This window comes from Cloeon dipterum, chromosome 4 (genome assembly GCF_949628265.1).
Source record: "Cloeon dipterum chromosome 4, ieCloDipt1.1, whole genome shotgun sequence".
In the NCBI taxonomy this organism is placed as follows: domain Eukaryota; kingdom Metazoa; phylum Arthropoda; class Insecta; order Ephemeroptera; family Baetidae; genus Cloeon; species Cloeon dipterum.
The window spans coordinates 4,146,886-4,280,772 of record NC_088789.1 but is presented as its reverse complement, the minus strand read 5'-3'; the positions used below and the strand labels follow the sequence as shown (position 1 = coordinate 4,280,772).

Sequence of the window (133,887 nt, the reverse complement as noted above, 5' to 3'; positions counted from 1 at the left end):
GGCGATGAAAAACGTCTTAAAATATATTTGAGTAAAGTGTTTTTAAGATTCTAGTAGTTCTTGAAGTTAAAAAAAAAATAATAATTTAATATTCTATCTTTCACATAGAAACTTTAGACACAACTGAAGGGCTAGCAACGCGATAAAACTTTCATATCAGCTGACTTGTTATCTCAAAGTTAGCATGGTTTTAATATATTTTACTCGTCCAAAGTGAATATTTAGGCAATGTTAGGAATGCGAAAGTAGCAAGGGTAGCAAGCCTCTAAGCTTGGAATTCCAAGAGAAATAATTGCTGATTCGTGTACGTACTTGTTTAGCTCCACGCGGTTGTTGCACACGCAAAGATGTGTTTTCATTTACCATGCCTAACGGAAGACGCTTTTGGTCCACCGGTTTCGGCTTTTGGTTTCTGCCCTTGCGAATAGCATCGCGATTCTCTGTATCTTGAAAAATCGAGAAATTGGTGGAACTCATGGTGCTGGACTGAAAAATAGATTATTTTATTAGTCAAGTTTTCATTCAAAAGTTCCTGTTCTAGGTCCACAAATTTAATTAAGCATGTACAGTTAACTTTCTATTTTGCTTCTAATTTATCTGTAACATTTTAGCACATTGAATCATTTTGTTCAACTACATCAACAGATTTTGCCACGTTATGTTTGGCCATGGACAAAAAGTGCAAAAATATAACCAGGAATGGAATTTTAAGGCAGGCATCAGGCATCCGGTATAAAACATCACAAAATTAAGATATGTATTTTTGAATTAAAGCATTATCAAAACTAACCCTAATAGAAGTGAACAATGAAGAAATTGTGTTTGGACAAAGAAACTTAAGAGAACCTTGGATTTTCAACGCGTGTTTCTCTTTATCAGCGAGTAAAATTTTTAGCGGTAACGGAGCTGTTGAACAATAACTTCAATAACTTGAACTAAAATTATATAGATACCACAATTATCACACTAGAAATTATACCAACCAGGAGAAGGGCGATGGGATAATGGTTTGAGATCTGAGCTGCTTGGCTTACGGCTGCCTTTACTTTAGTTTTTAATGATTCTAAAGTAACAGAAGCGCCATGAAGCCCGTTGATGTTGCTTTGGTTCAACAGCTTGAGCTTGTGATTTAGCTTGCGTAAACTGAGCTCAGTTCAAATTGTTTGCGCCGTGCGGCGTAACCACCAATCGCAGGTCGTCTTCTTTAAATTCAAACCAACAAGCGCGCTGAGTGCTGAATCGTCATTATTAACGTTCAGTGCATTCGTTGATTTTCATTTTCATTGGTGCAAAAAACCCGTGGAAGGAGGATTTCTGTTCCGGTTGGTCCAGGAGCGATTTTGCCTTACTAATTCTCAACGAACGTTAGATTGCAAATTTAAATTAATTTTTCCCAAAATTTAATTATCTTAATAACGTCAAACATAAAATTCAATGAAAAACCAAAATTATAGAAAATTTTAATACATACATACCCACGTCTTAGCTTAAATTATTATTAGGTTTGGATCAAGATAAAAATTCGGAAGGAACGAAAACCAGTCGGTGAGGGCGGAGTTTAAACAATTTGATTGTTGGAAGACCGCATTGAAATTCGAATGGTTGGTAATGTACAACAAACTAGCCAGTCAGATTCAACAATAAGATTGCTTTGGAGCAACCCCGCCCAGTGACGTACCACACACTCACAGGCTGTCACACACCAAACACCAACAGGATGAACACGAAATAAACAAACAGTACAAACACACGTGGCGCTACCTCTTAAGTTGCAATTTGTGATCTGTTTGTGTTCTTAAAAGTTTAATATTGACCAGATATTGAAAGGTTGAGCAAATAATATTTGCCGCAAACCACATATGTCGGTCCACATCAAGTATGGAGAATAATTAATTTACTTATTAATTCCAAAATATTAATATCTATCTATCATTCTTTAGGACTATCCATCCCATGAAATACATGCGGGACTTTTTGGTAAATCATATCTAGTTGCACACAAATCCCTTTTGTCACCTCTTTACACTATAAATAAATAAATAATTCTGTTTTTGTTTGGATTTAGGCCCGAAACATACGGCCTGACGGGAGAAAATTGTCCGAGGTTCGTCCCACAGCTATAAACGTCGGTTCCATAAGCACTGCTGATGGGTCTGCTCTTGTAAAGATCGGAAACACTGTAGTGATATGCGGAATTAAAGCTGTAAGGATTAAGTTACGCTTGATATTTTTCTATGAGGAATTCTTATTTCAAAGCTTGTTCTCTCTATAAACTAAAAATATTCTAGAGCAAAACATTGTAATCTATCTAAAAATTTTATTGCACATCATGTCATATTTATTTAGATGGAAGAATTAAATTGATTACTTTTTAGGAACTGACTGTACCTAATGCTGAGAATCCCAATGAAGGGTTCGTCATTCCAAACGTAGAGTTACCTCCTCTCTGCTCTCCTCAATTCAAGAGTGGGCCCCCAGGAGAGACAGCACAAGTCAGCAGTCAATTCTTGGCTGATATCTTGGTGAACTCCAAGTGCGTGGATCTACAGTCCCTCTGCATTATGCCAGATAAGCTCGCGTGGGTCCTCTACTGTGACCTCATTTGCCTTGATCATGATGGCAGCGTCCTGGACGCTTGCGTAGCAGCTCTTGTATCTGCTCTGTGTACAGGTATAGAAGTAAATTTTATATACCAACATAGGTTTTCAGCAGTGTGTTTCCCTCTTTAGTCACTCTGCCAGAAGTTAAATTTGACGCCATCACCAAAAACAAAACAGTGGAGTTGGAAAAGCGGAGACCGCTGACCCTGATATGTTTCCCGTTTGCCAGTACTTTCGCCACTTTTGATGAGTATGATATCATAGTTAAAGATTATCAGGCATTAATTTCGTTGCGCATTAACAGGAATTCCATTCTTGCGGACCCATCGGAGGAAGAGGAGTCCTTATGTTCTGGGACGATATCAATTGTAACATCTGGAGATAGCTTGTACTCTGTTCATAAACCAGGTACTAAAAGATCGCCAATAGTCTGTAGAAAAATCATGACGATTTATTTTAGGTGGCTGTCAGCTCAGTGAAAATCGTCTGAGTGAGTGCATTAGTAAAGCACAGAAGCGGTCTCTAACCTTGAGAGGGATGGTGGAAAAGTCTATGGAGTCTATCAAGAGTTGAAATTGTTAAGCAGCAAATTAATAAAACATCCAATTTCTTCATCAATGTGGCGGGTTTTAATAAAATATCAACTAATAATAAATACAAATGCACTGTCGACGAGTAAAAAGAACGTTTTTTTGTTAGTATCGCAAACAGTCGGTCATTTAGGCTCAGCAGCACTGGAGCGGCGTCGGGGCTTCACATTCACCTTCTGGTTCAAACACTGCTGCAGCTGAGGGTGCTTTTGTAAAGTCAACTGCAGCTGAATGCAAAAAAGTCAGTTAGCAAAACCAAGGCAGATAGTATCATGATTGCAAGTACCTGCTGCTGTGGCGTCAGAGCCATAACTGGCTGTCCAAGCGCAGCTTGCAAGCTTGATTGGGGGGTTTGCCCCTGCAACTTCACAGTGGTAGTGTTTGTGGGACTCCTTTGAATGAGCCTACTGCGTTGAACTTGTCCTGGTATTGCTCCCAGCAACTGGATAGGTTGTGGGTTGGTTTGGGTGAGCTAAATGAGATAAAAAATTTAGCAATGAGAGCTTAATTGCGTTAAGCAAAAATATCAACCAATTCTAGCTGACAGTGAGTGAAAAATGGGATAAGAGAATGTAAAAAACACCCTAATTAATTTTAGTAAGATGAGCCACTGGTGAACAGAATGGCATTAAAGTTACGATTTTTAGGTATGCAAATTTCTCACAGATTTTCACTCGTAGACATAAATTAATAATTAACAGCTCATTAAGCGGATTTTTATTCTAAATTTTATGTAGCAGTTACAACTGTTAACTTAAATCAAAGGAATACTATTTGTGTGACAAATAACTTCAAAATAAATTATTAGCTATGAATTTTTAGCTGCTGTAATTTTTATTTTCTGATCTTAAATGTATGACTTTGGCAAGAATAAACAACAATATAACTGCTCACTGCTGTTAATACAAGAAGGTAGGTAGAGTAATAGCATTAGTTTATCAATTTAAATAGCGTTTAAAATGTTGACTATCATATTATTACACGCTTTGTATAAAGACATCCAAGTTTTTCTAGGACAACCAAAGAAATTTTTAAAATCTAGCCAATATTTATATCCCGGTTTTCGCATTTAAGAACTTTGAAATTTGAAATCTGTAGACAGTGAATATATTTTAAATTCCAGATTTTTTTAATAAATTTTCTTATTTTTGGCTACATTCCCTTTGCTAACAAGACCAATTAGAATCAAAACTTTCAATTATGTACCTGAGGGATAGCCATTGGACTGGTAGGCCTAAGTCCTTGACTTAGAGCAGTCTTTACTCCAGCTGGCGCCATAACTTGAGCTATTAGACGAAACACGATGGAATTAGATTGGATTCATGTCAGATGAAGTATATAAGTGAACTCACCAACAGGAAGAGACAAAACTTGACCAGTCCCAGCCATTGTGTTGGCTGTTAGCAGCATGGTATGGTTGGCAGGGCTGACATTCAAGGTGCCGAGTTGGGTAGTGATGGGCTGGGGAGAGGGAGCCGGCGCTACCACTGAGGGAGAGGTCAGCGTGGCCGTGTTTGCTATTGGCAAGGTGGGGACAATCACACCAGAAGGTTGCACAGCATTTTGAGAAACATTAAGGGAGAGAGATATGGGATTTGGCAATCCTGGTATGGAAACCTGCAAGCAAGGAAACCATATTATTCGACCTGCTTCCAAATATCAGATTAAGCAATCATTTCAAAAAAGCCAAACAAAAGAGGAAATCAAGAACTCACAAATTCCCATGCATCCATAATTTCAGTCTCCTGCCATTAAACAAGAGCGATCAACTTCTGTTTTTGATTGAGTAGATTTGCAAACTCACCTGAACATTCTGAAAAGCTGGAACGCGCGCCATAGCTTCCTGCAGACTGGCTAGGTGCAAATTTAAGTTTGACACTGATGACACCGAAAGGGTTGAGGGACTTGACATAGGTGATGGGGTGATTGGCTTAGGACTTTGAGAGGTAGCCACTGGCGACGGAGGAGTGGGCGCAGGTCCCACGTAAGCAGGAACAACAGTTGGGCTTGTGAGTTTCTCAAGAAGCACTGATGTGTTGTTTGTGGAACTAGGCATCGGATTATCAGCAGATGGGGTACCTGAATTGGCACGAGGATCGATTTAAAGTCAAAGACGAATTTTATACGCACAATTTTATAATATTTATAGAAGTTTTAGCGCTCTCCACGCAATTTTCAGGCTTTCATATTTTCATAAAATAATTTTGAAAGGAAACCCAGTGCTGAATGTTTCATTTTGCCTTACCATCCTGGCAATAGGAATCAATTGTAGATGCTAGAGAATTGACTTTTCCTGGCTCACAATCAGATGTCACAAATTAACTGCCCACAACTACTAATTAAATTTTATTTCATTATGTAGTAAAAACGGTTAAATCTATACATGTGGCTAATTGGTCTTTGACACCATCAAACTTCACTTTTAAAATTTAATTAACGTTATGGCTCCACTCTGGGCAGAAAAATAATTCAGCAAGGTTAGCTATTTGTGAAAATTCTACCAGGAAAAATTAAATAAAACGTTATCGCACTGAACAGCTGCTGCTTCTGACCCACAGACCTCATAAGTAGTACTTTACCTCCAAAACAAAATTCGCAATCACAATATTAGCTGCAGAGGATTCTAAATCATCCAGAATTAATTTTCCGCGTATAGCAGTCTTTCGCTTTTTTAAACTTAAAGATTAACCTGCGCGTGTGTATTTCTTTCTTTTTATTCATCTATTTAAAACTGTCAGCCATGCCAGCAAAAATGCTGCAAAAATGTGATGATGTATTTTTAATTTGATCTTGACAACTATTCAAAAGTCATTGTAAATATTCCGACTTAATGAATAAAGCAAAATTTGAATTTGAATTTGCTCAGCCACCAGGCTAAAATTCGGCCTCAGCAAGACAGCTAGCCGCCTCAAATTATGCATCTAGCACCTCTAGTTCAATTTAATTTTCATTGGCACTGTTTCGCTAGTAATTTCAAGACAATAAAATTGATATTGTTTTTAAGGAAAAAATTTGATAACAGTATGGAGAGCTGTACAAACCGAGCAATTTACCTGCTAAGAGCGCAGAGAGCCCAGGCATGGCCATGCCCAGGTTGGATTCCTGCTGTACTTGAACTTGAGGAGATTGTTGTTGCTGAGGCGTTAGTGGTTGGCTGATTTGCTGAGTTTGTTGAGGCGACATCTGTCTGTGCTGCGGGCTGTTCTGAGTGAAGGCAGGGCGTAGGGTGGCAACCATTTTGTTAGGCACCGCATAAGAAAAGTTAACAAAAGGCTGAGCAGGGGCGATCACCGGAGGAGCATTTAGTTGCGAAGTCAACGCTGACATTCGCGCTGGTTGAGGAGAGAGCAGACTTTGTTGAGGAGATGCTTGAGGGGTGATCTGCTGCACCGGTGCATTCAACCGGGCAGTAAGCAGGGTATTGCTGGGCCTGCGGCCCTTTTGGGCGATTTGTTGTGGCACTGCATTTGCCGCTGAAATAAAATAAGGTTCCATTATTGGCATTTTCAAACATTTACTTTCAATTTAGAAGGATTTTTTTAATTTAGGCCAGGCAAAATCCCACCAAGCTACCTAACTGGCCGTTGTCAGCCCGACTTTTCAATACTAATCCACTATGTGGTATGTCTCACAATTATTCGGCAATCAGAGTAATGTAAACAAACGCTCGTCTCTAAACAAGACTGTTTTACCTGCTGCCTGTTGTTGAAACTGCTGCGCAGAATTCATCAGACTTGTGGCCAAAGCACTTATGGCAGCACTGGTTGCGTTGTTGTGCCTAGTGGGAGACACAGGTTTCGTTGGACTCGTTTGAACTCGGACTATTGGCGGCGGCGGCGGCTGCTGTTGTTGTTGAAGTGCTTGCTGCTGTTGCACCAGTGATAGAGGCACCTTTTTAAATGGAAACTAATGGTTGAAGCAAATATATACTTGACAGTATTTACCCCTAGAATAGGATTACTCAACGCAGAAGGTTTGTGCATGGCAAGCGGGTTTATTGCCATTTCCTCTAATTTATTCTCTTCTTCCTTCTTTTCCCATGTATTAGTCACAGTGGGAGGCATTCCCGGCACAATGTGAGTGATAGTTACTAATTTTCTCCCTTCCTCAGTGAAAATTTCACAAAATTGGTCTATATACTTTTTGGCGTGCCACTGTGTTCCCAAAGAAAATCTGCAATAAAAAACTGGTGAGTGCTTCAATTGGCAGGCAATAATCTAGGGCTGACCTGCATGACGCTCCATTTTTCTGACCCTCTTTGAAATCGCGATCGACATACAGCTCTCCAAAATATTCCGTTGTCGACGGTCTCTGCAGCAAACTCAGTTTTATGTGATAAACTCTGCCTTGAGCTCTTTCTGTCTGGAGAATATATTCTTCAACCAGTTGTGGCAGACATTCGCTGGACTGGGGAGGCCCTTCCAATATTTTATCTGCCAGGCGAAGCACTTCTGCTGGGTCTGGTGGCGCGACATAACCATTGGACATCTGGAAGAGAAAAGTGGCTGATTTAAAGGAAGATCAGTGTAGTTTGCATATGAAGTCCAAAAACCTTTAAGCCCCATGCAGAGTCTGGTTGGTTTACACGTCTTTCAGAAATAAAATTTAAGAGAAAAACTTTTCTTTTAATCAAAATCTGCTGAATCCAGGGTTTTTCTGCAAAATCCAAATCTTGACGTGACAAAAACCAGGGTTGCAATTAAGAAACACAAGTTTTTACTAGCCTAACTTTGGACTCTGGTTTACACAAGTAAAATGCCTAATTTCTGTGAATTGTGAATTTTCAATAAATATATTCAACCACAAAGAGCGCTGGGGTGAACAGAATAGTCGGCTCCAAATCTCTACTTTTCTTTACATGAGCGCAGTAGTTTAAAATCAAGTTTCTTCTTCCAAATTAATGATGGTATTGATACTCAAAGAGGTGTTTGAAACACACGCTTTTCAGCAATGATTTAGTCCTACCCTGGAATGATCAGGATAATAACAACTAACCTGTGGGGGCAATTTGACAGGCTGCGTTGGTCTGTTTCGAGGCCGCTTCTCCAAGTGACGCAATAAGGGTGTGCTGCATGAATTCAGATACTGACTCAACCTTCTTCGCTTATTTATCGCAGTCTGCATCAAGCTCATTAGAATCATGTTACTGTGCATAAGAGAACACAACATACCTGAGAGTATTTTCGAACGAGTCTTCGCAGTGGTGGCGAACTAAGATCAAGGCCTTGGTAATGAGCTCTAGCATTTCGAACAGCCACTGAAGGAGATGGATCAAGACAAAGGGGACCCTGAGTGGCCAATATCAACTGGCTCTCGATCTCCATCTTCTCCTGCGCAGTCCAGTTGCCCTCGCTTGTCAGCTGGTTGATATCACACAGCAAGCTCTACGAATTAAATGTTGAAGAGAAAAATTTGGCACAGGGATGGGCCACAATAACCTGATCAGTAGGCTTCAAAAGAACAAATCGGGCGTGTCCCGCTGGGCAGTGCCTCATGTCCATTATCTCAGCCACGACGCAGCCTGCGTAGAACAAAGGCACTGAACTGTCCTCAAGCAGATCTGCAATGGCCGGGGGCAACTCCTCTCGGTCTATGTATGGCAGCAGCTCATCCTCGTCATAAGTTGACACGATCGTGGGTGACACCTTGGTTTCGCCTGAAGGGTAGGCTGAATTGCGGCCGCTGGCATCCTTGATGGACACCTTATAGCCCTGGTCGCCAGGGAAAAGCCGCACCAACAAAGTGCCCAATCCCTCCCGCGCTACTAGCTTCTTTAACAGCCGAGACGGGCATGGCTGCAGAAAAATGTTTTGTTTGCATCAGCTACAGGTAAGGTAAATAACAATTTTATCATATCTTCTGCTTAATCGTGTCCTTTTAACCTTGGGTAAAGTTAAATTTAAATATATTTCAGAGAGAAATAAAATATTTGACTTAAAACTTAGTCTTAACACAAAGGAGGCACTTTCCAAAATAATTAACGCTTCATAATTAAGCCAAACTCAAGGAATTACTAATAAAGTGCAGATCAACAACCAATTATAACAATTAAAATTAATTATCAGATCCATACATTAGACTATTCAATAATCTATTATTCTCTTTTATAGGGAAACCTGCACGTGTGCACGTGGTTAATCTGAATAAATATTTAAATTTTCCTATGCATAAATAGTAAATCCTGAAGATGAAATAAGACTGCAATTATTTTCCATCAATTTTTATCTCAATGAATTTTCATTTAGAGAGATCTCTTAAGCGTCGTGGTGAGTAAAGCAGAGGCGATTTTTCAAGCGTAGTCTCGAGTTGTAAACAAAAACAACAAACCAAGCTTAAACTTTGAATGTATTTGTGATTTCATGTGTAAAACGAAAAAAAATCATTAAAAATTAAAAAAACAATCTATTTGAAATTCATCGGGCCTTAACCTCGAATGAGGGCAAAAGCTGGCGAATCGGTACTTACGTGACCGCGAAAAGCGGTCACGTTGGACTGCGAGGGCCAGGTGAATTCTGCATTAGAGGTGTTACGTGCAGCGAGTACGAACCTTTTTGGTCGTGCCCTCCTCCCTGCAGAGCTGGAAAAGGCGCTCGTCTACCGAGTTCAGAAGGGTCGGCCGCTGCGGGGACGAGCAACTTTCGTTCGAGCCCGAGGAGGAATCCCCTGAAGAGCCTGGCGAGGCGTGGTAATACTGCGAGTACCCGTAGCTCTGGAAACACCACATTTTGAGTGGGACCGGGACGGGCAGGGGCCCATACCAGACCCCAGCAAAGCTTACCTCAGCCGCCTCGAACGCGAGGCTCTGCATGGCTTCAAGCCCGGGTCACCGCATCCCAAAGGCACCCTGACAAACACGCAAGAATCAAGCAGAAACAGCAGCACGAGTTTACAAACATCAGGCAGGTCGGTTCAGTGCTCTGTGTGCAGTGCACATCACATCGGCTCTTGTTTCTTGCTTGTCACGAAGTGCACACTTTCGCCCACAGGTGGCCGTACTCTCGAGCCCGGCACTGTGAAAACGCCGACCACATGACATGTGTTAGCTCCTTGCTCCTTCAACAACAACAAATTTCATCTGTTAATCATAAATTGATAAAAGCTGGTTCGTAAATATTTTGTATCGGTTTATTTTTATTAATTACTTTACACATTTTTCTAACAGATCAGCTGTTTGTTTATCATCCAATTTAATTAAATAAATTATGTTTCAATAATTAAATCATTTTATAAATTCCAGGTCTGCAGCTCTCTTCATTTATCTAGATTTGCCAGATTTGCCTTGATTCATAAAAATGAAAGAACCCATTATTTCAAATTGCGAGAAGGCCTTCTTGTTAGAAGCGATATCCGAAAGCAGGGTAAGATTCAATAATATTGCGTTTACTCAGGACAGATTAAACTGAACTTTTAATTCAGCGTCTCGATGGTAGAGGAATGTTTGACTATCGGGACCTCAGCATCAGATTTGGCAAAGACTATGGATGTTGCGAAGTCTCCATGGGGCAAACAAGGTTGGATTTGTTTTAAAAACGTGTATTGACATTTCTGACAAATCGGCACGCAGGGTGCTGGGCCAGGTCTCTTGCGAAATCCAGCAACCAAAGGCGACGAGACCCAACGAAGGGCTGTTGCTCATCAATGTAGGTCTCTCGCCGATGGGTGCTCCCCATTTTGAGACGGGCAGGCAGTCGATCTCTTCCATCCAACTGAATAGGCTGCTAGAAAAGTGCATCAAGGACTCTAAATGCATTGATTTGGAGTCCCTCTGCATCGTGGCAGAAGAAAAGGTTTTAGCTTTTAGAGATTATTGCTGCTGGCACTGCAATGTTGAAATAATTTATTTCCAGGTGTGGTGCATTCGGCTAGATTTGAACATTCTGAACCACGAGGGAAACCTCATTGACTGCGCCTCGGTGGCTGCGCTAGCCGCTCTTTCACATTTCCGCCGACCTGATGTGGAACTGACCAGCGAGGGACTTATAATTTATGAGGCAGCAGTAAAGGAGCCAATTCCCCTTGGAATCAAACACACGCCAATTTGTGTGTCTTTTGCCATATTTAATAAAGGGTAAATTAAACTGACAATTTATTTTCAGTTAATTGCAAAAAAATGTGAATTTAGGAAAAACATAGTAGTTGACCCTTCTGAATTAGAGGAACGAGTGGCGGAGGCAGAGTTCACACTGGGAGTGAATGGGTACAAAGAATTGTGCGGGGTGCACCTGAGTGGCAGCACCCAGTCAGGCCCAACAATTGTGAGGCAGTGCGCCAACAAGGCCCTCAAAAGAGCTGTGAGTGTGGTCGCTCTGATTAAGGAGACTCTGGCTAAAGACTCAGAACTGAGGTACAATTATTTATCTGAAGTAATTTTTCACAATCCTTAAATAATTTCCTAATTTTTAGAGGAAGTAATACAGAGAGGGGATTTGTGGAGTGTGTCCGGCAAGGAACTATCACCTCTCATGGCACCCCAAAAATTTGCCTTCCCATTAAACACAAGCTTCCTGTTGAAACTATGGAAGCTAGCCATGAAGATGAAAGTAGTTGTGATGAAGTTGAAGTCATCGGCTCTGGAACTGTAGAGCTGAAAAACTCGTCAGTTTTGGCGACGGACACTGCTGAACAAGTGATGGAAGTTGAAGCAAAGCCAAAAGTTGAGGAAATTTGTAAGTAGCTAAATATTATTAAGTACGTTTTGTTTATAATTATTTTTTTCTACAGCTCTGTCAGACGATGAAAATGAGGTTCAAATTCTCTCAGATTAGCAAAACTTTCAGTTTAATTTAAAGCTAAATTAAGTAGGGAATTAAGACCAATTGTTGATGTAATTCAAAGCTCAAAGATCACACTTCTGCTAATTTATGTTGTACTGAATGAATAAATTTTTTAAATCAATGTGATATCTTGGTCCTCATTGCTATCAAAATTTTCTTCACATTAATTTTAATTTTTAATAGGGGAAACGTAATATAAATTATTTTAAGATTAATAAATAAATACACAATCAGGTTTTATCTTTGTATTAAAGGTAAGCTGAATACCTCTATTCTTGTGTGGCTAATTATTTTTGGATGGCTAGCTAATAGTGAAATGTATGTGAAGAAAAATCAAGTAAACCATTCTCGCACAGTAGACATTCCGTTTTTCTTAAATTTAAAGAAAGATTATCGTTTCGGCTTTACGAAAATGTAACGTAAACTTTACTCTCCTTAGAATGCCTGAACAATGTGGGCCAATTCGTGGGTTATTACTATTCATTTGATGATCGCAAATTAAGATGAGCCAGTGGAGTGGCCAAAACCAAAGCCTACATTTTGGCCACTCCACTGGCTCATCTTAATTTGCGATCATCAAATGAATAGTAATAACCCACGAATTGGCCCACATTGTTCAGGCATTCTAAGGAGAGTAAAAGCAACTAGGAGATATTTGAGCTGTAAGGGGATCTAATACTGGCTGCCTAATGACAGGGATTGCAGAAAGGTGGTTATATTTGAGTGACTTGAAATGGTTAAATAGCTCAACGGACTGGGAGATGCACCGGCGCCGATTCACCACGTTTTGCTGGTTTCCGCATCGTTCCATCGGCTTTAAGGACAAATTTCTGGCGTTTCAAAAAATGACCTCAGTACGGGAAGGCGAAAAGATGAGCCCAAGCTCCTTTGCTGCTACTCAGTTCCCGTGTTATCCGCTCAGTGATGTTATTAAGATCCAGTAAGCTCATCACCCACAGGAAGTGCTGAGCAGGGGCTTTAAATAAATAATTTTCCTATCTTATTTACCATGAAAACAAAACCTTTTTTGAATTTTTGATTACTTCCTATATTATTTATTCATATTTTCTATTCATTTGTCATCAATTTAATCATGGGTGGTGCATTAGCAAAAGGTCAGAAATATTTCAAAATTAATTTGGTCTCAAATGCACTGCCTTTGACGAGTCAAATAGGATTAAAATAGCAACAAAGTAAATAAAGAACAATAATTGCTGGGTTGACAAACACTGGGTGTGATTCCAAGTTATAAAAACCTGGGCACGCATTAGGGTGCGCAAAGATTCATAACATAAAGCTGATTTCGCATCCACAATTTCTATAAAAACAGTGAGGCATGTTTACTTTGCAGGCGGTAATGCAAGTAACACAGTAAAGCTACAAAATGAAATTTGGCCTATATTTCAACAGGATAAGTCAAGAAGTCCGTTTAAAATTAAGGTTCACTTATTTTCTCCCTTTGCGAGTCACACAGGTTCAGATGAGAGTCCGTTCTTTTGGTCGAGTTTGTTTCCATTAGATTTAACTGTGTAAATGAAAAACGTAGTGACCTCTTTTTCCGGTACCGAAATGGACTTGAAGTGATTCATTAGGATCTGTAAAAGAAGCGTAAAGATGAAATAATGTTCAACTGATTTCCATTCTACTTACTTCTGCGAGCTGCGATTTGCTCGGGGCCGGTCTGGACTGCAGTTTGAAGTGACGCTTATATCTGCGGAGAGTGTTAACCTGCAATTGGGACAGGTCAACTTCAGGTACTTCAGAGTCGGTTCCATTTGAATCTTCTTCAGAGTCTTTGCGCCGCCGCTTTGTTCTCGCACACTGGATCATCGTTTTGTGGAATTCACAAATATAATTGTGCCGGGCCTGCGAAAAAGTAAAAACAAAATTAACCATTTGATTTATTAATTTTACGAAAATTACTCACAGTGTCGTCAATGTGTAGCCTTAACCGTCTCTGGGCTACTATTTTCTGGATTCGCTTGCTGTAGGAAGCGTTTCCGGCCACCTTATTGCATCGTTCTCCCTCGTCGATCAGGCAGCAAAACTGATTTGAAGGCCCTCGAGAGTCCTCCTCCCCAGTACTGCAGCCGTTGTTCATGCCCTGAAAGCGAAAGGAATCAGCTATAGCTTATTCTCAATTTGATTGATTTCAACTCTGTCTTCAAACCTCTTTCTTCAAGGAAACCTTTCCAAAATGGAAATTATCCTGCTGAATTAGCAGAAGGAGCAAGTAGCAATGATAAATCCGTTTTTTTCTGCACAGGAATAAGACAAATCTCGGACGAAAGTTGCGGCATAAGCACGAACACGCGCTACTTGGCTTTCTTTTCCGAAACCTCCAAAACACAAGCAACACAACACAAACCTGGCTGGGTCGGTGACGTCATGCGCGTATGTTGTGGAGCTTGCCAAGCCTACTTCTCGGACGGAACCAATAGCTGTGATGCTATCATCCATTCAGCGAATCAGAGGTGATCAGAGGATTTTGTTTTGTTGATCACAACACTATCACGGGACCTTGGTCACCAGCTGTAGTTGTAGCCAGTTGTAGCTGTGTTAGACGCACAATTTCAGACAAGAAATGAGGTGCTTGAAATGAATGCTGTCATCACAATTAACCATTTTTGTGAGGTCCACGGGCCAAAGGTTTTGTTCTGCACGCAAACCTTCCACTCGTCAGCCCCTTTTGATCCTGAAACATTGCAGGTCATTTCCACAATATTTTTTTCTTGAGAAAAATAATTACACATATAAACTGAATTTTCCAACGAACCCATTGAAAAAACTGATAGTTTAAAAGAAATTAAATTTCATAACAATGTTAAAAATCTAATCATATTTTCATATTAGCAAGGAGAAAATGCAAAAGTGCGGAAATTCTATGGAAATTTAGAGCTATTGAGAACTAGCCCAGGAGTTGTCCCTTCTTGCGAGGTAATGAAATAGATAGTCACTATAATTTTGTCCTTAAAATGCGTGTTTTGAAATTTAAACTGCCATTTTTAATACGAATTTGATATAATGTGTAATAATTAAATTTTTTACTTAAGGCATGCAGATCATTGGATGCTAAAATTTCTGGCTACCTAAGTAGCGACCATGAAAACAGAACCAGCTATCTGAGTGGCCAAAACTCAATTGTACCTAGTGTGTGTAGTTTGGCCAATCAAGCGTGCCTTCGGTCCTTGAGCTGTGAGACATCAAAGGTGATGCGTTTTAACTAAAAACGGTAGTCAATAATTATGCTGGACATTTCAGGTGTCAAAAGATGAGCCAGAAAAACCAATTTTCTTTGGTGACTGTGACAGAGGGCATGTGCTGTCCATGGCCTTCAGTGTTAAAGATGCACAAGGCAGAGGCTTCCAGAGAAATTTCAGTATTTGTGTGTTGGCAGTGGACGCACTTATGCTCTTGCAATCATGGCCATTTCTTGTGAAACACTTGCAGACAATCATAACTGAATTACAAAATTTAGCTTGGAAGGTGATTGCTTGAAACTTCGCCATATAGTGAAATTGTTACATTAAACTGTATCAGGTGCATGAGAAGGAGCAGGAAGCTTGTCCACAGAGAGCCATGCGATTGAATGCCGGCTCTAAATTGGAAGAGACAAAGTGCAGTAATAAGACTGCAAGATCACTGGCTGAGCTGACTGGCGAACCTCAAGTGTTTTATCAGTAAATAATCCAATTGTCTGTGCTGCTTGAGTTTTAAATTAATATCACTGGTGTGCAGTTTACACTGCTGGTTTGTTTGGCTTTTGAAGGCCGGTGCCAGCAGGCTTCAGGAAAAGCTGATTTTGCCTCCTTTTCTGCGCGACGTCGGGCACTTTGGCGCAGGAGTCGAAACCGAAGAAGGATTCGTCCTAGTGCCCACCTCTGCCAGCATCACTGTCAACTCAGAATCTGCTGAGCACAGGGGTGTTCAAGAGCTGGAAGCGAGTGGTTCATCCACTTATCCTATCATTGGTAGCACTCATTGATTTGAGCCTGAAGATGTGCCTTAAAATCCAGCTTCCAGGACCGACCATACCAGGAGGAATCTCAGAATTGTACTTGCTGATGGGTAGGAACCAGTTTTTGCTAGCTGCTAATTTTCTGCTTGTTGGACATCAGCTGATCATCCAATGCGACTGGCCATCCTTGGCCCACGCTGTGATTCAATGCTTCAAGGTAATGCTAAGATTTAAAGTTAATTAAACTTTGACTGAATGAAAATTCGTTTTCGAAAATTCGACGATTTCCAGTGCATTGTCACGCGAGCATTATTCCAGCCTGAATTCTGGAGTTCAACCTACTTTTCCTCATCCTCATGCACTCTTCTTGGAGTGTCAAGTTCTGTGCGATTGCCATCTCCTCTGCCTTCTAGTGCTGTGTTGATTGAAATTACAAAAGGCGATCAAAATGTGAAATCAAACGGGCAGAGTCTTAAGTTCAGCGTCAAAGCTCCAAAACCACCTGCAAGATGTGAGTGAAAATTTTCACTGATCATTTTGTTTTCCTAATCCTTTCTACAGGGCCAACTCTTTTGACAAAAATGGATAAAGCGCTTCAGAATGACTTCCTGACGCCAATGGCACTTCATTGCCATTTTGTGGCACTTAAAGAAGAATGGCTTAAGTAAGATTGGAGAATTATTTAAAAAAATTTAAAATTGACCGTTTGATTTTTAGCATTTCAAGAACAGTGATGAAAATGCTGCAAACTGGCAAATCTGCCAGTGACTTAACACCCCTAATGACAACCTTCGGAGCTCAGGCTCAAGACTGGCAGCTGATTCGACACTGGGGCGTCATCCACTCAGTTAATTCATTGTCAAATTAGGAACAGAAGTAAATAAAAGTGAAGAGTTGATTTTTATACTGTCTATGACATTATTATTTCTATAAAATACAAGACATATTGATATGATGGCCATTTGAGTGATCACATCACCTTATCTAACGACATAAACCATTATGTTTAGTACTCTTTACATTCTCATTATCATTAGTTAGTAACTTGGTTATTATATAATCATAACCGTGTATAATTGTGTAATAATAATAATAGTTAATGGCATTTTCCCTTCGAATACAGTCCAGATGGTAAGCACATTGTAACTTTTTGCGAGATTCCCTAATGTATTAATGTGTAAACAACAAATTTTTCGGTTACTTTATATTCCGCGCTTGACTAGAGACATTATTGTTTCCTTCCATTCACTCTCCAATCGGGGTGCTCCGCGCGATGCCATCACCGATCATGGATTTTCCATCTTGGGCTGTGTCTCCAGGGGTTGCTGCTGCTGCTGCGGTGGTGGCTGCTGTTGTGGTGGTGGCGGAGGCTGCTGCTGAGGAGGCGGGTGCTGCTGCTGTTGCTGCTGCGGATGCTGCTGGAAAGGGCTGTGGGGCGGCGGAGGAGGCGTCGGAAGCGGGGGCGCGATTGGATGGCGTCTCACGTAAGGAGCAAACACGGAATCACAAACATAGTCCCACGGGAATGCTGGCTGCTGTTGCTGCGCTGGGGGCTGTTGCGGCACCAAAAAGTGGCTCTCCCACCAGTAGTCACTTCCTTCGACATTAACTGGAAAAATTTAATGGTTAAAATGAGTGATATTGATTTTTTTTTTTTTTTTTGTAATAAATAATAAGGAGATTCAAGGAGGAAGAAGTCACAACAGTGAGTCATCAGTCACCAAAATACAATTTCTTAAGAATCTCTGGCCCAATTAAAAGACCAGAGTTGTTCAAACGTGAACAATTTTGCTTTTAAATGCTAGGTAAATCTTTCACAGCTCTATTGCGCACAAAGAACTGAAGTTTTTATTTTCATTTATTTCTACAGGAGGAGCGGCATATTTGGTAAAGAAATTTCAAAAATTCAGGGTTTAATTGAAACCAAAAATAATTTGCTCCTAAGAATTGAAAATGTGCTCATATCGAGTGTCGCGAGATGTTGAGAAGTCCTCTTGTCCTTTTAACTGTCCATGAACACGTCATGTTCACTTAAAGGTCATTCTAAACTCTGTTGCAATACCACGTGGGATTAACTCTCAGTAGTTGCACGCTCAAAGCAAGTTAGAGAGGATACTTGTTTAACAACTTGAGTTGGACACGCAAAACACGTTGCATAACTATTTCTTATTTAGGAATAGAAAATCATGGGGATTTGTAGAAGACTTCTTCATCTACGCTTGGATAAAAATATAAGATAAATTGGTTCATACTTTGAGTTAGAGGCCATAGTTTTGAATCAAGCTATGAATTTATCAGTATGATCAAGAGGATCCATAAAATGAGAATAACTTCTGCTCCTGTTTCACCTAATTAGTTGTGAATGTACTTAATAACGTTTGGTTACCAAATTTAACATTTAATTTAACTTTTATGGGTCTTTTGGCAGTACAGCAGGCTCTGCTCCAAATATTTTTAGTTTACATAGAATGTAAAAGATGGTAACATTTATTTTAAATACTATGGGGTACATTTTATTACATTAATTCACTTTTCCTTGTCGTCTACAAATCCCTGTAATCATCTTAATACTACTTGCAATTTTATCCTTGATGAGCGAGCAGTTGAGTCAGAAGCGGAGCCAAAAGGTACAACGTAGATTAGTTTGCGTGAGTGAGGTAGGCGTGAGAGGGAGGGGTAGAGGCTAGAGAGCAAATCAGGAAAAACAAAAAAAAAGCTTGTTAATAACAGCTCTTCACCGGGAAAATAATTTAATTATTTCAATCATATTTTCTGCCTCACCGTGAGTGAAAATTTATCAAATTGCATCATAGAATTTATACCAATACAAATAAATATGACCCACCACTTTGTTATGCTAGAAAATTAGGCTGAGGTTAAAGACTAACCTGTTCTTCTAAACGCTTGCTTAGCTGCGTGGTTTGGCGAGGGCGGCGTGTGAAATGGCGTGGGCGGTGGCGCAGGGGGTGGCGAACGCAGCAGCGGGGGCAACGGCTTGCGCGGCACGTACACCGAGAGCGAGGGACAAGCCGAACTTTGCGTGCTGCAGCTCATCCTGCGGCGGCGTTTGATGCCCGCAAACCTGGCCGCCCGCTCCTCCTTGGACTCGTTGGCGAGCCGCTGCTGCTGGCGGATCCGGGCCGCCATGAGTCGCGCGGCTCGCTGCTCGGGCGATTCACTTGCCAGCCGCTGCTGCTGTCGAAGCCGCAGGGCCTCGAGGCGGGAGGCGCGTTTCTCCGGCGACTCGTTGGCAAGGCGGATGCGCTGCCGGTGCCGCAGGTCGGCCAGACGCATGGCACGTTGCTCTGCGCTCTCATTGGCGATTCTCTGCCGCTGCCGGATTCTGAAAAGATACGTCGTTTAGAGACAGCTTGTTAACGCAAGGAAAGTGCAGGGTGTGTAAAATTCTTCAATTTATGAACCTTTAAGCAGGTTTGATGGTTTTCGGGAATATGAAGCAAAAAAAGGTGTGGTAAATCGTAATCTGTGTAAATGTTGCGGTCTTTTTAAGGCCTGAATTTCTCTAGAGTTCAACCTGCTTCAAGAAACCTGAGGCAAACCAGGGGATCTGAACGAACGTTGGAAATAAATATTTAATCTTTTTGTAATGTGAAATTATTTAATTAACTAGAAAACCCTGGGCAGCAAAATTGCATAGTAAATGTTTCGTGCAAGCCCCGATTGGAAGGGAGTGAAAAACCGTGGAAAAAAGAATCAATAATAACCTCAAAGCCTCGAGACGCTTGGCCCTCTGGTCAGGGGTTTCAGTGGCGAGCCTTGATCTCTGTCTTTCCCAGAGGCCAGCCAGTCTGGCGGCCCTCTGCTGGCCCGACTCGTGGGCCAACCGGTAGCGCTGCCTGTCCCTGAGGGCCAGCAGACAAATATTATCCACAGTTACTGGGATCAGTTCAACTCTGATAGCCAATAATATTTTGAAAATTAAAACACGAATGACTTGGCGGCAAATAACATGGAAAAACAAACTTTTCTGCGCAAAGGGAACAACTTTGCTGCCCAGATGCTAACGAAACCAGAAACAGGCAGAACAAAACTTTTCACTGGCAAATCGATATTTCAGTCACCTCAAAGCCTCAAGACGCTTAGCTCTCTCCTCAGGTGTCTCATTAGCCAACCTGAAGCGCTGCCTCTCCCTGAGGGTCAGCAGACATTCAGACAATTAGTCGAAAAGACCATAAAACAAATAAGGAGACTCGACTCAGTGCAACTCAGGCTTCTTGGTTAGTTAATCTTTCGAACTGCCAAAGTGTGTTTTTCTCTCCTTTTTTTTAATTTCCAATGCCAGAATCAATGTTTTGGTACCACAAAACCTGAGTTTTTGGCCGGATGGAAGCCAAAGAGATTGTTCTGAGAGGCCCCTAATGGGAACCAGTCTTAGATCACACCCAATAGGGCCCCTAAGAGTAGGTTGTCATTCATATTTTCATTGGGAAAGTAAAATGAGTTTAATTGAGGATTCAACATAATTGATTAAACTCGAATTTTTAAAATTTAAACATTTCAGTTAAGTAAGAAGTGTGACCAATGCGTAAACAGCCTTTAACATAATAAAATTAAAATGACTTGAACGGAATCCTTAAAATGAAATTCCATTACTGGAAACGGAGTCAATTTTGAACCATTTTGCCCGATCTAAATGGAGCAAACCACCCCTGTGTTCCATGACAGGCGAAAATCACCCTGGCAACCCTCCGGAACCACCCTCTGACCAAATTTGCTGCCCAGCAAGAGGTGGGGGCAATGGGGGCGAGCAGACCTGAGGGCCTCGAGGCGCTTGGCCCGCTGGTCCGGCGTCTCTGAGGCCAGCCGGATGCGCTGTCGCTCCCGGAGGGCGGTGAGACGCGACGCCCGCTGATCGGGGGTCTCGTGCGCCAGGCGGTAGCGCTGGCGTTCCCGCAGCGCCTGCAGGCGGGACGCCCGCTGCTCAGGGCTCTCGCTGGCCAGCCGCAGGTGCTGCTGGATGCGTTGGGCCTCCAGTCTCGCGGCTCGCTTCTCGGGCGACTCGTTTGCTAAGCGGCGCCTCTGCTGCAGCCGGTTGGCTTCGCGGCGAGCCGCCACCGAGTCGGGCGGCCCTGCTGCATGGAGGTTGTTGTTCTCGCCGGGTTGGTGCGCGAAGAAGTCCTGCTGCGAGCACTCGGGGTATTCATAGCAGTCCTGCTTGATCCGCGTCAGTAACGGAGTCGGCTGTGGGAACTGCTGAGGAACCAGACAGGCACCGAGTGTGTGTGTGAGTGAGTGTGTTAAGGCGGGACGCTGTGTCAGTACTGAGATTACTTACGTTGTAGGTCTTCCACAGGTCCTTGGCGCTGGGTGTGAACATCAAGGACCTATCAGAGCTGTAAACACATATCCTTATACGGCGTTCGATGTAAATAACAGCGTATTTGCGAACGCGAGTTGCGCTCTAGAACTTCGCAAACCCATATGAGTACTCCGCCATTTTTAAATTGCTCTTGTGTTTACGCGAGCACTCGCATGGTGCGCAGCGCCACTGTTACTTGTGACTGGCGCTGCAAACTTTTCGCCACTGCAACCGTAAAAGAACGCGAAATTGAGACGTCTGCCGCATGATAGCAGTGCTTTGCGTGTTCTAATTGTAAGCTATGCAACACACTTGTCGTGCTTGTATGACGCGTTGCCTATACTTTGAATGATATAAAAGTTTTCTTTCAACTTTTTTACCATGATAAAATAAAATTCAATTTTAAGTTTCACTACACGTGCTTTTCTTGATAGATGCGTCAATGAAAGGCAGAAGCACGCGAGATTATTATAATTGTCAGAAGAATTAAATGCAGAGGATAGCTGATTAATTGTGAGAGAGTAATCCTCAGCCTTTACTCAGACGGAACATGGGAAACTCATGAATTATTAGAGCTGCAACCAGTAGTTGAAACTAGAACCTTATTCTGAAATGGAAAAATAAACAGCTCTCACTACATATACACCTGCTATACACACCGAGGAAGCTGCATCGAATTCTTCAGACAATTCCTCTGTGCTCTTTGAAAAGTTTAAAATATACATATTATGTTAAGTGGTAAAGATAGTATATATTTGAAATTATTTTTTAAATGGGTTTAATACGTTTGAGATTACAGGATTAATTAAAGAATGACACTTTCTCCCCCTCTTACTGTGCTCAGTAAACAAGAATACTGTATTAATTTATAATAATTCAATTATATTTTATTACGAGAGAGTAATTATTTTTGACAAAGACAGAATCCCGCGCCAAATGATAAGGTCGTCGTTGCTTATATTTTCTTACCCCTGCGTAGGGATTTAAAAAATTGCACATGTTTTGAAGGATCAGAAAAAAAAACAAATTTTGAAACACTGACAATTTATTTCTCTCACTAAACATTTTAGGTTTTTAGATGAATCAACATCAATCAATAGCTCAACATACATAATTCGCCCTAAATGGCACAAAATTACGCTGTTTGCTTTGCAGAAATTTTCCGTATTTCCTTACTAAAACATACATTTATCATTTTGTGCTAAACTTGAATTAGGAAAGCAATTTTTCGACTTTACAAATATATAATATACCAACATTTAAGGCCACATAACGTAGCCTATACAACTAATTTTCTGCATAATGCTGATGAAGACACATATTATCGTGTTATAATGTGCAGATGCGCTTTAACTGGACATATATTTATGCTGAACAGCCTAATCGTGAAATAATAATTTTTCCTTGACGAAATAACTACCCCTAAGCCCATTTTTATGACAGTCTTCAAGCGACTGAGAGCTATTCTCATCCAATTGTTTACTATTATGATGATTATGGTTCAACGTTTTTGGATAACGGGAAGTTTCCCCGCGGAAAGGGCGAGGATTTCTTAAAATTAAACTGTGAGCGCACAAATGCTAGCTATTTAAATCTTTCATTTTTAAAAATTTGTTTTAGAAAAGAGAAATTGCGTATTTTTTATTGTTGAACACATTTAGGCTGATAGCTTCAGTGGAAATTAAAAATTACCTTTACACCTGATCTTCATTCTCATTATTTATGGACAGCCTGTGATGAAGTTTTCAAGAATAATAAAAAAGTATTTCAGCTGTAATTTAGGAACTAAAAATCGTTCTCAAAATCAAAATTTGTTTGGATATATCATTAAGTTTAGAAATGCTCAGCTATCAAACTGTGCCTGTAATATTTTTCACAACTTGATTTTCATTCTCGTAGAGCTCGTTATTGTCTAATTGAAAATAATAAAATATATTTTTATAAATGTGTTCCGAAAGTCGCTTTGCACCAGCATTCGACGTTATATTCATCAGATAATCTCGTTCAATAAGAATAGCTTGAGCACCAGTATACGCTACGATCTAGCCCTTAAAATTACCAAAACATCAAAATCTACACGCTAAATAAGAAGCTGCGTTTTATTAAAAGAAACGATCAACTCAAGTCTCAAAGGCCTCATGGTGAAAAAATTCAAATACAAAACAAAATTATTTTCGACTATTGTCGTGAATAGATTCCAGCACGATTGCATGAAATTACAATTAGAGTTAACCCATAATTAATTAATTTAACAGAAAGATTAAGCGAGAATCCTAGAGAAGGAACTGACTGACTTCGAGACACTTAATTTTGCACAATTACAATTATCAGTGTGCCTGCTTCTACTCGCATTTGTGCTTTGCTGACTATGGACCTTTTCTATTCACAGAGAAGGCCTGTAAAAGGAGAAAACTTGCCACCGACGCCGTTAGGACGGAGAGACGTCCTCAAATTGCGCAGAAGTGAAGACCAACGCCAACCGTTCAGCATTTCTTCACCTGTCGCAGAGAAAAAATCTCAGTGTATCCCGTGGTCAAACATTGTTTTGTGGAATTCTTACCTGGTATTGAGGCAGTTGAAGCTAATAGGTGGTGACGAGGCAGACGCAAGTTGCAACGGGGGCGGCGGCGAGTCTTTCAGGGGGTGCCACTGAGCAACGGGACGCCGCGGACTGTCCAGCATCTGCAGCCAGTGCTCTCTTCCGAGACCAGTGATTTGCGCACCAATTCCCGTGCAACCGAGCAATTCATTTGAGCCAACTCTGCCGTTAACAAATTTATTCCAAAGCGTTAGTAAAATATCGAGAATGCCTCTGGAAACTTGTAAATTGAGTTGCATTATTAGTTAATTTATTTATCCATCTTTAATTGTTCACACTTTAAAATCAAATTGCATCAAAAATAAATATATTGACAATAATTTGAAATAAATAGCAAAATGAGAGCGAAAATTAACCTAGGGTAGAGAGCTGGTTATTGCACGGTTTCCAACCATGCCCAAAGCGAATCATATTATACACGAATTGAATTTTGCGCACTTTACCAATACATGTCGTAAAAATGAAGTTAACAAACCATGATTTGAAGTGAATTATATAATACGGTCCTCAAAGAGCGAGCACACATACGTTCATTTTGTTTTGCTTTGAATATTTCATTCGTTTAATTCACACATAGTTAATTTTTAGTTGATATTATGTTCATTTGCGAGCCACATTGATTTACTTCAAAGGATTCGCTATATTCACATCCTTAATTCAGCAAAATTACCATATTAAAAAGTATACAGTGCAGCTTTTTAATCTGAAATGAACAAATTATTTTAACTATGGCATAAATATATTGAGAGTTTGAACAGAAGCATTGAATGGAAAATTAATAGCTTTTTCGCAGAACTGTTTTTAATTTGCAGCTCATAAAGTGCCATGATTTAGTCAAAGAAGAAAATTTGTTGTCCCGTACGTGTTTTACCCGAAATTGGAATAATGCCCGAAATCGTAGTTCATGGAATACCCGAAAAAAAAATTTGTTGTTCCAAAATTGTATAGAAGAAATCATAGAAAAATAAAAGCATTGAGATTTTTCAAAGCAGACCAATGAGTTAAATCTTGCTTGGACACACAACTTTATAGCAGCAAAAGCACGTAAGGCCACATTATGTTCTTATTGAACACGACGCTGATTCTGCTCATTGTTAAATGCTATCTGTACAAGGTTAACCAAGTAATGGAAATCACAAAAGATCTAATTTTAAAAGTTCAATCAATTTTCGTTCATTTTCGGGCACAATCATTTCAGGCATTCCAGTTTCAGGCAAAATCAGGTGCATCGAGAATTTCAATGAATTTAACTACTCTATATGGATCTTAACCAGGGTAATACACGGCCGGAAATAAAAATGATCTCGCACGTTCTAGTACAAGACAGCAGTAATAAAAAGTGAGGAACTAACCTGTCATAATCGAGCACCTTGATGAGCAGACTAACATCATCCACGTTTTCCGCGGGCACATCAAAGACGAGCGCCTCGTTGTACACGGGGTTGAGGTTGGCCTTCTTCACACTCGTCTTGCGCTTCTTTATGCGGCGCCCCTGACAGATGAGCGACACCTTCACGTACGGATCTGTCGAAATACGAATAAAAGACGCGTCAGCATCCTCGATTTGGCAACACATTGGTTTGTATTGTCGCGAGCAAACACGTATTCTTTCCAATTGAAATAAACAGAGAGAAATCAAACAACACACGGAAAGGGATCAGATGGTAAAGTGTTGCTGTCTGTCGGTGCCGACGAGGCGAGAAAGAGGAGCAAGTCAAATATGTATGATCACGGCGATGAGTCGGCTTTTCGTAAGCTAATCTTTTCTCCTCAACTGGGATCGCAGACTTTGGAAAGTGTCTGGCTGGTTAATAATAGCACCTCGCGCGTGAAATCTCTCGTGTTCAAATCTGGATCCAGCCACTGTGGATGCTAATTAGGAGACTCGACTCAAGTTCGCGAGAGACACTTTGTGACGAAGTCTGTTCTTCCAGTCTCCGGAGGTGCTAATTAAAAGTTCTTGCCGAATCTCGAATTGGCGCCGGGATTAGAAACGGTACAAACTTTGAATGCAATTATTCTGGCTCTTGCATGATAAGCACTAGATCGCAGTTTTAAGGTCTCAATCATAAACTTATCTTTCGGAAATATAACCTTTTAAACTAAGAAAATATAAAGGGAAACTGATATCTGAAAAAAAGTAAAATATGCACATATAGAACACAAGAAATTAATTGAAAGACATGAAAACTACAAGTGCATGGGAAACACTTCTGGTAAACACATTTTGTGTAAAAAATATATCTTGCACAGCAAAATAAATCTCTCGCCACAGTATCCGATGCAGGATATTTTAAATTCAATTATAATTCTTAGTTCATTGTATAGTTTTCTCTCTTCCATTTTTTTTATATTAAAATTCCACCACTTGTTTGGTGATCTTAATAGTTCCCACGTTGGAATTGTTTCTTCACTGTTGAAAAATTTAGGTCAGCTTCAAAGAATACGCAATTTAATTACATTTACTACATCAGGAAAATGCATTTTTTTGCAACTTTACTGCTGTTATCAGAATGAAATCTCAAGATGCTTCTCTGCACGCTCGCATTTCTTTACCACCCTACAAAACGTGACAAAATTTAACACTCTTATATTTGCAGTGAAATATAATTGCTGCTGCCGTTGGCGCGAGATCAAAGAAGCATTAAATTAATTTGTTTCTCAATATTCATGATTAAAGCACCATACGCGCTTGGGCATAATGAAAACAGCAATCTCGTCTTCTCCATCTTAATTTCCACGGCACGTGCGCCTTACGATCCATCAAAAGCGCGTCTCATTATTATTTGCCAGCCTTTGTGTTTTCAGTTTATGTGTGTCAACACGCAGTGCAGCAGAGGGAACCACTTTCCCTTCTTTCATCTCGTGCCTGTAGCTCCAGCCTCTCCAGTGGGATCTTAATATTAAAGCTTGCACGCTCTAAATGACCTATTTTCGCCTCCCCCGCCGCGAACAAAGCCGCTTCAGCCCCACTGCGTGGACTTTTGCCTGAATTGCGGTGCGGAATTTTCATTGCTGCTAAAATAGGCGTGCAGCGGCTATGAACGATATGTATTCAGTATTAACCTCGGAGATCATTAACACAGCGAGAGCCATTATGCACTTTAGGACTATTTTTTGGAGCATTTATTGAACGAGCGTAGAATTAATTTATTTATGAATTTCAATTTGCTGACTGTTGTTTAATAGCATATCATGGATTTTACACTTGCTTGTTTCATGAACAGCGATATTTATAAAAGTCACCTTCGAATGTTTTCAAATATTGTATTGTAATAAATCTTGTAATTTTAAGTGTCGATCCTCAATGAAAGTGAATTTGTAAATTTGTTATTGCCGTTTGCACCCTTAACATACACTTGATGCTGCTGGAGGGGATTGAGGAAAGACTGCTCTTCACAGAATTATAGCCACACCATCTCCTGCCACGGCTGGCTTGCTGTGAGAAATTAGGGGTGAGTGTGTTACACGTCGCTGAGGGTGCCATTACGCTCCACCGCTCCACCAGTTGCGCGCACGCATCAATACAGATGCTCTTTGGATTTCCTTGGTACTGCCAACACAATGAGGCGCACCAGTCTTTCAGCACCAGCAAGACGAGTCTTAATCCGCAAGAAAAAACACCATGCTTTGTTGACTGATGCTCCACTTTACTCTTTTAGATAAAATTGACACAACTTTTTCTTGAATGAGATCGAATGAGGCCGCGCTTGAAAAGATTTCCTGGAGTCTTGTATTATTTTGGGCGTGTTCTAGTTTCAGTTCATTAACATCACACGGAGTTGAAAGAGTTAATCCTTGCAACGTGCAACCGAGTTGCGCGAGACTTAAGCCGCTTTTGCAAAACTGTACTAGCACTAGCTTTTGTAATATGGTAAATAAAAAAATATTATGAGCTTGACTAATGCACTTTCAACGCGAACAATGGCGCAAACTGCACAGTTTCCTTATAAGCTGCTGACAGAAGCAGCTGCCGCAGGGTGAAGTATGCAACCTGTTCGACTCCATTGTTTGGCGCGTTGCATAGCTCCACGAATTCCAGGCTCTCTCCAGCGGAAGAGGAGAGATTTTTCAAACATCTTGCTTGCATTGTGCGTCAGCGCACGTTTACGGAAAGCAGAGTCGATCCTTTTCAAGATTTGTGATAAGCACGAGCGAAGCACAAATACAGGAAATGAAAATGCCTCTTCCGCAGCAGGGAGAGAGTTGAAGAGGAGATTAATTTCTCAGTGGGCTACTCTCCAAATTACAAGTGTGCCGAGTTTGATCATGACTGTGAAAAGAGTAATTCACGCTTGAGTAATGCGCGCGGGTCACGGATAAGTTTTTTTTTTCATGGCGGCGCAGCCAGGGGGCCGGCCGACACGAAAAAGTGCAGCGATCAATCTGTCGTGTGCGGCAGCGACCAGTTGCAGATGCGTGCTTTTTGCCAGGTCCCAAGATTAATTATGATATTGCGAGGAGTCGCACCTTTGGGCGGAGTGAATAGCCCCGTCGGCGGCGAAAGATTGATTACCGCGCGCACCATTCGCTTCCGCCGTGACTGATCTCTTTAGCATCGACCCGTTGTGCGTGAAAGAGAGGCCGACACCGTGCATTCACGCACCTATCGCTGCTCTTTCATCTTAGAGGTGCTGCTGCTGCTGCATTATTGCCGATCGCATCCGCTGGGAGTCTGCCGGTGTGTTATTGAAAGCGGCCGAGAAAATGGAGCAGACCGAAAATCCGATAATTAGTGGAAGTAGTAGCTTTTAGTCTCAACTTCCCTTGAGGATGATTCCCGCTTTCACTCCGCGCACGCAGGAAAAATTCAATCTTCTGCTACATGTATCATCAAGGGGAGCACAACGTCAGAAGAACATTTCTTGAACATTCGGCTCAGCCTGAAATCTCAACGCCCAACTCGGCTTTTGGCTTTTTAGCTGGCACGAATGGGCTGCTCACGTCATCCGAAAGGGAGAGATAGTGCTTCTTGCAAAGATCAAATAATGTCATCGTCATATTTTGTGCTTTCAGTTTCCCATGAACGAAAAGATTATATTTTTTCAATCTAATTTCCGAGAACCCTGAGAGTTAAATGAATGTTATAAAAAATACTCATACAAAAATTAAGGATTGATCACTTCTTGCTTGATAATATCAATTAATTCCATTCTGAGAAATTATTAGTATATATGAATTAAACATAAATTTCTGGATCATTTCCAGCAAGCGAGAAAATGAATCTATGTTTTCTTCTAGCGCCCTGACTATAGGACTGTCTGTTTCGGCGGGTATTTAACCATCTTCAGCTCTCATTTACTGGCAGCAAGCTTGATTGTAAAAACAAATTTGAAATTACACGCTCTTACTTGGGAAAGGCATTCAAAAAACATAAACCATGAATGGATATTAAAAATACATTGGAAATTTTGTAGGTTGGTGATGTTTCCCTGTTATGTGCGAGTAATTTAAAACCTATTTTGATGAAAATAACAAGGAAGTGATAATTAAATTAGTTAGTGATTTTTAGCAGCTTGTTGCTGAAATATTTCCACATAGTAACATTAATAATTGTAGCTTTGTAAAGAGTGCGAGGCTGCCTGTGAATTCTGACGGAGAGAAATAATGTGTTTCGCGGCTAATGAGCATTCAAGTGCTCTCATTCTAGCAACTAGTGCGGCATTTCCAGCGGCTAAATCACAATGATACGATATAATGAAGAGCTTTTGCGACATGCTCTCTCGCAAAATAAATTTCTCCGGCGGCGGTGGCAGGAGGCTGGTGGGTGATTCGGTTTTCCGCCTCGTACGCATAGTCGGCAGGGTGAAAAGGAGCGGCGCAGGCGGAGGGAAATTAGTTTTGCGTTGCGCCAGTTGTCCTAGTAATTATCGACTCGTCTGGCGCGTTTCGGATACATAGTGTGGAGAGAGGCCATGCATTCAACCAGCAAAGTTAATTAGGGGCGGTGGCGGAGGAGGATATAATGTACGCACCGGAGGAGCCGGTGATGTCCATGGCCTTGAGATTTCGCGCCTTGATGACGGTGACGGTCAATCGACCGGCGGTCGGCAGGTAGCACAGCGACAGCATCAGCTCGCCCAACTCTTTCTTCTCCTGCGAAACAACAAGCACGCATCGCGTCGATTAATTAAATGAGTGGAATGCTGCTGGACGCCCAGAGTGCCGGGCATTCCGGCCGTGCGCATAATTTATCACGCAAACAAGAGCAGTATACATGCGAGTTAAATACATATATTTACCTGCGGCGTGCTGATGATGTTCATCGTAAATTCAATTTCCTTTTCCAAATCGCTTTGGTCCAGCAGACCTCTGAACACGACCTGTAACGGACATTTCAAACAAAACAGATATCAATTTATGCTGTTTTGTTTTGTCAATTCCCAGTGCGCAATGAGATGCTTGAAACGTAATAAAACATGAAGTTGCTTTGATAGCCCATGTTTTCTGTTTGAAACATTTTGAATATTTTAAAAAAATACGAAATTATTCACTTTTGTTGTAAACTTTTTGTTAGAGGGGTTAGAGTCTCTGGTAAAGCGAGTGGTGGATTTTATCAACTCCCCTTTTCTTTTTTGATAATCGATTAAGGTATTTCCTCGTTTTTGACAAATTCTGAACTTGATTCTGTTGCTATGGATTTTGTTTTGCAGGTTTAGACTGATCGGCTGAAATAGCTTGCTGTTGTTTGAGAGCGTTTGATATAGTTTTCCTATGTAAAATTTTTCTCATTTTCAACATCTAGTTCAACATTTTGATCATTAAAAATGAAAGATAGCATTACGAATTTCTAACCAGAAGTAATTTGAAAACACGGTACGTCAAAGGATGAGGATTCCTCGCTGCGTTCATTTCATAATTACTCTACATCAAAAGCCGAGGTCAATAACTTGTCCTCAAGGGTTGCGTATGATTTATCACAGAGAGTAATTAAACTTTAACAATCCCCAACTCCTTTACTCCTTACCTGACCGATGATGTCATGCCTGGAAAAGCGGTCAAAGTCGTATACGGAGAATTGCAAGTAACGGTCGCCCAACTCCTCAAACGCAACACTGCCAACATTGTAATTAGTTGCGATTAACGTAAGCTTCAAAGAAATTTGCTTCAGTCTGACCTGAATATGAAGGTTTCATTAAAGACGGGGTTTAAGTTCTTACGGTGGACCTTGGTCTGAAATTTTCTTTTCCGGTCCGGCAGGAGCTGCACCTTAACGTACGGGTCGCTGCTGCCCATAAAGTCTTTGATGGGAAGATCGTGTGCCTCCAGTATCTGCAAACCAGATTGAGCGTCCGCAATGAATATGGAGATGAATACTAGTGGGCATCGCTCTCGTTTATAAAATTTAGTGGACGGTAACTAGAAGTCTCAGCCGCGAGATTTAAGGCGGCGGCTGACAATATTTTAAACGTGAATTTTGATGGTGCTTAACATTTTTTCTCCGGCACTTTTTAATTTTTGACCCTTTTTCACCGGCGGCTATACTAACAATAACAAATAATGGAATTTTCAGCCGTTTTCCCACATTTTGTGTATAAATTATAGCTCTTGGAGACTGGATGGGGCTGTGTAAGTGGATGTCAAAGCGATCCCTGCAGATGCGATGTCAATTGGCCGAAATTCACAACCCTCTTGGGAGCAGCAGTCAGGGGTGCGTTTTGCAGTCGTGCTCTTGGAGGAGTGAAAGGCTTCCGGCCGTGCGACTGGCGTTCAAAAGGAGGAATCAAGAGCCCTCGACTCATCAAAAGGAATTTCAATTTGTGCGAGGCTTCAGTTTCATGAGGTGTGCTCGCCGGTAGCGGCGGGAGACGGAAAATTGAGGTCCTTGCGTGTGCGGACAAAGCTGAAAAACAATGGACGCTTGGGCCGGATGGCGAGATAAGAGCGCAACAGAGAGAAAGAGCTGCGCGCGGAGAGAGCATTTACGGTCTCGCCTCTCCACACTAAAAACCGCAATTTCTTGTTACGCGCGCGATATTTCTGCGCGGCGGTCTATTTATTTCACTTCTGTCACATCCATCGCCGACGTTATCACCGCCGTGACAAAGCTTGCGCTCGGTATTGGTGCTGCTTTATGATTGCTGAGTGGGTTTATAGCATGCTATATCACTGACGACCTGTCACAACGGATTGCCTGCCGCAAGAAACGCCACCGATTTTTATCTGCCGCTTGTGATTTGCAATGCAACAGAAACTGCGCGCTGACAATCGGAATAATCGGCAACAAGCCAAAATTGGCTGCGAATTTTTTCGCTTCGCAGTAGCCTCTCGATAAAGACTGTTGGTATAACAAAAAATGTCTTAATTGCACGTCGACTTATTTAAAAGTGCTTGATTATAACTCGCTTTGAAACCTAGTTATATTTTACAAAAAAGAAAAAGAAATTGATTCAAGTTAACTAAATGTTTTAAAAGGTGATTGTAGAAAAAGGTTTCGTTTTTAGTGAGCTTTTAACAGAAAATTTAACTCGTACAATGCTTTTGATCAAATTAACCAAATAATTTTTTTAAAAGGTGGAAAGATTTTTATTCTTAAATGAGAAATTCTATTTAACTCAAACCGATGTCAGCACCTTATCATAAGAAAAATTACAACAATTATTTGAATCAATCGATAAAATCATACCAGAATGTACTGCCAGCCGAAGTCAAGGACTCCCTCCCTTTGCACTTATGGCAAGTTATCAGTTTTTTTTTATTGTTTGTGATTCCGACTCATTGTCAGTGCAATGAGAGATTATATAATGTAATTGTTGCTATATTTTGCTAGTTATGTTGCCATTTCTTGCATTATTTCCCTTTGACTTTTATGAACTATCATATATGTATGGAATTTTGGCAATAATATATACAATCTCATAACTGATGCTTAGATGGACTCTCGGAATGATTTTTCCTTCGATGAACAATCTGTACATGCTGTACACATGCTCTACTTATGATAAAAGAGATATTATGCCACATAATATTCGCTCTTGAGTGCAAAATGAGATTTTTCCCCTCTTGGATCTTCCTCGAGTGGACATTTCTTCAACTTGCTGGCCAAAAATATTGTGTTATCCTCCACATACTGCACCAAATAAAATAGTAAAACACATATTATGAACAGGGAAATCGAATGAAAGCTAGTTTACTTCACTGCTTTTCGCAAATTGAATTCTCTGCCGTTGAAAATACGGAATCCCGAGAAAGGAAGATGTCTCGAATCAGATTAGCTGGGGGACATTGAAATGCCAAGAAAAGAACGAGGAAAGGATTAGCGTATTTCACCTTGACAACGAGGCCCTCGACGTCTTTGTCGTAGCGAAGGGAGAAGCTCAAGGTGCCGCACGTCTGCACGTTGTCGACTTCCTCGATGGCCGGCTGCAGACACATTTCCTTGGCGTACAACTCCGGCTGCAATCGCAAAATAAAATGGGTTTAGAGTGAGAAGTGTGCACGTTGGTCAGAGATGAACACAAAAGAACACGATAGCGTCGCGTTTACTCGAGCGGAGGACATTAAATCTTGCTGTCTGCCACGAATCAGGAAATGGTATTGGATTCTGGTGAGCAGCGAGGCGAGTCACACAAAATGCATTTATCATGAAACATTTATGCCACCTCAGCAATGAACGGGTAATATGATTGGCAACAATAATCATGAAATGGGAAGTAAGTGATTTTGATTGAAGTTTTTTTTCAAAAGATTTAAATATTAATTTTTAACGCAGAATTTAGGGATTCTTTTTATGTAACAAACTATATAAAATTCATAGAAATAGCAAATTTTATTTTGCTTGGGAAATTATTCTTTCTGGAAATTAAATCGCTTTTTGTGAGAGCACCTTATTTATTAGGAAAGCGGATTCGGGAAAGCTCAATCCTCGTCACAGAAAGTCTTGTCTTGGTGCAAATAATGCACTAAAATCAGGGAGTGCAGTAAATATTTTCGAATTTTTGGGAAGTCCCAGAATTCATTCAATAGTTTCATTTTCAGGAATTGCCTCGCTTATCATTATAAAAAAGATGTTTAAATTTGTACGGTCAGTAGTCTGTGAGTGAATTAAAAAAAACTACGCAAGGAGATCAATTGAAACGCTGATTTGTATTGTAATTTCGGCTAATATCAAGCCTTATCCGAAATCATGGCTATTCTGCGCCCGGCACATCTGCGCACGGACTGACCGAAGAATATTTTCTAAGGAGCGAGCATGGCTCGGTCACACTCCCTATAACCGACTCCATGACTCCGTTTCTGTCTCTTTTGCAGCAATTCATAAAATATCTCTGGACAGCAGCGAGTTGCCATCCGTTTGAAAAATAATCGGTCACGACAAAATTCCAAAACCTCCAGAGGGAACGGGTAAAATGGGAATAATAAACATCAATTTAACATGTTAATATTATGATTTGATTATCATGGTTTTACTAACGCACAATCTAATCGAATCAGCAATGTTAGCATTCAATTACGCGTCGATGTTGCACAGCAGTTGCTAGATTGACGTGTAAAGTACGCTTGATTAAATTTCAATTATTCTTGCAGGGTAAAGTTCCAACAGCACACACAAGTTCATTTGCAGACTCTGACGAAATGTGCTAGTTCATTATTTGAAGTACTTTGCAATTTCAATTAAACTCTAGACTCAGTAGGTTGGAAAGCGGTTTACTTCTAATCACTTGCGATCTGGGTCAATGCGAACGTAAATATTGTCTCTTATACAATGAGTATATTGCTGACAATGAGTTCTCGGGTCGATTATTCTTCTTAGTATTTATCCTGCATTCATGGAAATGGTTCTCCACCTTGTTGCGTTGGTCCACATTTCAAAAGAAAAGACCCACATTAATGAAACGAGTGTAAATGTTTGCGGCACGAATGCAAATGAACCAGGTGCTCCACAAGCACTGTGCTGGTACCTGCAGTTTTTGCTCTCATTGTCGGTGCTCGTGCATCTGCCATCTGCCCCCTCATTTATCTATACGCGCTTTTTGTTTGAGAAGGTAAATATAATAATTTGCTTGAAAGCTAGTAAGATAAATTGTTTTGAAATGCATTCCAAGTTTAGAATCAAGCAAGATATTTTAAAAATGTGTAATTTGAGTTCCACCATGAAACATTTGATTCATAATTCTGAATATACAAAATTAGCATGCGCTGATGTTTTACAACAGCAAGCGTATCATTTACACTGGCGTTCCGACGTCAGAAATAGAACGCAATAACAGCCTGCTTCCAATAAAAGGGTGGAGTAATGACCAATTGATTGGTATGCATGCTCTGCGCAACCGTGTAATGCTGATGCAAACCGCCAACGGATTAATAGCACTCGATTTTTCCCTGCCGCCCCCGACTAATGCGGAATGATGTCCTTGGAAAGGAAAAATAGGTCTCCGCCGAGCACATTAAGGTGGATTACAAACGCCGAGATACACATCATCATCATCATCATCCCCGACGAGAAGCACTCCTGTTGCTTTTGCTTGCATGTTTTCCACACAATGATTGATCCACTCCAATTTATTCGGAGAGGGCTCCTGCGAGTCTCGCAAGGCGTGCAAATTTTTCGCCTTCTACCTAGTGCAAGCGGCAGCGGCGCCGTTTTGACTTGCAAAAAATCGCGGAAAGTGAAAAATGAGATAGCAGGTGCTCGAACAAAAATGACGTCAAAATGAAGCGAGGAGATAATTTTTATGACGGATTGGATACTTAGGAATATTAAACTGAAAGTTAGGCCTTTTTTGCAAATAATGGTCACTGTAAAAGAGCATCTTTTAACAACTATGCTGCAGCGCTTTTGCAACTTGCGCGTTGCACTCTGATGAAGCAGATTTTTTGCGAATAAGAAAATTGCATTTCTACCGGTGTGCAAACTTAATTTGCTTTGCCGCTCCACTTTCTGCACACTATGAAAGTTGCAGATGAGACTCGCTGAGTCGGAAGGAACGGCAGGCGCCGACCGTTGAATTATCTGCAACCAGCAAAGCAGCACTCTCTCTCACACGTGCCCCGCGGCAAAGGTACAGACGCAGCCAAAGGGCGTAGCAATTTATAACGCAACACCGCACTTTGCCCCATTTAATTCCCCAGCGCGTGCTGCAATTATTCACCGCCACTTGATAATTATTTCGTTATGAATCACCACCCACCTGAAGACACATTACTCCACCCGAGCTGTTTTCGTGCATATGCAATAAAACAAAAAGTGGCAAGGTGCTTTCAAAAGCAAGCGTAGCGCTCAGATATCAGTTCAAAGGATGAGGCAGCAATTGTTAGAACAGCCAAAGTAAGTTTGTTTGCCGACGCAGAATATACACTAGGCGCCAGCTTGTTGTGTTTTCCAATTTTCTGCTCACACAAGTCGAACAGAAATTGAGTACAATATTTGCCCGACTCATTCGGGCCAGCGACTTTACGACTCAAGTTTTTTTTACCCTTACCATGATATGGCCTATGCTGTGTTTCGGTTCTAGAGTACAAACGGTGAAGGGGACATCGTCCAGATCAAGACGATGGGATAGCTGACGTTGAAAAGTTTGATGCCTGGTAGGCACAGACGGAAGAGTAGTTTGACGAAGGACCTGCGAAACAAAATGTCACTTTAAATGATATTACAAAATTATGACCTAAAGAATTGATTGAAGAAAATTGTTATATATTACTCTTCTAAGTACCGACTTTATCACAGAAAAACGTACAAAAAAGATCAAATTTTGCGGAAGCAGTTAAAATATTCACTTGAGCAACTGATTTTTACAAATTTCATCATATTTAAATTTTATGTTAATGCATTTTTGCTCTTTTACATGTTCGGAAAAATTAATCAATAAAGCAAATTTGAAAAAAAATCTGAAAATGGAATTTTAAAGCTTTAACTGTGCTCTAGGGGTTTGCTCTTAGAAATTAACTTTAAAATAGTCATTGATTTTATTTTTATTAAAATCGATTATTATCTTAAAACCCTACATTGAAACCCCAAAGTGAATAAATTGTAATGATCACAAAATCGAAATTTTAACGAAGTTCAAAATTTTATTATTAAAATTTATCTCACTTATCAAGTGATGAAATTCTTTCTTAAATAATTAGTCCGATTATGTTGCAGAATGGAGAAACTTGCCTTTTTGACTTCACAGGGACGAGGGGGTCGCGGGACATCAAGAACGGGTGCTGTGGGGGGCGGCAGGGGCTGCAAGTCCGGCAGCGAGTGGCTGATGCGGACGGCAGTGGGCGCCGCTTCCGCCTCCACCCCGCTGTCAGAGCCCAGCCGCCACCCCCGGAGCAACTTGCGCCACGTGGCCAGGGCGCACTGGTAGCTGACAGCGGCCACCAGCAGCACGGCCACAGCGCCCAAGACGCTCACGGCGCTGGTCGGTAACTACCCTGAAACAAACATGAGGAAAACTGAGTCAATCTTGCAGCTTAAAATTACGAAAAAGGGTTTCAAACATCCAGGCAAGTTTTTTTTCTTATTTTCGTGCGATTCATGGTCTTTAAAGTGTTTTAAAAATTTTGAGTTTCATTAGAATTGATTCAGGTTTTTCAAAGAAAAATTTAGACGTCGCAGACATCGGCTCGTCAAGCAAAAAACAACTATCCCTAACTAATCCCTAACAACAGGGTTAAAATTTGTCCTTGGATAATCAGATTAAAATATTATCCGGCTCGATTTTAACTATGGATCGATTTAGCATCGTATATGATCTCTAATTATTTATAGAGCAAGTATTGCGTTGGTGGTGTAAGATGAGAGCGCAAAACATTTAAGGAATTCTATCTTGGGAGGCGGCAAACTCGGCTCTGAAGCAGCGGCTGCTCAATAATCCAGCGTGTGCATTGTGAAACGTGAATACGGGCAATAATTATAGCGGCAGGAATCAGCTTTGTGAATTTTATTGTTGGGAAATTGCGCGACGCACTGCGCAATTAGGCTCGCGTTTCATCACAACCGCCACCGAAATAATGAGTTGGCGCGGAAAGGGAGCAGAGGCCCTCGCTTCAACAGCATTAAACTCGGCACAGGCAGGCAGCAAAACACGGATGACACGGCTGGATAAAACAACGACCTGCTGCTGTGCGATTATGCCACCGAATAATAGGCTAGATTAAGCATTCAAAATTCCACTGCATTCACGAGGCTCTTTTATAACATGCCGCTCGGGCAATTAAATTCAATTGTGCTTAATTGCTTGTGAGCAGCGTGAAAAACTAATTACCAGCCGAAGTTGACGAATAAGAATTGATTTTCCCAGTCTATTCTGAGATTGTGCGTTCTATTTTATAATATAATTGTTCGTAAAATTATTATGTATTTTGCGGCCCATTGTGTGTGTGGTGGGGCGCCCGAAATATAAAATTGTGCACGGCGCGCTATGGGCGAAAGCTATTTAATTTTGTATGATAATCAATGGATTTCAATCTCCTAGTTACGAATTAAAAACATGGCTATAGTTTTAATTTTACTGACAGAATATTCCGCCACCGCATGGAAAATTCATCATGTTTCCAATCTTGCATGAATTTTCGTGTTGAAAGCAACGCAAAAACGAGAAATGCGTTTCATTTGAGGGAAACAGCGCAGTTGGGTTTCCTGCTGAAATTCGTTTTACGTTTCCTCTCTCTCTCTCTCTTTTATTCCCTTTTATACATATTTCATTTCCACCCTGCGGCTCTCACCGAGAACAACACTAGGCCATAGCGCACCGGCTTTCCACTTGGGTGCAGAGAAAGGGTGTAACAAATCAAAAAACGAACTTATTTCAAACAAACAACGAGGTGTGCGCGACTCATTGCGCCTCCCGTCAAAATAATGCGTGCAAAATGAAAATCTAATTTTTATAATGAAGCGATATAGGTGCTTTTTAACTCGTGTTTCACCTGCGACGAAATCGATAATCCGAGGATGGCCGGCAAATCCGATAGAGAATGCGCCGAAATGAGCACGGAATCCGCTGACAGCGTGTAATTAGCTAAAAATCAACCCCAAGCATGATTGTACATATTTGCAGGGCAGTGTATGTACATAATCAACTGTGGTTTTCCTGTGGGGAATTTCGCTCTCATATCACGGCCAAGTGCTTCGATTGCACGTGTTGAATTGGTTGCTTCTGCAAACCAAGCTGAGCAGCCGGCGCTTGTATGTTACTATTTCCCAGCAGATTCATGTTGGTCGAGTTGTGCAAGTGTATGTGTACGGAGAGCAGATCAAAACTTTACAGGAAAGCAAGCGAGTAAATTGTGCAATCTTCAATCTTCGGTAAATTCCCATTCAGCGGTTCTCCAGTGGATACAAATCAAAAGGAATAAAAAGCGGCTACTGTAGCGGTTAATTAGACTTGGGAGTTGAGCAACTGCATTAATTCATGCAACATATATGTGTTATGAAATATTACAGCAGTAAACTGTTGAATTTCTCTAGAGTGAAAAATATAAATAATAATTCAATTATTGACAATCGCATTTCGAGGCTTTGTTGAGTGCGAAAATAAATTGAATCAAAATTGTAAGGTCGGGCACAGGAGTGGCGGAATTATAATGAAAAGTAAATAAAAATGCGGCAAACGGCAAGAACATTTTAGGTAAGAAAACATTCAACCGAACAAATTAGATTATCTGGCAGGTACCTCAAGAATAGCCCGAGCTCTTAAAACAGGCCCAAACCGGTGAAACAAAAAATAGCGCAGTAAAAAGCAGCGCTTCTCGCATTTTCCTCGCTTAGATGGAACGCAGACTCTTTTTCAAAGAAATGGTTGAGCAAGCGCACATGTCGGTGGCGGCAGTGAAATCGGCCGCAAAATTTTTCTTTTCTCTCTATGTGCCTTGGTAAAGACGACGGAAAATTGCTTGCTTGCGGTGCTGCTGCGAAGATAAGATTTGGTGCGTGTGTTTGGATAGGGTTGGAGGAAAGCGGCGTGAAGAGAGCTAGTTCGCATTCACTTCAAAATCGAGAATTAGCGACGCCACTGAAAAACAGGATTAACTTTACAAAAAATATCATTGGGTGTTTCTCTGAGTGAGAGCTTGAAACATCTTGCCGGCATCATGAAATCGTTTCTAAAGTATTCAAGTCTGAGAAGAATGCAAAAAAACGGTGGCATAACCCTTTTGAACTGATTGTGAGCTTTTTGGCTACTGTCAGAGGAAATTGCATTTCATTACGACAATTATCCACATCCACAGCCAGCTACAAGACACAGGAAGCTACAACCAGTTGCCGAAATTAATTGATTGTGAGCAGAATATTTCCATAGAAATATAAAAAAATAACTTACTAAACACCGAGTGAGCTCCGTTTAATTTTTTCTAACAATTATGCTTCTGCCTTCATTGGCATCTACCAAGAAGCTAAAATTTGAGACAATTTCTTGACAAATACGTGCAGGTTGCATAGGCCGTCTCCATGCAATAGATTCTTCTTTGAAAACCGAGTTATTATATAAACAAATTTTGCAGAAGAGATTTTAACCTTTATTTAAATTTGATTTACACACCAATGTAATCCCTTTTGCAGAGAGTGTTATTATTCTTTCGTGAAGTTATTGGGCACCCGTATGATTCGATGCCAACTGTGGCTAAATTTTCTATCGAATATTAATTGACTACGCAATCTCCTAGCTCGGCTTTCACTCTCCCATAACTGACAGTCCTATACGCTTTCTGGGCCACTTCATTGTTATGCAGAAACCAGGAAAATTAAATTTACTGATGGCAACGGTCAGTTAGTTTGGTTTGCATGGAGGCTAAATTATCAATTCAAATGGCTGTTCCATGTAATGCGCACTTCCCCGAAGGCTCATTTCGCCTGTTAATTGCATTGTACGGTCACAAAGAGGCGAGCAGCACTAATCGCAACAGGGGGGTCGAATTAATTATCATCGCATTGATGATTGTTGGAATTGACCCATTTCGTTACGACAAAATTTATTTTTTCCGACTCTACTAACCTGTAAACTCGGCACGAAATTTAATCCTCGGCGCAGAGCACTAAATTAATTAAGCGGACAAAAGCTCATTTCAAATCTACCGTATATATAGCTCTATCTGCTGTGCCGGGAACATAAATATAATTTCGTGCGCCAAGCTGACCGCACGTTAGCAGGCAGATATCCAGTTACATTTATACACGTGTGTACAGAGAGCACCCCATTCCGTCGCACACCCAACGCGAAACGTGCAGCAAAAAGCTAATATCGTGCTCTTTTTAGGATGATTGCGAGTTAACCTTAAAATTGAGTTCACTAACAAAAAGAAAAAAATACATAGTTTTGTCTTGGGAAATTTTTGTAAAATTTAGTGCATTCACTTATTTTTTTTATAAATGCATTAATGAAATCTAATTTTCTGCAGAAGATCTCTTTGGAACATTCTGTATAAAATATTTAATACAAATTAAAGACTCTTCGCTCCGAGTTCAAACCTGACTGCGAACTAGCTCGTGAACTTGTATTAATTCCAATAATGAGTGCAATTGAAACTAGGAGAGCCAGAGCGTTTCCTTCACTCTTATCCTCTGGAAATGTTGATTAACTGAATTAACAATTTTCCAGCATAATGTTGTTGGCAGAAAGAGCCTCTTTGAAAGTGCAAAGAGTTAAATATTATAGCATCTGCTGCTATTAACAAACAAGCTCGCAGAGAGCAAGGAAATAACACAATTACAAACGAGGAAAAGGCAATATTTTACATTCATCTAATTCGCTTTGCGAGTACAACGCAGACACATTCATCACGAGCCAGCTTTAACCTGGGCATCAGACGAAAACTCGTGCTCCGCAAATAATGCCTGCGTAACTGCATGATAATAATTTCGTTGCCTTCACGCAGGCGGCTGACGTAGATTAACCCCCAAAGAATTAAACGCACGCGTCGCCACCTTCACGGGGTCGGTCCGACCTCATTACAGGTCTAAAAGAGATAAACGACCAATAAAGTTGCACGCGCCGCTATAGTCAGATTGAAATTGAGGCTTTGCCGCTGCGAGGGACCGTTGCACCAGATTGAAAGCCGCTGGCTTTGTTTCTAAGGCAAACAGAACAATGCCAAAGCAAATCTCCTTTGTCGCGTAATGCGGGCGCTCTTGTGCGCGCGTTGTGTTTCCCTAGCGGCTTGAATAAACTCTGCGCGAACTGGAATTGCGGTGGAAAAGTTGTGCCCGAATCTAAGTAAGGTCATTAGCCGGGCCTAAAGAACTTCTGCATGCTCAACGGTGGACCCAACTTTTTGTTCGGAATGGTCAAGAGATGCCATTTTTTGCGTGGAGGTATAGGCGCATCTAACAAATTGCTCTAGACTGGCGACGCTTCAGTGAATTGTGAGAAGCCAGAGACGAGCTCGAAACGAGATATTGCTGCGTCTGTGCGTCGCTCAATGACAAAATATCTCTAGCTTTGTGCTTTTTTCGTTGTTCCTTCAATAGAGTCTCTGTTTACGGTGGGGAAATCTATTTTTGTTTTCTCTAAAAAGACTTGCTTCACAGGTACACTGAAATTTCATTCGATTTCGTGTGGTAAATAAATATAAATCATTTCAATTATTTGTGTTGCTGTCGTCGTGTGTGTATTTCAAATTTACTTTTTATGAGAAGAAATTGTGTTGAGTAATAATTAAAAGCTTTCCTCGTTTGATTGGTTGATAGGGTGATGTCACTTTCAACAATAAAGGCTGCAAACCTGACATGAAAAGTACCGCAGCCGGTGAAGAAGGTTAAAGAGTTTAGGTAAAGATGAAATATGAATAAGCTTTATAAAACACTAAAAGTGTACAGCAGAAAAGACAGACAGGAGTTGTTTTCAAGCCGTATGTTTATGGAAAACAGTTTGGGGAGCTAAGACCTGCTTTCTATACTGACAAAAGAGGAAAGACAGACAAGATCTCGTCTTGTTTTGACCTAAAATTAAATTAAATAAACCTAAAAATGAAGATTCACATCAATATTCTTGCTGGTCAATTTTTTGTTTTTACTATTTTTTGTCACGAAACAGATTTGTAGGAAACATATGACAAATCCAGCCAATTCCAAATAATTATCGGCTGGTGAACTGTTTATTCGCATTTTAAATTTTGTGGATTGTTAATTTGAAGTGCGTGGGAAGATCAGTCTTTGATCATGAGCCACTTTTCGTACAACGTTTGTCGATCAGGTATTTTGAATCCTACGGTCTCTCCGAAATTCATTCTGTCAAAATATTGCATCCTAGAGAGTAGAGGGTTAAATTCTTTTAAATTCCCCTTTATTAAAGTTCCTTCATTTTCATTAAATTAGAAAAGGTTGACTTTTCTACAACCAAATAAGATAAAAATAAATCCGAAAAATCCAAATAAATATTTCCTTTCGTGCCTTTCATGCACGATGGACTCCTAAACGCTGTGGTCCAGCTTGGTAAACAAGCATTCTCTGAATAAAAAAGTCGACTCCCAAAAATATTCTTCCTCTTTAAAAGAGATCCTCTCAAATCAATCCGAGAGAGAGGGATGCTGCAAAACATTGCCAATTTCCGTATCAGCCGAAGCCCAATACTTTTCAGAATCGCAGCGAAAACTCGAGCGCCATTAGGCACCCCGGCCGCGTACCCTTGTACCTTGGCAATCAGCAAGCGAGTAAAACTGACCTTGGCCGTAACTAACTACACACGAGCGAGAACAGGTTGCTAGGCAACCCGTTACCGAAAGTCTCGCCAGCCGATTGGTCGGCTTGTTTCACGAGAGCCGCGCGCGATCTGGGATTTCTCTCCCTCGCATCCGACCGACTTGCTGCTGCACTTTGAATATATCAATAACGCTCATCGCAAACAGCGAGAATGTTTTTGTCTTCTCACGTACGCGCACACAGCAGATTTTTGCTTTCGCACTGTTTTACGCATTTATGCCAGCGGCTGCGTGAGTGCTTCGCGCACACACGTTCTCGTATCGGCAACAAAATATTAATCTCGCCGGCTGGCTCGATCCGCCGACGCCCAGCGAAGGATGTGTGTGTGTGCGATGACTTGTGTTTTGAGAGCGCTTTTATGAGAGATTATTCACTTCACGAGAAAAGGTTGCTTTTAGAGGATGGGCTTGCAGTTCGCACCGAGGCGACCGCCGCTTTTTTCGCTGTTTTTAAAAGCCAAGATTCGCTTCAGTGAGCGAAACGAGTAAAGCACTAACAGGCTGGTCGGTGGTCGCGAAACGGCCCGTCAAAGCAAAAGGCTGATATTTGCGTATATCATTCAAAGAGAATTCGCTACAAAAATTCTGTAGGTAAGCAAACAACGCGATTGTAAATAATAATTCTTTCAGTAAATATTTGCCTAATAAATGGACAAATTTCAAATAAAAGGGATTTTTTCTCGGTTAAATAAACCCTGATTTGGCTCAAATTCGCCACATGAATAAGACTTGCAATCTATCTTTACGCAAAAATATATACTTGTTTATTTGTGCATGTCAATAAATGAAAAGAAAATACAGCAAGAAAATGTATACAATATAGTAGCAAAATATTGCGAAAACGATTAATTTCAAGGTAATCTCTCGCCGTACTGAGCCGCAATTGATATAAAATAGATTTTAAAACTGCAATATTTTCCAAATAAAACAAAAAGTTTTCTGCTGTTTCATCTAAAAAGTTAAAAAATTTGCTGTTTTCCATTTCCCATGTTTTTCACGGTATGAAACCATTCAAACCCCCAATGGAAAATAAAGCTCAGTTTTTTTTCGATATTTTTCAAACCATTTTTACAATATTTAAAGAAGAATATGTATTTCACCGTTTCCATTATGGCAACTCCAAACAAGCGAATTTGTGCTCGCTCTCGGCCTATTTATATTCGACAATAATACATCAAGAAATGTCATCGTTCCTCATCGTGGAATTGAAGTGAATTTACCAACGAAACGCCAGTGCCTGCAGGAAAATAGGAGGAAGGAAACGAGACAGCCATAGCAACAAAGCACCAAGTTTGCAAAATCATGTTCGTTCGACGGATGAATGACTGAAGTTTGCTTTCAAGTTTTGTCACCCGGAGGGATTGCACACCCATTAGCTCAGGAATAATAATGCATATTTCGTGATTTAAACGAGGAAATAATGACGTTCGCGTGGGTTTGAGACGAAAGGGGGCATATATATTTTAAAAGTATCAATTGCGCACGATGGGGATGCGGTTGAAGAAACGCCAAAGTACAGTGTTTCATATCGGGGTCGGTTCGAATGTTTCCCGACCGATGAATTCCGTTAAGGTTGAGGAAACGGCAGCATCCGAATCAATTTTCGGTCGGTGATGCGGAGCTTTTGCGAGAAGTGCATTAAGTGGAAGCGGCGGCGGCGGCGCAAGAGATAATCAGCCTCGCCGCCTCGGAGCATGCATAAAATATACCCGGATGGATAGAAGGATGCGAAGGTCTCTGTTCGAGTGTCTCTGCTCTCTTCTGAAATACAATATACACACACACCGTGCCTCTGGTGATCGATTTATTCCTTTTGAAAACAACGTACGTACGCACCACTTCTTTTCAGCAGCTCAAAAGAGCACCGAACCTATTGGAATTTAATGAATTTTTAATGACACCCGTAATGATTTCTGTCCACGGATTGGTTTTCGATTCGTAAATCCCGCCGCCATTAACATTCGATAAGGAAGCAACAGGTTCACCCAGGAAAATTCCTGAAAAAGTTTTAATGTTGTTATTTGAAGGAAAGGAACGGTTCAGGTTATTTGTGTAAAACATGTCCAATGGAACCCCAGAAACGGCACAAACAATCCGCCAGGGAAAACAAACAAAACAATAAAACTCAATATGCGGGAGTCGGGAAGACGCCGAAAAGTAAATCTCTAGAGGACAGGGAAAGTTTCGCCACCCAAAAGCGTCATTTGATAAGGAAAGAAAACGCGTTGTTATCTTCCAGAGGGTGCAGAGATTGCCTCTCGTCACTTTAGTTGCGCGCCAGATAGAAAATCGCACGCATCAACAGAAAAGCAACGAATGACACTTCCTGGCTTTGGCCGCGTTCGCTGTTGGAACGTGTGCACACGTATGTACCTTGCATGGTGCTATGTTTGCTCGCCGCCAGCGTGATTTATGTCCACGGACAAACAGGTTGTCCCGTCCGTCGGTGGATTATTCTAATATTTATTGCGTGGCCCCTGGGTCATTTTTCCTGCTAGCCTGCTGGCTGGCCTGATTCTGTGCTCTTGCGCGCAAAAAACTCGAGCACAAAGGGAGTCCATCAAAATGCACTCACGCGTAAGCGCAAAAAATTGCGGCGCATTAACGCACCTGGATTTCATCTCGCTCATGGCTCAGGCGATGAATTTTTAATGGGCTAATGGATAGTTAGCTAGTGGACTGGAAATTTTCGTTCGAAATTAAATGTGGAAAATTGTGAATACAGGCGCTTAAAAAATCGAGTTTAACTACGACTTGGCGTCACTGGCAAATTACGTAATGGCACATAATTGGCATAAAATCACGACAGGAAATTGGTCAAGTGAATTTGGCAAAATAACTTCAGTTGAGTGAGATTGATATCCGTCTTCTTGGAGGATTTTCGTTTTTGACCTTTTCTCGGAAATGTCCAAGTTACGTCGGCTACTGGCTCTTCCAGGTCAGGCAGATAAAAGTAAAAATTATTATTCTGCTGCCCTGATGCCAGCAGACCCATTACGACAGCTTTTCAAGGCACTAAACTTGGCGTTTTGTTCCATCTGAAACAATGTCTCCCTCCCCTTGTTGCAAGAAGAAAGTTTGCACCGTGAACAAAGCAAGCAGAAAACCATTCCAGTTTACGTCCTCCATGGCACAGCATACGGCCGTGGTGTTATTACATTACGATTATTGCGCCGTCTTATCTGACGCGAAATCCTTTAAACCCGGGGCAAACAACGGAAAACCGGCTCGCGGCAGGTGCAATATCATCCAACGGACGCCGTAACTGCAGTTTCAATATTTAGATACGGCTCGGCGCAAACTACCGCGCTGTTTTTCATACCCCGCCCGGAGGCAAGAGCGAAATCTACCCTGTGCTCTCTCGCCAGAGCGCAATCACCATGTTGGTCTTTAATTCGAAACCGAGCATAAACACGGTTGTTACACCGAAAGGCACTCTCTCGTCGCTTCACACAATTCCGCGGAATGCATTTTTATGCGTTCTGAGAAGGCTGGAACGCGGCGTGTTGGCAGCCAGCCAAATGTCTTCGGCGAACCGCAGTTAATTTGTGTCTGTGCGCGAATTCCTGACCTGCACTCGGCAGCGTTACTCGCTTGGGGAAAATCGACAGCTGCTCTTAATGAGCGCCACGCATGGTTTATGTCGCTTCTCGGAACCGACGTTTAATCTGATTAATGTAGGCCATATTTGCCGATATTGTGACCAGCCGTAGGTGATTGCTTTTCCTGGAAAGCTGTGCTGGGATGCTGGTATCAATTTAGTTTCGTGCCTGAATTTCCTCTTACTTTACACAGCGTCCACAAACGAATTCTAAGGTTTTTCACACCACTCACAATTTAAACCTAAACTGCCTAAACTTAATCATATTCGATGGTAGTTATGATTTCGTTCAATTTATTTTAAAAAGGATAGATCACTAAAAGACCATTTTTATTTAGTGATCTAGCGATTCTCCTTATTGGAGAGTTGCGAAGTCGTATTACATCATATTAACTCTATGCTGTAGTTCTTATCCGGAATTATATCTGATAGTTTTCGGCTCTGTTTAATGGAATTAGTCTGAATCACTAATTAAAATTATCGACGAGAACACATAACAAATAACATATTTATCATGTTATAACATTTCTTCGATCAGTAAGATTTAAATTTCCAAAATTTTACACATATCTTTGATAAATCTTTAATTTAACTGACGTTAAAAATAAAAAATACATATTTTGATTAAATTTTGTTAAACAAGTTAATATATTTATTAAAAAGTTAATTTAGTTTTCTAGTGTCAATTGATAATATTAAATACGAATAAAATTTTAGTTAAAGCATTTAACTTTTTTAGAAATTAAATTAATTTATTTTATTCTAACCTACAACATACCTCCCATCTCAATATCGTGTTTGTCATCTGATCAATATCAAGGATGCTGTGGCCGCGAAGGTTTTCATCTCATGCTCTAGTACTTTGTTCAATTTGTCCTGGCGCAAGAGAGACAAATGCAAAACGTGCTTCCGGAAAGAGACAACTCGCAGAGTGGTAAAAATAAGAGTACAGCGTAGAATAGCTAACCAGCGTCGGGTGCACACGTAAAGTTACCATTAAAGGCGAGGGTTTTGTTGTGCGTGCGCACCATTCGCTCTGGCAGCAGAAGCGAAATACGAGAGGAATAAATTCGAAGCGAGCAATCCTGAATTATTCATCAGGATGGAAAATTCAGACTGCTTTTATTATTATTATTTTTTTTCAACATGGAAGGGTTCCATCTTGCGCATTCCGCGGTTGCGCCATTCATCACGGGTCTTTTTATTAAGTATTCGCCCGACACGAGGTGACAGCTCAGCTCCAAAACAAGCCATCATCGCGAGACGGCGGTGGAAATGAAACGCACTCGGGCGATGATGATAAAAAATCGTCAAGAGCAACTTTTAATTAGATTAGCCTCGATCCCCTTGACGAAATGCGAACGTCTTTTTTGTGCGTGTACGCGGAGATGGTGATGAATTGAGTGGAACGAGATTTTCGGTCCCTCGCGTGCCTCAGAGGAAGGCTGGGATGGAATTTTGGAATTTGGCGGCGGAATTTACATAGTCGCCTACTCATTTTAAATAGGGCAAAGTTAGTTGGAAGCTTATTTGAATAATGCCAGCGTTGTCTCGCCGTTTTATTACACAAATTTTATTTCTCAGGTATTTTCAATTTTCCATATAGCACTTTTGAAATTTTAACCTCCAATTGGTTGTTTGTTGAAAGACGAATACTACGGTACAATTTTGAAATATAAAAATTAAAATAATAAAAGGCAAATTCTCCCTTTAAAGCAACTTTATTGCATTTTTCCACTTAGAGAAACATTTCTTGTGAAATAAGGCAACAGATGTAGCTGAAGCAAGTTGAAATGAAATAAAATCAACATTCGAGACAGCGAGAGCAAGTCCCTTTTCTTCAGCTGAATGTTGCGCACCTCGAGTGGAAATTTATCCATTAAAACTTTTAATGGCATTGCGCTGTAGTTAAAGCGAAACATGCACGCAATAGTTTCGGAATGAAATAAGTGTTTGGGCCGAAAAGTGAGTCTAATGGTTGCACCACACAGTTTTATTTCTTGATATAGGGGTAGCTCCCTAAGGGGCGAGTAACCTACATGCCTCCAACCGCAAAACCACGTATGTATGTTCAATCTGGACCTGGAAACCCAGAGGAGCGCCGAGAGAACTTGCATCTGCGGACCTAATGGGCACAAATTGCAGCGGATTGGATGGCAGGATTTAATAAAGAATGAGATGGTATTGACAAACGTACCAAAGGAGACAACCGTTTCAAGGAAATTGGCTCTTAACGAGGAAATTCCGGAAAAGGGAGCCACACGCGGTGTGCAAAACGAGCTTTCATATGAAAGAAGTCGAAACGAGGCACAGAATTCGCAGAATATTGCCACTAATTTGCAAAGCTGGGTGTATTTCCTCGTTTCCCATTTCCTTGATGGAAGTCGGAGGGGCGCAAAGCAAATTTCTTTCGCGACGGGAGTTTGGAAAATGAAGAAAAGTCGCGCCAGCCACTTGGCAGGGAACAAGGGATCATCTTGTCTGGCTCGACGCAATTTCCTCACCTTGCGTGTTGCCTTAATTAAACTGATCAATGCCGTGTAATACCTCGGCAACGCACTCACTTCGCGTGTAATTCCATCGCGCCAACGCCAGCCACTCTCGCGCGCCCGTTTCCAATGCACGCGTGGACACCGTTGTCGCGCTCGTGCCAATGAATGTTTTATCTAATCACGGGGGCTTAGCTCGCTGTTTGCTCTTTGCCAGCAGCTGAAATGCAATTTTCCGGACGTGCAAATTGCATGTGTGCTCGGGTGTTGTGAGTGTCACGCCTGCTGTCTGCTCTGCTTATAATCCCAATCGAATTTATGTTTGTTAATCACTTCTGAGTTTAATTTTCTACCTATTTCAACGAGCTCAATGAGATGAGGGTAAAAATATGGAGTAGAGTTTTTTGTGCATTGGTCGGAATAACGCGAAAAAAGAATTGAGAGAGAGAGAGAGAGAGAGAGAGAGAGAGAGAGAGAGAGAGAGAGAGAGAGAGAGAGAGAGAGAGAGAGAGAGAGAGGAGAGAGAGAGAGAGAGAGAGAGAGAAGAGAGAGAGAGAGAGAGAGAGGAGAGAGAGAGAGAGAGAGAGAGAGAGAGAGAGAGATACTTTTGAGAGTGGTTTGAAATAGTGCGGAAAATGAACATAGCAGACGTAAAGGGTTTTGATTTCAAAAAATATGATTTCTTTATTTTTTCCATTTCACTAGTATTTATACATCAAACTTTATTTATAGTGGCGTGATGGTGTGGTTTTCCCTTGCAGTTTTTTTCAGACTGTTTTATTCATTTTACTAGGAGAAACTTGATAATATCACATTTATCTAGTTTGCGAAATTAAAACGTTTTCCGGCTTCAAAAAATTCTGAAAAAAATGAAAATAAATGGTGTCTTTAAAATCAACCCTCTAGACAAATCTCTATCTGATGAAACACAGGATAGAATCGTTATTGAAAAATAGTAAAGAGAGATCGTTATGTCAAAAATTCTCGATTAACACTTGCGACGCTGAAAGCAACTAAAAAAGATTGTTTAATTTCAAAGCTGAAACGTGTTTTAATTTTATATGAAGGTTTTACTGGTGTTTTGAATGTTTCATGTCAGTCTGAAATAGTTTCGTGTTCACCTCTAAAACTTTTAAAATTTAAAATCTCATGACGACCGTGCACATTTGGTGCCTAAAAGCTTTTGGAAGGCACAAATAAATATTATATACCTAAATCTGCTCATATTCCTTAACGAGAATAAACACACATCAGCTTTCTCAAAATGATTGTTGTGTGGTTTCATAGCTGTGTGTAATTATTCTACATCCATCCCTACAGTGTCAACATTTACATCCCTGCGAGCTGCGGAGCAATCACGCACAACAGGGCGTAAAACGAGCAAGTTCCCATGCAATTTCTGCTCGCTGGATGCTGTCAAACTCCGTCTTTTGCGTGGGAAGGCTTTGAAGTGATATGTACGCCATGTACTAGATGCTTTGATCAATTTGAACATGTGCTCCTAACTGCCACCTCTGCGCTCACAATCCGCCATTATCCTGAAATAATTAACGTCTTACGCGTGTGCACACTGAATGCACATACGCATTTTGACGCCATTTGCATAAGCAAACATAACGGAAATTACTTCGAGACGCCGTTCGGTAATTGCAAAACCAATAAAGCGCAAATTAATTGCTTCGGTCAGTGTCAGTCATGTTTAGCGACAAAATATCGCAGGCTCTTCACTCACTCTGGATTTTGGTAATTGGTGGTCCACCATTTTCAGCGCATTTGTTGATGGCCGGTAATTGAATTACTGATGACCGTTCCGGCTGCTGGCAGGGTAGCTCACAGCTCTCACAGCCGCTCGTCGCGTTAATCATGGAATACACGTATTGCGTACAGCACTTTGTGCCATTCGGATGGATAATCCCCTGCAGCTCGGTCTCTATCTCCTTTCCGCCTCTGCTGCTTATCTCGGGTGGCCATCCCGACCCTGTTTATTTAGCCGAGACGAACCAAAGGCGCGTGGACAAACAAAACGCGTTTGAAACGAAAACACACTCTGTTCGCCATTAGGAAGCCCCACGGAGCGCGGCCAAATTAAAGACCGCGTACAACAGAATAGAAAGGAGGAAATTAAATCTGCCTCACGGCAGGTCTTGCATTTCCTGACTTTTGACAAACAGCCAGTCCTTTCCAAATTCACCCTCATGAAAATAAAAAGTTCCGGATGCAACTTCTTACGGCCTACAAACACTCTCAACTGACAGTTTAAAACCCCACGAAAATTAAATAAATAAAAAACGAGATCCAGATGAATTCCGAGCATAGCGGAAGGGAATCTAATGGAACAGCGTCGCCATTTGTCAGTTTGCAAATTAAAATCCAGAAAAAATATAATTTTAGGTAATTTTCTGCATTATTAGACATGTACGTCCTAACAAATTTAATTGAAGTTTTTGCTTCACTTCTTTTGGCATTTTATTTTATTCAAAATTAGATTACATGGTACAGGTAGACAGTTTCTAGTCGGTTTTAGATCGCAGTAATGGAAAGGAAGCAACTCTAGACGATTTTTAATTCTGAACACAAGTTTAAGATCTTTAATTTATAATCACATTTATTTGTGCATTGGAAGTTAAATGGTTGCAAAGATAAATAAGTAAACGACTATCTTCAATTTCAACTCAACATGAAATCGATCTCATTACTGAAAATCTGAAACTGCGACGAGAGAGCAATTTGAAACATCTATTTTTAAATCAAATTCAGAGCTTGATAACTGTTGGGAATCATTAACCAAAATTATCTTTGGTTAAAAAAGGAAAGGAGGGAATGTTGATTGAAACTGCACACGCAGCTGCTTTACTGTCTGTGTAGACAATCTCCCCTTAAAAGAGTAATAACTTTACAAAAAGGCAGGGTAGATCAGTTCGTAAAACAAGGCGAAAAATCAATAGAGCTGATGTAATGAAAGATAGCTCACAGCAGCAGCAGCAGCAGCAGCAGTTGAGATTTATATTCAGCCCGCGCGAAGTTTTTTGTTATCGGGAAAAGGGTGCTGGTCGGCTCCTGAACAAAGTTATTAAAGAGCGTCTCTCGTGAAAATTGCTTTTCGCTGCAGAGGCCGGTGCTGTTGAAAAATAAATATTTTATGCGCGCACGCTGAGGCAACAGCAACGAACGTAGCCGGCAACAATGAACTCGACAGCATAATTGATTGCACATTGTGAGCGATTCATGCTTGTTACGCGCCGACACCACTCACGAAATCACTCTTAATATAGCAGCATTTAAGGTGCTTACGCGCGCGCGACCGTGTGAGTGGGTGAGGGGAAAATCGCGACGGAACATCGAGCACGTAATAAAGGGCAAATAAGCACTCTAAAATGGCTTTTCTCGGAACGGTTTGATTGAAATTATCCACCCCTTTCCTGTACGGCCATTGTAAAGAGCACGAGGGAGGAAAGGTTTGATTGTGCCCCCGGCGCAGAATGTCAATTTCTTTGCTTATTTATTCTTTTTTCACGGTGGGATGGACCATTTTCCAGATCAAAAGATACTGTTGTTAAGGAAAGTCAGTCCTAACCAATTTTGGCACTGAATTGCCATTCCACTTTTGCCGATTGCTTCAAGGAAAACATTAATCAACTTCGTTATTATCGGAATTCTGGGGTCCTGCCATTACCAATATCACCAGCACAAAATCCCGGGAATTAATTTGAAGGGTTGTGTGTGCTATTTGATATTACTACGGATTGGAGTATACAATGCACAACTTTTGCGAAACTTGATTTGCAAACTGTTTATTCCTCGAAAGCGTCTGGCGAACAAACCACATCCACAGGGTTTGGCTAAGTCAGTCAAGGCAGCAACAATGCGGGCGCTGAAGCATGTGGGGGCGATCATATTCACCACTCGAATCCGGACAACATTCTATCAAACGTGCAAACCGCGCATTTCGGACGAATGCTCACAGGCAGGAAATTAGCTTTTCCAGGAGAGCGACCAGACGGACGAAACGTCGACATACCAAGTGCGTACTTCTCCACAGATTTTTGAGGATGCTGCGGAAAATCACTCAAACCTATTCAAACCTGATGTAATTATATTGTATATTTAAAATAGCTGGATATTTACTCGTAAAGCAAGTAACTCGAAGATTGTTTTGCATTTATTACCCCCTATTTTGAACCACACCAGCTCGTAGATGTAGTAAGAAGAGGAAAAATAAGTTTAAAGCCCATGCAATTTAACGCAGAATAATTAATCAGCGATTTCGAACCCCTTTTTCCAGGAAAACCCAGACAATCCTTTACTGCTGTTTTTCTTTTAATTGTTCTTTTTTAAAATTATATTCACGTGAACAGCAAACTGTAATTTAATGACAGTGGAAGATTTTTTAAGGTAAAAAATTGAATAGAAAAATGTTCTACAAACTAAAAGGAAATTTTAACGTTTAATATCAATTACTGAAAAATCAGCTTTTCCAGTCAAATTCGGAAAAATATGAGAAAGAACCCCCAAAATTAGTGGGGGTTTGCACACGAAAATCAGTTACGAGTTTAGCGCAGTGCTAAATTGGCACACCGTGAATGAAAATGTCACCACTCGATTTCAGTTTGCAGTAAATGTGGAAATTACACAATTTAGGTCACCTTTGGCACTGCCCACGACCAAGGATGCCTCCCCCGCTCTGGCGTATTGTGCGGCGTTCATTAAAGCTCGTCTCCCTGCAGGCGGAGGCGGCGGGCGCAGCAGCAGCTATATGCAACGGGGTCACCGCCGACCTGTTGCACTCTGCATCAACAGATGAGTCTTCTTCTCTTTTCACACTCTCCCCGTAGCTATGTCCCATTTTATGTATGGATGTGCAGGTTGAGGGATGCATTTGCCAATTAGCCTCGTGCACTCTCCCGCTCGTTGCAGCGCAGCTTCTCTTGCGAGTGTAATTCAGCGATCGCACGGCTTGATTAGAGCTCCGTCGAGCGAGAAGCGAGTGGGCTTGAACTTTGCGAGAGCTGCGGCGCGTGTCCCGTTTTCTCCAGGACTATTACGTCGGTTGTGTTTGATTGATTGAAATTGAGGTGGATTAATTAGGTCGAGGCGTAATTGATTGGATCAGAACGAGAGGCATCACGGCAATGGGTTCTTTTTCATTACACCTTTGAACTGTCCAAAGGCTAAAGTGCACTCAATTATTCAAACGGCAAGTGAAGCTAATTTATCTACGTGAGGAGTGTAGACGAACCTTTTTCACCTGATAGCAACATGTACCTCATAACAGTAAAGTGCTGCCCTTTAATTAAATTAATAGATATCAAGTTTACTTCTTTAGGAATGATGCCCAAAACGGAAATGTTATTGAGTATCTGGGGAGTGAAGGTAGAAATGATTAACACCGATGAAATTCAGATAAAGAATTTAGTTGATGTATTGGTTTACAGTTGAAATCCGATCGGACACTTATCATATACCAGAATTACAAATTTACAATTTAGCTCGCGATTGTCAGTAACTGCTCCCAATGAAACTTAAATTTTAGTGTTGCAAAAATCGATATCTACAATTAAAGCAACAATTAAAGTTTCTGGCAATCGCCGCTGCCAAACTTAGTTTTTATCGTCAAGTGATTGTTTTTTCTAACACATAGCAAGAGCAAATAAAGCCCGATTCTTGCATTTTCTTTCTTCGCTGCTGTCTTACAAGCTAGCTGATCCGAACTTATTTGTGGATCCTCTTCGCACTAAAATTCAATTAGATGCAGCTTTAAAAAATGTCCCAAAAAGATCCTGAAGTGGAAGTCGGTCTTTCCACACGACACGCCTGCCATGGCTTCCAGTTTTTAATTTGTAATAATATACAGTATCACACAACTGTGACAAAAGGCTTTATTTGTATCAACTGTGATTAGCCTATTCCATTATCAGTGACAATAATACTGTTACTTTATGTAAAGCCACCAATGTAAAATTGCGAACGCTCGATTTTATTATTATTAATTTTAATTTATTATATTTGATGCTTGTTGTTAATTTTAATGGCAAATAAATCATTCATTCGTATCAAAAGAGATGCAAACAGAAAAACGAATAGCAGCAGTAATTTTTACCTCAGTTAATGTGCCAATTCGCTTTAGGGTTTATGAACTGGAATTTCAGCAATAAAATATAATATTGCAATGACAAACTTATTCTCTAATGCAAGTCAAATTAAACAAATCTTACAATTAACTTTCTGCTTTCAATGTTTAAATGGCTTTAAATTTTTAAATTTAGCCATTCTAAAACTGGCCTTTCAAAGGAGTTTTAGTATGCCAACTGGCATGAAAACTTTGCCCCAAACATCCACATTTCCAACAAATATGCTATATGAGTCAGAATTAATAAAAAAGGAGAGAGAGAGAGCAGGCATATCAGTACAGCAGCAGCAAAATTTGTTGCGACAGTTTGCATAATAATCAACATCAATACACGGCAATTGTGTTGAAATTCGAGCTCAACGAAGCCTTCCTATGAATTTGATACCTTTGATATGCACCCCTCATATATACAACATTAAATTCCGCTGCCTGCCTCTGGCAGCGCATCGGCAAATTTCATTTATTGTTACCGTGCGGCTTGCGAATTACGGGGCTAGCGTGCGCGCGGTAGGGAAGCGAATTAGCATGCACAACATGTTGTGCCGACGACGGAGCAAAGAGCAGACGCTGAGGCGGACTTGAGGGATCCGTGCATACACGCGACTGGGGATGCTGCTTGTCGGTCGGCGAGTGGTGTTGGAACGCAAGGTGATGTAATAAAGCTTTTATCACTACTGCTGGTGCACTGCCTCATTAATTCCTCTATCCAGCAGCTTTTAATTACTACTTGATGACAACAATAAAACGCACGTCCATTTAATTTTAGTGCGTGCGACAGTGAAAACTTACAGACACAGAGCAGTAAACTTTTGACATCCAACTCACTTCTGCCATTGTATTCTTGTTAGCAATCAAACGTAAAAAAAGTCAATTTTTTAAAAAAGGGCAAACAAAACTAGCAGGGAAGCTGCAAAAATGTGTACTTGAAAAATGAGCCGTGTCAAACACCCTGTTTTTAAATTATTTAATTAATTTCCGTGATATTTCTTTTGACTTTGAACAAATAATGTCGATATTTTCCATTAATGTATATATTCCACTATACATAGCAGGAATTTTAATATTAATTGTATATTCAAGGCAAAAAAATCCTTTAGACGAAGAAAAGCGTGGCAATAAGCAATCAGGCCATTTTGCCTGCAGCTGGGTTCATTATTTCTAGAGTTTGTTCGCTGCAGGGAATAATGACTGTATACATGTTGCGCCATTACGTAAGTATTCAGCTCCAATAACACGCCCGGCAGAGTTGAAAGTGAGGTGGATTACGAATCTTTCGAGAATCACCTCATTTTTCCCGGTTGCACTCGAAACTTTGCGACATTTTTCCCAGTAATCCGCCAATACACGGGGCGCAAATTGAAAATAAAGCTTGTTGATCATTTCGCGCGCACAACGAGGATTTTACGACGCGCCAGCTCATCAGCTTTATTACCGTACCTGCCGGAATTTGACGAGCCCACCTCAAAATTTAATCAACCACCTCAGCCACAGGGTGCTTATGGCTTTGCAGCCAGAAACTTCATCCGCAACTGTGCTGTTTGATTGATTCTACTATCAGCAGTTAGAGCGCGTTCCTCAGCCGATATTATTAAGTTTAAATTAATCCTGAGTTATCCTCAACCCCCAGACGGGACAGGAAGGTAAATCCGTACAAAACATGTTACAATTTTCTTTTAAAAAGGACTGCTGTCATGGATTTTTGCAAAGACTTGTATGATGTAATATTCCACTATGTAAAAGGAGGAGCCACTAAAAATTGATGTAAAAATTTATTCGAGGAATACGGAAAAATAAACAGCTCGCTACACAAGCTGAATTAAATTTAACTGACAAGTTTAGATGAAGTCTGACTTCCCTTTGACTCCAATTTTCAATCCCTTTGTTCACTTCAGCTCGTTGGGAAAGCAACCAGGGTAGCAGTTAAATAACCAAAACTTTTTCATATGAGATGAAAACTCCAGATATTTATAACGACTGCTTGTCGGTTTACGTTTTGATCGAAAAATAATTAATACTCCTTGATTGCTCCACCAAAGTTGGTAACAACAACTTGTGGAGGGCGCAAAAGAAAGCAATTTGCGGGATGACAAAAGTTTGGCCTGCAATAAGCGACTGCACGCTACAGTTTATTCTCGACGAGTTGATATCACGAGACAAAAATAATAAGCAGGCCCGCACGGCTCACTTGTGCCATAACGCGTCAAATACACGAGAGTCGCCTTCCCAGTCGGTCGAGTTTAATATCGAAAAGGCTTTCAATCGGCGCTGCCTTCTAATGGGAAAAGTTTCAATTGGTCAACCGCACTATTCGCCGCAGATAAAAGCAGCAATTCTCGTCCATCGCAGCAGCCGAGAAAAAGTCCCGCGGGGGCTGCGAGGGCGGGGGGGGGGGGAGAGAGCGACTCACCAGGCGAGTTTGTCTGTGCGGATGCGGGCGACGTCCCTGGACGCACACTAGCGGCTGCGATCGCGGCGGCAACGGCAGCAGGACTGACAGTGAGCGGCGCCGCGCCGCAGCCTCTCTCTTTAGCTGCGCAACGACGCACGCGCCGCGCCGCTTTCGTCTGCACGCTGACCCCAAAGGTCACCAGCAGCGTCTCCGCCACAGGCCTGACCCACCTCGCCGCGCGCATTTCGATGCTCTCCTCTCTACCTCTTGCACCACCTGCCTGCGAGTAGGGCAGGTTAATGCCACCGATCGCTCCGCTACTTGCCATCCAACTCTGCTACGCACATTCGGTTGCTCTCATTGCCAAACCTCTTTAATTATGCTCCCGTCGAGCGAGACGAGCTACTTTTTATGTTACTATTTGTAACAGGACTAATTCTCGCGAATTAATTGCTAGGTGTGATAAACGGATAAATGCAAAATGATATAATATGTTGATGAAACCACAGGCCTTGCTCGTTTAGTGTTTTAACTGAACCTTGTGTCTCATTAGTTGAAGCTATTTAGGCTATTTTTTTGTATTATAGCGGATCGGCCGGGTAACTCTACCCATACATCCCTGCATTCTTTCTTTACTTAACTCATTCGTAGTTACGCATTAGTAAATTTGGAATAAGGTTTTCAATTTGTGTCTAGAATTTTTTAGACGCAAACGAAAGGAAAAAATTTAAATTTCACAAAAAAATTGCTAAATGACGTAAAATTGATAATTTCATTTTAAGGACTGCATAAAAACTCTGAAAACCGGTACCTGCCAAGGATAGATTGCCAAGGATTTTTTTATTGAAAATACGACTCGTACTTAATTTTAATAAGGATTTGATGCTAAAAAATGGGCACTGCAAAAAGGGCACGAACTTCACAAGACTTTGTCTTGGCCAAATTCGATCCCCAAAACAAAAATAAAAGTTTTAAAGACTGCACTTTTTCATTTTTATATAACACATTTGCAGCAGGGTTAGTTTATTAGTATTCTTTATTTTTCTTCTGGCATGCACATAACTCAACACAATAAATGAACCAAATTACATACATCCAATTGCAAAAAACAAACACACAGTTACATTCACTCAAGGGGAAAAACAGTAGTTGCTACAACTTCTGCATACACACAAAAAATAGTTTTTTATAAACAAAATCACGTAGCACAGCAACAAACTCCATTATATCAATATCACAAATTATTCGATTTGTTTATAATATTTTGTTTGCCACGTCCCCTAATAATAGCTTTCACTGGAAAAGTGTGACACTGTCAAGGGTTGATACGGAAATTTTGACCGTTGATTGTTTCAATTATGAATTTCCCCTTTTTATTTTTAATTCCTCTTTTCAGCTTTTTATGATTGTGTTATTTATTTTTTATTGATGCTAATTAAATCATGTGTTTTATGCTTAGCTAGTAATTTTTCATAAAATGTGCACACAGGTGTGAATGAGACAAATACTGTGTAAATTCAATAATACTGACAATAATATAGCAAAGAGACATTCAGTTTTTGAAGTCGACAACTTGCCTCGTAATTTTTATTTCAAAGTATGGGAATTATTGCTTCAATTTTATAGATGCACAAACTCGAAGGTTATTTTTTAATTCCCTTGTTTTAAGGTTGAAAATTCTGCTCTAATTTTTATATGCTACAAAGAGGGGCTTTAAAAAAGCTCCCGACAGAGATTTTGTGCCTTTCAAATAAGCTTCAGAGCACAAAGAGAGTCTCCAGAGATTTAGTTAAATTTAAATTCGAAAGGGAAAACAAAAAATCCTTGAAGACATTCTACGTGCTGAATATTTGGAAACATTTTCTGTAGAAGCGAATTCACCGACAACAATCCCTGCACTATCTGCCTCTGACCCAAAATTCTGTTTTTCCTTCTTTCCGAGCAGATCGGACGAAGAGAAATTCCCATGTTGCCATGGAGAGAGAGTAAGCAAAGAAAACAAAAGTGTTTCGCATGCAGGAGAAAGCCTTTTAGCCGGCAACAATATCGGCGTTGTTGCGTTGCAAACACTTAAATTTTGCTTAGTATGCATTAGTCGAGCGGAGCGCGCTACTTTGCCGCAGAATCGAGAGAGCTGGATGCAAAGTGGGAATCTCCGCTACAGGGAGTCCGTGTGTGATGTGTGCGGGGCAAGGCCGCTGCAAAACGCTCGCGACCTACAACCAGTTCTTATGTTTCTTCGCAATCGGTCGGGCGGGGAGAGCGCCTGCAGCCACCGAGGTATGCAATTTGCCGAGCGCCCGACCAAACCCGGCTGCATAAAAGGATCGAGCTTCTCCCTACCTTTCGATAATCAGCTCAGCTCTCCGCGGAAAGACGCCGCGGCTTTCCTTGCTGCTCGCCAAATTAGATTACGACTTTTCTTCTCGCCGCCTACTCGCGAAAATATGTGCTTAGTGACTTGAAAGTTTGCTTTTGAGAATATGAGGATTGTAAATTTTTAATACAATGCTGTTAACCTTGATTGTTGTTGACGCCGAGATGGGCTGCAATTCAATTTGACGACGTTGCGTTACGGCCAAGTATGCTTTCATTGCTGAAAGTTGCAAAACGTGTGCTGCTATAGTGGAGAATGAGGGGATTTTTTTATGACAGTTTGAATTAACACTTCACTTTGAGCTCGTAGCTCAGCCTTAACAATTTGCAAATAGCTGCTCGTGTCTTATTTTACTTTATTAAATATAACACAGCACAGCACATCTAATATTAGGACGTTGCGAAAAAGCCTCGCATTTTCTCATGTTGATAGCCAGCAGCCGTGTCTATTTATTATTTGTCTGTTTATAACTACGGACCCTGGCTCGAAAATATACCACCGAAATAAACTTGCTTGCCTGCAGACACGCAGCTGCCTTCACCCATTCAATTTTATCCGTGGCGAAACAAAATGTGCCACGTGTTCGCGACTATAACAAATAACAAGAGCAACACCGCAGGGGGTCGACTGGGCAAAAAAGCATAAAGGCGCGGGTATAATTAGGCTGGTATATACGGCCAAACGCGCGCTTCGGCTTCAGGGTTTACGAAAGGACGACAGTTTCGCATTTCCTCACGCAAATTCCGTGCATTTTCAACTTTGATCTTTAACTGACATTTCGGATGCGGAACGCCGTCCATGCCTGATGGCGAAGTAAGCTCTAGCTTTGTAAATCATCAGGACCTTCTCAAGCATATGGGCTTTGTTTGCAGACCATATCATTTTCTCACATTATATTTTTTGTAAGCTTTCCCAACCCCCAACTGAAGAGGTACGTAACGAGTTTATTATTAAGACACCTGATTATAGATGAGGGTCAAGTAATAAGCTAACACGTAACAGATCAGCCATCGAGTAGTCACAAATCTGCAACAGGGTTGTTGATAAATAATTCCAAGCCTTAATTAATCTAAATAAAAATCAATTTTTAAAAAAATAAAACATATTTTAGCGGTTCCCGCACATACTGGTGTAAAAATGTTTGTATCAATCTCGATCTTATAGATGTCGCTTTTACTGTATGATAAGCGCTTCTCAACCTTCCACTGACCGATCCACCTCCGCACGCAGTGGTCATGTCGCCTACTCGCTCTCTGGCCGGGAGATCAAGTCGTGCGTATTCTAGAAGCTACTGATGATGTTTTGTAATAATGAGAGACCCGACCACAAGGGTCCAATTGCTACGCTCATCAATAACAATCAAACAAAAGGAATTTAGAAGAACTTATCTCTCTTTGGCTCAACAACCCCACAATATTAAAACAATTATTTAATGTGCTTTGCAAACCAGTGAATTGTATTGACAAACATTAGGGTCATCCGGTTAAAATATTTTTATAATTATTTTATAACACTCGTTTGTTGAAATAGTGAAGCTACACTGCATGATACCTTGGGTAATCCAATGTACAAACAAGAAAGCTTTAAATTAATTTTCAAACAACTCGCAATAACTAGGGAAGGTATTCTAAATAAATCAAATAATTCTAAGAAATTTTAAACTCTAAAATTACCTTGAACCATCTGAGCATTTCCAGATAGCATGGCTATGAACTGAAATAAAATACGAACTGTAATTTCATTGGTATCTTAAATCATAACCTTACTAAAACGATCTGATTTTGGTATCAAACCGCATTCACCTACCGGAAGCATATATCTTCTCTGACACGCCAATTTAGTCAGGCATCAGGTGGTAGACAGAGCAGAGCATTTTTTTACAATCTCAGATACAAGAAATAAAATGTGATGTTTCGATTACATCACTCAATGATATTTTCCCGCCACAAAATCTAATGGAGAATTTCATTTTTTCTTTTATTTGATTTCAATGGGAACCAACGGTGTGCAACTTAATTAATTTTTTCAGAAGAGGCAGCTTGGGACAGCGATAAAGGTTTTCTTGACACAGTTGTGGAAATGGTATACGTTACTCAGAGAAGAATCACAGTAAATACATTTGCAATTATGAAAGACTTCAAGATGGAAACATTTACAGGAACAATGGGAATTTTAACAAGAAATATTGATTTTAACCAGTTGATTGTTAATGAAAATCTCGTCCACCACGCCAAAGTAAATTTTTTGTAATTATAAGTATTTATTATCAAAATCCGTAGATAAAATCAGTTTGCTAAAAGGTTTTATAGGTGCTTTTCTCAACAAACATTCTCTCTCCCCCTTTTTTCATTTGAATCCAGTGTATTGTTCTCTGTAAGGAAGGAATTTGCTGTTTAACAACATCGGGGGATGTTATGGGCTGGCCCCAAATCTTTTGATCAAACTTTGCCAGTCGGCCGCATCCGCACGGATAGCCAGAGAACAATAGGTTGCGCCCATAATCCAGACAGCCTCGTCGATGCCGAAATTCGCGGGCTGCAAAAATACGCGGAGGCGGTGCGGTGGTAGTTGGTCTATTTCTGGGCTGCGATCGGTAAGCTGTGTAGAGCCACAGGTTGCCCATCGCCGCGGCGCCGCCCGTCCTCCCTCCCGCTCGCTTGCTCGCCTGCTCGGTGGTGTTGTTTTGTTTGCCGCCCTCGGCAGCTCGGAGCTGGGTCGTTCGGGTTCGCGGTGCCCACGCATTCGCTGGCTGGCTACGTGGGCGCCGCAGACGGGCAAATTCGCCCGGCACCCGCTGTGACGTCACGGCGCAATCCGCACGCACGTGCTTTACCTGCCAACAGCACGGACGCAGCCACGGACTGCGCCCCGACCCACTTTTCCCTCTGCTGCTGCGGGAAGGGAGGGGAGGGGTCGCTAGCGGACGGACGGAACGTGTTGATATGTTTGTCACGTTTCGGACTTGCAGCTGACAGAATCGCTGAGGCTTTTTGCTGCTCTCGCAAAGTTATTGCTTATTTTTAGCAGGCGAGTTTCACTCGCCCGGGCACTTTTGCCAATAATAAATTTCCCCCTGCACTGCTGCTGATGAATGTGTATGAATAAAGTCGATGTGCGCCCGTCTTTCCTTGTAGGTGTATTGCTTTTCCAGGAGACGCCGAGTTCAGCTTATTGCGTAGCTCTCGAAAGTGGTCCTCCAAAAAGTTGGCTGAAAGACGCACGGTATCATGGTGCAAACAACTGCGTGTGCACAATCGATCAGCAGGCTCAGACTGCAGGCTCAAAGAGTTTGAATATTTTAATACATGTCAGAGCTCCTGCGTTCATGTGAAAATCTTTCTTTATTGCATGCAGAGCCAGTCGTAAAATATAGGCAATTTCCTCGGCAAACGGCTTATGAAACTTTTAGAGCGCAAATGCGCTTTAGGAGCAGAGCGAACTCGGATAAAGTAAAATATGAGAGAGATTGAAGCGTGGCTCAACAATCAACGATTTCCACGTTCTCTCCCCTTTTTCAAATGCACAGAGGAGTCGTGGTGAGGAATCCCGGGCACTTCATTAAAATATTTTTGTTTATTCTTCTCATTGCAGATGAGGGAAGAAGGTGAAGTTTAAATTTCATCTCTCCTCGGCCGGTGCATGCCGAGCTTAGGCAGGCTTCTTTGTTCCATTGTGCGGATAATTAATTAAGAGTGACTCGCCGCATAAAGGCTTGCGTAATTACGTCAATCAAGGCGGCAGCCCTGCAGGCGGAATTTCGCAGTCTTTATAAATAATTACTAATTTAATAAAAGGAGGAATTAAGCGGCTCAAGAGTTTGCGACTTTGGCGAAGGCGGCAGCTCCGGTTGGGCGCGGATCGAGCCTCGGGGCCTCCGTCAGAGTAACGCGTCGATCGCCGACTACAAAGTGGATTTGTCCGCGACTGAGTGAGTGGGTTAAGGCGAGACGACCGCTCGGTCGGCTGGAGCGAAAGTGTCACTGCGGGGGCGTTTGCTGCCGCACCTGTCCCGCGCGACGACTCTGGCAGCTGTCTACTGTGATTCAACCTTTTCCGCTCTGCGCAAAGCTGTTCTTTTTTCTCTTGTACTTTGTGTCCGGATGGGATGACAAATATGACAATTTTCCTCGTGTTCCGCCTAAAAGTTTTGATCGATCTTTGTTCTTGTTCGTTCTAAATAAGTAATGTCCTACTTGACAGAATAAAAAATTTGTGGACCCGTAATTTATTTATTTTTCAAAGGATGTGACAAAAATAGAAAGGTATTACAGAGAGATAATCTATCAAAGAAAGGTATATCAATTTCATTTCCTTTGTATGGATTCATTTTTTATATTAAAAAACTCGATAAGTAATTAAATTAGAACGCATTAATTTTTAATCTTACAATTAGAGAATGAAAAACAAATAACTTTATTTGAGCTTTAATTTCCATGCAATTTTGATTGGATTTAACCAAATGAGTTGTATATTAAACCTCCTTTCCATTTTATGCTGTGGTTGTAGTCTTTAAAGATTTTTAAACATATTTCTTTTCATGCATGGCCTAGGAAACCCCTGGAACATGAAACAAAGGGTCAGTGGCTTAAAAAAGTCTGTCAAACCTTGGCGACAGACACAATCACCGGCTGCAAGAAGTTACTCGTTCCATTCTGCTCCCTTCGCACACAAACACACAATCGAGAAACTGGCAGCTGACTTTAAGAGCCGCTCACCAGCATTTCCGTCTGTTGAATCAACGAATCGCGGGCAGAAAAGCATTGAGCTGCTGGAAAGGGCGAAGGTCCTCGTCCCTTCGTTCCAAGCACCAGAACCACACAGCCGAGGATATTTTGCGCGATCTTTTTCGCAGTCGCACTGACTAAGCTTTCCGAACGAGATGCTCAAATATTTATGACAACGCAACTCTCTCACGTCCAAAAAAGGAAAAAGGATTATTGAGGTAGGCTTTAAAGTTATCTGAATTGCGGAAAAACAAGGTACAAGAGGCAGACTGGTGGAGAGAAGGGGGTTTAATCAAATTTTCATTTCGGTTCCAACTCCAACACAGCCAGTGCTAAACAGACCTAGCCAGAATTAGGGAATATTAGGGAAATGGAATAGCTTATCTCCTAAACAATCACTCCAATAGGTTATTAAAATGCCTATTTGTAAATTTCATACCCACATTGCAAAACATGCGTTTATATTATGCAGTAGAAAAAGAATGAAATATTTATTGCTGCTGTAAAATATTGTTATAATTCATAAGACTTAATTAACACGAGAAAATAATATCCAATTATAGTAAAATCGATAGGATTTTTCCAGTAATTTAATTTGCAGCAACTCCTCGCACGTGCCTTGCTCATTGTCAGTTGCAATTGGCTTATTAACTGACGTTTTTTGCTGTGGATATCAAGGCAAGTTTAGGCACGAGTTAAATAACTCTATAAAACAACTTCGTGTCTCTGTAGGTGACAAAAAACAATCAGAGATGTTTTGTTTTTTACGACGCTGTAATAAATGTTCATAATAAAAATATATATCATCATCTCATCCGCTTTGACAGAGTAGAGAACTGGGCGGAGTTTTAAAAAGAAAAAAGTCGTGCATATACACACTTCGGCACACTTTCAATTAAAACTTTGCGACGTGAGCTCGAATTTACGCGCGCACCGTCACTTGCCGGACAAAAAAGAGACGGAGCCAAAGTTTTTGGGGCCGTTATTAATAAGAGAGAGTTGTGCGCGAACCACCTGATGCTACAGCGCACGCACTATACACGTACAACACACTGCGGCAGTCAGGCAAAAACGCAAAGGGTTGATATTCCGGCCCGCCCCACCCACCACCGGCACCCTTTCCCTTGGGCGAGAATCATGGGTACGTGTTGCGGCGGCTTTCTGCTCCGGCTCTCGCTCTCTCAGTGGCGCACGTAATTAATCATTAATTAAAAACTGGCCGGCACAAAGCGACAGGCGAAGGCTGCGGTGGCCAACGAGTGCTGACGGCACCCACTGCGGTCGTGCCTAATCACAATTGTGTCGCGCGCTGCACTGGACAACACGCCGCCCAACACACTGCTCATCACAATGAATAATCACGACGGCGGCAGGCAAAAGGTTGACAAATTACAATGTCACTTTTGGTTGTTCGTTTATCAAACATTCGGCTCTAATTTTCCTTTCTGTTCCCCTGCGGTCTCGAAGCAAAAATAAAATTAAGCAAGGGTGGACCGCGTGTGAGGAAGTAGAGACTAGGAATCGTGATTTTCATGCAACCCTTGATTTTAAGGCTGTATTTTAAATTTAGATTGCAAATTAACGAACAGCACAGTGACAAGAAGATAACATCAGAGGATTTCTTAGGATCGAAATCTTCGTTTTTCCTTAGGGTGAAATGGGAAACGCAACCTTAACTGTCTATTTTGCGCCTTTTGTTTGCTACAGTTCATGTAATTCATACCAAAAAACAATCAAGGTAATAAAATCGGCTGAGTGAAGAAACCTTTCTCGAGAATATTTTGTAATGTATCAGGGTCTTACTCATTCTATTTTTGGTGTTAACTGGACTATCGCAAAATTTGCTGCAGTATCATTTTGAATCTCACGTAGGTTGTTCAAGGTAATGTGAGGTATTATTTTTGGTTTCGGCGCTTTTGAGTTTTGAAAATTAACTATGCATGTTAGAGATTTGTGGGTTCGACCAAAAAATTAATATATTTTAATGTCCTCTACAACTTTTAAATTTAAACTATACGTATAATTTAAAAAAATGAATTACTGTGTAGGAAGCGCCCCTTCTATTTATCCTTACCATAGAATAAAATAAATGAAGACCTGGGGAAAAATCGCGATTGCATTGGTTTTAGTTTTCAAAGTAATTAGAGATCTGTCCTTTTTGGGAGGCATAAAATGGTACACATTATTTTCGACAGCCATAACTCCTGGTCTAGGCATGCTAGAGATTTTTTTTAATCAAAAGGTTGTTTAAACGTCCTCTACAGCGTTGCATTTTAAATCTATGTCGAAAAATCTAATTCATTATTTAATTAAAGAAGAGCCCCCTTCGATTATATGAAAAATTCACGATGGCATTGTTTTTAGTTTCCGAGATTAGCGAGTCTAGCTGGTGTCTAGTGCTCCAGCCTTTGAGTGACCCTTTACACAATGACGTATTGTCCATTCTGTCGGAATTATAACAACTATATTGTAGTAGTTTTAGAGTTAAATTCTTTCAAACCGTCGCTTTATAATACGATTCCAGAGTAGGCAACAGTCTGCGCTGCGGAGTCGAGCCGGTTGCATACTTCAGACTGTGCCGCTGGTTGGCCAGTCTTGTTGCTCTCTGCTGACAATGAGGAGCTTGTTTGTTGAGGAAGCGTGGATATTCGGTTCAGTGTGTATGAGGGGAGCCATGGAGTAATTGAAAGTTTTCCGCCGGCGCGTCAAAGAGGCTGGAAGTCCTGCCTTCTGTGGACGAATCCCTAAACGTACCGTAAAGTTCCTGCACACAACGCTGGTCCGGAACTGGACAAGTTTTAAACTTTCCTACAATTCACATAAGCAAAAAGCGGAAATTTCCGAGTATTGTACTAACGAGCCTCTAACTAAATTATGCACGGAACTTTTCCCCGAAATTGAATAGCATTCGTTTCCCAGGAATTTATTCTCTAAAGGGTGTTTTAGAAATTATTGACTCTAGCTGGAACTTGGAATTTGAGGTGGTCAACAACGCGGAAAGAAGACCTCCCCAGCTTGGTATTTGGGGTTTAAAAATGTGTCCACTTGCCAGCGAAGATAAAAAGCGAAAGAACAAAGATGGGCGAGCCGCGCGAACTATCGCCAGCCACCCTTGGCGGATCGATGGACGCTCCAAATGAGTGGAAAGGGACCTTTTCACTCTCTCGAATGCCGCACACGCTCTCCAGCATCATCCTCTCTCGACGCGTCCCAACGCCGCCTTTGTGCTAGAATGATGGAACGCGTACGTCTGTTGCCATTGGCAATTAATGAACGCAGTTCACTGCAAGCAGAAGGGCTCTTCATGAATAATTGCTCACTTCGCGAATCAATGATTTTCCATGCGAAAAACAATTGCTGAATTTGGCTGCTGCCGGTGGATACTCGGGCTTAAAATTCATACAAATATTGAGCTGGTATATGCATGTTCAAAATATTAATACATAAACAAGCTCCGAGTTGGGTGATGAGTTGCCGAGCGAATATTATATGATTGCATACGTATGAATACAAATTTATATGTATAAATGAAACTAATTGTTGGTACGCTATAATTTAGAGACAAATATGTTTGGGAGATAGAAGGGTAGAGAAACAATCGACCATCGCACCAGCTTGAAGAATACCAATTTGGGAGATAGAAGGGTTGAAATGATGAAGACCGATGAATTCAGATGAAGAATTTGGTTGGTGTATTATGTTACAGTTGCAAATCCGATCGGATGCTTAATCAAATACAAGAACTGAAATGGTTTACAATAATAAGTTACAAATTCTTTAGTTTAACTGACGGTTGGACTCACCCCTTTGAATCGGGTTCTGCACTATTAAACGAATCACGTCAGCACCGTGTGGCTGACGGACGAAAACTGAATTCTTATTTTAAAATCACCTTTCTGCTGTTAAACAATAATGCAAAATTACAATAATTCAAACCGCCGACAATTGTTGGCTTCCAACAAAAAGCAGGACCGCGTTGTTGTACCGCTACATATGTATTCATGAAGTCTGCTGTTTAAATTTTACAAAGAGTTTTTTCGTAAATCAAAATTAAAAAAAGCCCTCTTTAACTAACTATAAAAGATCGCGAGACACTCTTGTCATTGTTTTATCATTATTTAATATGCAAAAATTACTATTGTGTGGTTTAAAATTGTGCTTGCATATGATGTGATAGATGGATGAGCATCTACTATTTCTCGGCAGAATTTTGTCTCAATTTAAGCCGCGAAAAGCATTAAATTTCTTTATTTAACCTTCTTAGTATTTTTGTGTTTATTAAAATATTCATCAAGGAATTTTGATTTAATCTCCTTGCAGGATTTAATCTCCTTGCAGGAGTTAAAACAAGGTAGGCAATGCGATATTTCATTCTATCTTCCTGCGTCTTCTTGAATTAATTTAAACTTTTGAACATTCGCCGTTACATTTTAAATATGATAGGATCAATGTGGGCAAGTTCGGTTAATCAAACTAACCACAAGTCAACTCCCCAATTCCATTTGCGGTGAGCTCAAGCACAAGTTAATGTGCATATCAAACATTAATAGACCGCACAAACTGAACTCCCGAGCCAAAATTGCACGCTAGTCGATCCATTATTTACTACTTAGACAGGCTTCTAATTAGGATATATCACGGTGTCTTTGTTAAGTCGAATATTCAATAGTTGCGGCGTTCCTTCTTCATCAAATCAAGGTATATAAAGACTTATTTATTCAGAAATTACGGTTCTTACTATGCAATCTCTCCTTAATACAGATTTAGAAGGAGGAAAAATAGTTGTTAATCTCATTACAACAGTTGTTCTCTAATTACTCCTGAGAGATCGATTTGACTCCCACGAGTCTAATTAAAACAGAGCCTCGTTTGGCTTCCAGTGGAAACTAACCCTTTCCTATTAAAGTGTACAGCTGCGCTAATAACGATCTACATTCGTTGGCTCTGAAAATGAGAATTCTATTTCCGTGTACGGCTGCAGTCCAATCTGGGCGTAGTATAGTCTAGTGTTTTCATTCGTAAATGCTAGAGGTTTATTCAGTATTAAGTTGAAATAACATTTCCTTTTTGAAGTTGTTGCAGTGCATGATTAAATGTTATATCTGCCTTTTCATACTGAAAATTTCAATTAGCAATGTTTTTAATATGCCACACATTTATCCGATGAAAGGCAGCCAGTCGCTTTGTCACAATAAGGATGGTAATGGTTTTCTCTTGAAGCGTGTAGAACGCACGCACCCGCATTAAATGCGTTTGCGGACAACCCTTTGATCTCGAATTTCCGCGAATCACAAGCAAATTAAAAGGAGTGGCATTGAAACACTGTATTTGCAGCTGCTTTTAATGAGGATAAAGCTGCTACATTAAGAAGGGAGCAATTATCAATCAGAAAAACGACAGAAGATTTATTTGTTGCAGTACATATATTTAAAACATTTATTCAACTGTTAAATAAATAAAAGTATAAACAGTAAAGAACCGCTCTGCAAATTCATCTAAAATGTTAAAAATATTCATTAAAGTATGAATTAAAGTACAGAATTCTTCATGACGAGATGACAAATAATAATGAGTGCAAAGTAAAAGATTGAAATCAGATTAGTTTAACTGGCAAATAATTATTTACTGTCGAAATATAGAGGATAAAAAATTCATCAATTGATGTAAGTGTAAAGATGGCTTATAATTTGGTCAGTTCAAACTATATTTGCCAGTTGAAAAGTGACGTTCTTTCTCGTCAGTATTACCAGAAATTCATCAATGCATTCAACTCTCTAAAACGAACAATACATCTGCGCGGTAAATACAATTGAGCTGATGCGATTTCTATGACAAAAGGGCCGCTTCACTGGTGGCGCGTGTGTGTATTTTCGTCATTTTCCCAGCACCGTTTCCAATGTCGACACTCACTAATATGGTTTAATAAAATTTGGAAGCGAGTGAACAAGCTTCGCTCACGCACTGACACGTCAATCAATCACAGAGGGTACGTTCGAATCCCAGGCACTTTGCTCGCCGCGAATTAGGAGCACGAGTGACACCTCATGAGGCCGGACTCGTCACAGGTCATGCACTTGAGGGCCACGAACTCGGCGGTGAAGTGGTTGCGGTGCACCGACTTCTTGCTTCCGTTGCACATGCTGCAGGGCAGCAGCCGGTAGCCGCCGCACGCGTTGCAGGGGGTACTCGCGCCCATGCACTGAAAGACAAACAAGAAAGCAATTTTTAATGATAAATCATATAAACTTTCATACATTTACAACTATAGAAAGACCACAAGATTATTAAGATAAATAAGAGACCCCCCTCAATTGCTATATTTAGGTCCCCTTGAAAATTTTTAAAAAATCCTAACAGTGGAATATTAATTGTTATATTTTATTTGAATACATTAATATTTTGATAAATGAACAATAAACATTAAGATTAGATTTAAAAAGTTATGAGGATTCGTACTTCAGAATGAGTTTTAGACAGTTAAGCTCTGAGAAAGAGAAAGAATGCTTAATAGAACATTTTTGCTGCTAAAATTGTATCAGGGGGTTAAAAATGGTGAAGGAAAGCATCCCATAAACCTTACAGCTGGTTAAGGAGGTTAAGACGAGTCTAACGGTGTCTAGTTTTTGCAATCTGATGGTTAGAAGCTGAGATTTCGAGTTTGCAACATTTGCAAAACATGAAAAAGACAAAAAAAATCGTTGTTTTTCAAGTTTTAAAACGGAATTTTCTCGAACAATTTTAAGAAAACCACTCTGACGTTTTTACACAAGTTTACACATGTCATGGGAATCACATAATGTCCTGTGAATGTCCCGTAAATGTTGAAATAATATTAAGACGAAATCAACAAATACTTCTTTCTGGCGTAAATTTCGTTGAGTTTGCTTGACCACATGCCATTTTTTCCCACGACCCGTGACATTTCGTCTACTTTTAATATTAACTGAAAATTGATTAAAACAGTTGCAAGGGTAGTTTTAGTTATCCCAGTAATGTCTGTGATTAAGCTGATTATTAGAATGAAAGATCGAAACGGTTTTAATTGAATGCTTTAAATTAAATTATGCTGCCTTGTGCAGCTATGTGTAAGCACCAGCCGTTAATTCTTCGGAATTGGCTGGACTTCCAAAGATTACAAATAAATATTCTTCTTTAAAAAAACCTCTACAATGTTAATACAAATTTTAAGTTATTTCAACTTCCTCCTTTAAAACCATTTTATTCCCTTCGTATTGGATTCTTAGTCTAATTTTTGCCTTTGTGAAATAATGGCCAGATCATTTTTTGACTCTGCCAAAAAGTTATAGAAGGGAGGTTATTATGTAATATAGGATACGTTTCTTTAACATCAGACGAAAATAAAACAATTTTAAATAAATATCTTTTGTTATAACATCGAGTAAAAAATAATTACGCTGTAGCCTTGCGATGCTATTTATAATCTCCATTTTTATCTCATTCGTAATCCGCATGTAATCGATTTGAGGTATAAAATTATTTTGAGATGGATCTTCGAGAGAGAAATTCCCTGAACGCCACCATTCACTCATTCGTTTCGCAAGGCACCAGCAGAGTAAGTCACGCCTGACTCGGAAAGTGACATTTTCTGCTCAAGGACAAGAGCAGGGGATATCGCGATATTCGCAACATCAGCAGCAACTTCGTGGCATCAGTTCTGCACGAGGGAAGATGAAAATAAAGAAGACGAAAGTGCGAGATGCGGCGAGATGCAATCCCGCCGGCACGACTGCTGCCCTGCTCTCCTTTGTGATAGTGTGTGTGCATGTGTTCTCATTGCGTCGTCGCTTGGGAAAATAAGTCGGAGAAATGCTGCCTGCAATGGCATCTCGCCATGCACACATCGCAAGCGCGCGACCAACAAGTGATTGGATCATCTGCCGCTGCGCGCCAGCAACAAAAGCGGTGTTGAGTGTGTTAAAGGATTAGCCTAGTTGGGCAACGTGAGTTGTGAGAATGTGAGCGGACTTTTTTGCGTTCTCACCCGATCCAATGCACATCTGCTCACTGCATTGTAAAAGGAGTTAAATAAATAAATAAAAAAATACAGCGATAGCAATTCACAATGTATTAAGATCCCAACGGTTACACTGTCTTGTGAAATAAAGTCGGTTTTTCCCTTATTGGTTATACTTTTTTAGCTAGGGATTTCAACAAAAATAACGAGTTTGTTGGTGTTTCGGTATTCAGATATTTAAATTAAAGTATTTCAATGTACTCTCTTTTAAAAATTGCGTTTATAACCGTCCAGAGAACGCAGCAACTAATCATCAACATGCGATCACTTGAAAATTAATGTTCAAATTTAAGAACTAAAATTATTTGGCAAGATTATTGACAGCAATAGAGATGATGTTCGATTTAAAGAAACAAATTCCTACACCTCTCCTCAGTGTAGTATCTTTAATTTTTCTGTATTGACTAATATTTTCAACTTTCTACTTATCATCCAAGTTGTATCACAGGAACCATGAAAAATATCCAAATCGCAAATGCAGCGCAAATTTAAGTGGAATACATGTTCCAAGAGCCCTGCTTTTATCGCGAATAAAGTAGATAATTGAACGTTGATTTCGCAAACGAAGTCAAACAAGGAGAGTTCTGGAGCGACAGGCGTTTATTTGTTTGCATGATTAATTAACTCTACGGCAGCGAAAACGAATACTCAAATTCTGCGTACGAGAGCAAGCTAATTAGCGCACGTTCGTCGGTGCTATAAAACTCACCCAGCTGATTTTGCCAAGCGCTGATTAGTAAGCATGGTGTGCAAAACGTACAGAGTCGATCATGCAAATTTATACAAAGGGGCAGATTAGCGTGGATCCTTCACAATGACATGATTTGAAGCTCTTAGAATTAAGTAAGATCTTGCATTGACTATAAATGAGTTAAATGACTTCATTATAAATTGTTTAAAAACAATTTTATATAATATGTTTTATTAACACACGGATCCTACAAGCTAATTATTCTTTTGATTGACTTAAAGGAAGTTGAATACAATTTGAAAAAATGATTGGCATTATTTATAGCTTTTAAAAAGCGTGTAATTCAGAAACAGACAACTTTTTATCAATACTATATATGCTTATTTATAATAAATAAATTATTTTTGTATAAAATTTGCCGTAATTAAATGTAACTTCTTTATAAAAATATTAACTAATCGTGAATCTCTTAAAACGATCACAAAAAGCATCAGCCCCACGGTTCCAGGAAAGAGCACGAAAGCTTTTCAGCATTTTGTTTATAGCTGTTGGAGCACGACGACGAAAGACGCGCTGCTTCTCTCGAGTCAACTCTCCTCCGCCGGCAATTATGCAGCACGCAGCCAGAGAGATAGAGAGAATAAAACTGAAATCGGCGGCGAGCTTCCCCGCGCGCGCGAGTCGATGACCCTCGAGAGAGGAACCAGTATGACCACCTCGCTCGCCAATCGTCAATTCAGATGCTCCAGATAAATGCCGGACTTGAGCTTTCTACACCAGAACTAACTCTTCTCCGCACGCAGCATCCCACCTATGTGCATGTCTGGCAATTTATTGCAATCGATTCGGCGTCGGCATAAAAAATATTGCTAACAAATTAGATATTTATTGCTCTCTATATTTCATTCCGTGGCTCGTGAGGGAGGAGAGAGTGAGAACGAACAAATAAAAAAATTCGTGCAGGAATGAGCGAGGGAGAGTGAAAGGGTTGATGGAATCATTTGAAATTTCGCTTGCTTGTGAAATAGTCGTTAACGTTCATGCATTTTCCATAGGAATTTAGGGAGGCAATATTATCCGGTCCGCACACGGTGGGATTTGTTTGAATTTCAAATTTATGGATATTTGCAATGGGTGTAAACGACCCCGTTTGTATTTGACCAATGGCAATTTTTCCAGAGCTGATTTTATCGAAATTTGTCACGAGCGTTTCATAATACGATGTCACGAGAAAATTGTTATTGATTTTAGACAATTTTTACTCAAGGAAGGCATATTCTGCGATGGAAATCAGACTGGTGATGATCCAATGTGGTGCTACCCCTCGTGATTACTCGAAATTAGTCGAGAAGAACACCATTCACCGAGGACTAGTCCAATTTTTATATCCAACGCAGAATATTGAATGTATTTAAGTGCACGAAACTACCATGAACTTTTTTTCGATGCGAATACACCCCACAATTTGTTTCCTAGCTGCAGAGCAAAATTTAATTACAGGGTAGAACTTTGTTGCGTTGCAAAGTTGCGAATTCGGTAGTGAAAAAGTTTGAGACAGGCAGGCAGGCAGGCAGGTGGAAAATGCTTGAGTAGTGCGCTGAGCCTGGGAATTCACGAGCTATTAGATTGATTGAATATTCGTGCGAGATGTCAAGAAAAGCTGCTTACGCGTTGTTTGTCTTTGAGCCTAGCGCAAAGTCAATCAGATTAAGCGCTGGATTATCTGCTCAGTGCATCTGCAAACACCTGCGGGCGAAACATCGCACACCGGCTGCCTTTGATCGAATTTCGCGAGCGGGCGCACAGCTTAGCGTCTTTTCATAAACTATGCAAATTCGTCTCTGCTAGAAAGGAAAAGGCCTGGAGGAAAAACAGCGATTTCCCATCCTTTCCCATTAGGACATATTTTCAATATCACATTTTAAGCCTGTGCTAATAAAATAAGAATTTTTTAAATATTTAATTAAAAAAGTATTTTTGGTGTCCATCAGACCTTACAGATCAAAATGGCAATGACGGTAGTACATTGAACACTGCAGTCATCCGCATTGAAATTATGACGGCAGGAAAGCGGCTAACCACGTGCATATATGTATATACCTCATAACTGTATCGATAAAACGAACACGATATTGCAGACGCGCGTTACACCCTGTGCTTTGTGCCGCCGAGCAATTGATCTTCTAAACGCTGACGGTAAGTCCAACTCTTCCTCGCGGTTGCCATGGCACTACACTTTCCCCTTGTTTTTCCACCTCCTCTCTTCCCTCTTTTCTTGGTTGTCGAGAAAAAATTGTCATCTGTGTCCTTTGACGCATAATCATGTTGCAAAATGACGACAAAATTTTTGATACCTTTGTTAAGACTTATACAGGAATGAAGTGAAATGTCTCTTGAATTAAATTGTTGTGCTGTTCTGTATTAATATTCAACCTCTTATTAGCATTCCGAGAAACGCCTGGGACTGAGATTCGCGCAAAACTGAATAGCTGCAAGAGGAGAATGATTTGTCAAAGAAAGTGTATTCCTCATTCAAACATGACTGGAATAGAGCAACATGCAGCAGATTCTGTTAAATAGCAAAATCTCAAGCGATTTTTTAGGGTTTGGGTAGAAACATAAAAATGTTAATAATAGTTGGTGCGCTTGATTAATTCCTAATTGTTGTTTATAGGTATAATTCAATTACAGAATTAAGAAAAATGTAATTATCTAGTCTAGTAACGCATAGATTTAACCCTAACCTTGTTAAATATTTAAAATTGAAAAAAGGAGAAAATAAAACGAATAGGGATAGAAAAAAGTCTTTCAGATTTAAATAAGGGGGAGTTTAGCCGCAGCGAGCTTTTAAAACACATCATATCTCGTTTTCTTTTTTGTTTGTACTCTTAGCAATGGAAATGTAGTCTGCCATATTCAACGGCCAGTGATTCAGATTTCTCAGCAGCTAATTTTTTTATTGTAGATTTTGTATTTCAGGGGAATAGTGCTGCTGATGAATGCAAAAAATTCTTCTACTTAACAATCACAGAGAGTAGAGCAATTTGCAATATTTCTGCTATTTTAATCAAGAAATCATTGTTTTCGATTTTACAATTATTAGTTCCAGCGTCACTCCTTCAGTTTTCAAGTCAGATGAGGAATATATTATTCTCTTTTTGTTCTTCGTTTGTTGCGACTTTTTATCTTTGTGTCCCAGGCGTCTCTCGCAATGCTAATAACAGGTTGGATAATAATGCACGAGCGGCGTCGTTGCTCATCAGGCTTTTGTGCCTTTAATGGCAAACGCGCGTTTCTTCGTTTCTATACGGCTCCGACAAAAACGACACTCGCTTTGTTTCCTCCTTCTCCCTGGCTGCGAGGAATTTATTCCGCCCTCCGAATCCCTTCTGCTCTGCCAACTCTCGCAACGGCAAAAGTGCGTGTAACGCCAAATGACGTTATCTTATGATAAGAAAATATAAGAAAACGCTCTTCGCTCTTTAATATCATTTCTGTGGAAATTTGAGCAGACCCTATTTTCTCGGAAAAGCTTTCATCAAGATAATCTAGCCTTACTCTGATAGAATATTTCCCAGTCGTCAAAATAATGCGAGCGTGCGCTCTCAGAAAATCGAAAATGCAATAAAAACGACGAAAAATACTTACTTTGAACGGTCGAAGGAGCTTCCTCAGCTCGCCGGACTCGTTAAGCCTCTCGATCGTGTCCACATCCTGCACAAACACAAAAGAAAATCAAATCAATCTCTCCAGCGCAGCCTGCATTGTCAGTACAATTGCTTTTTCGCACACTTAATGGAAGAAACACTCAGAAAAAACCCGCATATGTAGCTTTCCGTTAAGAATCTTTTGATTGCAGATAAAAATTTGCAATCTGATAAATCACAATAATTTAAATTCATGTTCAATAAAAAATATTAAGTGAAGATGAGTGTACCTTGAAATAAAATTACATAAAATTTTTAATTGGATTTGATTTCCGAGTGTGGTGCATGCAAAAAAGAAACTCAAAGCTCTCTGTTTGACGCAGCTTCTGGCGATAATGATTTTCTGACAGATATCTGAACTGAATCAGCTTTAATATTGCTCGCGGTGCAAGTCAAACAAACTCGTCGCTGCATTTGTCATTCGATACGCAAACACGCGGCGTAAAATTGTTTTGCTCTTTGCCGCATGCCCAATATTTTCCCTTCTCGTATTTTCACTGACGGATCCACTTTCCCGGTATGTAAAGCACTTGTCTCAATTTTCATTATTTTTTATTTCTCTCTGTCCCCGCTTGAACATATTGATTTTGAAACGAATGGTTAGTGAAGAGGAGAGACTTTGGACGACTCTCGTGTTCACTGCGTATGCTAACAATTGAGATGAGAAATTTCTATTTGTTCCTCCATCAGCAAGTGTCCTGAGCATTCACAAAACTTTGGAGTTTTCCAAGAATTATTTACATTATTATATGCTCCTCTACTAATTTCTAATAATAATTCGTGTCAAATTTCTTCCTCATATCTTGACTTGCAAATAAATTTAATTTAAGCACTTCCATCTTGTCACATATTATGCTAAAAAAAATTTAAGCTGGATTTTTTCTAGTTAAAATACGACCCATTTATGCCATTATTAATTGACATTAACTTACTCCGAGGTGATGTCCGTCGAGGAAAACTTGCGGAACGACAACTTGGTTGGTCTTCATCCTGTTCTTGATCTCCTGTTGCGTGTTTATGCTCATGAAGACGTCTCGCTCCTCGAATTTGACCAACAACGTCCTCAGGATCTGTTTGACTTTGACGCACCGCAGGTAGGTAGACCTCACAACGCCCATGGTCGTCGTGTAGACCACCAGCTTGCCCTGCTCCTTGTCCTTAAAACCCTGTGGACAAATGAAAATAAATGCGGTCAAAAAGCTTTGCTTAGGCGAGAGGCGAAGTTTGTTTATTTTTCAGTGTAGAAAACGAGAAAATGCCGGGCGGCGATGAATAAAATTTGCACAATTTAGGCAAAGATTCGGGCTAAAATCTTGGTGCCATTTGCATAAAAGCGCGGTGGAGAGATGCTGTTGAAATATCAGCTCCCTCTTCTGCGCTCGTAAATTTTAACTTTATGGTCGTTTTATACGTCCAGCCAGCCAGCCAGCCAGCCAGCCAGGTAGACGCACCATGTAATTTTGCAACAAGAATAAGAAGCAGCAACAGTCTCGAGCCAAGACTCTTTTATATACACGGACACTGGCCCTTTTCCCCGCGTATTCTTGATATAAATAAAGGGGGAAAGCTGCAGCGAAGGCAAAGTTATAATGTGCGTCTTTTAACTACGCTCGCAAGTCGCCACCTGATCTTCTTCCGAGATTAAAAGGCGCGAGGTGCGAAAACTTCTACGCGATGAATTCTTTCTACCGCGCTTAACTTTCAGCTTGTTTTGACAGCATGAAGACATTTAATCTTAATTCAATCTTTTAAAATTTAAAATTCTCTTATTGTGTTTCGCTCTCATTCGTGTATTATATAAAAATGCAAATTTTACAATTAACTGTGCCTTCAGGGCTATTTCGCAAGCTCAAAATATTAAAAAATAAGTTCTACTTTTTAGCACAGCACGATAACCGACGTGACCGTTTTCTTTTCAATCAGCACGTTCTCGCAAGTACAGCCAATATTAGCAAACCGAAAATTTCACACAAATGTGCCGCTTGAGCACGTGATGCTCGAGCAAGGTGTGACTTCCTGTTTGCAGCAGAAATTAGCATATTGTTAAACACGAATTCCAGTGCAAAACACGCCGTCAATAAAAGCACATTGCATCAGGTTATAATTGAAACCGAATTTCTGCGTAAATTAGCACACATATTGTCAAAGAGAAGCGTGCAGCACACTTGTTTGCAGTCGCCGACACCGCAGATTGCAAACGCAGCTCCGAAATAAGTGTGTAAACCAATGCTAATCTGCCGATTTCAGCGTGGCAGAAAGCTTGCACAATTTGCGTTTCTTAATTATTTGTTGCCAAACAAAGAGCTCCGTTCGCCGCTGATCCGTTATAGTTCTGCGTTGCGCGCGGCCCTAATTACGTTTAATGGCTGCTGATCTCGGGCCGATTTATAGGCGCCAAATATCCTGCAGTTCAAGTTAACTGCCGGGCGGGGAAATTGGATCACACCTCGTGCATATTTTCTGCTAGATGGAGGGTCAGCGAGAGAGCGTTTTATGGCGAAATCGACCACTTCCTTATTATATCATATCATAGGGAAGCATTATTCTATCGAATTCACCAGACTTCCTAATCATTTTTTTTTGTAGCAACCCTCGCAAATTTTAATTGCATAATTGCTCGGGTGACTTTGACAAAACGACAAGGGCACCTATTGAATTGCGTGCTCATTGACAAACCATAGCTTTGCTCAGCGGTAGCAACAACTCAATTTCAACCACACGACTAATGGCTCGTGTGCGGCTGGTTCGGTCAATCGGAAGCAAATCACACTGAAACCCGCACGATGCATTAATAATTATTGCAACGGACCCAAGGAGACCCACAAGGAACAATCACGGCTTGAAAATTACTAGAAGAGAAGGTCAATTTGCAGCGGCAGTGCCTCATCAAATTACTCGGGCGCAAGGTTAGAGTCTAATTGCTGCGACTCCGACGCCAGATTAAAACTTTTAAGACGGCTAACTCACTCTCTAGCCTCTCGGCGCGGATCGATATTTATGTAATTTGCGCAAGTTTCGCGCGGCAAACAATCGTAAAGTGCGTGAGTGAGTGAGATTGTGCACTGTGGGAGTCACGTTTGCCGGTCGACGACACCAGAGAAATTGGTTTTGTTTGCCTTTGCGCTCCATTTTACCCGATTTTGGACCACGTCCACGCGTGTGCGACGAGGGAAAGTGACAGCCGCCTCTTAAGAAGCGAGATTTGTGATTATTTCCACTCTCGGACACGCGGCACCCACTCACTCGCTAATCCGTCTCGGCCGAATCAAAACATTAGATCACGCGCGCGGCTTTTACTTTTCTGGCCGGACAAAGCAACTTTTCCCGGTTGCACCGCAAGTTTTACGATGGTTCTTTTCTTGGGCTGCGCCCAACTCGGCCGAGTGAAGGTGCAGTTCGCTTCTCGATTTTCAGCCTTGCCGCCTGCCAAGCAATTGTAAACAACTGGATGTAATACGTGCTCCTCGTCTGGAATCGGCAAAAGCTGCGTGCTGTGTGACGTGCGTGTGTACTCGTTTTTCAAGGGTGCCACGATGAAAGTAAATAGAGAATTCATGACATTTGATTCGGTCCACAAACAACTGAAAAAACAGCTTGCTATAGAAATTTATGCACTTAGTAAAAATTTCTAAATGATTTTTGTTTTTAAACTATAATTACGTGTTTTTGTTTGAGCTATAAAGAATCGTGGGCAAAGTTCCTATGCAAAATCAATTTTGAAACTACAAAAGATTTTCTAAAGCCCATTTCATCAACCTAAATGTGCTCCTCTTTAATATCATTAAATAGATACATGGCAAAAATCTACCAGACCTAAATTCGTATTTTTTTAAAAAAAATCAAACATTGGATACAATTAACTATTCCCTACGGGGCTGACAGTCAATACAATTGGATTTATCTACGGATTCCCTTTCTCGAGCATCCAAAATTAATTCAGCAATTAGAGTGAGGCAAGTGCGCAAAAACTGTTGGCTGTTGAATTATTAATCGAGCAACGTCGTTGAATCTCTGGCTATATTATGCTTTCGTTTAATTTCAAACTAGTCAGGTCCGCCAGCGGAGATTTTTCACCAGTGCTGCGCCCCTAAAATTTAATTAAAACGGCAACCAGATTCGCAGAAGCTGCGTGATCTGCATCTGAAATCGCAGTCGACGAAATGAAAAGTCAACTTTTTTTGCTTAAAAAGGAAACATGGCTGCGAATCATCTACTACGTGGACCGAAATTCAGAGGGCTTTAGCGTTGCGTTTAATGCTCTTTTAATGAAATTATACTGCCCAAATAGGTGGATGAACTCGCTTTCTTTGCGAAAAACGTGCCCAATTTAGTTTTAGAATCTCGTTTACGCATTCGTGAAAGTATTTTTGCAAACCATATCCTGATGCAAATGAGTTGTGTCAACGACTGCTAAATAGTTTTGAAGAAGTTTAAATGACAAAAATTTCTCTAAGGTTCGTAGTTTGTAGTCGTAGTTTCGTGCAAATATGCTATGGAAAATCATCGGTGGCAGCAATTTAATATATCTGTAACATTTCGTGGAGATTAAAAAGGTGGATAAAACTCTTTTTAACAAAATAAAAACCATTTTTTGCTCCATTCGAAAATGTGAACACAGGAAAAATATTTTTTGCCATTTGCATGAAAAAATACAGATTATAGAACATGACGCAATCGTGTACTGAGTTCAGGAAAATGAGTGAGTTGTTGATTTTCACAGGAAATATTCGAGAGTTAAAAAGCTGACGAAAAGCCATTCTTTTTACTATATGAAATCAATTCAATGGTTTTGAATGAATCGTTAGAATCAGGAAAACGTCCACAAAGAGCAAATTCCAATCAGCGTGAAATGAAAGGGTCGCTCGGAGCCAACCTTTTTGCACACCGATTTACTCGAGCATATTTTTGTTTTTTTAGCAGACACTCCAGTGAAGAGATTTTTTCCTGCTCGTCGTCTGCCAAATTGCACGGCATCTGGCGGCCTGCGTTTGGATTTAGCCGGCCTGGGAAGAGTGCGATGACGGCGCATTAAAAGTGGAGCACGAGGACGAGAGATATGCTTCTGTGAAACACAGACGGACGGATGCAGCGAAGAGAAAATGCGGAAAGCAGCTCGTAAAGTTCCACTGCTGATGACAGCATTAATGAGGTACATCGCGTCGTCTTTGCTTGTCGCTCCATCTCATCCGCGCGGCTCCAACGCACACACACTTCCCGGCTAATTAGCGTGTTTGGTCGCCGGAATGATGCCTATGTAATGCGAGTGTATCGTTCACTTTTTGTCGCAGCGCACGCGTACGTGTCTATGTGGAAATTATTGTCAATTTTCTTCTCTCTCTCTCCGGTTAACTAGGAGAAATGTCACACCAGATTGACAAGCGTGCAGCACTAATTGAGGAAAACGCATCCGCTTTTGACTCAAAGAAAGGAGTCTTACGGTAAAAACTCATTGTTAATTTCTTATTTATGTGTGTAATCTTCTGGTAACAATATATTCTGCGCTCCGTGTTTCAGCAATTTCGCTTTACGAACAGCGCAATGAGTGACAATAAACTTTTCGCAAATTGAGGCGTGCAATTGGTCTGCGTCATAAAATTCAAATTGCTCTGTTAGCTGCGTGTGTGGCTGTGGCTGCCGAACAATCGCACGAACTCTTCCCGCTCCCAAAAACGAGCTCATAATGTAGATTTCTATCGCATTTTTCATCATACTTAGCGAACAACAAAACGTTGAAGGAAGTACCGAAGATGGCTCTGAAATTTGCACTTACGATCTGATTGGAGACATCAGCAAATTTTGATTGCAATACAAACAAAAATATGGTTGTAATGAATATTTCTCTAACATGATTCGCATGCAATAGAAACCATGCATGAAATTTGTAATAACATTTTTTCGCAAACTAACTAGAAACGATTAAATTAAATATGAATCCGTTCCTCTATATTTAAATGATATTAAAAACAGTTAAATTATCTTTTTTGCTATTTCAAAATAGAAATTAATTCGACCTTCGAATTTACTTATCATTCTTGTTTGAGTCATACAATCAAGTCATGTTCTAGAGTTTCTGACTCGTGTTTTCGACAGTCCTTTCAATTGCAAATAATTTTGATGGAGTAAACCTTGTTGACATCCTGTTTAAGAGGCAAGTGTTTTTTTAATTAGTAAAAAAGGTGATCCATGGCTCTACTGCGCGAGAAAAAATAATTTATTAAAAAATCCATTGAAATCTAATCAAAGCGCACTATGTTCTCAAATAATTAAAAGCGATCTCAACATGTCTCCAGCCGGAAATGTTGAATTGCGCATTAAATTTTGGTAATTATTCCATGCGTAAATCTTTTTAAGATCAATTAAATCATCTGAGAACAAGTGAATACCTTAATTAATTTTCAGGGCTTCTCTTTTTAGGCAGCGTTAAGGTTCCAGATTACACGAGTTTGCAAAAATGCAAAATCACTTAACGATTTAATGTTATTTTTAATAATCAACGTTTTAATGGGGAGCTTAGTGTAGGAAACACTTTGGCATGCGGACCTTGAAAAGGGACGACACCATTTCACCCTGAATAGGAGACGTCAATCGCACACACGGCTCGAATAAATGATACGTGTCGCCGGCGGTTGTGCACTTTCACACGGTGGACGAGGGTGCTGCGTGGGAGTCACTGGCATAATGGGCCGCAATTAAACTTTCTCGTCGCCGCGCGCCAACCACACAAAAAGCGTGCAACCCGATGCAAATTGAATTTAATAGCTGCACTCTTTGAACGAGGGCGCTCGGCTGTGGATAAATCGATTGTCGGCGCCGCGTCAGACGCAAACGCGATGACGCAAGCGGCGCGGCCCATGGTGGGCCACTATCGCATGCACTTTGTTGAAACACATCTAGGATCTTTGTGTTTTCGCGCTCTGATTGGCTCGATACGCATGCAAATTAATACCGCTAAATTGCTCTTTTCCACTGCATGCGTACTCGGCTGCTGCCATGCTTGTGTCACCAAACATAATCGACAAGCTTGCGCTCCACTTTTTGACTCTTTGCTCACGGCGCGACTCTCTTCGCGAGTCACTCAAACAGAAAATTGATAGGCCAAAGAAGTTTGTTCCTGAAGCGCGACATCATCCGCAAAGCAAAGTTAAATGGGACAGAAAATTCAAACTGGAAACTAATCTTCAATAATTAAACTTGTCAACAAAGTTCTTTCTGGAAGATTGCAAAAATGGGACACTCAGAAATGAGACATTTATTCAAATGTATTATTCATGAAATACCGTAAAAATTATTTACCTCTGCGTGGTGGCCACAAATAATCCTTTAGGATATTCAATTTAACTACCTCAAAGGATGATTTTAAATTAACTGTCCCATCTGGCACTTTCTTAAAAAGTTAAAGGAAGTTTAGGATGAGGAAAAAGAATGAGGAAAATATTTTTGCCCCATCGACGCGTAAACGAGCTTGAACATTATTCGCTCAGCCAGTCCAGCAGACGAGGCGTGGCATCAGCTTAAATCTCAATACAGGGCTTAACTGATACATAAAATTTGACAAAATAGAATAGTCAGCTCAATGTATTTTTGAAAATTCTGGAAAGATCTCCCGTTATTTCCAAATGAGCTGCGCAGTTGACTCAGCAGCTTACCATCAGTCATATTATTATTTCGTCCTTCGTTACTTCCTCTGCACGGCTAATTTTCAAGTCTTCTTCCTCTTTAAATAAATGTACCTTACAATAATTAAAAAAACAATTGCAACATTTCTGTTCAGCCTTAGGTATATGAATTTAAAAAAATATGTACATTTTGGTTTCAGATTGGCCCATCGTGCTATAGTTCTCTGATTTTTAGACAGTCCGTGGGAAGGTCGTGCATTTCTTTGGCCGATTTGATAGCGCGGCATTCCTCCAGCCATAACGCACTTCTAGTTGAAGTGTGTGAGAACTGCCGCGAAAAAAAAGTTTATTGACTCGCCGTTCTTTTGTAGGAAGCCGCGAGTTAGAGGGAAATTAAGCGCTAATCACGCGCGAAACAAAAGCGGCTCCTCTCTAATAGATGCGCCGCTTGGCAGTTATGAAATACATCATGTTTCACAGTTTGCAAGACACGAAATCGTTTTTGTTCCCTTGCTGCGTGAATTTGTTAAGTCATGTTTTACATTGCCGTAATGAGTTTCACAAAAACTGATCGTGTGTGCTGCAAGAAACGTGGGTTTCCCGTTCGAGGTAGAAATGGGTGAATATTCACTCGAGTAAGTTGAATTCGGAATGAGAAAAGTTGATAATATGTATTCACGCAGCCATTAGCAATTCTCGCCAAGAAAGCACTTACCGCGTATGGAACGTGCGACAAAGCCCACACAAAAAATATTATAGCCTTTGCACAATCGACCCGGGCGAATAAATGCCAAATCGCTGACGGCGAATTGTAAATAATGCAAAGGTCGTTTGCTTTTTTCACCGTCGGAGCGGCCATTATTTCGGATCGAGCCATTACAGCATCTCTGCGTGCGTGTTTTTGTTATACAAGCCACTCAAATCTCTCGAATCTGGAGTGTGTGTGTGTATAGGTATTTTTATTCGACCGTCAGGTGTTGAGCAACTATGTAGATCCAGCGCTGACTTTGCAACGCCGAGCAGCAACAGGTGAACGAGTTGACCTGAATCTGACGCGATTTTCGCCACTTTGTGATCTGTTAATTACCACATCCCGGGCTCGGTCTTAAAACTGCTCCTTGCAAAGCAGCATCCGCCCGGATTTTACGACTTTAAACTTAAACCGAGAATAAGCTTAACTCGTGCTGGTAGCCAAGTAGCGCTTGTTGCTAGATGCGTTTTCTCGAGATATTTTATAGCTAACCTCCTCGAAAAACAGTTCAAAAAAGGTTTATAAAGAGTTTTGTTGATGACTTAACATGGCGATTAAAAAATAGATTTTTAATATCTCTCACTACAATTTTTATCTCCCTCACTGCTATTGAAACAAATTAAAAACAATAAAGAAAGATTAACGCATTACTATTTAAATGATCAATTCTGTGTAAATCATGTTGAATATTATCATAAACAATACAAGTTAATTAATTTAGGTTTAAAGTTAAATATGTATTGATAAAAGATTGATAAAGAAAAATGGTGTCATTATAGTTTACGTTTCAGATTTGATCGAGTATTTTTGGCAATCGGGCGTTCGATTGAATGAGGTTTCAGTTTGCTCCAGTTTATATAAAGCGGATAGACAAACATGGAATGACAGTTACAAATTTTTGCATTATTTGGATACATTAGTCGGTTGTTTGAACTTTGAAGTGAATTTTACAGCAATAAGACTCTATACAAAATTCAATAGTAGTTGTAAAAATTCCGTTTTTTTTTATAATTAACTCGATTTCTTTCGACAAGAGTTATCAAACGGTTTACTCCATGCTCCGTTTGACAGGTAAACTAATGATATAAAATAATTAATTCTTATTTATTATCAGGGGAACCATCACTTGCCATTTGCACAGCCAATTTTCTCTAAAAAGTGCTATTAGGGAAAGTTTGTGTTCCAACTATAATTCCTTTCAATCATCGATTGATGTTGATTACAAGGAGTTTTCTATGGTTTGCATTGTGATTTCTGTTCAATTGATAAATTCCATTGCTCCGTAAAGATATGAGTGTAAAAAAGCATAATAAAAATCAAATTCAAACTCATCCACGTCCTTTCAAAGAGTGAATAATTAGCAAGTTGTGTCTATACGATCACTATCAACTTTGCCTTTTTGTTCAAATCCAGAATTTCTCCCTTTCGTTTGAATCAATTAAACACACGCGATTTGCATTCCATCAGATGGTATCGTGCTATCAGGAAATGTTCGCGTGTTTCACTTTTGCGCGAATTTCACAAAAATCCGGTGTGGACACGGAATCGCGGCGTGGACGGGGAAACGGATTCAGAGCATGGCTGCGGCTGGATGGCCGGCCGGCAGTGTATCTCAGTCGGCAGAAGACACATTTCAACTGCATTAATTTGGATCGTTCAGCTGCGCACTTCACGGGCCATGGCGTTTTATTATCCTTGCCATTCAGTAGCAGCGAGAGAGCGCCAAATAGTACACATCCAACCGGCATCAGATCCACCAGTCACGATTCCAAACGCTATTGAAAGAAGAAACTAAAAGCTGCGTCTCCACTTGGCTCTGTTTATTATCCAGAATGAAAAGTGTTTAAAGTAGACTAAAAGCTATTGACTGGCTCTTTTGACAGTATCGATTAATAGAATAGGCAAAACGTCTAAGAGGCACAGAGGAAATCATGGAAGTGTAAAATGGCATTTAAATAAATTTATTTTTCAAAGTATTCAGTTCAGATCTAATTTGAGTTCTAATTCGACATTTATAGAATACAAATCATTGCTAAACTGAATACTGACGAAGCAATTTTAAAGGGTATTATTTCCGATAATTGCTAGCATTTTTGGAAACATAGAGTTTAAATTTGTTCCACTTGCGGGAAACCAAAAATAAGTGGTTTTCTCCGCTTGGCTCATTTCAAAGCGATCTCAATGGGGCGTGAGCATCGCATTTGAGAGTTAGCCGCCGACTTCCGATTTTTTCGTTGCGAGGCCTCAATACGATATTACATGCAAGTTACCTACTTTCCTTTGCGTGATGCGTCTTACCAGATGCATATTGTAATAAATGCGCGCGGCGGCTGCTGTCTAACTGGAATTGAGCACATCGGGATGGCACTTTCCTCGGGACAGCCCACTTGATTGTCTTTCATACGGCGCAATTTAAGCCAGCTTATAAATGGGAAATCTCTGCTGCCGCGCTTAACGAATCCAGCAGACAAAAAGCTGATTGCTAGTGGGAACATTTATCGCGTTTAAGTAAGTGAGTGCAATTTGTTGTAAGGAGACCATCTGGAATTATTAATTTTGCTCCAAATGCTCCATAGTCTCGGTACAAAGACGATTGTTTAGCTCCACTTCACCTGAGTATTAAGCAAATTGCAGATGTTGGAAAGCTCTGTATCAGTTTAGCTATAAGGTACGCGTCTTCCCGTGGTTGGCTATAGTTTGGCTATAGTATTTACTTATAATCACTATTATATTTGAAGTTACGATAAAGGACAGAAAAACATTATCAAATAAACTTAATTCAATTTACGATTTATGAGTGCACAGTGAATTTATAAATTCTTAATTAAAAATTTTTGCAACAAAGTTGACTTTTTAATATGTAATACAATAAACAAAATAAATTATCAAAAATATAAAATGTAATTTTAAATTAAAATACTTTATTTTTTAAATACCACAGAATAAATCTAAATAATTATAAATAAAATGCTACAATTCTTAGCTAAAATAGTTATAACGTATATTAATTAACACGTTGTTCCGTACATTTAAAAATAATACTTTTATCAATGTCAAATACAATGACAGCACGCAAACGCATTTGCTTATTTTAAGGCCAGCAACCATGAACGCATTAAATATAGGCACCGTATTTCCGCAAGAAGCCCAAAATTTCGCCCTGGGGTCCTGGAAGCCATGAGTTAAACGAGTTGCAGTAGGTTATCGCTCTTGGATGTGGGCTAATTGGCGGTAATTTCGATTCCATTCCACGCACATACAAGATCGAACGCGCACGCAGAACCGCAGCGCGTTTAAGACATTTATTTGCGGCCTTTGCGGCAGACGCAGCATCTCGGGAGCTCTCTTTGAAGAGACGAGCCTGCAAACTTTTGGGAGGGGACGAGATGTTTGTATCAACAGGTGCCGATAAGGGTTGCTCGCTGATAATTGAAAACAGCATCGAGCGCTTCCACTCGCAAACTGGATTTGGACGTTGATTGGGTTCTATTTATAGGAAAAGATCGCTGCCCGGCCGAGTCGGCAAAAGCAGGAACGCGCGCGCCAACGTTCGCAGGCGCGCGATATTATATGGAAGAGCTTCGGGAAATTTGTGCGTGACATCAGATGCACCCACGTTTTAATCTGTAGAGTAATATGTCATTACGTAGGAAACCTTTGAAGCGTCCTAAATGGCTTCCTTGCCCGCTGAAAGGAATGAAAATGTCTCATCCTACCTTTCACATATATTATACAGGGAGTTGTGAGCAACTTTTGTGCGTCTCCGTCGGCAGAATTCCGCGAGTAATGAAATTTCCACGAATTATTGCTTTGGGCAAAATGAAAATGCGTGGTTATGTTTACGAGACGCGGTGTGTCGTAATTTCCAAAAAGCGATCGCTGCGTAATTGGCTCGGCGCAGTTTGTTTGTGTGATTAGCGTGAGTGCAGGCAAGTTTCGGTAGTGAGGACCAGCAACCGGGGAATCGAGATAATTAAGAGTTTTTGTCGCACCGCTGCTGCGAAAGGCGTAAAATTAATGTCATAAATAATTCGCGCGCGTTATTTAATACGCTGTTAATTCGCTGCTCGTCGCACAAAGTGACAATTACGGCGAAACCTTCATCGTGAAGCACAAGAGATACGTGCATAACAGTAATTGGAGCGGCAGTTATAATTTTCGGCGAAGCAACGCCATGCAGAGCAGCCAGCCAGCCAGCGAGCAAGATGGCCTATACCTCTCATTGCTAGTTAGAAAATCATTATTTTCTTTTCCTCCTGATTACGTAAGTGTTAATTGACTAGGGAGAAGTTCACCAATAGATGGCTGATAACGATAGTGAAGGTCGGTCACAGCAAAAAAAAGATTTTGTTTGACTGTACACGCCGGTGACAGAGAAATAGGTCGAATTAATGGCTGCATTGGCGTGGAAGCTCTTTCTAATTTCTTGCTTCAGAGAGACCCGCCAATCAAAGTTTCATTTGTTGTCAAGAAAAAAATATATGCCTTTTTCCCTAATGCTTGTGTATCTTTTATATTGCTCCTTCAATTTAACAAACTCGAAATGCACTGTTACATATTGCCTTTGATTTTTTCAATAAACTCAGCAAACGTTTGATGTTGGCGCATAGAACGGAATCGATTCTCTCTGCCATTAGAACAAAATACGTTGTGCCGGTGCACAGAGACAACACACCGGTGGAACAATAGAGTGGTAACGCGGCCGGCACGCGGTGGCGGCAATTATTGACCTAATTAATGGTGCGCGGCCCGTCCGGAATTGCTGTGATCATATTCGCACGGCACAGTTCATGCGCCCTGGGTGCGCGAAAGATAGAGATTAATTGGCTCATCAATTCTCTCTGCTGTTGTGATTTTTTTCTGGTTCACGTCATTGTTTCACTGGCTTTGTGTGCGGCATTTATCAAAAAAGGCCATTATGCCTAAACTGTGCGTCACTCACTCACTTTTGGAGATTATGTGACCTCTGGCTTTTAAAGTAGAATGTTACGCAGGACAATAAACATTTTGTATTTTTTTAACCTCAGCTCAGCACATCCCGTGGGCTTTGAGCTCATTGGGTTCCAATAATAGCCGCAGAGGGCTTGAGTCCAAACGTGGCCATCTTTTTGTCTCCCCACACCGAGGTCTTTGATTGAAACGACAGACATATGACCTTAAAGCCGCTGGAAAAGTGCGAAAACCAGCAAGTGGCGAGCCCATCGAGCATTTCGACTCACTAAATTAACCTCCTTTTGCCATCTCTGACATTGGGTAGCCAGTAATTTATCTCCAAACTGCTCCAACATTTATCCCATTGCTTTGTGGTCTTAAGTTGTTAATTTTGAGTTACAAAACTCTTACATTTGCAATGTTCAAAAGATTAGCAAAAGCTACATAAATAAAATATTTCTAATTTGATCAATAATTTAATTCTCTGTGCTTGACCAGATTTTCGTAAATGATTTCAATTCCTGATCCCGTCGAAATCTTTGGCTCATGACGGGGACCCTCTTTGCAACGAAATTGAATGAAATTTACATTAGGTGATCACAATCAGTGCTTGTCAATCGAAAAGAACACTGATTTAATAAAAAATTTACAGCTACTTGTGCAAATTTTAGGTGTTTAGGATTTTCCCGAATTTAGAAGTATCAATCCTCTTTAAAAGGGCGTTTGTGGTGGCTTAGTGGCAAATGATGGCGAACGTTTCATTGGCTTAATTGATTTTGAGAGCACCAATCCATTGTTTTGAAAATTATCTATAAAAGACACACTTTTCACTGAATATTTAATGAAAGCCACCTGAGCAAGAAGAGCAGTGGCATGCGTTTTAAGAATATTACAATATCCTATTATTGAGGATTATTGTGTGTCACGACCTTGTTCCGCCAGTCAGCTCTTAGTATGCTGCACAGCCACGAGAGATGCTAATAATTCGATTAGCTTGTTAAGTAGTAAATGCGGTCATTACTTTTACAAGATGCAAATGCTTTGGAGAAAATACGGCCTGCGCGCGTTACTGTTATTTGGGAAGAGCTCTATGGAATTCGATTTCTCTGCGGACGCGGAAGATTTAAATGAATTTCATCCTTGAACTTGAAAGTAAATCCGGATTAGTCATGCAGCAAAACTCACATTTGCCTGCTCCGCTTAAATAATTTACCTTCGTTTTTTCCCTGAGTTGGGAAAAGTGTTGCGTACACAATTGGTTAAGCGGATTGTCGGGACGGCGCACAAAAGAAAACTAAAAAAAGCCGGCTGCTCTTTGTTGTTGCTGCTTTTTAGATTAATTAAAAAAACTCTGGTGCAGAGATAAACGATCTCAAAGCAGCCCTTTGTTTTGCGGTTGTCACAAAGAGTGGATTAGCATCTGTGTGTGCGTTGATAAAATTGAAACTCGAACTCGCCTGCACCTTTTGCGGCAACTTTCTGGCCGAGCCGGCGGTGGGAATGCGGCTGCACTCCCACGCTCACTTTTCAGCAGCCGTCATTTCGCACACTTAATTGCCTTGCTAATTTCGGGCTCTTTGAACTTTGCTCTCGGCGAATTTGACTTCATGCAAGGTCAACATTTCTCGTTGAAGCAATTACATCAGAAACCAATTTCCCAGCGCAGAGCAAATAGTGCACATATAAGTTCCCTTTGCAACACAAGATTTAGAAAGGTCGCAACGGGCACGACGCCGTTTGCAAAATATGTGCACTCAAGTGAGCTCTCGCTGTATAAATTATACAATCATGAGCATTCAATATAAATCTACTTTTGCCCTCGCTTTTACGTTCACTTTGCCAGTTTGATATTCCTATCAGATTTCCAGACATTTCGCCAGGTCAGTGAATTTTAATCGAGATTTGAAGCAGAGCAGCTCGGCGCTTACAAATTGCGCCCAAGCCAACGGTTTGTGTATCTTAAGAATTTCCGAGGAATTCAGCAAGTACCAAGTAAGAAACTTTGTCGTTAAAAGTTTTGCGGGAGGAAGAACTTAGTATGGTGCATATCTTTTTTCTGCAAGAAGCTTTTGACATGAACAAACAAATTTTGACTGAATACTTCTGAACAATTTTTTCAGGAGCTAGATGATGATGCTATAGATAAATGCATTATGAGGGGTTTTATTTGGTGATTTAAAAATAAGCATGATTGATGTCCTATTTAAATTTGAAATAATTATTTTTTTGATGATTTCTACCAGCTTCTGCCATTATAGAGATGAAGAATAAATAATAGATCATTTCTATTCACTCCACATGTATCTATTTTTGCACTGTGCTTGTTAACAACCTGATTATTTCAATAACAAGCCGAGAATTTATGTCAATCATAACAAAGTAAACGGTATTAATGATGGCAAACACTCGTGAGCGGCCATAAAATGCAGATTCCATCTCGATATATAGGATTTCACAATTAGCACCGCTTGCGCGGACCCCCGAAGCGTCTGCGTGAAAAATCCACACACAAACGCACACTGATAACGGTTCCGAAAAAAGAATCTGCGCCAAGGCGACGATGATATTCCGTGGCGATCACCACAAAAATATTTCTGAGCGAAATCCTCCGATTATGGACGTAACGGAGTTTCGGTGAAGCCGAAACGCGTCGAAAATCGAAATTAATTTTCGAATGAGCAATATAATTACGGCCGCTTGTTGTGCTGTGCGCGCAGGCAAACCGGCATTGAAACGCGCGGGGCACAGCAGAATGCGAGTAGTAAAAAGTAGCGGCGTCGAGTGAACGTGTGACGTCAGGAACCGCTACTTAGACCGCAGAGAGCCATTCTAATCACCGCCGTTGGAATGAGAAATCAAATTAAACGCTTCGAAAAATCATGATATTCACAGGCCCGGGAAAAATTGGTCGGTGTAAATGACTCTCGAGATTAGCTTCTCTGCGACCGCAGTAATTATCATTGAATTCGGCTGTGGGACAAATTCTTGCATTTTTCTCAGAGTTCATCACTTTATCTCGATTAGTGATAGCGTGGAGAATAGAGTGCACGTTTTATCACGGCTGAATTTTGAAAATCGCTTTATTTGATGAGGGAATTGCACTTTTCAAGGCTCCGTGGCGGTGCAGCAAGAGCTAATTTTCCTGTTCAATACAAACACATTACACGGAGCAGTGCAGTGCAGTGTCACGCGCCATTAAGTTCATAACTATATATGTGATAGTGGAAAGCAATGCCTGTGCGGTACGACACTCCAGTCGCAATTAGTTCCATATTGACGCGGAAAAAAATGGAGCTGCATGCGAAATTGATCGCTAGGCTTTTTTCTCGCTCCAGTTTCTGCTGAAATGCGTGCGCGCGTACTCTTCATTTATCACTTGTGCTCGTGGAGAGATTAACTTTTTGGTGCTCAATTCAGTGGGAGCGTTCAATCTCAGTCTGTGAGCTGAGAATCGGCTGCTTGCTTCTAAGAGCTAGAGAGAGAGAGAGAGATGTGTTTATCAGCGACGGAGGCAATAAAGAACATCCTTCCGTGCTTTATTGTCTCGACGGCAGAAATCCACACCACGCACCGCAATTGACTCTGTCGCCGTCATTTATTTCCTAGGAGAGAAACTCGCTAGCAAAAAAGCGTAGTCGCGAGCTCGTAACATTTGAATTCCGCAAAGTAAATACGGCTCAGCGAGAAGTCATTACTCACAACCGAAACGACTTGCTTGTCTAGTCTGCGCTAAAAGCAATCTACGCGAATTTCCGCCAGCCATTATATTGATTTATTTTAGCCGGGCTCGAATAAAAAAGGGAAAATTATGGCAGCGACCTTTGCGCGCAGGTGTGAGTGGAATAATCATGAGTGAAACTCCTACATTCGGTTCGCACTTTGCGTTCATTCATGCTGGCTACGTTTTTGCTCCAAATATTTGTTTTAGTCGTCGCTGCAGATACTCCACACTGCACTTTCTAATCTAAGCTCTATAATTTCACGGTTGTCAACAAACATCAGGTTTAACAACCTGCTGGGAAGAATTTAGAAAATATTGAGCCTTAAGAATGCGCTTCCTATATATGTTCATACTGATTTATTGCCCTTTATATGGAGGTATAAACAAACATAATAAATAACATTGATGTCAAAAAAAATTATCAGAATCGCAGATCAAATCGTATATAAGCAGAAAATATTGTTTATGTGGAAAGTTAAAATATTGCTGTGCAAAAAGCAGAAAATAAATCTATTAAAAGCTAATCTCCCCAAATCAGACAGTAATATTTGCAAGAAATTTATCAGCTACATGATTTTAAATAGCGAATTGATTTATTAATATCAGAATGGAAGAGAAATTTCGATTTGTTATCTTGTAGAAATAGACGTCACTCTATTTATGCATATATTTGTTACGGATGTTAACTGCAGCCCTATTTCATGGAGGGTGCATTCTTAAGTGCCCTTAAATATTATTTGATTGTAATTCTCACTTATTAAAATGTATTTAAATATCACATAAATGACTTGACGATGGGTAAAAAAGTGAGACTCCTGACATACCACATTAAGACGTTACTCGGAGAGTATAGCCGAAATGAGCCCATATAACACAAAATATAACTTTTTTAAGAACTTGTACACACGTATGCCTTGCACATCGGGGGAAATTGTGCCACAGAGCAGTCCCTAAGCGCGGATGGCATGTCATTCAGCAGTTTCATGAAATTTCTAAAATTGTAATTTTTGCACAGCTCAATTCAGTCTGGAAATTTTCGGCTGTGTTTTTATATGTTTTTCCCATAACATTGCCTTTTGTTTAATCTGTGTAATCAAAAGCAATAATTTTTCAATTGCTTCAAAGCAGTCACTTGATTTCCTCATCACATCCAATAAGTAAATAAGAAAAAGACAAAACTGCGATCAGTCAAGCGAGCCATCAATTGTGTGGCAATTGGAAAAATGCTATCCGTTCTGAAGAAATATTGGAAGAAAAGTACAAAGTGCAGGTGAAAATGATTAGGGCTACAGGATTGGCCGAAACTTGGTCTAAGCGCAATAAAAATCTGACTTTTTGAAAACACAACGAGTACGAGTCCGATTTTTCTTCAGAAAATTAGCTGTTTATCTTATATGAGAGGGCTAGCGAATTATTTTTTCCTCCAGCATTAAACCTTCTCGACAAAAATTTAGAATTTTTCCAAAGTACGTGATTAGAAAATCGCAATTCAACTATTAATAATGTTTGTGAAGCTTTTAATTAAACTACTGTGTTATCTTAATATTGGTTAGAATCATTTGGACTTTCTTTTTAATTTCATACAATAAACTAATACAGAAAAAAATTGGAAAGGTGCACAGGAATTCGATTTTCTCACTTGTCCCTCCAAAAAACGTGGCGCATTTTGTAGAATTGTATGCAAATCAATCAATCGATCGTGTTCAACACAGGGTACGAAGATAGGAAAATAAAAAGGTACTGACCTTATTGTCCTCAAGCTGCAGGAAGGTGGCAATGCCAGCTCGCACCCTGTTCTTGACTCCGCGGACGGTGCCCTTAGCACTGCGGATGGCGCCGCGCTCGCTCAGCACGTCCTTGACACCGGCGAAGGTCTCCTCCTCGAATTTGGCCTGGCTGCGTTCATCGTGCTCGTTGATGTGGAAGTCGAAGCCCTCCTCCTCGATCACCCTGGGCTTGGGACGGCTGAGGGTGGTGCCGTACGGCGCCACGACGACCGGCGGCGGCGCCGGCGATGCAATCTTGAGCACCTTGATGGAGTCGAGCGTGTCCGAAAGTTCGGACAACTCGCTCGAGTTGAGCGAGTCGCAGCTGATGGAGTCATCCTCCTCGTCGGCGACGTGAACCTGGCGCCGCTTGGCCAGTGGCGTCGAGCCGTCGAAGTCGCTGCCGGTGCCGCTGTCGGTCGGCGAGCTCAGCGGCTGCTCGAAGAAGAAGTACTCTCCGGGCCGGACCATGGCTGCCTGCAGACTGCTGACCACGGAAGAGCGACCCACATCGCCGACGTGCACCACCGAGGATGCCCCTCTCTCCGGCTTCGGCGGGAGCTGCGGCTCGTTGCAGTTGACGGCGATGCTGACGACGAAGCCTCGGGCCGTGTTCGCCTCCGTCCGGATGGTGGGAACTGCCGCCGAGCTGCTCATCTTCCACGCTGCCTGCCTGCCTTTCTTCTCGAATCGCACACACACGCGTTCAGTTCTCCTCCTGCCGGCACGAAACAGCGGGAATTACGACTATGCCTTTAGCAATCAATACACTTGCTTTTTTCGTCATCAATGAGAGTAAACTGATATAATGACATACTGTTCCCATGATTTCTTAAAAAACTTGTTTTCATTTATTTGCACACTCAATTTAATTAATAATTAGCTCACAAAAAACCTTACGTGTGGTTAAATTGTTATTGACAAATTTAACATGAATCTATTTAACCTTCGAAATTAAGAAGAACTAGTTAATAAAAACTCCTAAATGAATTTTTCTACATTAAAAAAACTTTTGTAAGATTTTTTTACCAAATGAGAGAGAAATATGTAATCTTTTTTATATAAAAAATACAAATATTCAGTGCCGAATTGATTGCTGCCTTTTTCTTGTAACCACTTGTAACAAGGAAATTTGCGTTTGGTTGTTAAAAGTTGCGCAATTAGTCCGCGACCAGGACGAATTCTTTCATGGTACGGAATTTTTTATACATAGTTGCAAGCAATTCTTAAGTGAATTAACAATGTGAACGTTTTAAAGTGAATGCGACAGTTGAAATCTATTATATGTAATTGTTGGATGCAATAAGCAGTTGATCGATAAACAATTTGTCCTGCCATTTGCAACAGTCAAAAAATGACCCTGCTACAGCTAAAATTCAAAATTTTCAAATTTTCTCCAAAATTTACTGCTTGGTCATATTTTCTTGGCAGATTTCGATTCCTCTCGTCAAGATCTGTCCAACAGCGTATAAAACCTTTTAGAGAAACTCTTTGTTGTGAAATAAAATAGGATTTCAAATAAGGAGACATTCCTCACCTTTTGAAGAGCGTGCTAACTTGCAGCCACTTTTCTTAAAAATTGACAGTGTCAATTTTTGCTTAAATGGACACAAGGATTTTCCAGGATTTTCAGTATCAATCCTCTTTAAATAGCCAGGCCATGCAAATGAGACTAATTTTTTATGCTATAAAATAGTCGCAACAAAAACTTAAAAAAATAAATATAAGATGCTTCTCATATTTATGATTTGAACAGCTTGAGTATCAATAGATCATAAATAGTAATGGGATTTTCATGTAAGCAATCTTTATGTTGGCTCTGCCCAACCAAATAGAGGTGTCAAATTATATTTAAGTTCATGACAGCAGTCTCCTACACTTATATTTTAATTTGACAGCAAGCCCCACAATTGAGAGTGTATTTGTAACAAGCAATCAATGCATAACAGTTTACAAACAGAAGCAAGATTTATCGATTTCAGGACAATAATGTAGTGAAACATTTACACTTTATATCTCACCTCTCAAACATTTGAAATGTATATGTACACTATGTTTGTTTTCTTTTCATTTACTTTGTGTGTTGAATTTGTAAATTTAACTAACTAACTGTAAATTATTGTATACTGATATGTAAATGGAAATATATAATCTAATCTAAGCTAAATAAAGGAAAACGGAAAAATTAATATTGACCTTTACTGTTTTGCAATTATGTAAATAATGTAGCACTTAATTTCATTAAAAAAAATACAGAGTAGTGTACTGGGGAACAATCTCTTTTTGCTACAGGATCTATTGAGCTCTTCCACAGATAATGCCACCACAGATGAATAATACCAATTTTACCGATATAATAGCTACAAGAGAAATTAAGTGTTTGTTGTGGAGGCAACTTGTCCCCATGTTTAAAAATATTAATTTTTAAATCCGAGGGAAGTCAAATTAACGGTTATAGTGTAGCAATATTTAACTGTATTCTTTATATCTGATATGAGTATTTTGTAGTTACATAATCCACAGCAAAAAATATGACGCGATTTTATATAACGGACCACTTTCAAGTTGATACAAGTTCGAATATTTTTTATCTGTCAAAATTTAGACATAGAGATTTTCCGAATTATCTGTATCTCCAACAGCAAATAATTCCTGGCAACCTTGACTATTATTTTTTATATTTCTAGTTTCATTTTCAACCGATAAGACTAACATCAACATCAGTGTCATTTACAGATAACTAGGGAATCATAAAAATGATGCAGCTCAATCAAGAACACGCCTTGGTCCCCATTGTTCTATAATCCCTGTCACCGCAATGAAAGAAAAAAAGCGCAACAACACACAAGGCGGTCTATGTTTACTTTGGCATTTACTGTGTCAGCAGGAAAAATTGCTTGTTGAGCAAAAACTTTTATCTATCAGCAACATAGTGTCACTTTCATATCAGCATTGGCGGTCGGCCACATATAGTCTTACAAAGCAACTTTCATTTTCTAAGGAAATTAGTTCTTTTTAAATGGGAACGTAAGTCATGTCCAAAATGTGGCAACCAGTGTGTTTGGCAGGCACTGAAAAATCATTTGATTAAAAAAAATTAAAGGTTAAAAACCAAACACCCTTGAGACCTTTCTGACACTAGCAGCAAGAGATAATTTATGCGATGACTGAAATTATGCACGGCTCTGTGAGACCGATAACATGAGAGAGTCTTGATTGGCAATCCTTGAAAGTCTCATTAGCACCTCTAACTTTCAATTTAATGACTTGCTCTTTCGCTGGCATCAGCCAAACTTTTCTGGCTCTGCGTATTTTCAAACGCGTCAAATTACCAATTCAGAGCAGTGCAAAAAAATGAGATGGCAACACCTGACGCCGTTCACGTCTGGAATTAGTCGAAAAGCGTCCTAAGGTTTCAGACGTGAGTTGAGACAGAACGAAAAGTGTGAAAATTACCTGGTGCAAAAAAACTCGGTCGGTCCGACGCACACCCACACTGTGTGTTGTAGTTGTCGTCGTCAATTTCTGTGGGCTGGACGGAGACTTTCACTAAACGCGCGCACCTCTCACAGACACCTAGACAGCACTGGAGGAACGAAAGGTCTGCGCCTTTGTCGCCTCTGCAGGCACCTGCACCACGTGACCTGCTCCCTACCCACCAAGAGCAAACACATACATGCTTCGGCGATCGCTCAGGGCGCCGGGCGACCTTCGCAGGGCCGCTTGCTCGCCGATCTTGCGTCACCTGCCAAGCACTCGACCCCAGAATCCACTCCTCAGGCTCGACTGGACCAAGCGCTGGACCTCACCTGGCAACCGTTTTCGCGCATCGTAATCGCGTTGCGGTGTGTAATATACTTATTGAATTATATACGGATTAGTTAATCGCGTAGCCCCAGGACGGGAATGAAAGGGGCAGTGCTTCGCAGATTTACGCATTGTTTTCTAAAGTATATTGGCTAGCTACTGTTTAATTTAATTCTGTGATTTCCGTATTTCATGAAGAATTTCACTATGTGGAGACACGAGCGAAACAAGCGTGCTTCACGAAGATCGAAGAAATTAATTTATATTAGAAATTAATGTGACGAACTTTATTATACAATAATATATTATTAGCATAATTTCCACTGTGACAATCAATAAATCTTTATTTTTAATTACAATTGTTTGTGTTAAATTTTTTTAAGAATTTGACAATTACTGAACAAAAATTTAGAAAATTAATTAAAAGTCAAATGAATTTAGAAAATATTGAAACAAATAATATGGCATTTCAAAAAAGTATAAAATGATTGTCTGGTAGTTTTAGAGTTTAAGTCTTATTTAATGAAATTGTTGACAAAAAGTTTAAAACTTAATATGTGCATTAAAACTTAAAAAGTTACAACTAAATTACAAAATTTTAAAATTAATATGTATTTTCTGATTTGGCGGCATCAAGTCTTTAAGGTATTATGACGTCAAAACTAGAAACTCCTTCTGACTCTTTTAGCAGCATCGTTTCTCTGCAAAAACCAGCCTCAAAAAGAAATTCCTTACATGAAACTTTTTAAAACTAAAAATAACAAATTAAAGGATGAAGTGACACACATTTTATATTTCCCTGTTTGTATTTTCAATTTATTATTAAACACGGTGAACAGAACGGGCACAAACCAATTGGAGCTATGGTTGAGTACATTAAGGCATCAAATTGGGCCAAATCACACACAAACACAATTTTCATGGGCGTGTGCTGTCATTCTGGGAACAGAGACTCTCAAGAGCGTAAGAAGCACCAAATAATACGACAGATACCGCTAATGGTATGCTAGGTTGCCGGCAATAATTGGCGGAGACGCGACCTGCAAACAAAATAGCACAGCTCTTTTTGTGGATCCTGGATATTAGCGGCCGGTAGAATGCCTGCATTTTTTAGAGTGCGTAAATAATTAATACTCGCGACTCTAGCCACCAGAAACTCACGAATTCCTCGCCACGGCTGACAGATTTTTTTGAAGCAGCGCAGGTTCAAGTTCAAAGGTTTGATTTCGCGCATCGTTGGTGAGGAAAATTAAGATTTTTTCGCTACTGAAAAGTCGAGTTGACCTTTCGAATCTGGAGCGTCAATTTGCAACAGTTGAGCACACGCCGCAGCCCAAAGCAACTTATTTGATTTCGCGCGAGCAGAATTTTCAACATTTTTGCTAATGGGAAAACGGTGATTAGTATTTGTTTCCAGGACCTTTCCAGCAGGTACAGTTAAGCTGCGAATATGACGCCAAAGGTCAAGCAAACCTGTTGTTCTCTGGAGAGATGCGAGAGACTCACTTGATTTTACGAGTTTCTCGAAGCGCAAGAGGTGCTGACACGCGAATGCAAATGATTTGTATGACAAGTAACATAAGCAAGGGGCGCGGGATCGGTTGGGCAATTATTTCTCGCGTGTATTATTATTATTATTATTCCCCGTGCGTTCATCACGGTGCGTGAACCCGACTTATATTAATATACACACACTCGCTCGCTGGCGTGTGCTTCGTTATGGTAAAAGTGCATCGACTCCACATTGCTGCAGTTCCAATGATGCAACTCTCCCATTCAAAATGATGCAATAAAAAACGCCTTCGATGTCTCAGCAGGTCGCTTGCTTGCTTGCATGCGCCGCGCGCGCGTTTTCCTTTGATAGATCAATTATCTGCTGATCGTTAATTATTTGCATGCGCTCGACGAGTTTCTCGCAAGGTCTCCTTTTTGAGTGTGCATACTTCTCGGGAAACTGAGAGTGGGTAATCAGCGCTTTTCATCAAAAGTTCACGCCTTGTTTGTCGAGTTCGTAGTTTATTATGTGTAGATAGAGCATCTGAGGAATGTGAACTTTCATAATGACAGTGGGACTATGCGGAGCATAAATATTTTGCTTTCATTCAGCCAAACTTCTTCGCGAAATCTAGTGAGACGAATTTATTTTATTTCTTTCAAAATTAACTTAGCAACAAATTAATTTGAGAGACTTTTATACAGTCCAAAAATGCCTGATATGGAAAATAGTTATCTTCTTAGAATATTTCGATAAAATATCTTTTGCAGTTAATTTATTTTTCTTGTAGACTTTGTTTTCTTGCTCATGTTGGCAGGCAATGATCCCCAAGGCGCCGTCACAGCTGCTTTTAATTGTCACTTAGACACCCATCCTGTTAAAGAAACAAATGGAGCATAAAGCCATTTGTATAATTTAGTTATAAATCCTCAGAGATGATCGTTTGTTAGAAAGAATCTTTTGGTCATTATGCTTTATCTGAAATGCAATTAATCTAATAATAATGGTTCAACTAAGAAGTTTTCCTTCACCTAATACAGCATAATATTTAAATCTTATATAAGTATCGAAAACTCAACACCATCAAGATCATATTGCTAAAAGTCTTTAGACGCAAAATCTCGTTCACGTGAGTGATTTTAAGAAAAATCTAAATTTGTATTTGACTGTCTGCGGTAAAGCAAGCTTAGCGTTCATTCACCCTTCATCTTAAAGAATCTAAATGCTTGAATTTCAATCAAGATAGTTATGAATAAATTAAGGTATATTGGATGTTTCAGATTTTTCTAGAAGGAGTTTCATCACATGGAGAGCGAGTGACGTTACGGCGTTTCACTAGATTTCGCCACTTGCATCTTATTTATTGTGATAAAATAGCAATAGGTTTAGTTATCCCACGCATCAAGCATTACGTTCTGGACTGTTTGGTAAGATATAAAAAATACGGAAAAAGGGAAATCAAGGGGGATTCCTGCTAGTTAGTTTACAAAGTATAAGAAAAATGAAGGATGTTATTGTTTTAAATAAGCTCATCTAGTACTCGCTAATTGGTTAACCCAGTATATCGACTCTATTTTTACGAGGATTCTGATTAATTGTTGAACGATATGCACTGTTCGGTGATAGTTGAAGACCGAAATGCTTGATTCATGACCGATGATACGAAATCTTCTGCCTGTGCAGTTAATTCTGTAGTATATCTTTATTTTCTTTTAGCAATTAACGCACAGCCTGAATGGCCGATTCAGTCGCTGTACAGATTAGAACGTTCGAGATCGTTTTTTCTTTTTAAAATTTCACTCTTAGACACCATCATCAGCAAATTACACTTGAAGTAGAGCCATTTGTCAGAGTTAGTTTTAAAATTATGGATTTTTGTTAAAAGTGTATCGTGTTAATGCCCGAAAATTTCTGGCGATCTATCAAATCTTCGCTCTCGCTTGACAAGACATGAGAAGAAAAAGACAATCGCAGTTATTTTTATAGTGCGCAGCCAAGAGTGAAGTTCGTTTCCCTGCAACCGCATATTACCAGATTCAAAACAAGCGAAATGAATCGCAAATGTAGCGTCAACGCCAACGCAATTCATGTGCGAATCTCCAATTACGGCCATTAATCACCTCCTTTCTTCGCGGCGCCAACAGCCAGCCAGCAAAATAATAATTGCTAAAACACAAATTAGCGCCGATTCGGAAATGCGCGCCGAGTCCGGTCCGTTATTTAATTATTAGCGGCCGGCCGGGCAGCTCAAGTTGAGCAGGCAAACAAATGCACGCCGCGGCCACTCATAAAGTAAAGCGCAATCTGAGCATTCACACTGCGCCGCCGAGCAGAACGCATAATAATTAAAGCAGCCTATCTTTGCTGGCCGACAACGCAGAGAGGCCAAAAGCAGCAGTGGCTGCCGCCGCCACTGCCGTGAAACAGGATAAGTGGCGAATATTATTGTGTGGGCACCAGCTCCTCTCGCACTCACTCTCAATCCCGCGCTCATTATGCAAGTGCATTGGCATGCAAAGGGAAGAATGAACCCGCAGCTGGTTTTTTTTTTTGTATTTCGCTTCTGGTACTGGATGCGCGCCTGGTGCATTTCATCAAAATGCGCTTCTCGTTGAAATAATTCCTTCCGCTTTTTAATAACATAGTCGTTTGCGGTTCTATAGCGGTACGCTTCAATGGTTTCAGCCGCGTAATTGTTTGAGCTCGCAGGCAGAAAATTTTTACTGCTCCTGATTCTCATCGACACTCTCCTCAAAATCCATTTAGCGGTTTTTTACACAATGTAAGGAGAAATTATTAGCGAAGAGGTTTTAAAATTTTCGGCTATGCTTCGATTGAAAGCATAGCCATTAGGGATTGAGTCACGCTGAGATTTTCTTTAGCGTCAGCAGCTCAACGTCCGAAGCTCCCAGCTAATGGTCAAAAGCGGGAGTGCTCTGGCCCTAAGTGGTCTGTGTGAGGTTAAGCCATACTTTGACCTGTCAAATCTTCTCTGGCGAAAAATAGCTGGCCACAGTGGCCACATTAAACCCAAAGTTTGAGTTACATCAACAAAATTTATTGTCTTTCAGGAATTTCTTGATAAATATAAACTTCAAAATGCAGTTTTCTCCATCTACAAGTAAATTTGATTTATTTAAAATTTGCTGAATCATCTAGTTTTCTTGCGGCACATGATGTTGATGTTATTTAATTTCTTTTGCTTTATATTGACCTTGGTTTGACAATAAAATAAAATAATTAAAGAAATTATCTTTATGGCATGACATTATAAGTGTCCTATTCTACAGTGTATAATTACGCTTGATTGGAATTACTCGAATATGGTATTTTCTAACTTTCTTTATAGTTTTGATTTTCAAATAACGTTCAATTTTTAACGTTTTCTCTTTAAAATTATGGCAGTTAATGAATAGTATGCATAATCATCTGAAAGACAAACAGCCTGAAGGAATCGATGGCTGCTCTCGAAAGAAAGTAAATGGCTCATGAAAAATGGATATAATTTCGACAGTTTTGGGAAAAATTTTCTTGCATCTATCAGGTCGACATGCATACATATTATTTGCGTGCTGCATTAGATATGACGTGCACGTCTTGCGATACTCACAGGTCACGAGTGAGCCAAAAATGAAAACTGTGCATATGCACAAGTGAAAATAGAGAACACCGCCTTAAATTACGGCAGGTTCATTATTCAGAAATTTAATAGCATATCCGACTGCCATTATAAGGTTGTAATAATCGCAATCTAATTTGAATTTAAGGCACGTGTGCGAGAGCCGTATGTGTGTACCGTACAGGTAAAGGAGCTTGCAAGCTTTCATCTTCCCGACCGTGTGTGAGATCGGCGGGCGTCATTAAAAAAGGCGCGTATAATCTTTAACAACTTCCGAGTTAGCAGCAGCAACAAACAACAAAATCTTCCGCGCAACCACTCGTCCGGTATGCCCTCGAGTAAAAGTTGCGGTTGATTAGCCGGCCGCGCCAAAATCCGAAAAGAGCTTGTGGATGCCGATAAAAATAAATAATGAAGTGTATGAACTTTCTCCGCTGCCAATGAGGCGTGATTACATGCAGAAGAGGCAGGGTTCATTGTTTGTAGAGAGTGAAACGACCTTTTTTTGCCTCCCAATAGCAATCAAACTCTTGACTTCGGCTCGTCTTCTGAATCGGTGAGCACAGAGCTAGTGAACCGACCGAGGTCCGCGCATTCAGCGGACAACTTTTAAATGCCGCGCTCGCTTCCCAGTGCAATCATCCGCAAAATGGGTTTCACAGAACGCTCTGACAGGACTTCAGAGCGGAGTAATGTGCGTCATTACCAGTCGAGTAAAAATGAAGGAACTTTTTGTAAAAATAAATTCTGACCACCCGCGAAGAACCTCCTGCAGGAAACTGGTTTGCAAAATTGCTATGCACGGGTGCATTTATTAAGTTAAGAATTGATCTATCAAGTAATTTTTTCTGTTTATTAGTTTCTTCGCTTTATTAATAAGTATAATGTTTGTTTTGTGTTAAATAATTAGTTTTTTAATGAAAGTTGCACGTTGAAAGTTGTACCAAACAGATGCTGCTCGAGACAGATTGTCATAATGAGCCTTAAGCGCCAGAAATATTACTTTTATAAGGCATCCTCAAGTCCCGGCATGTTTTTAAAGAGGCTAATTTTCCTTTTGGCACTTAAATCTGTGTGAAAGATAGGGGGAGTGCAGGCCGTCCAAAGACGCGTGGGTGCTCTGCGAGATCTCCGCTGGAGGCACCAAGAATAGAACTGCATCACCGTCTCTGGCCTGCACCATCCCTATTAAAAGCAACATAAAAAATAAAAGGAAGAATTTTTTCATATATTTCGGGGTATGTTATGTGTTCAGCCTCCCTCACTATACGAAATAGAGAGCAAGGTGCAGGCTCTTTGAGAGCTGGGATATATTATAATATTGGCCTCATTTGAATCAAACAAATTTATTTTCCTAAGAATTGACATAATTTACCACTAAAATAAAGTAAAAATCGTTTATTTAATTGGAACATGCAGTGACAACAGATCGAAATTGTTTATTCATTCAACATTCACATGTGGTGCTTTGGAAAATGGGTTGCCATGTAACTGAACCCATTTGAATCACCAATCGCAGCACTAAATCAATATTTATTTTACTGCTTGCCTAATTCCGCAAACCCCCCTGCTTGAAGCTTGAGAACGTAATTTAGAGATTATCAGAAAAGTTTTTGTGAAGTTGAATCAAATTCATTGTAGATTACCACAATATTAAAAAAAATGCTTTGAAATATTTGAGAAAAGGGCCAACTAAAATCACATACCCTTGCAAAAGGTGAAAAATAATTACTCAAAGAACACCTAAAAAAATATCTTTTACCATTTTTAAATTTATTTTTTTTTTTTTTTTTTTTTTGCTCTTTTTATCCCTTTCCTCCGAGGACCGGGAAGGGCGCGCACTGCACTAGCACGAATGCTGAAACCCGGGTCCCAATAACACCGCGAACGGATAACATGGGCGCACCAGGCCGCACAGGGACCCAGCCCACTCAAGGGCCACTTGCCTCCGCACCGAGGACTGCATTGAAACGCTAGACATTCCTCCCGTGAAGCTAAATCACGCATGCTGGAAAGGTGCAAACCAGCAAGTAGCGAGTCGGCGCCGGTGCGCCTCCCAGCCCGTTGAGCAATTTGAGCAATTCGAGTCACTAAACTAACCACTTTTTGCCATTTCTGACATTGGGTAGCCAGTATTAGATCTCCGAACTGCTCAAATACCTCTCATTGCTTTGACACTCCTGAGAGTGCCTTAACAATGCGAGCCAACGGGCTGGTATTATCCATAGATTACTTTTCTCGGTCATGAGCTGCAAAATTGTTGTGTTTAATTCGTACGAGTTTGACTTGCCTCTCCCTTTCACTAACAAATCGTATTAAATGTGCTTACAGACACATTATTTACAGAGTAGTAACGCAACAAGCAAGTCACACCCAGACACTCTATTCATTTCGACTCAAGGGGCAGTATCACTGGCGCTCGACTTGCGAAATTGCGAGAGGCGGAGAAGACCGTGCATAATTCAGCAATGAGTTCTGTTGAGCTTGTTCATCAAAGGCGGACTAATTGCGAGTTGTGGTGTGTCGGGAAAAGGACAATGGCGTGAAACAATGCGGACCGACCAGCAAGAGAATTATTTCCTTCTTGCGGCTGTCTAAGTGCGCGCAAGCAGTGAGCTGGATACTTTTTGCACCAGACCTCTGTGTGTACCAAGGTTTCCTTTTACACAGTGCCATCTTCACCTGCCGCCACCGTTGTGCAAAACCTTCACTTTCTAGATCGGCAATCTCCACGCCAAATATTGCAAAATCGGATCGGTGAATCGGTGAGAATTGGCATGTCCCGCAACCAGCGACCATTGAGCTCCAATTACGTAAAAACGATATTGATCTGTAAAATTGAAAGTAATTTATAAGCCTATTGGCTCAAAATTAATCTTTTAATACATTTTATTGAAGCATGATCGACTTACGTTAGATAATATTATGTACTGTTGATTGCTCTCGCGATAAAGAAATTGAGGCACCTTAACTGCACGATTGTCGTCATTTGTGCACAATTTATGGATTCCAGTTCTCAGAAAGCCCTTGACAAGTCACATTATGTGATATTAATTGTATTTGTGAGAAAAAAACATGAAATAATAAATAAATAAAGCACACCTGCACCCTTCCAACAAAATAAATTCTTTTGTTAAGTCAGAATGGTGAAAATCTAACCCTTAGAAATTGTAACGTGAATAAACAAGGCACATAAAAATATGTTATTTGTAAATTATACATGAAACTTACATTTGTAGATTTTGGAGTTACTGTCGTTTTAGAAAAAACAAAATTTAATTAATTGATTGCTATGTTATGAAAATCGTAATACACAATATTTTATTTGAAACAAGTCAAACTAAAAACCTGCGCCTATATACAATCATATATTTTTTTATTAAAGCTAATTAATTTTCGAAAGACACAACATAATTTTTAATTCAACAAGATGTTTTGCATGATAACACTGACCCTAAAAAGTTAGAGTAGAATACATTTTTTGATGCATTCAATGATAAGAATAACAGGGAAATGATAATTTCGTAAATTTTATCGCAAAAAAATTGACTCGTTGTAAAAAAAATGTTATAAGATCTCTTTGTTTCTCAAACATTTTCATATAAATCTACTATAAAAGCACTCTAATTTATTTTGACATAATGCTCCCATCGCCTCTTCTGTACATGTAATTATGATGATAATTAAATGCAATGTAATCAAAACAATTATAAACAGATTGCGTTCATATGCAAAAGCATGCGCATACAGAAACAGCAGAATAAATCTGAAAGGTCATCTGCAAATAGAGCCGCCCACGCAACGTTCTCTCGGGCATTTTCAACGTTTGCACAAAACACGGCGAACGAGACAGAAGAGAAGACAGAAAACACACACGCCCTCGCGCACCATCTCTGTCACTGACATTTACAGTGTGAATATGTTGCTTGTTTAATTAACAAACCAATGCTTCTGCGCTGGTCAGGATTTTCTCTGCCCTCGTGTTTTCTCATTCACACACAAGCTGCGTTGGTTCGTTGTAACATTTTACAAAAAAAGAGAGTTGCGCTCGCAAGAGTTTGCCTGGCAGCTTTTTTGCTCTCTCTCTCTCTCTCTCTCTCTCTCTCTCTCTCTCTCTCTCTCTCTCTCTCTCTCTCTCTCTCTCTCGCACTCGCACTCGCACTCGCGACGTCCGATTGTCTGTGACCAAAGGGTGTGTCCGGCAAAAGCTCTTCAAGGCTGCACAGCAGCCCACCCTCGCTCTCTTCCTCCTTTTCAACGCAGCTCCCCGCCGACTCGCCAAATCGAATTGCGCCTCAAATCTCTCTCGCTCGCTCGCTTCGACGCTGCGTGCGCCTGGCTATACTCTTTTGTGATATTGAATTTCGACTTGGCTGCCCATTATTTGTCTTTATTAGCGCAAAAATTGTGCAGCCAACAGACGCAATATGATATTTCCACGTTTTGAAGTCTGAAACCTTTTGACGCGTTTGGCGCTTTAGCGGAAAAATGTGACTCTCTGCTTTTTCTGTTTTTTGGTCCACGCTCTGCGAACTCTAATGATGTGACAATATTATCCAGCAGCAACATGATGCTCTGCTTTTCCATCATTTCACCATTCATTTCTTTGAAATCATTTCTGCGCAATGAAAAAATCGAAAAAATACGTCCGCCTCTGCTGGGTTCATTATGGCTTTATAGCACAGGTGCCTACAGAGACAAAAAGCTTTTGTGGGTGTAAAATTATTGTGCCCTTGAGCCTCTTTCGTCATACAATTCAGTCTCCGCATGCACAACACCAGCCCGTCACAATTATTATTTCTAAGTATCCATTTAATAATTGCCATTACAGTATTTTGCAGTTATGAATGAGGTGCCTTCTATTTCTCAAAATTTGTGCGGATTTGATAAAAGTCACTTTCGAAAAGATTGATCTCACCATTAGTATCTTAGTCACTAAATAAAAGGGATTTTCGACGAGGACTCAGCCAAAATTTGAGGGCAATGGCTTAATGGGCACTATAGACAGAACCAGATGAAGCCCAAAATAAATATTTGAGTAAAAACCCGCAAAACTCACTGATTGATTAATAATCCCAGCCAAATTTTTGTATTTCTGTAGGATTTTTATTTCGTTATTTCGTTCCAAAGAAGAGAGCTCCTGAAAGCCGAGACTCAAAGGTTTCAAATTACATCTCGCTGCGAAAAAAAGTCGTAAAGGAATGTTCTCTAAAAGGTTTCATATAAAAAGATCGATTAATATTGGAGTATCCGTTGGCGTGGAAGCATGAGCAGTAAATCACGAGACTTCGAAACCCAAATCGACCACCGAATGCGACACACAAAAAATGGCAGCCACACTGGAGCGATTCAATTACCCCTTTCCCATATTGATTTGCTCCCTCTCTCGGATGCAAGTGAGTTTTCGCTTAAGAAACATTTGATTTCAAACGAACACATTCAGTTGTGCTCATAGGCCACGAGAGTCAACCTTGCTGTTCGCCCGCCGTCACCCTCGGTTGGTTTCGAGCAGCAGCAGCAATTGCGCTCGTATCCATTATGCTTGGCTGTGCAATCATCGCAGACGCAAGTAGATCTGCTCTCTGCAGCAGTGCCGGCTGTCGGCGTCTTATCCCTTTTTTATTTTCTTTCCTCGCCGAGCGCGCGCACTCGACAAATCACTGTCAAACTATGGAGAATTTCGCTGCCATGCAGAGAGCGACGGCGGCGGCAACGGCGGCGGTGCACTCGTGGATATATTAGAAATTTTTCAGCGATTGAACAAATGCACGCGCGTTGCCCTGGAAAATGAAACACTGGAGTGTGCAGCCGCTGCAGCTGCCGCACTAATATCGGAATCTATATTCCGATTGTAAAAATAAATTCAAGAGTCCCTTTGCTAATTTTTCAACATATTAAGTAAAGAAAAATAAAAATTGGTGAATAAAAATCAGACCCTCGTTTGCAAAGAGCTATAATTTATTTTTTCGACTTGTTTTCAGCTGAACGTCTGAAATTTTAAGCCTTTCACTTCATGGCAAAAATACAAAAATTAATATGCATAATTGTATTTTTAGAAATTGAATAAAATAACGTTCCTGGCTACTAGGAAACACAATGTCCGGTTTTTATTTAGCCAGTGGAACATTCCTCAATTGGCTTCTTCAATAGAAAATAACATTTTTAGCTTCAAAGTACTTCTATTTATTTTTTCAAAATATATCGCCTTTAAATTTCCTTCTTCTTTGTTTTGAAATAAGTCTCGCTACTTGCTGGTTTGCACCTTTCCAGCATGCGTGATTTGGCTTCACGGGACGAATGTCTAGCGTTTCAATGCAGTGCTCGGTGCGGAGGCAAGTGGCCCTTGAGTGGGCTGGGTCCCTGTGCGGCCTGGTGCGCCCATGTTATCCGTTCGCGGTGTTATTGGGACCCGGGTTTCAGCATTCGTGCTAGTGCAGTGCGCGCCCTTCCCGGTCCGAGAGGACAGGGATAAAAAGAGCAAAAAAAAATAACCGATCATCCAGTTTATAACCAGAAGAAGTGTTTGGTAATATATGTTTTTAATTGCCATTAATTTTAACTTCCGCGTGCTATCTGCTGCGAGTTTTGCGGTCAAAACAAAACTAATGGAGAAACTTCAGAATTGCATGACGCTAAAAATTTTGGCGTGTGTGCTAAAATATTTCCGGACTTATTATTAATAAAGATTTGCCGTCCGTTGATTGCATTTCAGGAAAAAATAAATGCGATTGGAAATGTTGAATTGAAATTGGCTTATGATAAAATATGTTTTTCACACTCACTTTTCCATTAACACCGCAGATATGGTACACGCTTCACATACGCAAAGTGCCAGTTGTACGCGTGTGAAGTGTGATTGCAAAATAAACATTCGATTCGGCAAATTGAAACGAATTGATTATCTCGTGTCGTGCGCGTTCCAATATTTAGCGAGCCGTGCCGCCGAATGGCGCTGTTCACGAATGTTGATGAGCGTGTCTCTCAACGTCAGAAACAAAAGAGAGAGAATTTGAATCGCTTAATGAGCCAATTTAACTCGGTGTCGAGTCTTTCGTTGATGCAACGTTGATTTTGAATTCCAGGACACACTACACATCATGAAATATTGCGTAAATCCGCTGAACCTCAGCGTGTCTTGCAGAAGCATCAGTAATTTTTAGGTTGGATGAACGATGCATTTTAAGAATCTTCACCACTTTGATGAGTAAAATTGCTGCAACCACCATACGTTTTGTTTCAGAAGTGATAAAAATTTGAATTAAACAAAAGTTGGCTTAATCTTAAAAAAATTGCAAACACTGCGTTGACTCGAAATCTTTCTATAGCCCATTAAAATATTTAAAATTTGACAAAGCATTAAAAAATCAAGCAAATTCAGCAGGATATTTACTGATTAATTGAAACCAGACAGTGAGTATTGTCATCATATAAGGTGATTTGTGTGATAAATAAATAATCAAAATTTGGTCAGCCAGGTTTCTCTGCCAGTGCAGTACGTGACGTTAAGTGGCCATTCCAAAGTGTCAATTTAAAAAAAATAGCCGCGTATATTGTTCTTTTTATGTTTTTAAAATATAATGTATTATAACTTTCAGAGAATAATTAATAGACCTAAATTGATCTATTGAAAATTATTATGGGGGACTCACACTTCTCGCTCTCTGATGGGAAGAATCAATGTAATGCCCTATCCTGGCTAGAAGTGTGAGTGTTGGGCGAAAAGTGTGAGTCTGCCATATAATCTGATCCGCATATTTTATTCAGGGCAGCCTCTACTGTTTACTTAACAAAACTAAAATATTTTAAAGAGGAATGATACTGCAAAAGCCTGGAAAATGCTTGTTGCCAATAAATAAACTCATCCCCTAGGATTCAGTTAAAGCCTAAATTGACCTAAGAAGCACTGTATTTTTTCGAGAAAATTGGCTGGAAAGTTACCGTGCTTTTCAAATGGTAATGGCTGTCTCATTACTTGAAATCCGATTTAATTTCAAAACCAAGAGTTTCCCCAATAAGTAGCATACACCGTTGGACAGATCTCGACGAGAGGAATCGGAATATGCCAAGAAAATATGTTCAAACACTGTAAATTTTGGAGAAAATTGGCAAAATTTGAATTTTTACTGTAGGCAGTTCCGTTTTTTACTATTGCAAATTGTTGAACAAATTGTTAATCGATGAATTGTTTATGCCATCCAACAATTTAAATAATTTTCAATTGTTGCCCAGTTCTCGGTCCAAGCAAGTCCGGTACAAGCTAGATTCTTGTCTGTCTCAAGGAAAACAGTAGCAAAAAATACGAGTTATTATCATCTAGTTTTGCTCCAGAAATAGCAAAGTTAGTCATGAACTGTATTTTTAGTGTGAGCATCAAGATCAAAAGTCACACGCCTCTTATTTTATTCATATTTTGATCAGTGAGCACCTTGAATTGGTCCAAGTGCCAGGCGCCATCAATCCACCTGTCGCATTCAGGTAGAAATCGTCACATGAATCTTCGCTTGTGTGTCGATTCATGCCATTATTCTTGCAGCTGTATGAAGAAAAAAGAGTGAAAAATCAGCTTCGTTGTTTTCCGTTAAGCAGGTCTAGTAAAAATATTAGTGACGAGTCTGTTTATGATATTTCCTTAAAATACAAAATGATAAACAAAATATCACAAGTGAATATAAAGGACATATCAATGGAAACCTCGACAGTGCGTATCGAGTCTTTTCGAAGAACAACCAGACATGATGCCCAGCAGGTTCGACCACGTGAGTATGACAAAAGAGAATTTTGTACCAAAAGTTCCTCCAGGGGAAGTTGCTCTTCACAATTTAATTTGAGATAAATTATAAATAGTTAAAATATCACATAGGAAGTCAAAAGGATCTTGCTTTAACTCAATAATTTGATTTTAATTAACGTATTAATTATTGTTATGCAATTTTGATTATAAAGGTACGTGAGAAGTTTCTAAAACGGGAGTTTGAGTTTTCTAAAACCACTGACGCAAACTCAAAATGCAAGTGAGTTCTTGAAAATTAAGACGCGTAACATTATAAAAATATGAATGAATAAACTGAGAAAATTGTAAATAATTCAATATTTTTCTAGGTTTTATTTGCGAATTTTACCCTTGTACGCATTTTTTATCTCCCTATTTGTGTTCCTATTATATATGACTGGTGTGCATCACGATTTTAAGCTAGGTCGTAGCTGTGGAGAGTTTGAATATAAAACATCAATATCAGGTAAATGATTATTGTGTGCTTCCCGCCCCAGGACAACCTCAATACGGGGCGGGACTCCCACACATGCTCTTTGGAAGCATGCAGTTAGCTCAATTTGTTTTCTTTCCTTACAATTAGCTGCAAGAATTTCTTCGTCAATCGACACGAGCGTCGATCCGTGCGACGACTTCTACCAGTTTGCATGCGGAAGATGGATCGAAAATCACCCTGTTCCCGACGGTGCCTCGCACGTGGACCAGTTTCAACTCCTCAAAGACCAAAGCATGAATCAAATCAGAGGTTTTTAAACTCATATTGGCCGATATTATTACGTGACACGCATTTCGATTTATGTAGAAATCCTCGAGGCTGATAACTCAGATTTGACGGCGGGTCCTTTGATGCAGGCGAGAAGTTTGTACCGAAGCTGCTTGGATGAAGGTATCTCATCTGCGCGACTTTAACTAAAAGACAATATTTGAATTTATTATTCTTAATCTGAACAATAATAATGAATATCAAAATATAATTTTTCATTTCAACCAACAATATTTAAATTAAAAATACGTATACCAATAACAGATTGACCACCTCAAGTTTATTTTCCTCAGACAAAATAGAAAAGAAGGGTGTGGAGCCTATTCTGGAAGTTTTTCGCTCTCTAGGGCTTCCGCCAGTGCCAACGTTGAAGAAACGAGAAAGATTTTCGTGGCAAAGGGCTTTAATCAACGCAGAAAAAATGCTGGGCGATAGCATTTTCTTCTCATTAGACGTCATCCAGCATCCATTAGACAACTCCAAACACGTCCTGCAGGTCTGAATATGAAAAATATATAAATCCACCAAATTGATATAAATAAAACCGTTCTCAATTTATCCTGGAATGAGGTCAAATAAATATTGTAGAACCCTGACGGTATCAGCATAAGAGTTACTACTTTTGAACTATATAGCTTCCTAATTCAAACCTATTATTCGAGAGCGGTATTTAGAAATTTAAGAAATATTTTCCCGATGTTGCTAAGTGAAACCAATTTTGTTTTTATCCCATATTGTAAAAAATGGAATAACTCATCTAGTAAAATTAACACAAATGCGCGTCGTTTTATTTTATATTTGAAAAAAAATGCTATTTTGAGCGATTTTTCTTCTTCTACGAATTTTTTGTTGATTTTACAGGCACATAAAGAGAGCTATGAGGAGTTTCCAGAGACCCAATGTCAGGGAGACAGAGATACTGTAGAAGCTTTTATTGCTGATTTCATCAACATGTTCATCAAACACGTAATTTTTTATTTCAATGTTGCCACAAGACCCAATCATTCTATGCCTGGTGTGAAATTCGTAGGTTCCCAACGCGACTGTGGACGCGAAGCTAATGGCGAGCGATATATATGCGTTTCACTCGGAACTGAGAAAAATGACGACTAATGCGGGGCATTACCAGGAAATGACCCTGAGGGAATTTCAGGAGATCACCGACTCGCATATCAGAAAAAACTCCACCAACAGGGTAACTTGACAATTTCCTCAATATATGCACAAAGGTTATTCTCATCTCTCAACTTTTTCAAATTCCATCAGTTTAACTGGTCTATGTACTTCAACCAAGTGCTCAATATCGACGGCGAAAACGCCAGAATTAAGAGAAAAGAAAAGGACAAGCGGATCATAGTTAGAGATCAGCAATATTTCGAGCGGTGGTCGCGACTGTTACAAACCAGTAGCCCTGAAATGATCGGTGAGAGATATTTTGCAAATAGGCCTTACTTGGAAATAGTTGCCAAAAAGATGAAAATAGTGTCAGTAAAAATAATAATACGTATTTCATTAGTAGCTCCAACAGTGATGATAGAATAATTTTTTTATTTTGACCCAATATTTAAAATTCAGAGATGTACATCTGGTGGAGAGTGTTTTCGTCCCTTGCCCCTTACACAACAAGAGAATTCCAAATGAGGCAGCAAAAACTCTGGCAGAAGGTCGGTGGCACCCGCATAAGTACTCCAAGGTGGAAGGTTTGCGTGGAAATGGTCAACAAAGCGTACGGATATATCGTTAACTTCGAATACGCTAAGATTCACCTCGACAAAGACCTGAGAGAACAGGTGAAAGAAAAATAATTATTCAACTATTTCTGTTTACTGGCACATGAAGTGAGTTAAGCGTCGCATTAAAAAAAAGATGATTTCTTTCTTAGGATTATAGTAGCCGACAAAAGAATGAGTAATATTTATGATTTCAATAACGCATGCAATCATATTTTGTGGGGAATCTTAAAATTTCTTTCACATTAATTCAGCAATAACCGAGCTTCAAAAGTCAATAAAACGACCAATTATTATTATTCTATTTTCAGGCATTAAGGGTGTTTAGTGTAACTAAAAAGTACATCCTAAGTTATCTGAGTTGGATGTACTCAGTGACCAAGAAACAGGAAATAAAGAAAGTCGAATCACTAAGAGCCAATGTGGTGAACCCCGATGATGAGCCGCTGTTCCCCAGCAAACTAGAGCAATTTTATTCCTTGGTAGGGCTATGAAAATCAAACGATTATCGACAATTTTATTCTGTTCTTCCAATAATCGTTACGGGCCATCAATGGAGCACTATTAATGCAATTTTAAGCCTTTTTGAACCACAGTTAAAATCTTCTAAAAGCGTATAAATCTACTAAAACCGTCCAAAACCATCTAATGTGGCTAAAACCCAGAAGATTTCGTTTCTTCGCGTTAGGAATTTTTGCTCTATGTTTCAATTTCTAGCTGTTCAGTTTTTCTGTTAAAACAATTTTTCAAATGCGAAAAGTGGGTTTTGTTGCAATTTTATAGACCTGTTGAAGCACCGATGGACATTCAAAAATTTTGTTTCAAATAATTTCCTTTTTTGAAGTTTGTCCGCTTAAAATACATAAATTATACATACAACTGGGCATTTAAATTTTTCCAACAAAACCATCTGGATATATGGGTAATCTTTATTTCTTAACGCGCTGCATGAAATTTTCCTTTCTTTTATTAAATTGCTATTATTGCATTTTATCGCAGATTTTTAACTAAATATTTTTAATGCTATATTGCTTCTTGTTAATTCAGATCAATTTCGTTGACGGTGGTTTGTTTGAGTCGCAGTTGAAGATTCTGGCCGCCTTGGAAGCATCAAAGTTGAATTCACTGTACCTTACACCGAAGAGAGAGCCTACTTTAGTATATGACAGTGACCAGAGCAAGGCCAACGTCCATTACGATCCGGAAACCAATTCGATTTGTATGGAAACCAATACTTGAACAATCAACAATGAGCAAATTAATCATTTTTATTTCTGTGACAGCAATCCCAGTAAGCTTGTTGCAACCTCCAATTCATAGACTTCGTAGAAGGCAAGTGAATATTTTGCAGATTTTGATGGTGCAACAGCAGAGAGAATATATAAATGTGTTTTCAGCCCTGTGGATTTCGCAGCGATCAGCACTCTTATTAGCTTTGAAATCACCCGCGTCATCAACATTGGCCATGTGAAGAGGTTTAATGAAGCGCCAATTTGTGACGAAAATCGCAATAAGAGCAATAACACAACCACAAATAAACTACGAGACGGGGAAAGCCAGGTAAATGATCTCAATCTTTTTGTTCCTTCCTCTGATATCTTGCCCCTTTTTTTGTTAAATAATTGATCTCCTTAATCTGGGGTTCGATTACTACTGTTTAGGCACTGCAGTCTTTTATTGTTGGAAACTTTTGCGATGAACTAGATTATTGATATTTTATATAATTCCTGATTTTTATACGTATTTATATAGGGAAATATAGTCAAATCCCAATTTCTGTGCAAATTAGGTGGTTTTAAACAGTTTGTGACCGGTTGAAATGGATACGCAGAGCCATCTTGTCAGCCCAAATATCACGTTTTTTTGTCAAAATTTAGTACTTCTAACAAACAAAAAAGTACGTTTCTTTGTCCAAATGTCAAGTGTGTGTTTTTGTCATATTTAAGAAAAAGAAATGCAAAACAAAAAGTTTTCTATTTTTTTAGGTCAAAACTGGAAAAATGGTAACATATGAAACGAAGAATAATATTTTTGTTCGAACGGACTTTGAAGATAAAAGCGGGTTTAGACTATTTTAAGTATAATGGTTCGAGAGACTAAAATTACATGATTTTTGCTCATTCGAAGGTCCCGCATCCCGCAACGATTGAAAGATCAGAACAAATAATCGATCGTCTAATTCAGAACCGCTGATAATAAGATAATTTGTTCTTAGGCAACGCAAGATGAATGGCTGGCCTACATCTTTGGGCTGCAGAATTCCTTTAAAGCGTACTACTATAATGATATCCCTCGGCGCTGTGTGGAAGATTACTCGGAAGAGCAAATCTTTTTCCTTAGTTTCGCGAACGTAAGTTTTAAATGATTCTAATGCTGCCAAATTTTAATTTACAGTTGTTAAGAAATAATTGAGATTGCCAACTTTGCTAAATATTGCGTTTGTTGCAGATGTGGTGTTCAAACACGTCGCCCACCTCTGTGAATAATTTGTTACCTGGCCGGTCAATGGTGCTGGGAACCGTGTCAAAAATGAACGAGTTTGCGGAAGCGTGGAGTTGTCCAAAAGGCTCGAACGCCTAGTGATAGATATGTTAATTAGTAATACAAAAATTACTTTTGAATCTAAACCGAAATTTTCCCTTTTGCTAAGCTGTTGCAAGAAATGTATTGAATATATAAATAAATGGACGCCGGGGTATTACATGTTATTTCTTTTGCATTTTCCATTAGGTAGCTCTTATAGCACTTTAAATTTTAAGAAAATCGGCCTCAAAGTTAGCATTGTTTTAATTTCTGAAAAGAATTATGGAATCGGGCACTTAAAACTTATAAAAAGCCTTTTGCAGCTGCTTGAAATGAAATGCCATTTACTTTTCCAATTGCACTTCAATGTGCTTTCTCTTAAAATCATAAATATTTGCTATAATTTCTCCCAACAGACGGCATGGAGAGTTTTGACAATCGTGTGATTTGACGTGTGCTCAAAATTCACAATGCTCGACTGACAGTTAAGGCATTCTCCTCTGCTCTTCTCTCTCCAGCGCAATAACCGAGAAGTCCCCATTCTCAGGCACAGCGGATGGATAATTTTATAATTATTATTGTAAGAAGATATAAATATGCAAGCCTTGCAATCGCGAGCTTCTGTTTTAAATCCAGCAATACTGTAGGGGCGACTCGCGTGGACAGTATATCGTTTGATCGCAGTGTGTGTTCCTTATGGGAACTGGAGCTCCAGTTAAATACGACACGTTAAACATACAAAAATAATAGGATTAACATAAGAAAAATGCAAAATTAGAAATCACAGAGATTATATAGCTTGATATCAACTTATTATTTTTACTCAGCTGCATTAATAATGGTCACATATGTATACGCATTATAGACGAATCCAACGTGGGGTCATAGTCGACGTTCGGACGAGCGGTTGAATTTTGGAAATAATAAAACCAACTTAATACCGATAAATTTCTTTCTAAAAGGCGAAAGTAGCGTAAAGAAATCATTTTGATACATAATTGGTTATTGGGCATTTAAAGTCCGCTTCGCCGCATATAAACGCTCCGCCAAAATCGAGCGCCGCCGCACCGCGCTTCGCAAAATTGTCGACTGCCAAATTGTGCGCCGCCGCACAAAACGCCGCAAAAACCCTCGCCGCCACACCGCGCTTTGCAAAATTGTTGTGTAGGAAGCATTAAACAAAAACGTTTCAAAAAAATCGCGAAAACCAAAAAAGTCGCCGCCTTGCACCCGTGTTCAAATTGACGAATTCAGCGCTTAAAATGACCAAAAGTGTGTCAAAGTATCCGAAAGAAGCGACTAAACCGGCGTAAAGCAGTCCTCATGTAAATCGACCTGAGGAAGGTTGGCCGCGGGCGAGAGTTAAAAATCAACTAAAAGAGTGCGAAAAAAGCACCAAAACCAGCATCGAGAGCGATTTCAGGTCGTTTTACCCTGGAAAAGGTCGGCAGGGTATTTACCGTGAAAGTCGAAACGATTCAGAGGGTTCGTGGTCGCAGATATCACGAGTGGTCGAAATTTGCGGAAAATAAAACCATTCTCGGCTGCAGAGCCGCCGCACGGATAAGTAAAAAAACAACACAAAAACCCGAATTTTATTTTTTCTATGGGCTAGAAAAATCTGAAAATTGGTACGCAGACCCGTGTTGGTCATCAGCGTCGGTTCAAACAGGTTGCATTTCATTTGGTGTCTGCGTCTCGAAAAAATCGCCACTTTTTTGTTTTCCCCTGTTATTCTTATGAGCGAAGTTGAAAAATACCGTGTTTTAATGTTCAAAGTGCTGATTTTCAAATTTTGATTCGATCGTGCCGTACTTGGTCTTAAACGATTGCCAGATACAGAGCGCTAAATCGACATTGTACAGAATTTTTATTTATTGTTCCATTCGTGAGATTCGGCAGCCGAAAGTTGCAAGTTAAGGCGAAAGCACGAACTTCCGACTTCCTCAAAAATAAAACCTACAGTACAATTTTGATGAAACTCGCATAAAATGATTTTCATTCGATATCTAGCTCAGAAGGCTAGACGGCATATCCCAAAAAACCTCGGGTCACGGGTTTTTTTAAATTTTAACTTTTTGAACATTTCGCCGAAAATTTGCCGCCGCGTCCCGAAAAATTGTCGGATTTTAAAAAACCGCACACGAGCAGACCGGGACCGTGGAGGCGCATCGTCTGGTGTAGCAAAAATTCCGCCGGCCCACAGGGCCCCAGCAAGGCCCCAAAAACTAAAAATTTAAAATGTCACAAACCGCGATTTCGACCTTTAAAAATTTATAGCTCCGGTCCTATTTTTCCTAAAACCAATATTCCCCGTACTCGCCGCAAAATTCTGCGTCCGATAGACCCCCTCGCTGCCCTCGACCAGCCCCTACACCCCCGAAAGGATTTTTACTGATTAATTGAAACCAAGACAATCAGTATGGTCATCAAAAAAGGTGATTTGTCTGATAAATAATCAAAATTTGTCATCTCTTCATAGAAAAATGCCTTCAACAAGCGGTTGTTGTGAAGATGAAATAATAAACAACAAAAATTTAATGGGAGTCTGTCGTGTTAAATCAACAAATAATTCATTTATTCTGAAGATGCCAACATAAACAAATAATGTTACAAAATCATTATAGCTGTATTTTTTATATTGATCAACTTGTGTGCACTCAAAGATTGGAAGAAACTAATTAATTGAAAACTAATTATAATCTGATTCGCATATTTTACTCAGAGCAGCCTCTGCTGTTCACGTTGCAAAACTAAAATATTTTAAGATAGCCGTTAACTTATTTTATTCTCGGTCCAAGCAAGTCCGGTACAAGCTAGATTCTTGCCTGTCTCAAGGAAAACAGTAGCAAATACGAAGTTACTATCATCCAGTTTTGCTCCAGAAATAGCAAAGTTAGTCATAAACTGTATTTTTAGTGTGAGCATCAAGATCAAAAGTCACACGCCTCTTATTTTATTCATATTTTGATCAGCGAGCACCTAGAATTGGTCCAAATGCCAGGCGCCATCAATCCACCTGTCGCATTCAGGTAGAAATCGTCACATGAATCTACGCTTGTGTGTCGATTCATACAATTAATCTTGCAGCTGTGTGAAGAATAGACGAAAATATTAGTCTCGTTGTTTTCCGTTAAGCAGGTCGAGTAAAAATATTAGTGACGAATCTGTTTATGATATTTCCACTAAAAAAAAAAAAAAATGAAAAACAAAATATCACAAGTGAAGATAAAGGACATATTGTGGAAACCTCGACAGTGTGTATCGTGTCTTTTCAAACAACAACCAGCCAGGATGCCCAGCAGGTTCGACCATGTGAGTATGACGAAAGGGTATTTTGTGCCGAAAGTTACTCCGGAAAGTTGCTCTTCTCACAACTGAATTTGGGATAAATTATAAATAGTTAAAATATCACACTGAGAATCAAAAGGACCTTGCTTTAACTCATAAATTTAGTTTTAATCGATTTATTAATTACTGCAATGCGATTTTGTTTTTAAAGGTACGTGAGACGTTACAAAAATGGGAGTTAAAGTTGTCTAACACAACTGACGCAAACTCAAAATGCAAGTAAGTTCTTGAAAATTAAGACGCTCAACATTATAAAACAAAGAATGAAAAAAGTGAGAAAATGGTAAATAATGCAATATTTTTCTAGGTTTCATTTGCGATTTTTACCTTGGTGCATAATGATGATCTTCCTATCTGCGTTCGTATTAATGAATGGTGCGCATAATGATAATAAATTCTGGAAATGTAGAAATTCGGACACTTCTCTTCTGCATGCATCAATATCAGGTAAATGATGCTTGTGGGCGTCCCGTCCCAGGACACCCTTGACACGGGGCAGCACTCCCACATGCTCTTTGGAAGCATGCATTTAGCTCAATTTGTTTTCTTTCCTTACAATTAGCTGCAAGAATTTCTTCGTCAATCGACACAAGCGTCGATCCGTGCGACGACTTCTACCAGTTTGCATGCGGAGGATGGATCGAAAAACACCCTGTTCCCGACGGTGCCTCGCACGTGGACCAGTTTCAACTTCTCAAAGACCAAAGCATGAATCAAATCAGAGGTTTTTAAACTCATATTGGCCGATATTATTACGTGACACGCATTTCGATTTATGTAGAATTCCTCGAGGCTGACAACTCACATTTGACGGTGATTCCTTTGATGCAGGCGAGAAGTTTGTACCAAAGCTGCTTGGATGAAGGTATCTCATCTGCGCGACTTTAACTCTAAGACAATATTTGAATTTATTACTATTCTTAAAAGAACGATAATAATTAATATCAAAAATTTTTTTTTCTATTTTAAGCAATAATAATTAAAAATATAGCACCAATAACAGATTGACCACCTCAGATAATGTGTATTTTCCTTAGACAAAATAAAAAAGAATGGTGTGGAGCCTATTCTGGAAGTTTTACGCTCTCTAGGGCTACCGCAAGTGCCAACGTTGAAGAAACAAGGAACATTTTCGTGGCAAAGGGTTCTAATCAACACAGAAAAAATGCTGGGCGATAGCATTTTCTTCTCATTAGACGTCATCCAGCACCCATTAGGCAACTCCAAACGCGTCCTGCAGGTCTGAATATGAACCCCTTTTTAAAAATATAAATCCACTAATTGGTAAAAATAAAACCGTTCTCATTTAATCCTGGAATATGGGGACAAATAAATATTATAAAACCCTGAGGAGGTCAGCATAATTTGGAATCTCTGTTTTTGAACTGGGTTCCTAGCTCCTATTTTAATCCTTTTATTCATGAGCGGTAAATAATAGAAATTTTAGAAAAATCGTGCTGATGTTGTTAAGTGAAACCGATTTTGTTTTTATCCCAAATTGTAATAAAAAATTGACATATATAATACAACACTATGTCTCTTTATTTGTAATTCTATTTTGGCAGTCAGTAACTGCAGCCCCTCTTCACGGAATAATTCATTTATCCAGTAGAATGTAGAATTTATACAAATGCGTGTCATTTAATTTGATATTTGAAAAAAGAAGACTATTTTGAGCGATTTTTCTTCTTCTACGAATTTTTTATTGATTGCAGGTTCATAAAGGGAGCTATGAGGAGTTTCCAGAGACCAAATGTAAGGGAGATAGAGATACTGTACAATCTTTTATTGCTGATTTCATCAACATGTTCATCAAACACGTAATTTTTTATTTCAATGTTGCTACAAGGCCCAATCCTTCTATGCTCGGGTTGAAATTCGTAGGTTCCAGGCGCGACTGTGGACGCGAAACGAATGGCAAGCGATATTTACGCGTTTCACTCGAAACTGAGGAACATGACGACAATAAATGCGGGGCATTACCAGGAAATGACCGAGAGTGAATTGCAGGAGATCACCGACTCGCATATCAGCACAAACTCCACCAACAGGGTAACTTGTCCATTTCCTTAATATGCACAAAGTTTATTCTCATCTCTCAACTTTTTCGAATTCAATCAGTTTAACTGGTCTGTGTACTTCAACCAAGTGCTCAATATCGACGGCGAAAACGCCAGAATTAAGAGAAAAGAAAAGGTCAAGCGGATCATAGTTAGAGATCAGCAATATTTCGAGTGGTGGTCGCGACTGTTTCACACCAGTAGCCCTGAAACGATCGGTGAGAGATATTTTGCAAATGGCCTTATTTGGAAATAGTTGAGAAAAAGTTAAAAATAATCATACGTATTCATTATTTACACTCACAGTTACGGTTAAATTATATTTTTGTTTTGACCCAATATTTAAAATTCAGAGATGTACATCTGGTGGAGAGTGTTTTCATCCCTTGCCCCTTACACAACAAGAGAATTCCAAATGAGGCAGCAAAAACTCTGGCAGAAGGTCGGTGGCACCCGCATAACTACTCCAAGGTGGAAGGTTTGCGTGGAAATGGTCAACAAAGCGTACGGATATATCGTTAACTTCGAATACGCTAAGATTCACCTCGACAAAGACCTGAGAGAACAGGTGGAAGAAAAATAATTATTCAATAATTGCTCTTTACTGGCACATGGAGCGAGTTTAGGGTCTTTTTTTTTAAAAAAATACTATATCATTTTTAGGATAATAGTTACCAACAGAAAAATGAGTACTATTTATGATTTCAATAACGCAATGATATTTTGTGGGGAATCTTATAATTTATTTCACATTAATCGGCAATAAGCGAGCTTCAAAAGTCGATAAACTGACCAATAATTATAATTCTACTTCCAGGCATTATGGATGGTTAGTGAAATTAAAGAGTACATCAAAAGGTATGGGACGAAACTGAATTGGATGGACTCGGAGACCAAGAAACAGGGGCTAAAGAAAATCGAATCACTAAGAGCCAATGTGGTTAACCACGATGAGCCGCTGTTCCCCAGCAAACTAGAGCAATTTTACTCCTTGGTAGGGCTATGAAAATCAAACGATTATCGACAATTTTATTCTGTTCTTCCAATAATCGTTACGGGCCATCAATGGAGCACTAATAATGCTTTTTTAGGCCTTTTGAATCACACCTAAAATCTTCTAAAAAGCGTCTAAATCGACCAAAACTGTCTAAAACCATTTCATTTGGTTAAAACCCAGAAAAAGTGCATAATATATTGTCTCAGGAATATTTGGTCATTTGTTTCAATTCTAGCTGTTCGGTTTTTCAGTTTTAACAAGTTTTTCAAATGAAAAAAGTATAGTGTTCTATTTTATAGACCTGTTGAAACACAGATGGACATTCAAAATTTTTTTCAAGTTCATTCATGATCAAACTTAAAAAAATTTCATGAAATTGGTAAAATCTGCTTAAAATACATAAATAAACTATAAATACATAGTTTTTTTCATCAAAACCATCTGGATATATGGGTAATCTTTATTTCTTAACGCTGCATTAAGTTTTCTTTTCTTTTGAATTGCTATTATTGCATTTTATCGCAAATTTTTAACTAAATATTTATTAACGGCTATATTGCTTCTTGTTAATTCAGATCAATTTCGCCGACGGTGGTTTGTTTGAGTCGCAGTTGAAGATTCTGGCCGCTTTGGAAGCATCAAAGTTGAATTCACTGTACCTTACACCGAAGAGAGAGCCTACTTTAGTATATGACAGTGACCAGATCAAGGCCAACGTGCGTTATGATCCGGAAACCAATTCGATTTGTAAGCAAACCAATACTTGAACAATCAACATTAAGCAAAACAATTATTTTTATTTCTATGACAGCAATCCCAGTAAGCTTGTTGCAACCTCCATTGCATGAACTTCGTAAAAAGCAAGTGAATATTTTATAGAATTTTATTTTGGCGCAACAGCGAGAATATGTGTTTTCAGCCCTGTGGAGTTCGCAGCGATCAGCACACTTATTAGCTTTGAATTCACCCGCGCCTTCAACATAGGGCATGTGAAGAGGATTAAAGAAGCGTTAATTTGTAACGAAAATCACAATGAGAGCAATACCAAAATCGCAAGTAAACTACAAGACGAAGAAAGTCAGGTAAATATGGTCTCAACGTATTTTTTTGCTTCCCGATATCTTGCCCCTTTTCTTGTTAAATAATTGATCTCCTTAATCTGGTGTTCGATTACAACCGTTTAGGCACTGTAGGCTTATATTGTTAGAAACTTTTGCGATAAACTAGATTTTTCATATTCAATATAATTCCTGTTTTTTAGACGTATTTTCGAACATTTTAGGCCCGAATGCTTTGCTTATTAGCCGGTTTTAAATAGTTCCTGGCCGGTTGAAATTGATACAGAGATACTTTTCACGCCAAATAATACGTGGTTTTGGTAAAAAATTCAGCATTTATACTGAACATAAATGTACATTTTTGACCAACTGTAATATGTGTTTTTGTCCTCGATTTTAAGAAGTTATATAACATTAAAAAATGCAAAACTTTGAGTTGTTTATATTTTTCCGTCCAAACTGAAAAATAGCAACATATGAAAATCGAAGTGTGATATTTTCTTTCGAACGGTTTTTGAAGATTTAAATGGGTTTCGACGATTCTAAGTATGGTTTAAGAGGCTAAAATTACAAGATTTTTGCTCATTCGAAGGTCCCGCATTCCGCAACGATTGAAAGATCAGATAAAATAGTCGATCGTCTAATTCACAGCCGCTGATACAAAATTATTTGTTCTTAGGCAACGCAAGACGAATGGCTGGCCTACATCTTTGGGCTGCAGAGTGCCGTTAACGCGTACTTTGATTATCATGTATCTTTTTTTAGACCTTCCTCTGCTTGTGTGGAAGATTACTCGGAAGAGCAAATCTTTTTCCTTAGTTTCGCGAACGTAAGTTTTACACGATTCTAATGCTGCCAAATTTGAATTTACAGTTGTTAAAGAATAATTGAGATTGCCAATTTCGCTAAATATTGCGTTTGTTGCAGATGTGGTGTTCGAACAAGTCGCCCAACTCTGTGAATAATTTGTTGACTAGACGGTCCATGGTGCTGGGAACCCTATCAACGATAAACGAGTTTTCGAGAGCTTGGAATTGTCCAAAGGGCTCTATAATGAACCCCTGGTGAAAACATTGTCAAACATAAAAATTAATTTTGAATCTAAACCGAAATTTTCCCTTTTGCTAAGCTGTTGCAAGAAATGTATTGAATATTATAAATAAATGGACGCCGGGGTTTTACATGTTATTCAGTTTGCATTTTCCATTAAGTAGCTCTTATTAGCACCTTACATTTTCGAGAAAATCGGCCCCGATGTTGCCATTGTTTTAATTTCTCAAAGAAATTTTGGAATCGCGCATTGACATCTTTAAAGCCTTTTGCAGCTGTTTGATTTGAAGTGCCATTTACTTTTCCAATCGCACTTCAATGTGCTTTCTCTGAAAATCATCAATATTTTGTGTTTTGACAATCGTGTGATTTGAAGTGTGCACAAAATTCACAATGCTCGACTGACAGTCAAGGCATTCTCCTATGCTCATTTCTCTCCGGCGCAATAAGCGAGAAGTCCCCACTCTCAGGCACAGCGAATATGGATAGTTGTATAATTATTTTTTGCAAGAAGATGCAAATATACAAGCCTTTTGCAATCGCGAGCTTCTGTTTTAAATCCAGCAATACCATAGGAGCGACGCGTGGACACGAGGACAGTATCGTTTGATTGCGGTGTGTGTAAATGACTTATGGAAACTTTAGCTCCAGTTAAATACAACACGTTAAACATATATACAAAAATAAAAGGATATGAGAAAAATTCAAAATTAGAAATCACAGAGATTTTATATCGTGATATCAACTTAAATTTTTTTACTCAGCCGCATTAATGATGGTCATATATACGCAATTTGAAGAATTTTTAAAACGTATTTTTAAAGATGAAGTCGAAAAAGGTCGATAAACTGACCAATAATTATAATTCTACTCTCAGGCAATATGGATGTTTAGTGAAATTAAAGATTACATCAAAATGTATGGGATGAAACTGAATTGGATGGACTCAAGGATCAGGGACTTAAGAAAATCGAATCACTAAGATAGCTGCTGCGATGCAGCAGCTGAACGTGCACCAGCCGTCAATTCGTCTTGAATTGGCTGGACTTTTAATGTTTTTTCCAATAAATATGATTTTCTAAAAAAAAGAGCCAATGTGGTTAGCTCCGATGATGAGCCGCTGTTCCCCAGCAAACTAGAGCAATTTTACTCCTTGGTAGGGCTGTGAAAATTAGACGGTGATCGACTATTTTATTCTGTTCATCCAATAATCGTTACGGGACCATCAAAGGAGCACTAATAAAATGCATTTTAAACCTTTTGAACCACACTTAAAATCTTGTATCTAACATCGTGTAAACCACCAAATCCGTCTAATTTGACTAAAACCCACAAAAAGCGCACCTATTGTTTCTTCGCGTTAGGTATTTTTGCTCATTGTTTAAATTTGTAGCTCTTTAGTTTTTCAGTTAAAACAATTTTTCAAATAAATGCCAATTGGGTTGTGTTTCAATTTTATAGACCTGTTGAAACACAGATTGACAGTCAAAATTTTTGTTTAAAATAATTTCCTTTTTTTGAAGCTCGTGAAATTGGTGCTATATATAGTATATGTATAGTGCTTAAAGCTGCTAAAGCGATGAGCTACCTTGTACGCACCCTATATTCTTCTTTATCTAGACTCGTGCAAGCGCAAGCAAATAGTTGTAATAGCTGAAGTGCACAAGATTCCTCACCTACGCAGTATAATACGTGTTACAGGTACTGCCTGCCGGCGTATGTCACTTTAGCTCCCCACACTCGTCGCAGCATACTCACAAGCCTGCATTAGCCGAGTGTGATTGTAGCCGTAGCCTAAACAAAAATTTTCCCCCTTTCTGTAGGTGGTTTCCTTGGAGGTAAGGAATTTCGTTTTGTTTTATAATTTGGTGTAATTATTTTCAACTTTATTTGTTGGGATATGGGGGTGTGATATACTTTTTAAATCTTGAATGCTCTGCTGGAAATGATCAATATTGGTCGTAAGACATCTGAGCCAGCCGCGCCGCGCCAGCCGACTCAGCCGCTCCTTTTCTCGAGCCGCCAGCCGCCGACCTTTTTTATCGGCTCAGCCGGCTGAGCCGCGCCAGCTACCCAGCCACCCATAATGTTTATCTTTTCCATTTTTTCATTTCACGTGCCTAGACATCTGAGCCGCCCGCATTTTGATCGGCGGCTGGCTTTCCGGCTCCGAGCCGTCAATACAGACATCGGCGGCTGGCTGGCAAAATTTCATCGGCTCGGCTGGCGGCTGGCTTGCAGCCGGCTCATGTGCTTTTTAAGACTGCATAACTCAAAAATCGCAACTAACAACTTACTAACAACTAAAACCCGCATTTTTCCGGAAAAAACAAACTGCATTGCTAAAAAAATATGTATTTTAGAGTTTTTTTTTTATGAAATTTTGCGATTTTTTTCTGAATCACATTCATTTTTATAGAATTTCAAAAATGCTCATGATGCTGGATGACCAAAAGTAGGGATTTTTAAAAAATCAGAAGGTTAATTCCTCCGAAAGACCGAAAATTTTAACACTCAACAGTCATCGTAATTTTCCAAAATTTCTGACTTTTGACACGGAATGTGCCCTTTTTAGGGTTTTTCGGCTGGCTCAGATGTCTACGACGTGCCCCAAAGTTAAAAAAAACTTTGCGCTGTTCTCTGTTTCATGGAAATTTTTCTCAAGTAGTTCGTGCTCGTAATTGAAATGGTTTATTTTCAATTTTGGCTCGTTTTTATTACCTACTTGATGCAAAGAAAAATCTTTGTCTAATCAAAAGTTTTTACATGAATTGACTTTTGCTGTAATTTTTTTATTTTAAACATAAATTCATTATGCTTCAAAGGATTTTTAAAAAATATACGGTAGATGTTAAAGCATATCAAAAATCTATTTTGATGGCAAATATTGTGCCTGAGGAAAATTACATTTTCGGTGATCGACTAACACTTCTTGGTAGTTCTGGAGTGGTGGATGTTTCATATTGAAGGTGTTATTATTGTCTTACAGAATCTAGAGTTAAGAATTTGAAAATATTGAATTTTAAATCTAGACTACAACAAACTCATAGTTTAGCCCTTTATTTGACAGTTTGTCTGGCTTGCCTTCTCTCGGCACAACTCTGTTCGTTCCCTGTTCATTCGGCCGCATTTCGGAAAGTTCTAGCTTGCACATTCGCAAAACCCAGAAAATGGATTTTACCAATTTTTTGAGCCCCAAATCTCGGATTCTTAATTGTTATAATAATTTCAAAAATTGCATAGTATTCGACTCGTCTCGACCTCTCCTATAGATGGCTCATGAGTTTTGGGGGTGACCAAAAACTCTCCCCATTCCACCCTATGCAGCTCGAGCTGAGCTTCCCAACAGGCGTTGTCCGATTTTACCAATTGTCCTAATTTACCTAATTTTGGCTGACCTGAAATTCAAATTTTCACTCCCCTGAAATATTTAACGTTGCAAATTGAAAAATAATGCAAGATTCGGATTCCCCGTGAAATTTTACCCTAGAAAATAAATTTATCACTGCATAATTTAGTCGGAAAAGCAAAGCAAAGTAATTTTTGTCGCTACTGCAATGCATAGGGAGGAATGGGGGAAAAATCAAAGTGTATTTTAGAAATTGTTTTCGAAAATTATATGATGTGTTTAAAAGTAGTCCTTTGCAGGCAGAAAATTTCATAGATCCGGAATATTTGACAAATATATTTTTTTAAAAACCTCGGAAAGTGGAAAATTTTCAAATTTAGTTTTTTTTTCAACTCCTTATCTCGATTTATTATAACCATCCAGCGGGGTCCAGATGTGCGATAAAATTGGTTTCCACTGCGCAGATCCAAGATGGTGTCTGAATGTGGGAAACATAAAGCTGTCTTTGGATTCCCGTACAAAAGTCAGAGTTTGTTTTTACGATCCAAAGGACACAATTAATACAAGTAATGCAAATTATGTCACAATATTAACGAAAATTTCGAAAATTTGGTTCTTTTCACGCATTTTAACATAACCGTTTTTTCGCGCCACACTACACCGGACGCCATATCTGCGCGTCGCACGAATCTGGCCCCCGCTGTAACCATCAGAATTGCAAAATTTAAACACAATTGGACTAGACACTAGACCCGACCTGACTAGCTGAAGGATTCTCAAAGGTGCTCTTTTTGAGCACTAAAAGTTGCTATACTTCATCCACCTCAAAAAAGTAAACCATTTTTTGCTCTGGATTTTTGTAATAATTAACATTTAATTTACAATATTTTTCTGTTTAAGTATTGAAAGAAAAGACAGGTTGTAAATATAGAAGTAATTCAATATGCACGAACATATAACCATAGCCACACTTGAGAGTTCTCCAAGAAAAAGAAGAAAGTGGAAACAAAAAGGGCAATGCAAAAAAGGAATAACATGCTAAACCCTGGCGTCCATTTATTTATATATTAAATACATTTCTAGCAGCAGCAAAATGGAAAATTTTGGTTTAGACTCAATAATAATTTTTATCTTTGTAATGTTCTCATTAGGGATTCATTTTAGAGCCTTTTGGACAACTCCACGCTTCCGCAAACTCGTTCATTTTTGACAGGGCTCCCAGAACCATGGACCGGCCAGGAACCAAATTATTCACAGAGTTGGGCGACGTGTTCGAACACCACATCTGCAACAAACGCAATATTGAGCGAAGTTATATAACACGCTTTTTATTATTTTTTTAAAAGTGCAAACTCATCTCTGGCAGTTTCATAAGCCTGTTGACTCTCTTTTTATGTATAATATGGTGTATAGAAATAAATAAATAAATAAACCATGTAAAACTTACGTTCGCGAAACTAAGGAAAAAGATTTGCTTTTGTGAGTAATCTTCCACACAGTGAGGGGCATTATTAAAGGTGTACGCATTGAAGGAACTCCGCAGCCCTAAGATGTAGGCCTGCCATTCGTCTTGCATTACCTAAAAGAACAAATAAATTTTTACCATCGGTGGTGAATTAGACGATCGACTATTTTATGTGATCTTTCAATCGTTGCGGGATGTGAGGCTTTAGGATGAGCAAAAATCATGTTATTTTAGTCTCTTGAACCATACTTAAAATCGTCTAAATCTTCAAAAACTGTTCGAAAAAATGTCTCACTCTTCGTATCATAATATTGTCACCATTTTTCAATTTGGACGTAAAAATATTGACAACTTTTAGTTTTGCTTTTTTAAGGTAATTATATATTTAAATATGACAAAAACACATTTCACATTTGGACGAAAATTTACTTTTGTTTGTTAGAAGTGCTAACAATAAATTTTGACAAAAAAAAGTGATATTTGGACTGAAATTCAAGATGGGTATCTGTATCCATTAAATTTTAACCGACCAGATATTGTTTAAAACCGCCTAATTTGCACAGGAATTGGGATAAAATAATTGATTATATTTCCCTAAAATCAGGAATTATATAAAATATCAATAATCTATAGTTTATCGCAAAAGTTTCTAACAATAAAAGACTGCAGTGCCTAAACAGTCGCAATCAAAAACCAGATTAAGGAGATTAAATATTTATCAAGAAGGGGCAAGATATCGGGAAAGAACAAAAAGATTGTGATCATTTACCAGACTTTCCCCGTCTCGTAGTTCATTCGCGGTTGTGGTATTGCTCTCATTGTGATTTTCGTTACAAATTGACGCTTCTTTAAACCTCTTCACATGCCCTTTGTTGAAGGCGCGGGTGAATTCAAAGCTAATTAGAGTGCTGAGCGCAGCGAACTCCACAGAGCTGCAACACATATTCTCTTTCTTGCGCCATTAAAATCTATAAAATATTCACTTGCCTTGTAAGAAGTTCATGAATTTGAGGTTGCAACAAGCTTACTGGGATTGCTGTCATAGAATTGAAAATATTTAATTATTTGCTTAATGTTGATTGTTCAAGTATTGGTTTGCTTACAAATCGAATTGGTTTCCGGATCATAATGGACGTTCGCCTTGATCTGGTCACTGTCATATACTAAAGTAGGCTCTCTCTTCGGCGTAAGGTACAATGAATTCAACTTTGACGCTTCCAAGGTGGCCAGAATCTTCAAATGCAACTCAAACAAATCACCATCGATGAAATTAATCTGAATTAACAAGAAGCAATAGAGCCCATTAATCATTATTTAGTTCAAAATATTAAGGACAAAAAACGGAAAATGTAAAAATCAGCAATTCAAAAGGAAACCCTAGAGAGCTAGCAATACAGATTGCCCATGTATCCAGAGGAGGTTATGAGAAAACAAAAAATTATAAAGGTCTGCAATAG

General features: G+C 39.8%; 12 protein-coding genes across 17 annotated transcripts in view; 5 read left to right on the top strand and 7 right to left on the bottom strand.

Moving 5' to 3' along the window:
• Positions 1–1,144, bottom strand: part of LOC135942854 (G2/mitotic-specific cyclin-A-like) — a 3,733-nt gene extending 2,589 nt beyond the window's left edge. The window contains exons 1-2 of the mRNA XM_065489189.1: positions 984–1,144; positions 313–486 (exon numbers count right to left, since the gene is read on the bottom strand). Of these exons, the coding sequence (XP_065345261.1) occupies positions 313–477 (165 nt within the window). The 5' untranslated portion in view covers positions 478–486; positions 984–1,144. The remainder of the gene's footprint in view (positions 1–312; positions 487–983) is intronic.
• A 600-nt stretch (positions 1,145–1,744) lies between these two features.
• On the top strand, positions 1,745–3,218 carry LOC135942858 (exosome complex component RRP43-like). Its single transcript, XM_065489192.1, has 7 exons — positions 1,745–1,876; positions 1,941–1,977; positions 2,066–2,203; positions 2,376–2,670; positions 2,730–2,850; positions 2,905–3,008; positions 3,061–3,218. Exons 1-7 carry the CDS (start codon positions 1,860–1,862, stop codon positions 3,171–3,173), a joined length of 825 nt encoding a protein of 274 aa, XP_065345264.1. The 5' UTR covers positions 1,745–1,859; the 3' UTR covers positions 3,174–3,218.
• LOC135942851 (transcription factor SPT20 homolog) lies at positions 3,207–10,135 on the bottom strand. 2 transcript variants are annotated; one of them, XM_065489179.1, is made up of 15 exons: positions 9,969–10,135; positions 9,738–9,899; positions 8,629–8,985; positions 8,362–8,574; positions 8,186–8,308; positions 7,419–7,678; positions 7,135–7,363; positions 6,883–7,081; positions 6,244–6,663; positions 4,995–5,269; positions 4,906–4,935; positions 4,543–4,807; positions 4,397–4,476; positions 3,477–3,662; positions 3,207–3,417 (listed from the first exon to the last, which is right to left on the bottom strand). In XM_065489179.1, the coding sequence occupies exons 1-15, from the start codon at positions 9,996–9,998 to the stop codon at positions 3,316–3,318; spliced, it is 2,931 nt and encodes a 976-aa protein (XP_065345251.1). In that variant the 5' UTR covers positions 9,999–10,135; the 3' UTR covers positions 3,207–3,315. The 2 variants fall into 2 exon arrangements, with proteins under 2 accessions (XP_065345251.1, XP_065345252.1); XM_065489180.1 differs by lacking the exon at positions 4,906–4,935.
• A 39-nt stretch (positions 10,136–10,174) lies between these two features.
• On the top strand, positions 10,175–12,090 carry Rrp45 (exosome complex component Rrp45). Its single transcript, XM_065489191.1, has 8 exons — positions 10,175–10,292; positions 10,428–10,548; positions 10,607–10,701; positions 10,755–10,977; positions 11,038–11,258; positions 11,313–11,534; positions 11,594–11,856; positions 11,912–12,090. Exons 2-8 carry the CDS (start codon positions 10,483–10,485, stop codon positions 11,953–11,955), a joined length of 1,134 nt encoding a protein of 377 aa, XP_065345263.1. The 5' UTR covers positions 10,175–10,292; positions 10,428–10,482; the 3' UTR covers positions 11,956–12,090.
• Positions 12,091–12,987: 897 nt separating this feature from the next.
• Sap30 (SIN3-associated polypeptide 30) lies at positions 12,988–14,299 on the bottom strand. The gene is made up of 4 exons (XM_065489195.1): positions 14,135–14,299; positions 13,892–14,068; positions 13,615–13,830; positions 12,988–13,559 (listed from the first exon to the last, which is right to left on the bottom strand). Exons 2-4 carry the CDS (start codon positions 14,063–14,065, stop codon positions 13,431–13,433), a joined length of 519 nt encoding a protein of 172 aa, XP_065345267.1. The 5' UTR covers positions 14,066–14,068; positions 14,135–14,299; the 3' UTR covers positions 12,988–13,430.
• Positions 14,300–14,490: 191 nt separating this feature from the next.
• On the top strand, positions 14,491–16,833 carry BHD (Birt-Hogg-Dube). Its single transcript, XM_065489183.1, has 10 exons — positions 14,491–14,673; positions 14,818–14,901; positions 15,018–15,173; positions 15,226–15,450; positions 15,505–15,644; positions 15,703–15,935; positions 15,988–16,139; positions 16,214–16,433; positions 16,484–16,586; positions 16,640–16,833. Exons 1-10 carry the CDS (start codon positions 14,563–14,565, stop codon positions 16,788–16,790), a joined length of 1,575 nt encoding a protein of 524 aa, XP_065345255.1. The 5' UTR covers positions 14,491–14,562; the 3' UTR covers positions 16,791–16,833.
• LOC135942853 (uncharacterized) lies at positions 16,817–21,419 on the bottom strand. Of its 5 annotated transcripts, none has more exons than XM_065489185.1 (6): positions 21,219–21,419; positions 20,697–21,133; positions 20,005–20,073; positions 19,648–19,785; positions 18,811–19,265; positions 16,817–17,531 (listed from the first exon to the last, which is right to left on the bottom strand). In XM_065489185.1, the coding sequence occupies exons 1-6, from the start codon at positions 21,258–21,260 to the stop codon at positions 17,209–17,211; spliced, it is 1,464 nt and encodes a 487-aa protein (XP_065345257.1). In that variant the 5' UTR covers positions 21,261–21,419; the 3' UTR covers positions 16,817–17,208. The 5 variants fall into 5 exon arrangements, with proteins under 5 accessions (XP_065345257.1, XP_065345256.1, XP_065345259.1 ...); XM_065489184.1 differs by having other exon boundaries at positions 20,697–21,136; positions 21,219–21,418; XM_065489187.1 differs by lacking the exon at positions 19,648–19,785 and having other exon boundaries at positions 20,697–21,136; positions 21,219–21,418.
• An 841-nt stretch (positions 21,420–22,260) lies between these two features.
• LOC135942329 (synaptotagmin-10-like) lies at positions 22,261–61,687 on the bottom strand. The gene is made up of 11 exons (XM_065488381.1): positions 61,661–61,687; positions 36,944–37,201; positions 36,264–36,404; positions 33,112–33,237; positions 30,959–31,113; positions 30,809–30,896; positions 30,084–30,164; positions 29,817–29,937; positions 25,194–25,365; positions 23,803–24,003; positions 22,261–23,740 (listed from the first exon to the last, which is right to left on the bottom strand). Exons 1-11 carry the CDS (start codon positions 61,685–61,687, stop codon positions 23,737–23,739), a joined length of 1,374 nt encoding a protein of 457 aa, XP_065344453.1. The 3' UTR covers positions 22,261–23,736.
• An 8,891-nt stretch (positions 61,688–70,578) lies between these two features.
• On the bottom strand, positions 70,579–100,004 carry LOC135942348 (glutaredoxin domain-containing cysteine-rich protein CG31559-like). The gene is made up of 5 exons (XM_065488418.1): positions 99,850–100,004; positions 96,373–97,111; positions 78,540–78,773; positions 77,549–77,614; positions 70,579–71,373 (listed from the first exon to the last, which is right to left on the bottom strand). The coding sequence occupies exons 2-5, from the start codon at positions 97,048–97,050 to the stop codon at positions 71,197–71,199; spliced, it is 1,155 nt and encodes a 384-aa protein (XP_065344490.1). The 5' UTR covers positions 97,051–97,111; positions 99,850–100,004; the 3' UTR covers positions 70,579–71,196.
• Positions 100,005–114,370: 14,366 nt separating this feature from the next.
• LOC135942328 (neprilysin-4-like) lies at positions 114,371–119,265 on the top strand. Its single transcript, XM_065488380.1, has 13 exons — positions 114,371–114,829; positions 114,887–114,970; positions 115,141–115,343; positions 115,709–115,813; positions 115,878–116,042; positions 116,114–116,270; positions 116,423–116,637; positions 116,889–117,059; positions 117,625–117,796; positions 117,861–117,924; positions 117,975–118,137; positions 118,793–118,927; positions 119,026–119,265. Exons 1-13 carry the CDS (start codon positions 114,814–114,816, stop codon positions 119,155–119,157), a joined length of 1,782 nt encoding a protein of 593 aa, XP_065344452.1. The 5' UTR covers positions 114,371–114,813; the 3' UTR covers positions 119,158–119,265.
• Positions 119,266–124,407: 5,142 nt separating this feature from the next.
• LOC135942324 (endothelin-converting enzyme 2-like) lies at positions 124,408–127,634 on the top strand. Its single transcript, XM_065488372.1, has 7 exons — positions 124,408–124,503; positions 124,573–124,729; positions 124,865–125,079; positions 125,329–125,505; positions 126,084–126,224; positions 127,246–127,395; positions 127,494–127,634. Exons 1-7 carry the CDS (start codon positions 124,408–124,410, stop codon positions 127,632–127,634), a joined length of 1,077 nt encoding a protein of 358 aa, XP_065344444.1.
• Positions 127,635–131,970: 4,336 nt separating this feature from the next.
• Positions 131,971–133,887, bottom strand: part of LOC135943387 (neprilysin-4-like) — a 7,113-nt gene continuing 5,196 nt past the window's right edge. The window contains exons 9-12 of the mRNA XM_065489888.1: positions 133,534–133,705; positions 133,200–133,466; positions 132,413–132,544; positions 131,971–132,250 (exon numbers count right to left, since the gene is read on the bottom strand). Of these exons, the coding sequence (XP_065345960.1) occupies positions 133,399–133,466; positions 133,534–133,705 (240 nt within the window). The 3' untranslated portion in view covers positions 131,971–132,250; positions 132,413–132,544; positions 133,200–133,398. The remainder of the gene's footprint in view (positions 132,251–132,412; positions 132,545–133,199; positions 133,467–133,533; positions 133,706–133,887) is intronic.

Excerpts from the sequence above, each read along its gene's own strand:
- LOC135942329 (XM_065488381.1), bottom strand. The coding sequence starts at position 61,687 with ATGACCACTGCGTGCGGAGGTGGATCG. Across the intron at positions 36,405-36,943 it reads GTCCCTGTGAAGTCAAAAAG|GTCCTTCGTCAAACTACTCT; the intron begins GCAAGTTTCTCC and ends TTTGTTTCGCAG. Across the intron at positions 24,004-25,193 it reads AAGGTGCTCGATTATGACAG|AGTTGGCTCAAATGAATTGC; the intron begins GTTAGTTCCTCA and ends TGTTAACGGCAG.
- LOC135942328 (XM_065488380.1), top strand. Across the intron at positions 117,060-117,624 it reads TAGAGCAATTTTATTCCTTG|ATCAATTTCGTTGACGGTGG; the intron begins GTAGGGCTATGA and ends TTGTTAATTCAG. Across the intron at positions 117,925-117,974 it reads AGAAGGCAAGTGAATATTTT|CCCTGTGGATTTCGCAGCGA; the intron begins GCAGATTTTGAT and ends ATGTGTTTTCAG.
- LOC135942858 (XM_065489192.1), top strand. Across the intron at positions 2,204-2,375 it reads TGATATGCGGAATTAAAGCT|GAACTGACTGTACCTAATGC; the intron begins GTAAGGATTAAG and ends ATTACTTTTTAG. Across the intron at positions 2,851-2,904 it reads ACTTTCGCCACTTTTGATGA|GAATTCCATTCTTGCGGACC; the intron begins GTATGATATCAT and ends GCGCATTAACAG.
- BHD (XM_065489183.1), top strand. The coding sequence starts at position 14,563 with ATGAATGCTGTCATCACAATTAACCATTTTTGTGAGGTCCACGGGCCA. Across the intron at positions 15,451-15,504 it reads TACAAAATTTAGCTTGGAAG|GTGCATGAGAAGGAGCAGGA; the intron begins GTGATTGCTTGA and ends AAACTGTATCAG. Across the intron at positions 15,936-15,987 it reads ATCCACTTATCCTATCATTG|GACCGACCATACCAGGAGGA; the intron begins GTAGCACTCATT and ends TCCAGCTTCCAG.
- LOC135942851 (XM_065489179.1), bottom strand. The coding sequence starts at position 9,998 with ATGCAGAGCCTCGCGTTCGAGGCGGCTGAG. Across the intron at positions 7,679-8,185 it reads CTGTCAAATTGCCCCCACAG|ATGTCCAATGGTTATGTCGC; the intron begins GTTAGTTGTTAT and ends TTTCTCTTCCAG. Across the intron at positions 5,270-6,243 it reads GCTCTCTGCGCTCTTAGCAG|GTACCCCATCTGCTGATAAT; the intron begins GTAAATTGCTCG and ends GTGCCAATTCAG.
- Sap30 (XM_065489195.1), bottom strand. The coding sequence starts at position 14,065 with ATGAACAACGGCTGCAGTACTGGGGAGGAGGACTCTCGAGGGCCTTCA. Across the intron at positions 13,831-13,891 it reads GGCTACACATTGACGACACT|GCCCGGCACAATTATATTTG; the intron begins GTGAGTAATTTT and ends ACTTTTTCGCAG. Across the intron at positions 13,560-13,614 it reads GCAAATCGCAGCTCGCAGAA|ATCCTAATGAATCACTTCAA; the intron begins GTAAGTAGAATG and ends CTTCTTTTACAG.
- LOC135942348 (XM_065488418.1), bottom strand. The coding sequence starts at position 97,050 with ATGAGCAGCTCGGCGGCAGTTCCCACCATCCGGACGGAGGCGAACACG. Across the intron at positions 78,774-96,372 it reads TGCAGCTTGAGGACAATAAG|GGTTTTAAGGACAAGGAGCA; the intron begins GTCAGTACCTTT and ends ATTTGTCCACAG. Across the intron at positions 71,374-77,548 it reads AGCTCCTTCGACCGTTCAAA|TGCATGGGCGCGAGTACCCC; the intron begins GTAAGTATTTTT and ends TTTGTCTTTCAG.
- LOC135942324 (XM_065488372.1), top strand. The coding sequence starts at position 124,408 with ATGACGACAATAAATGCGGGGCATTACCAGGAAATGACCGAGAGTGAA. Across the intron at positions 124,504-124,572 it reads GCACAAACTCCACCAACAGG|TTTAACTGGTCTGTGTACTT; the intron begins GTAACTTGTCCA and ends GAATTCAATCAG. Across the intron at positions 124,730-124,864 it reads CAGTAGCCCTGAAACGATCG|AGATGTACATCTGGTGGAGA; the intron begins GTGAGAGATATT and ends TTTAAAATTCAG.
- Rrp45 (XM_065489191.1), top strand. The coding sequence starts at position 10,483 with ATGAAAGAACCCATTATTTCAAATTGCGAGAAGGCCTTCTTGTTAGAA. Across the intron at positions 10,702-10,754 it reads GTCTCCATGGGGCAAACAAG|GGTGCTGGGCCAGGTCTCTT; the intron begins GTTGGATTTGTT and ends ATCGGCACGCAG. Across the intron at positions 11,535-11,593 it reads GCTAAAGACTCAGAACTGAG|AGGAAGTAATACAGAGAGGG; the intron begins GTACAATTATTT and ends CCTAATTTTTAG.
- LOC135942853 (XM_065489184.1), bottom strand. The coding sequence starts at position 21,260 with ATGTTCACACCCAGCGCCAAGGACCTGTGGAAGACCTACAAC. Across the intron at positions 19,266-19,647 it reads AAGCGTCTCGAGGCTTTGAG|AATCCGGCAGCGGCAGAGAA; the intron begins GTTATTATTGAT and ends GTATCTTTTCAG. Across the intron at positions 17,532-18,810 it reads GCAAGCGTTTAGAAGAACAG|TTAATGTCGAAGGAAGTGAC; the intron begins GTTAGTCTTTAA and ends AAATTTTTCCAG.